This window comes from Blennius ocellaris (genome assembly GCF_963422515.1).
Source record: "Blennius ocellaris genome assembly, chromosome: 14".
Classification (NCBI taxonomy): Eukaryota; Metazoa; Chordata; class Actinopteri; order Blenniiformes; family Blenniidae; genus Blennius; species Blennius ocellaris.
In genome coordinates, this window is record NC_137663.1 from 19,649,215 (window position 1) to 19,761,426 (window position 112,212).

Consider the following 112,212-nt stretch of genomic DNA (forward strand, 5'->3'; position numbering starts at 1 on the left):
TTTGAGGGGAATACAGAGGGTAGAGGTAAAGAAAATGAGGGAAGCCCTTCTCAGGGAGGACCTACTTCTGCTTTTACTGACCGCATTGTGATGGTTCAACAGTAGATCAGCAGGTCTTCTTTTTCATAAAAGAAAGTCAGCTTGTTTACAAACTGTGATTCAGCTCCTGATCTGGTTTTTCTTTTGCCTTGCAGTTTTCTAGTTTCTCATGACATTGTTTTTATGCATATCACTGTGTATATCTTCTGTTTCTCTGAAAGTCGATAAACATGTGTTTCGTTTTATACCCTGATGTTTGTGCGTCATTGACGTGCAAAACATGCAATAAAAGTCATTTTGTTGTCATTATTTTCACATCCACAGTTAACATACACAATGCAAATTTACTAATACATCCCCACAATTGTCTCAAAATGAATGTAGATCTAGTATATCCTCAGAGTGCAGGAGCCCAGTTGTTGTCCCTGCTCACAGCCCGGCATTAATTTTTTCCACTAGTTACATCAGAACATCAATATTATGAGTTGTCTCCTCTAATACTCCTCAACATTTTAATTATATATTGAATATTACGAACGGAAAACTGTACCCTTAGGAGAACCAATTTTAGAGCAGAAACAACATGATTCTGTCAACTTCGATTTGATTGCATTAGTAACTTGTTGTGTATATGAATGGAGGGGATTTATGATTGTTAGGGGACACTTTGGTCAGCTCGACCCTGTAGTCCGAACCAAATGGATTAAGCTCTGTCTCTTTACTTGATATTTGAAGTGCATTCTTTTAGAACCACTCTTAGCTTTTCAGCGATTTCAATTATTATTAGTTTCAGATAGATCCCATTTTAGTCGTGGTCGTCGTGACCTTTTTAAGCCCAAACAATATTAGCAGGGTTACAGCTGTTCTGCTGGTTGCAGCAACTTAACACTGTCAGTTATAAACTGTAAATCAGAAACAGAACAACTTGCAGGTTTTTTTTCTTGGCTGTTATTCGTCAGCATATGGAGTGAACTTTGAAACCTCATAACAGTAGCCCTATGCTCCTCAGCTGTGCGGCCCAGTACAGCACGAAGAGACCGTTTTGTTCTTGGCTGCTGCCAAACCAGTCAACATTATGCCAAAGTGACACTACTACACCAAAAAGAGGTAGGTGGAAACCTCCAGTGGGTTCCAATTATGTGGAATTACCAAGATTTCATAAAGGTGTTCAAAACAAACTACAAATGACTTGGTTTATTTGGCACAAGAAAAAAACCCAGTAAAACATATAATTTGCCATGTCATGTTTTTTTTTTTACTGATCTTATGTTTTTAGACTTTAGAAAACATTTCGTGCTGTCAATATTGATTTTCTGCTGTGGTCTAAATGTTTGATTAAAAATAGCCTAAAGTTAATCTTTGAACTTCAGGTCATATAATGACATTAATTCTATACATTTGCAACAATTTCTTACATGTTTTATGCAGAATGGTTAAAGTTGAATGTGTTTTAAGTTTCCCACAGTTAGGATCAGTGTATGGAATTGACTAAAAATTGCATTAAAAACTTATCGAAAGTGTTCCCAGGGAGAATTGAGCGATAAAGTTAGGAGACAGATCATTTCAATGTAGGGCATTTGTTGTAACATCATGATTATAGAATGAAAGACCGCATAAATGATATATTGAATTGTTGCTCTGCTTCCAGATTGTCTGATGTAGTAGCTGTAGTTTAAAAAGAAAAACACATGCTTGTTATGGTTCGAGTATAAAAGAAAACTTTATTTCTTCAATGGCCCAAATGAACTGATTAAAACCTTGATTGAAATGACATTCAGGTTAAGTTGATGGTAGAATATCCTTCTGTTTTACTTCCTTTGTGTTGGATGACTTCCCATATGCATTGGGTTTATCCCTGGTTGGGAAGACACCTCCCAACAGTTTCAAACCCCTTCTCTTTGTTGGGCAATTATCTAGAAAAACAACCTTTTTCTTCCTGTCTAAACCAAAAGCCAAAAACATCTATTAAGTTTGGTATCATTCATTACTGACACTTAGAGCATAGAAGTAGAATAGGATAACAAGATAGAAACACAGGTATGCTGAGCATAATAATAATAATAATAATAATAATAATAATAATAATAATAAGAAGAAGAAGAAGAAGAAGAAGAAGAAGAAGAAGAAGAAGAAGAAGAATGTTAATTCATCACCACTCAATTACTATTTTAGCAAAATAGACTGATGAAAATGAAATATGAATAAAAAAAATTACAATAGGCCTAAGAAATGACCATGTGATCAATAAGTAATCTCTAAAATAAATCCAGCTAATTAATACACCTTTTCTCTTATTCGTTGTTATTGATGGGAAAGAAAAAGTGTAGTGATACATTACAACCGATAAAACACATATAACAGTAATTTTGTTGTTATCAAATCACTTTCTTAAACATCATAATCTTATTAAAAATGAAAATGTGTTATATTATTTTCAAAAACAAATCTAGTTTAGTCTCTATATACTTGCTTTATATCATTGTAAGCCACACAATTAGTCTTGATGCCCATTTTGAGATTAAAAAGAAAAGCAAATCCTTGTTTTGCATTGTGAGATTCAGTGAAACTTCATCAGTCATAAGTGCTCTACCTCATGAGACTCAGGCCAAGACTAAACTTTCAGAAGTTCCAGATTTTTGTAGTTTTCATAAATTTTCCATGTGATCATCTCCGCTGTCATAGCTGGGTGAAAGATGGCAGACATGAAAAACATGAACCATATTTTTAAAAATGCTTCAACTAATCGAGTCATGCATATTATAACTTAATAAGTCACTCATATGTGATGAAATGTTTACAACATATATAGATTTTTTCATTATCATTATGCTAAAATGTTATTGTGAAATTGGGATTAGATTATGGAAACAACACCACAACTACAAGGATAGAATCTCTTTATCAGGACAAATACCACGATAACACATATTTCTTTTTTTTTTTTTTAAACAACAAAAAAATTAACTCCCTTTAAGAAGCAAAAGTGCTGATATGATTCGCTTGTCATGAATCATCTTCCTAACCACAATCTGCCGAAACAGTGTGAGTAACAGAGAGCGAGAGAGCGAGAGAGACAGAGAGAGAGAGCGAGAGAGAGAGAGAAACAGTGAGAGAAAGGAAAACATGAAAAAACTCCAGTTTGGCCTGAAACTGAAAGCGAGCGCATGTGCAAAGATGTATATAAATTCTATGTCTGCCTCATGAGAGCTTTAATGTATCTTGCTCCATTGGCAAGCACAGCTCTCTCAAGGCCTCAAGGTAAGACTCATTCATGCTCATATATATATATATTTGAGTCTTTCTTTTTTTCTTTCTGTGTTCATCATTCATATCTCATGAAAATTCAAGCAAGTCCAGATGCTGGTTAACATGATCTTATTCAAGTAATATTAGTGTTATTGCAGTGTGGAGCACAGGCGTACAGACTTTAGTTTGATTGTTGTTGTTAAGTGAAGGATAACAATAGATACTTATTAAAACACTGTAATGCTGTGAGAGAATAGGAAGCATGCTGACTCAACAAAACAACTCTATTGCATCAATAACACATGAAACTGACCAGTAATCGAGAAACTCCTCTTCATTTATTTCAACAGGCAAGTGCTGAATAAAGCAGGAGATATAACGACTGAACTTTGGTGCTATATGTTTGGGTTTCAGGACAGTCACACAGGCTTTTTGTGGTTTGATAAAATGTTAAATGATGAAACTAAAGAAGTCACTTCTGCTGCGTGTCTCCAATGAGTCTGTTTTATGAGAAAGAAAACAAAAGTATATGAGGGGATTAACAGTGATCAATGATGAGGTGCAGTGTTGTGTTCTGACATTACCAGTAGCCCTTGTCTCAGGCACACTGCGTCAACTGTCACCCTACCTTGTCATGACACAGAGGCAATACCAGAAACAACAGACCATTAATGACGGTCCTGGTTCTGTGTCCTCCAGATGACTCTTTGGTGGCAAGCCCTCATCGTCTGCTGTAGCGTGTTGAGCTGTGTGGAGGCCTCTCCTCTTTCTCCGGTCCTCCAGTGGAATAAATATCACAGCTCCTTTCGCCTGACAAGATCCACAAGAACTCGTGTGCAGCAGCTGCTGAGTAAATATGTGAGTTGCAAGTTTTGCGTAGTCCTTGTGCACCTTCAGCTACAGATTTCCCTTGAAGTACAAATCTTTATTCATTGTTCTGCTTGATTTGATAGAAGGAACAGCAGTTGGGGAATAAAGAGTTTGAAGACAGGAGCAGGCAGTTGAACGACCTGCCGTCCCTTTCCACAGACTTCTCCCGGTGGCTGAAGCTGACGGTCTGTATGAGTCTCTCAATACTATCTAAAAAAAATTACATTTTCTATTTAAATTTTGCATCCTCAAAGTTCTCTGAGAATTTATGCAGTATTTTCCCCAATTTCAACTAAAAATAGAGACAATATCACTGTCAAAATATCCGCTCTTGCAAAGCGTAAAAGCTCCAAACATTTGTGAGGAATTCCCCTTTTAGACATTCAGGCACAGCGGCGGGGTGGTTGCGCAACAATTACATTTTGTAATCGTGTGGTTGTCTCTTGTTGCCTGCTCAGGACTTGACGAGGCTGCATGCCGCTTTCCGGGACATGCAAGCCTACTGGAGTAAGTTGGAGTGGAAGAGAAAACAGCTGGAGAAGGAGGAGAGCGGGCAGATGAAGGTGCAGGCGGCGGGAAGCGCTTTATCTCAAAACATCAAGGACATTCAGCTGGACTTGGAAGACCTGATGAACCATGTCAGCAGCCAGGTAGCTACAGTGATGTAATCCACCAGTGATTTATGGCACACCAAAGGGAAAAATAAACACAAAACAGGCCCTTTTCTTTAATGAAAAATTATTTCAAGAACTGTTTTGCCTTCCTCTTCAGATAAGTTACATGAGAGACTCTGTGATAAATACCACCTCTGCGGCAACACAATCGCCACCGGACCAGGACAACAGCACCGAAACCGTGTGGGACAGCCGAGTGGAGGGCTACATCATTCTGAGAGACCTGGACCTTTACCTCACCAAGCTCGCACGAGATTTCCTGCTCTTGGCTTCAGAAACACACTCATAAACACAACACTGAGGGGAAATGAGACAAACCGAGAAAAAGGAGGAATAAGTTTAACTGACCTTTAAGAGCTTTGAGAAAAAAACAAAACTGGAATTATAGCTGTGAACGCTTTAATCAGTGTCAGTTAATGGCGTTGTTCACAGTTTACACGGAGCTCGTCCATTTTTTTTCTTGTTTTTTCCTGATTTATTATTACTGTATATTTAAGGGCTTACTTGGGTATTTCCCTCAGTTTCTGTCTTACCTCTAACTGTAAGTTATAAATAAGCTGCCAGAAACGAGTGACAACTTCCCAGAATCCTGTTTTCTTCCTCCCACGCCTTTAAACTACTGGACTTTCCAAAGATATATTTGCTATTTATTGACATATTTATTGACATGTTATTTATTTTCAAATGGATTTGATTAAGCTCTTTTCCAAGATATGAAAACAGTATTTTACAGGAGATTTTCTTTATATTTGATAAATATTGTTGGATATGACAATAAAGAGATGAAGCGTTGCAAACAGTGGTGACTTCGTGTTATGATTCTCAAAAACTTTCAAACTTTGCTTATTGCTAGTTACTGCAGCACTGAAGACATTTTTGTTACACTGAAGATGAACAGCATGTGACTTGATAAGGGACCTTCTTTCCGTTGAGGGAGCGGTGTATGCTGAGTTTCATCTTGTCAGCTGCAAGCGAACAAACACACACTTCTGCATGGCAATCCTCCAGTCAGCTAACAGGATTACTGTTTAACTGGTCGTCTACTTCTTCATGTGTCGTTGATCCGAGGGGCAGTCTAAAGAGTCAAATCAGATTGAACAGTCAGCTGACTGAAATGGTTCTGGTATGAAAACATCCCCAGAGGCAGACTCCCCACATGATACGACAACCCCTGACTCACCACGAGCAGATGTCCTCGCTTGCCTTTGGCTACCCTCAGCTCCGAGCCCCTGACGAAGTCGATTATTCCTTCCTTGCCCCGAGCCACAGAGAACCGAATGCTGCGTGAGAAGTTACAAACAAAGAAAACAAATAAGATGGATAATTGTATTGATGAAAGAGAAGCAGAGGGAGGAGAGCTCACCTGCCCGGGCAGATATTGACGTAGTTGATCTTGCTGGCCATCATGGCTAGCTTTGTCACCACCTCGATCACATGATGGCTGTGCAGCACAGCGTCGCCCTGAGCAAGAAACAAACGAATCAAAGTGGATGCATAGCTATGCATTTGTAAACAGACGTGACTGTCGTGTCCTATAGTACCTTTTGTTTATTATCTTCAGTTGGCATGTGCAGAACAAACATCCCATCGCTGAGGGAGCTCACTGAGATGCCTGTGTTTAAAAAAGCGGGGGGGGGGTTATACAATAGAAAGGAACTCAAAATAATTGTCATAAATTCCACTCAATGTCTTGCTGTGGCTCATGCTGCAGCCAGAATCAATGTTTACCTCTCAGAGCTGCGTAGTCGATCTTTTGTTTGATCTTGGTTCGGTCCACCAGCACGGCGAAGGTGTTGGTGAGGAGCAGCTGGCGTACGCGAGGCTTGAATCCCCTCCTGTCGTACTTTACCACTTGTACAGCATACTGAGAAGCACAAAGCAACGAGTCAGTGCCGGAAAACCTGTATCATTGTTATTGAGCCCTCAAAATGTCAGAATGTAGCCCCACCTGCACTTTGTCACTGCCGAGAGTCTGGATCACTTTCAGACTGATTTGCTCACGTTCTGCATGAAACAACAAAAGGCCTCAGTGAATGGTATGTTGAACCAGTTTGAGATCAGAAGCAATGAGCGCATGCGGGGGGCCATTTGCTGGGGTGGATGCATGTTATATACCTTTTTTCTGGTCTACTTTTGAGCACGTACCAAGTCTTGAGTCCAAGAACAGTCGTCCGACACTTTGAGGGTAGCTGTCCTTCTGATCTTTGAAGATCTCACTGGCAAAGACTTTTTGCATCATCTACAGAAAATGACAAAGTCAATCATGATGAAACTGTATGAGATCTGTTGATTTACAACAAACAAAGATTAGGACGTCTACTCTGGTCTACACACCTGTTTCTTCCATTCGGGCTGGACGCTCCTGCAATACTTGATGACCATGTTGCGCATGTTTAGCCTTTGCAGGTGATCTGAGGCCTGACAATTGGGATTGACAGGATATTCAATAAATGAGGAAGACCACAGATTGAGGATTTAAGATCGGAGAGGGATCTTATCTACATCTGTTTGTACCTCAATGAGTAAGGATGGAGGAGTTGGCCAGCTCTTGTCCAGAACGTTCTTAGGTAGGTTGTTTCGCAGATTCTTGAGGAATGAGCATCGCATATGATCGAGGAAATAGTCATTCTCAGGGCAGTATTCCTCATTACGGTAAATGAAGCCCTTTATGAATCTGAAAGAAGATTTAGGTTACATGCAAAGTGCTGTAGCTAAAGTAGGTGCAGGAACAAACTGTAAGGAAGCATCAGCTAAGCACCTCCGTATTAGATCAGCAGCCTGACGGCGCTTCTTCGCTTTCCTGCGTCCTTTCATCCCTCGCCACGCAGACTGGATCACTATCACTGAACATACATATACATATGCATATGTTAACACTAGGATTACTTTGAACACTCTACAGGAGAAAATACTCAAAAGTAGAGAACAGCTTAATGGCAAAGGGCCAAAACAGAAAAATTGCATGAGTAGATTGAAGGACAAAAGACATGTACAGGAGTGTGCATGGTGTGACACTATGTCCTGGAAGACAAGCCTGCAAATGATTGATGGTCATCCAAAGAATTTTTATGCACTCATGCAAACTAAACAAAATTGATAGTTCCGAAAAAAATTACACAGAAGAAAGTCAAAATCTGCATTTCTGAGATGCTAAAAGTGTGCAAAGGAGCACAAAACGATCTAAAAACAAAAACAAAAACACAAAATGAATATACAATAAAAAAAAATATACAAAACTAATAATGCATTAGATAAGGTTCAGTGATTTCCCTCAAAGGAGAGACGATCAGACTCCAGGTGCTCTGACCTGCTCGTCTGATGCGTTGGTATTTGGCTCTCTCCCTGTAGCCCCTCCATGACGTCTGCAGGGTCAACGCTGGAACACAAAGGGAAGAACGTGAAGCTGCACTCAACTTTTCCATGGAGTCCAGCTGCTGGTATTTCTGGCACAGGAACTGATTTACAGTTCAGCGTTTGATTCATCACACCTGCGTTCCTTCCATTGTACAGACCTGAATATCTCTCATACTTCATATGTGATTATTTAGTGTGAACTGTTTTCATTGTGATAGGGACAATGGCTGCAGTGAAAAGACATTTTATTATATCCCCAGAATAGTTAAAACATTATGTCCCTGATGCATTTAATGCAGGTTTAATGCATCAGGTTGTATTTAATGGTAGCATTTACTTGCCGTTTCCCCTGAGATTGACTTACCTATCTCTGGCTTCTTTGCTTCGAGAGCATCCTCGGTAGCAAAAAGAGTTTTTGGGAAGCGAATGAAGATTTTCGATCTGGAGAAAGCAAATTATCAGCAGTCATGAAGGGGTTTTTAGGTCATGTTCAATTTTAGATTTCCAAGAAGAGCAAATTACCTCCCCAGTTTGAACTCCTCTGGTTTGTAGCCCAGGTGGCCAACCAGTGTTGAGACTCCATCGACGAGTCGGCCGTGCCAGTTGGGCCACGTTTCTGGACACAGTGGCTTGTACCTGAGAGCATTTAGTTTATTCATCGTGACAGAAGGATGGTCATAGCTCAGAATCACTCTGGAACAATCACCTCTGCAGGAACGCCTCAAAGCGACGACGATAGGCAAAGCCAGCTCTTCGAACCCTCAGGTTTTCCATCAGGCCCAGGTACTTCACCTGGTGTCTTACCAGGACTTCATCAAATCTACCTGCAGTGAGATAAAAAAAACAAAACAGTTTTATTATTGAAATTAAATAAAGATTACAATGTAAATAGTACATATAGTTTTGTTTTTTTTAACCTCCTAGTTGTTTTTTCTTCTCTTTTTTTTCTCTTTACTTTATATTTACATCGCCAATCATACTGAATAATGTAAACATGTACCTGGTTGCTTGGCGTCATTGGGCTTTATGCAGCGTACATAGGACGGCTCTTTAGACATGAGGATCTCCATAAGTTTCATCAGGCTGTTCTTGAACTGAGTGGCAGCCTAAACGGAAGATCCAAGAGCTCTGAATTGAATCTCCTATAAACATTTGTGTGTGTGTGTGTGTTTGTTGACTCTTCAAAACAAAATAAATGGGGGTGTTTATTATCAATGTTTGTGATCCATAGGAGCACAGAGAGAGAGAGAGAGAGAGAGAGAGAGAGAGAGAGAGAGAGAGAGGGGAGGTTCTCACCATCTCGGGGCGTTTCTGGTCTATCACTTCCTCTCTGCGGAAGCAGTGACTTAGGATCTGGTTGTCTGACTGGCACATGACCTGAACAGAGACCAAACCACAGAAACACATGTCAGTGTGCCACACCCCTTCCTACTCCACATTCAAGAACGAGACACTGGTTTTTAAATGTTGTGGTGAGCTGCTACCTCTTCCATCACCCTCACCTCCTTCAGGTTCCTGTTCAGCGAATCATTGTTCTTATCAAGAAAACCTGAAGAGTATAAACATCTTGTTATCAAGCAATCAACAAGGGTCCTGCGCTATTGTAAGTGTCACCACTAGTATGTCACAAATGATAAAATACATGAATAAAAATGGTCATTAGATTGAATTTATTCACCACTACCACTTACCGTTCACATTGTAGTTGACCTCTCCAGCGTAGTGCAGCAGTCTGAACTCCTCCCTACTCATGACTCTGCGGGTTTTCCCATTTGCCAGCTTGTGCCTGAAAGCCAGTTAAATTAACTTTAATAAACATACACAAGTCTTGCATAGGTTTTAGTCCAAGACGAGGCTTACGTGATAAAATGGGGATGGCCGCCCACTTTGTCCTCCAGCTTCTCAAGAAAAGAGACATCACAGGTCTCCCCAGGTCTCAGACACTCCTCATCCTGAAAGAATTCACCCACTTAAACAACCAGTGACAGACTGTCAAAACACACAAACTTGCTGCTGTTACACGCACCAGAATGGAGATGATGCCTTTGTGCTTCTCCTCAATCAGGTCACATATGATCTTGTTGTCAAAGTATTGCACGGTCTCCCACTGCATTCAAAGGACATCATGCAACGTTGGCATAGAAAGAATTTTCCCTTACAAAATATTCTTTACCAAACTACTTTTGTAAACTCCTAATGTAAAGTATTAAAAACCAATGACAAAACCAAATTTACAAACTGACCAACAAGTGAACTCACTTCAATTCCTTCTGTTTCGTACTCTTCTTGCTCAGATCTGAGGGTGAGCTCGATAAACAGCTGCTGGAGCTTCTCATTGCAGTAGTTAATGCAGAACTGCTCGAAACTGGGAATTAATCCAGACATTTAATGAGTATGTCACAGTGAATGGTACACAAAACAGAAGCAACGAGGTACAATTTTGGAAAACATGCAATAAACAAAAAACAAACAAAACAAAATGACAGTGCGAGGAATGAAATGATTCAGACCTGTTGTGCTGCAGGACCTCAAACCCATAGATATCTAGGAGCCCTATGACGGAGGATCCTTTGCTGTTGTGGTAGATTTCATCCTGCATGTCATAAGGAACAGACCATGCATACAGTCCATGTAAAACATGCCATCATAATGAGTGCAGAGGCCCTTTGAGCTGTTACTGCACCTTCAGAGCCAGAGACTGGTTGATCTTCTCCACCAACCAATTGAAGGTCCGACCATAAACAGTCTTGGCCAAGGCGTCACGGGCAGACACTGCTTGCTCAAAAGTCAGTGGGCTGATCATCTATAATGCACAGACATGAGTGTGATTCAATTACGTAATGACACCGGGAACGCTTGAAAACCTGTGGACAACAAGACAACCACCTCTTCTCCTTTGGCCGTGAATTTCTTGTGTGTGAGTGCCTCCTCCAGGGCTGAGCCATCAACACCCAGCAGCTGCAAAACAACAACACATCTGTTCTCAGCATTGAAATGAGTGTTTGTGCACATTAAAACATCCAGTAATGCCAGTGGAATTCCTCTGACCCTTGCAAGAGTTGATATCTGGGTCTCTGTGGTGACATAAGTTTCTCCTTCCTCTCCTTCCCCGAATTGAGTATTTCCCAGATGTAGAACTCCAGCGATGATATTCAACAATTTCTGAGGTCAGACACACACACAGGCAAAATAATAAAAAAACAGCTGATAAAACCTCTGTTCTTTAAACTTTCAGTCTGACTTTGGAAATCATTTACATATTATAAAAGAGAACAAGACTGAGGTGTACGTGTGTTTTTTTTAATTTTTTTTACTAACCTGTACTTCTTCCTCACTGAAGCCAATGACAGGCAAGGCTTTCATCACAACTTTCCAATTGTTCTTGTCGCTGATAGAGCTCACTCTGGGGCAGTTCCCCTGAGAAGGATGGTAACAATAACGTACATCAATCTGATGGTATGCCTGCACAGACCTCAGTTTGAAAACAAGTGATGTGCAATATTGCGTCCTGCATACCTTCACCAGATAGGGGTAGCTCTGAGGATTCCTCTCCAGGTCAAGTGTGTTGAGGAGGTCGTTGTCTCCTCCGTCCAAGAGCTGATAAAAGATGTGGAAGTTTCTCTCACCGTGGTTCTGGTGCACCACACGAGATTTCTCCAGCAGGTAGTTCAGGATGTGACCTCCCACTGGCATGCCCTTAGAGATAAGTGATAATGACCAAAAGTAAATTTCAAGAGGTTTCAAAGCTTGAGGTTGCAGCCATAGGTCATGTTGCTCAACTGTATTTTTTTTTTAACTTGTTCAGTTTCATGCATCTAATAGAGACCATTGGAATCAGGCCTATGTTTTTATCGCACTCCATGGACATTCAACTCTCGAGCAAAAACAGCTCAATAATGCTGTTTACATAACTTCAGAGAAAATAGATTAAAGTGTCAAAAATAATAAAACGCCCTAAAACTACAATATCAACAAACTGTCTGTATATCTCAATCACACAGAGTTATATAATTAAATGTGATGTCCTTATAATCCATCCATCTGTCTTGTAGAACATCTTATCTCACAGGGGAGCAGGGAGCTGACAAAAGGTTAAACAGGTCACCAGTCCATTATGGGGAAAAAACAGAGTCAAACAGCCACTAACACACTGATACTCATACTTGTGTATATTCACGCATGATTTCGAGATCTATTAAAGTTGACACTCATATCTTTTTCACTGTGGGACCTGAAGAAAAGCCAAGAAGTAAAAGAAGAAAAAAAAATGTCAATTTCAAAAATCAACAAGAAAAGCAAAGAAGATGCACTCACCCTAAAGTCAAACTGGACATCCATGTATTTTCCAAAGCGGCTGGAGTTGTCATTCCTCAGAGTTTTGGCATTTCCAAATGCCTGAGCAAAAGAAAAGAGATGAGAAGTTTGGAGGGAGAGAAAATAGGGTAAAAAGTACAATTTTATTATATATAAATTTAAAACAAAATTTTAATATTGGCTGTTCAAATACCTCCAGAACCGGGTTGGACTGCAGAAGACGTTCACCAAGGGCAGCCATGTGATCATTAGTGGGGCAGGTGACCGCATAGTACAGGAGGATCTTTTTGGAGGCCTCTGTTTTACCTGCTCCGCTTTCGCCTGATATAAGAATACACTGGTCCTTCCTCTCGGTCCGCATGGCCCTGTATGTGTTGTCTGACAGGGCGTAGCTGGAGGGAAAACACAAGAGCAGCTTCAGTTATAGACCAACTTACAGTAATAAGGTGGTTGAATGAAGTTATATGAACAAATGTGAACTTCAGTGGAGTGGAAGTGGAAAATCAGTTGTTTTTCTGTGATTTATTTTAAAATGAGTGATAAGTTCTATGCAGTCAATTTTATTTTATTATACTATTGTATATACATAAAGGAGATAAGACAAGCTAATTTGTTACTCACTTAACAAGGGAAATTTTACATATACTTTCAATGTCTGTTTATTACAGTCTGCAGAGCAGGCACACATCCAGACATCATTGATTTTCAAAGGTCTAAAGATAATAACTTACATGTGAGGTGATATTTCATAGAAGCTGACCCCTCTGTAGCGCTCCATCTGTGCCTTGGAGTAAATCTCAAGCTCTTTGTAGGGGTTCATAGACACCAGCACAGAGCCAATGTATGTCTAAGCCAAAGCAATCACAGGGAAGCAGACAACAACATGTAATTTAGGTTTCATCACACCAGTTGAAATCCCCTTTAATGTACTGTAGAGAACAAGAAAAAGCGTCATTACGTAGATTAGGTTCTCTCTGAATCTTCGCCGCAGGTTCTCAATGAAGGCTGCCTCACTGTTGTAGTTTTCCAGCAAGACAAAGTCCTGCACTCCAACCCTGTCCCGGGCTGTGAGGGCGCTCTCCATCACCAGTCGCACTCTGCCTTCAATATCCACTTCCTACAGCAAGAGGAAGAAGACAGAACTTTGATGAATGTCCAGAAATGCCCTTGAAATCAGTCTGCTTACATTGGAACTGGTAAATGTTTGAGTGTGAGTTTCTCTGCCTTCATAAATTGCTTGGTTAATTTTAAAAGCTAAATAAATTCACGTTTTGCTGTTACGATGGTGTAGTGGTTAGCACCTATGCCTCACAGTAACAATATTGAACTTTAAGGCTTTACAGTGTTGAGTTTGCATATTCTGGGCATGCGTGTTATGTGAATTGGTGTTTGTGAATCGATTGCAGGTGTGAACGTGCGTTGTATGTTTCACTGTATTGATCCCACCTAATCTGTATGAAAAGGAATTACAGACGATGCATGGAGGTTTCAAAGAGGTATAGTGACTAGCATTCTTGATTCATATATGCATATATGATATCCCAGTTCAAGTCCAGAATTAGGGATTGTTCCATGTTCGTGAGCATGCCTGTTTACAGTTTACTTCCAGTGTCCCAAAAAAAAATATATGGAGAGGAGTGGGTGACTAAAAAATTTCCTCAAGACATGTGAGTGTGTGTGGATGTCTCTTTCAGTGTGTTTGCCCATAGTCAGCCGAGATCAGCTCCAGCAATCCACTGCACTGAGTTGAACAAAAGCTGTTCAGAAGAAGGGTGGAGAAGATGCATGGAAGTACATTTTTCAGTGGCTGTAATTACACCACGTTGTCCAATAGGGGGACCTAGCGGCCTATGCCCATTTCATCTGAAACTAGCAGCTCTGACTGTTTTAAACAGATGGACATATGACATTAAATATTAGAGTTATACTCACATAACAAATTATAAAGAACAAGCCATATAACAAAACAATATGCATTTCAATAACATTTCAAAAAACATAAAACACAAACAACCTGACATAGGACCACAAAGTTTTGTCAAGATGAAGACATTTAAGGAATCCCAATGATAAACAAACAGACAGATTTCTCTATTATGTGATGTGAGATAGCTTACTATGATGTATGTATAGTACACACAGCTCTGTATCAGCAGATGGGATTTGACCTGTGCTGTGGGACAGTGTGTATATGTCAACCTGCACTGGGAGGACAAACATCAGAGTGCAGGAAGGAATTACCTGTCAGCATAGCGAATTTGTCAGATATGCCCCGAAGTAAGGTTTTACACACACAACTACTTGCACAGACACATTCGGAGAGATAAAAAAATGCCAGTGGTCCATACTTACTGATGATAAATATCCAGAGGGAGATTATAAAATGTAATTAACATACTATGCCTCAGCTAAACTCACAGCTCTGAGTTCTTATTATCAAAGAGTCATTTGTGAGAGCAGCCCTTCTGGTTCACATTCATAAAAACATGCAGCAAGTGGAACAAAGGGGATAGACTTCCACAGGATTTCTGTTTTGCTTGAATGCAAAAACCTCTCAAGGGTCTCATTTGGCTGCTTAATGCCTAAAAGGTCATTATCTCTGAGCACACGATGCAGGAAAACCCTTAAAAAAAACAAGAGGACAACAGTGGAAGATGGCCAAGAAGTGAGAGCAAAGGAAAGCCGCCGGACGCCTCCACTGCTGCCCCTCCTCTCTGCTTCACCTTAGTATTGTTCTCTCGCTTTCAGGTGGGTGTCCTACAGATAGCAATTGCAGCTCACAAGTCAGAGTTTCCAAAGGATACACATTAGGAATTCCAAGGTCAAGTTTCGGGCAGGCATTCACTGGATACCATTAAAAAAAGGAGAATAGAAAAGGAAAAGAAACATACCCAGCTGGGTTGTGCTCCATCACACATTAGTGTGATGATAAGTGTATGCAAAAGATTTATTCACCTTATCTTCACATTATTTGTCACTTAAATGTGAGTTCTTGTTTTAGTTTGGTTTTAATGGTTTGCAGGTTATCTATTACTGGGATCTTTTACTTGGATTGGGGAAACAGAACAGTGTTTTCAGCATACACAACCTTTCAGAGTGGATAACACCGATCAACACTACCCTCCTCTGAACTTTAACAGACTTTTTATTTTAGATATCCTCTCTTTTAACTCATCTGTGATGTTGAGTATCTGTGGTGTTGACAGTGGAGGCACAGTGTCTCCCATTACTGAACCAAAAACTTTTAAAGTTGTCCAAAGATCTGTGGCAGTGACACATAGTATTGCGTCAACAAAACACTTCTTTGTCTGACAACTCCAAAACAGAGAAAACATTGTATTTACAGTTTCTCGCTGACCAGTCATAAGTTTGAGTTTATATCCAAAAACTATTAAAAACATTTGCCTCCAAACTACAGAAACTGTGGCTCGCAGCTGCCTGGATTGACCCAACCCCAACCCCAACCCCAACCCCACCTACATGCACACATGGATTTCATCTATTGTCAGGTGAGGTCTTTTCTCACTGGGTTAAAGGAAAAAGGAAAAGATTTAAAAATGTACATTTGAGTTGGGACCGAGGTTTACTTCAGGCTACAAGTCTGAGAATGGATGAGCAATCATTATAACCCCCGCAGGCTTATGTCTATTGGAGGAACCTGACGCCTGATCTCACCGACACTGGTTTTTGATTTGACTTAATGTTTTGAGGAGTTTCTGTGAAATCTGCAGAGGCTTTCAATTGCAGCAGGAGCAGTGAGAACCAGAGAGTATTTTAACAGTGGGACTTGGCTTTAGGCCTCATGAGTAAGCTCTGCTAGGCTGAGTACATTCAGATTGTCTTCCTTATAAGGCATGCCCCACCACTCCGTCCCAGGGCAAGCTGCTCTGGAACCACAGCTGGCTCCCTAAACACTCATGTGTCAGCAATGCCTATGGCAGAGAAAAACACCAATGTGCCTCTCTTTACAGTTTGAGATCAACTCCTACAAAAAAAACCCCAAAACAAAATATGCTCTGACTCATAAAGAGGAAAGAAAAATCTCCAAGTGACTCATTGTTGTGTTTTGCTTTTCCCTGTCTGCTGTCTCTATGGCTGAAAAAGTGGCTTATCCGATCTACTAGTCTATTGTTCAGGTTCAGAAAATTCACAATCAGAGCCATGTACAAGTCGTCAGTGGGCAGTGCTGAACATGAAAACAAAACAAAGAGCATCATAGCGTGGATCTTACCCTGCCCTGGTACCTCATCCTGTCCTGTTGTTGCTGGCGGAAGGCTTGACTGGTGGTTCCCCCTCAGGCTGCACCTCCTCCTGTGTCAGACGTCTCAGTGGCCGCTTCTCCTCCACATTTGCTCATGGGAAATTAGGCAACTTGACTTCTCTCCTCCCGAGTCACTTTCACTCAGTCTTGGTCTTCTTCTTCTTCTTCTTCTTTACGCTTTCCCTCCCTAACTCCTCCTGTGAGGAGAAAACACACACACACTCACACCCAAACACTAATGGCTCCTCCTGTTTATAACTTCAGTTCATCTTGCCCATGACAGGTCAGAGTAAATGACCGCCTCTCCATGAGTCCTTCTCCTTCCTTCCAAAATACTCTGTATAAAACAAGGGCAGGAACTCCACTCACACGTCACAGTCAGTGAGAGAGAGAGAGAAAAAAAGAGCCAGGGGGAAAGTATGCTCTAGGATAATGAAAAAAAGAGCCAGAGAAACAGGGAGCTTAGAGAGTTTGGAAAACGTTGCTAAGATCCCCAAGCTACAAACATGTAATCATTGTGCAGCTATAAAAAAAGCCAAAAAAAAGAGGGGGGAAAAAAAGAAATCACATGATGAGATCTCATTACATTCTTTCATTCTTTCTTTCGTCCTTCCCTCCTTGTTTAGTTTGTTCCCTCCCTTCTCTCCCACAAGCTGAGACATATTCACATGGGATGAGAGTTATGGAAGCATTTCGCCAGCAAGACTGCATGTCTCCTTTGGGCTGTTGACAAAATGGCTCCATTCAGATATGACAAGATAACGTCACCAGTCAGAGGTGTTATATTCACCTTCTGTTTAGTTTTCAAATGCAATAATTCTACAATCTAATGCAAAGAGTCAAAAGTTCAACCACGAGAAGAATACAGTGTCTGCTTGTCTTATTTATTATCAGTTTTCTCTCATCATTAATTTGTTCCTTCCCATTCTTGGCATTTTAGTAAAGTGCTGTTAAGGACATGACGCCCTTGTGAGAGAACAGCACCCTCCTCTGGTTTCCCCTTCTACAACTTTCCTCCTGCCTCCCTTTTCCGTGTCTCCACGCCCCACTCGCTTTCCTCTGCCAGCATCATCAAATACCCAGCACTGAGGAATCTGAATAATGCTACCCAGATGGAGAAATACTTTTTTTTCCCCTTGCTCTTTGGTTGCCTGAGAAGTGTAAAGGGAGGAGAGAAGAAAAAAAAAGTTTCACCCTCCCCACCACTCCTCTTGATCCAGTATGAAGTGTACACGGATTGAAATCATTGAAATATTCAAAACTTTTCATACCTTTGAGTGTCCTACAAAACCTCATCTGGTGTCCTGCTGTGTATTACACTTGGAAAGCAATCTTGCCTGGTGTTTTCTTTCGTTCCCTTGCAACTGTTCGGTCGGGAAAATGTATTCCTTGTGCCCTTTTGTTCACTCCTCCCCTCTCTGTGTCTCGCTATTCGGTCAACCCTGATTGATTGTGTCCTGTTGACTTGCATCAGTCGATGCAGAGCGCAAAAATCAAAAGAGGCCTGTACAATGAGCTGATGGTTTGGTCATTCAGCTGGAACATAGATGTTGTCTGCAGAAGAATGGTCCGTATTGTTGTGTGTCTTGATCAAAGCAGGAACAGTGACATACTTTTGAGAAGGGGTTCACCTTCTTGAAAAGCCACATGCAAATATATATATATATATATTTAAAAAAGCTTGAAATCTGTATCTATTGTTGGGTCAAATCACAGGTGAGCATGTTATGAATTTCTTTTCTCTCTCTCTCTCTCTTTTTTTTTTTTTTACACAAGCACATGTGGTTGAGGTGCTGCTTCAGTCCCCGATTTCCTTCCTCATTTGAGCCTTGTCCTTACTTAACAGTGCCATCTGGAACAGGCTACAGTTGCCTGAATTGCTCTGAAAAACATTCATTGTCCCACTGATATGTGTCACAGAATCCAAGAGCTGTTTGTGTCTCTCCAGGGTTTTCTTATCTTTCAGATACTTACGGTGACCGAGGCAGACCGCTGGGAGCATTTACACGGACGAACAAGACCACACGCACATGGAAAACGTGACAGCTTTTTTCTGCCTTGCACGCAGTCAACAAACCCACGTCTGGCACAACATTTAGTGCCAGCACATTAAAATGATCTTAACGATAACCAGCCACAATTTATAGCAGTGGTTTTCAACATATGGAGAAGGTCATAGTTTCAGAACAGCGAGCAGTTAAAATCTGAATGTCAGTAGGATTCACCTGCCCCATTTTTTTTCCCTTTTAGTTTTTGAGAAGAAACTATAAACATTCATTATTTAATTAAAACAAACACTAGGAACATATTTTACTTAAATGTAATGGAGGAAAATAAAATCTATAAAGCTTCAGTGTTAAAGGCAGAACAGTTTGGACAGTTACAGATTGTATATAAACTTACTAGATACAGTATTTTTAATAAAACGTCTAACTTGCAGAGTTAAGAACTCTGCAAGTTAGACGTTAAGTTAAGAAAACACTAAGATGTAGTGTTTTCAGCTGAGTTGTTTTTCCAATCAGTGTTCCTATCTTTGTCTGGAGGTTCCTGTAAAACAAATTTCCTTCCTCGCTGTTTCCTGATGTTCAGGTTCTTCCTTCATGACAATTGGTTTTGTGTTTCAGTCTCAACCAAAATGACAAATTTCCTAATTGTGTCCTCTTTTTGTGTGTATGTTGCCAGATAAAGGAAAGCCCATGTTTAATGAATGGAAAAGCAATTAAATTACATTGAGCCTGACAAAGATATGTCTGGTTGGAATAATTACATTGATTTAAGAGTTGCTTCCTCTTATAAAGGAAACTAGTTTACATCTAAGCCCAACCTGTAAACATCAAAAAGAAAAAGGTAATATTTTGCTTGGCAATCATCTAATACGAGTATAATACAAGCATCTCTTCTCCTTACTTTCTGCAAACACCCTCTGCATGACTTCAATTTTAGATAATCTCATTATAAACTGCAAAGCTAATTCTGAGCATCTGACATGTTGTGGAACAAATCCAAACACCCTTGTACAAAGTTGCATTGACAAACCTCACCCTTTTTTCACCCTATTTTGCATTTTCCAGTATACTGTGAGAATTAATCATGAATATATAAAAGGAACTTTGTTTCCTATATTCACTCCTGCTCATATATGCACACGTCCTTTGTACATTTATAGCTTGTCTGCACTGCACCATAACTGGCCTGACTTTGCCAACAGTTCATTATTCCCTTGGTAAAGTCATCAATTGTCCATCTGTGCTGAGCTCCTTCAGCACCCATCTGCTGTCCCTTTCACCCCGTCCTCACCTCCACTGCCTCTCAACCCCCAGATCCCCGTTACACCACAAGGGCTACTTTATAAAATGACCAAGGTGGAAAACAAAACCCTGTGAAGCAACAAACGGAGGCAACAGTTTAAAACTTAGATTAATAGAGAAACAATAGTCCAAATGGAAACTGAGAGCAGAGTGACCTGGAATCTCTTTCATCCTGGTATTAACAGGAAATTGCTGCAGGGGACAGAAGTTGAGCTCGATAATGTGGCTCGATCACTGGGACAAGAGCAAACATGATCTTATCTACAATATCAGCTTCTCTGGGCGTTCTGGATTAAAGAAAGGCTTAGGGCTCTGCCTAGTGGTAAGTATATCAATTGCACTGAATTGGCGCAAATTCTACTTCTGCATAAAAGGTGGATTGAAGAAAATACAAGAAACAGATGTTTGGTAAAATTCATGATGAATGTTTGACGTTTTATGAGGAGACAAACTGATGAAATGAATGCTACACTTTATAAGGGATCAATCTCAAGTAATTGTGCACATATTCTATGTGACACAATGAGAATGAACTATTTCAGCCTAAGTTCTGAAAACTTTGACATAACTGACCAACACGACAAGCTTAGTGGTTTGTTTTTAGTGGATGTAGAAAGAATTGTGAAAATTTGTATTCAAATACGTCGATTCCTGCGTGTGCTATATTCTACTCTGTACATGCAGTACATATGCAAATAAAAAAAAAACTAAAAAACTCAGCAATCTAGATTCAAATTGTGAATTTAATCCTTAAGTCATTATTTGTAAAAGTTGGAAAGTAGTAGTGCATCTCAATCTTGAAAAAAAAAACCCCCAAAACAAAACAAGTAAAGACCTCCAAAATACTCTACAATTCCAGAAATGAGAGTTCTGCGTTACTTCCCCCTCTACCATTCGGCACATGAAAAAAAAACCAACATAGACGTGTTCAAATTAAAACACAAAGCACGTGCATTTCACAAATCTTCCAAACCTAAACACGTGGAAACACACGAAGCCTTACCTGATTATCAGTGTACACAGTGAACTCTCTCTGCCATGTCGTCCTGCAGCACAAGTGTCCACACCTTGGGTTACCTGTGCAGCTGAAGGTGAAAGCTGCAGAGTTTACAGTCCATCACAGGCCTGTAAACTTTCTCTTGCAGCCAAAAGGGATACACCACAGCAAAGGTGGTGAAGGACATAAAACCTTGAAGTCTTTATGGGGGAGAAAAACAATGAGCATGAACCTTTCTCTGTACAAGTCATAGGAAAAAAATGTGAGTTGCTTCACGGTCTATAAATCCACTAGGAGGCGGCAATGCTGAAGTTAATAGTGTGCCAAAAGTAATCAGATATGATGTTGATGAGTGATGCCAGCCTCTGACAAAGAGTGGAGAGATGTAATGTACTGCACGTTTGAACCTGCACAGGACAGTTTATGAGTACATATATCTCTATTTAACTTATATTCCTTTCCATGTTTTTGGCTTTAGATCTTTGAGTCGCTCACAGGGCCACACCTCATCTGTTTTTCCATTTACAAACACGTATTGATTTGTTCATTGTAGTATGAATTGAATACCCATCCCCATGTTCATGATCTTGTATTGTATTTTTTTTTCTTACAGATTTTCCAACAGGAACATTATTGTATTATTGCACATAAGTCTGCTTATTGTGTTATGCATGTAGCTGTGATTAGAGCACCTCCAGGGCCTCACTCATGCTTGATTATAGTTTTGTTATTTATGACGACGACAGTGTGCTCCACATAATTCTTATTATTGATGATTTGAAGAGGGTTTTCTAAGATTTGAGGGAAGCATGCTTTAAACCACATGTTCACTGGTTTGAATCCCCTTAACCCCCAACTGTTCAGAACAGCTCAAACATAAAAATGCAGTCCTACTTGTGTTGTGTATGTTAATTTAAAGTTTGGTTGAAACTAAAAATGCAACGAATAACTCTACACTGTACTTGTTGTCTGTAGGCTGTCCAAAGCTGCAAAAAGATCCGAAATCCTTTCCGCAAAAGTATTTTTCTTCATGTTAATGGCAAAAGGTCTGACGCTTCTAAAGACACATTAGACATGCTTTCCCAAATTCACCTTCATTGTGTGCTAATGCTACTTTGTTAGCAATAAGAGCACCTATTTTGATAAAAATTTTATTATGAATGCAACTATTAGTCAAGGAGTAAATTCACCACAATGGCTGTGGGCTCACTTTGGCCAGTAGATTGCATGTTTGACCTCATGAGGGTAGAAGATGAAGCACAATTACAAGATACTTGGTGTGAGCAGAATATATATATACTAAAAAAAAAAATTTCTTTATTGAATTGAATTAGCAAAGCAATGTCGCTTCACTGACTTCATTGTTTACATGAAGATAACTAAGTCAGGAGTGATTTCCCTAATATGATATCCATGTTAGTTTAAACCATGAGCTCCATGTAATGATTTCATATATTTCAGAAATAATTCTAGGTGTATGAGGGTCAGTGTCAGTACATCTGAAAGTGTGAAAGGCTGTTTTCAAATTTCCAAGTTGAGAACGAAAATCACAACGTGCATGTAAATCTCAAATCCCACATCAGCACAGCACTGCACAGCAGAGGTTAAATTATTTTGACTTGCTTTCAGGTCTTTGCAGTCAGTCAGACTGAATGACAGGAGGAAATCAGTTCAGTCGAATAAAGTTGACATATTCATACTTCCCAGAATAATAGTTCAGACACACGACGGTGTGTAATTACAAATTACATATTTTTAGTTTGATGGGTCCACACTGAAGCAGCTCAGTACCCATCAATGAAGCACAAACCTGAGACAATGTTGTGTGACCAAAATATCTGCAAACATGAAATTGATCTTTGTTGCAGAAGTGTTTATTCTGCAACAGCTATATTGGGAAGAAATGCTCTTTCATAAACTTGGTGAAAAAACTAATACAGAATATCAACATTTGGGTGGTGATATTACAAGAATTATTTAGAGAACCTATACTCCTCCATGGCTTTATAAAATCTATATTAAAATGTATTGATCAGGTCTGCTGAAACTGATTATAATGTCACCAAATATTGTAAATGTTGCAGCCATGATGAAAACCATTTTAAAGAACTTAATCCACTTATTCAGAAGCAGTTGGGATCGGTAATGTAAAGTGTAAAGCCACCAAATGTAATTCACTCATTGATTATCCACTGGTTATACTATGACCTTTACATGATATGAATAGCAATAAGACCAGCTCTTGATTCAATTACACACATACGGTTACATTAAACTATATAACTGGTGAGTAAAACAATTTCACCAAAAATGTTTAGACTTTGGAAGGACACCAGAGTTTCAGGAATAAATCAACATAAACACATGAAAGCATTGACTGCAACGGTTTTTATTTACTTATTTATTAACTTGGTCATGTGGGCTGAATAGAAAATCCACCACTTGGATGGGGATTGAATCTTGTCCGGCATACGGCTGCTTAAGTACCACAGTCAGTTGTCTGAAGCACTAAACTACAGAGAAGCCCTTATTCAGGCTGAATATTACATCATGTGTGAAGGCCAATGACAGGAAGTGGGAGAGGGGAAAACAGAGCCAGAACTGGGTGAAAACCGGCAGACTGACCCCTGAAGGCATGCAACTGTGACCCTTTCTTGATAGCAGAAAGTGGGAAATGTGGTAGGAACGTAGTAAATCTGAGAAGAAAGTACCGAAATGGGTGGGAAAGCGGGAGATTTTGATAAAAAGCAATTGGTTGGAAAGTGGGACATTTGGGAAGCATGGAGAATGTGAGACATTTCGCAGGAAGTGGGACATTTGTAAAGTTAACAGAAAGGGAACTCTTATGTGAAAGTTGGTAACTTAGATGGAAACTTGGAAGAAAGTAAGAAATTCAATGGAAACGTGTGAAATTGGAAAAGTAGGGGAGTGTGGGGAATCAAATTTGTGTAGGAAATTGTTAACGTGTGAAGAATGTGTGAAATTGGGACAGTTGAGAGGAACTATCAAATTATGAAAGTGGAAAATTAGGAGAGTGGGACATTGGACAAGTGGGATGGTGGGGGACAAGTGGGGCCTGTAAACAGGAAAGTGCTTGATTGACCCTGGTCGGTTACTTGGCTGGAAATACCCCAAAACACCTTATGAAGCTTTCAAAGGTCAGTGATGGTGTTTTTGTATCAGAACATGTTTGTAGAATTTCAATTAACTTGAAAGCTCTTGTGACTCCGAAAGCTACTTTTCTAAATGTGTGATTTGGGATATTATATCATCGCTGTGGTGCACTTAAGCTGAGAAATACATCAGGCTCCAATTTCTACAGTAAACTGGAGGACATCTACTGTACCCGTTTCCCCAGGAAAGTGAAACCCATTTACATAGACCCCACACAACCGATATATTGATGTTTCGAGTGGCTGCCATCTGGTAAATGCTGCAGAGCATTCAGAGCGAAAACCACAAGACTGAGGGATATTTTCATCAAAATCCAAACTTTTCCTCCACCCATGAAAATGTGGAATTGCTTTGAAACTAATTCATACATTTGCACTACCTCTCATGTTCTATTTGTGTTTGTATATTACCTCTTTTACCACCCATCTATCTTCCATAGGGCTCCATCCACTTCAGTCTAGCAGAGTACTAGAGCTGATCCCAGCTGACGAGAAGCGAGGGCAGGTTGCACCCTGGACAGGTCGCAAGTCCATCACAGGGCAAACACAGAGAGACAAACAACCGAAGGGCCATTATAGGATCACCAATTACCCTCACATGCATAGTTTTTGTCAAACTCATGGAGGAAAGTGAAGTATCCAGAGAAAATCCACGCGCATACAGGAAGAACATGCAAACTCCAGAATGGAGAATTGAACCCATAACCTTCTCACACACAGTGGAGCGGTTGTAAGCCTGTCACAGCGAGAATGTCATGGGTTCAAATGCTGGTGGGCCTATGTGCATGGAGTTTGCATATTCACCGCGTGGATTTCCCCCAGGTACTCTGGTTTCCTCCAAAGGTCCAAAAACATGCTTGTGAGGTTAATTGGTGGCCCTAAATTGCCCGTAGATGTGAATGTGTGAGTGTGTGTGGTTGTCTGTGATGGACTGCTGTAACCTGTCCTCGCCCATAATGACCCACGATCCTGAACAGGATAAAGTAGTAAGACAAAGGGATGGATGGCATGGATGGACCTTCCCTCCTAAAGTGCACCATGCACTGATCCTTTAAAAAAAATAAATAAATAAATAAAATAATAATAATAAAAAATATTGTTTCTCTTATTAGGGAGAGACATCCATATTATGTTGTGACCGTGTACAATAGAAATAAATGGAAATCTATTATATTCTGTTGTGAAATAGATCTATTTATTAATTGCATATGAATAAACAATTAAAAATCTGAAAAGGAAGAGACAAAAATTGCATCAAATGTCCATTTTTTTTTCTTAAGTCTTGTTGTGCTTCGATGACTGAAACGTTACTTTTTAGGTGAGTAGTTTGACGTGCAAGAGATTAGAGGTTGTTTTTTGTTTGTGCAGTGGTGTCAACCCTCCTGTGGACACACCAGTGTGGCAGATTGTAGTTAATCCGGAATAACGTCAAAAACGGCGGGGAGGATTTCACTGGGGGAAAAAAAAAAAAACGGTTAAGTTTGAACAGAAATTGCACGTCTACTTTGTAAAAACTGCGCCGGGGAGTGGATTACTGTAGGAGTAACGAGCTGCGCATAGGCGCTGACTATCAACAGAGAGCCGACCTGCTGCAGTTGTGTGAGGGCGCCGCTGGGTGAGTCCCTCTCTCCGCCGCTCCTGTCTCCACAGCTCCCTTTTCCCAAAGAAAAGAAGAGGAGAACTAGGTCCGGGGAGGAGGAGGGCCGCCGCCATTATCGGAAAGCTGACAGAAATACCACTTTCGCGCACGCAGCCCCGCTCCGTGGAAAGTGACCGGGACGTGTTCGGTTCCTGCGGCGCTCGGAGCGGATTTGAGACCGAACAGGCGTCGATCGCGGCGAACTCTCCCGTTGTCTCGTGCGGCGGCCGGCGGCCCAGCAGCACAACAATGGACAGAATAATTATTGAAAAAGCAACGTGGTGAAGCCAGAAGCGGACGACTGAGCAGATTCTCTTTAAAAAAAAAAATATATATATATATATATATATATATATATTTATATACACACGCAGGAGGGGGGGGAAAAAAGCATTGCGGGAGCAAAAGAAGAAAGGAAAAAAAATCGGATTGTTCTGTTGTTGGGGATATTTATATTCTCCCCACTGAACGTGTTTTAAAATTGCAGCGAGCACAGACATGCAAAACACGGGGATCCAGACATGGGTGGTGGATCTTTAATTGGAATGACCTCAGCGCACACGCTGCCGCGATATCCGCGTTATCTGTGAATATCTGCGAGCCGCGGTTTATTCTGCGGCTTTTGCTTTGCACATCAGGCGGCGAGGGCTGCGGCAAGGGCTGGCCTGACAGATGCAGGGGGGAGAAAGGGAGAACTGCGATGGTATGTATGCTCTTCTCTCTCTCTCTTTCTCGCGCTCTCTCTCACTCTCTCTCTCTCTATATATATATAACCTATTCTTTATTGGCTATTTCCTCATGAAAGTGTCGCGGTCTACACCCCGGACAGCTGGGTAAATACCTTCACTTTAAATGTGTCGGTGCGTGCAGAAGGTAAGGCTGACCAGAACCTCGGCGCTGCGATTTCATTATGTAGACAGCAGCAGCAGCAGCAGCAGGCCTGGCGTGGTCAGCCCCTCTCTGTGCACCCTTAAAGCCCATGTTACTCACTGGTAATCCTCTGCACAACAACGTACACAATCTTGCCCAAGTATGCAGATTGTGTGTGGGTTGTCCACTAGGTGAACTGTTAAGATGGTGCAAGATTAGCAGTTTTTTTTGGTTGTTTTTTTATTTATTTTTTATTTTATATATATATATATATATATATATATATATATATATATATATATATATATATATATATATATATATATATATATATATATATATATATATATACATATATACCGGTATATATATTTGCAGAGAACTTGTCTCTTTTATTTTGGGGATCAGGCCTTTCGCAGTTGAACTGGGTGCTCTGTCCATTGCTGCTTTTGACCCCACCAGAGCTGTTTGCTTTTAATGTGTGTAACCTCTTTGTGTGATAGGCTAATATTTTCATTATAACTCTATAATTCATATCTTTATGGCAGGAAATCTCACTCCAGAGAATCCTATTATACATAGGTGCGAATCTGCAATGTGTCGATTTTGCACTTGAATTGAAGATATGAGCTGACTGTCATATCAGAATTGCATCAGTGCTGTGATAATGGGAGCATTAATCAGGGCTGTTTGAATGGAAGTGTAACATTAGGTGTCTTAACGGGGTGATCAAGTTCAGTGTCCCTTAATTTGGCATTGATTGTACATGTGGTGGAGTTAATAGGTTCTTCATTAATTTTCTCAATGGAGATGTGGACAAGCTGCTGCTTCAGCGAGGAAGAAAAGGTGTTCACATAGGACGAAAACGGAGAATGAGGAGCTTACAACATTTTAATAATGCTTGTCACTCCACTCACTGATCAGCTGACACTGTCTCTTGAAGAGCACCACTCCCAGTATGCTCCTCACAGGGATAATGTTTTGAGTCTTTATCATGTAGTTATCAGTATGGATACATATGTTTTATAAAGCCTATTAGAAGATCAGTATCCCTAAGCACACAAAATGTCACAAAAAAACTGGCCTAGTTTCAACAGTTCAGGAAAGTGTGTTAATGTGGCCAATTTTAAGTACAGTAATTCACAAAATCCCACTTTTTATTTTATTTTATTTGATCTCATTTTATCTTGTCTTGTTTTGTTTTGTTACCTGATTTGAATCAGTGTCTTCTCCATTCTGACCATTATAACAAGCCTGCCAGAAGATAATGACAAGTTGGTATCGCTGTACTTGCAACTCTGAGTTCAATATGCTCCGTTGGTCGCGAGATCTGGTGCCAAATAATACAACTCTGTTTGATAACAGCTTGTTGGGCGATATTAATAATGTGAAATATTACTCATGCTGTGATGCCACTCAAGTGTCCATCTTACACAAACTTCAATACACAGTCAGGTTCATATACTCAGGATCACTCAGCAAACATTGGTTGTCGTTGCGAGTGGAGGAGCTCATTCTTTTTTTTGAAGTTTAATAGGCAAAGAGAATAGGTATGAAATAGAGATGGGTGTTTGATTGTTGTCATTCTCATATTCCATTATAGACATGTTTCAATTATTGAGTAGGATAACTAGATTGAAGGTCACATACATGAAGATGAGCATGTCTATGACTAATTTATCAATTTCTGGATTTTCTTCGCATAGTTGTTTGCCGTAATATTCCTCTCTCAGTATTAATCTCTTTTGTTCAAAATGTATTACTGTTGCTTGCTCTTTGTCTAATTTTTTATTCTTTTTTTTTTTTTTTTTTGACAGGATTTGATTCATACCAGGAATGAATGAATGAACTCCCTGCTCATATCACTGCACTATTTATCATTATTGAAGCTCATCAGAAGAAAGAGAAATCTGATCTTGCCTGTGGATCATCAACTTTATGGACAGACATTCTAGTGAACTCCTTTCTATAGTGCCTGTTTATGGCAGGATGAGTGGCAGCAGGCTATGATGGCGAAAAAGCAAGATGCACGATCGCCCATTTACAACCTCATTGTGGTGGGTTTGTCCGGAACAGAGAAAGAGAAGGGGCAATGTGGGGTTGGCAAGTCCTGCTTGTGTAATAGATTTGTGCGACCAAGTGCCGATGACTTCTACCTGGATCACACGTCAGTGTTAAGCACCAGTGACTTTGGGGGTCGTGTGGTTAATAATGATCACTTTCTTTTTTGGGGCGAGGTGGCACGGGTCCTGGAGGAGGGGCCTGAGTGCAGAATGCATGTTGTGGAGCAAACTGAATTCATTGACGACCAGACGTTTCAGCCACATCGTAGCACTGCCATGCAGCCCTATATCAAACGAGCAGCCGGAACGAAGCTGGCCTCAGCGGAAAAGCTCATGTACTTCTGTACGGATCAACTGGGTTTGGAGCAAGATTTTGAGCAAAAACAAATGCCAGAGGGCAAACTGCAGGTGGATGGCTTCCTGCTTTGTGTTGATGTGAGTCGCGGCATGAACCGCAACTTCGATGACCAACTGAAATTTGTCACCAACTTATATGGGCAGCTTAGCAAGACTAAAAAGCCCATTGTTTTGGTCCTCACCAAATGTGATGAAGGAGTTGAGCGCTACATCAAAGATGCACATACGTTTGCTATCACAAAAAAGAGCCTGCCTGTAGTTGAGACATCTGCACGCTCAAACATAAATGTGGATCTGGCCTACATGACTTTGGTTCAGCTTATTGACAAAGGCAGGGGCAAACCCAAGATCATCCCCTATTTTGAAGCTCTGAAGCTTCAGAGTCAGCAGATAGCATCTGCCAAGGATCGCTACGAGTGGTTAATCAACCGTATAGTAAAGAATCACAATGAGACCTGGCTAAACACCAGTCGACGCATGAACACCTCACCAGAGTACAAGGAATATGTCTTCTTGGAGGGAACTGCCAAATGCAAGAAGCTTTTTCAACAGCATGTCTACCGTTTGAAGCAGGAGCACATCGAGAGGCGTCGCAAAATATACTTGAGCACTCTTCCTTTAGCCCTGAGTTCTTTGGTGCCTGACCTGGATGAGATCGATCAGCTGAGTTGGTCTGGAGTGCAAAAAGTCCTGGAGTCTAAGCAGCATTTTGCCCACTGGTTTGTGGTTCTCGAGGACTCGCCATGGGAGGATACATCTCATATCGATAACATGGAAGATGAGCGAATCCCTTCTGACTTGTTGGAGACGGATGAAGCAGAGGACATTTTCAATGCCCATCTGGAACATCTGCGTAATGAGTGCAGACGAGCAGAGATGAGGCAGGAGTTCAAGCACAAGTTGGCGTCTTCTCCTTTTGTTACACCTGGTAAACCTTGGGAGGAGGCTCGCAGCTTCATCATGAACGAAGAGTTCTACCAGTGGCTGGAGGAGCCAGAGTACTTGGACCTGTACAATCGCCATCAGAAGGAGATCATTGACCGTGCTAAAGAAGACTTCCAGGAGCTGTTACTGGAGTACTCCGAGCTTTTCTATGAGCTTGAAGTGGATGCCAAGCCAAGTAAGGAGAAGATGGGGGCAATCCAGGAGCTTCTGGGAGAGGAACAGAGGTTCAAGGCATTACAAAAGCTTCCTGCTGAAAGAGATGCGCTGGTTCTGAAACATATCCACTTTGTCTATCACCCCACTAAAGAGACCTGCCCAAGCAGTCCTCACTGTGGCGACTCTAAGATCGAACAACTCTTAGTTTCTCGTTTCCCCACATGTTACCCATTTTTTGATGTGAAGGCTCATTTCGGGGACACGAAAGCTGACAGAATCAATCTTGTCATACTCGGAAAAGATGGCCTGGCCAGAGAATTTTCCAACGAGATTCGGGCTCTCTGCACAAATGATGATTGGTATGTGTTAGATGGGAAGATGTATGAACTGACACTGCGGCCTATTGAGGGAAACGTACGTCTTCCGGTAAATTCCTTCCACACACCAACATTCACCCCTCATGGATGCCTGTGTCTGTATAATTCAAAGGAGTCACTCTCCTATGTGATTGAAAGCCTTGAGCGACTGAGGGAATCAACTCTCGGTCGGAGGGATAGCCAGTTGGCCCAACTGCCAACATCACTGCTTTTAGTTACTAAAAGAGGCGTAGGATCATATGTTGATATTGGTGGAGACACCGCCTTAAACTTAATAACACAGGGACAGCAGGTAGCAAGACGACTGCAGTGTAGCTTTTTAGACCCCGCCTCCCCTGGCGTGGGCTATGGCCACAATGTGAATGAAACTCAGATCAACCAGGTGCTGAGGAGCCTTCTCGATATCAGGAGAAGCTCATCTTTCAGTAGCAGCTCACCACCTCTCCTCCCCGAACCTCCTGGCCTCAGAGATTCTCCTCATCAACCAGCCCCAGAGGCAGACCTTCGCATTGTCATGTGCTTAATGTGCGGAGACTCGTATGACATTGAGCAGCTCCTTTCCCCCTTCCTAATGCATCAGCACTGCAGGCCCATGTCTAATAGTGGAACCTCTGTGTTGCTGGAGCAGACAGTTGGTGGACACAAGCTGGCCATAGAGCTCTCTCTGCTCTCATACCATGCCTCCTTCACTTTGAGGAAGACCAGGTTAGTACACGGCTACATAGCTGTGTACTCAGTCTCCCGAAAAGCCTCCCTGGAGACTCTGTGTGCATTCCTGTGTGAGGTTCAAGACATCATCCCAATTCAACTGTTGGCAGTTGGAGATAGCCAGGCTGAGCTCACTGATAGTGACTATGCCTGTGAACAGCTGATCCAAGGAGAGGAACTGGCCCATGAGATTGAGGGTCGTTTCAATAGTGTGGTTTGTGGATCCGGGGGAGTGGTGGGAGGCCTTCACAGGATAGAAATGTTCCATTCTTTTCTGATGGAGGTGGTAGAGAAGCGCAACATTGTGGAGGCCACACACATGTACGATAATGTTGCTGAAGCGTGCACAAATGAAAATGTGTACTCCCCACGCTGCAGTTCTCCCAGTCCTGTCACCATGTTCCTGGATTCAGAGGATGATGTTGAGCCATCACCACCATACTATGACGGCACACTCACATCTCACACTGGTGGCTTCAACCTGCCTGACTTGGATTCCAGTGACATTTCTGTTATATCTGACATCAGAGACTTTGAGAACAAACTCAATAACAAAATACCTCCCCAAGTGAGAGTTAAGCCAGGTGTCACATTTGACTTCCGGAAGGTGAGCCGAAACCCATATATTGATACTCTTGGTCATCGTCGCTCCTTGCCCTCTGCTGTCACCTGGGTCCCCGGTGGAGATGTGGGCTATGACCCTTCAGACTACGCTGAACCCATTGATGCTGTTTCAAAACCCCGTCCCAGCAATGAGGAGATCATCTACTCTGTGCCACACGACAGCACACAAGGCAAAATCATTACCATTCGCAACTCTAACAGGATGCACTCCAATGGAAATGGATCAGACAGCGAAGCAGACAGCAGCTCTCTGGAGCGGAGGAGGAAATTCTCTGCGGTAGGAGTGAAGCCTCGCCTTTACCGTGACCGCTCCAAGAGGCTCGGGAAGTTCAGCAGCTTTCGCACAAGTTTCATAGGCAGTGATGATGAAATGGGAGCTCTTCAAAAGTCCAAAGAGGATGACTTTGGAACCCTGAAAGGCGAAAGCCTCGTTGAGGAAAGTGAGGATCCAAAGAAGAGAAATATTCTGAAGAGCCTTCGACGGACAGCCAAGGTTTGTATTGTAACATTTTTCTCTAATAATGAGCAGTTTTTTTCATGTACTGAGATATAACTGAAGTATTACTTAATGTTAATAACTCATTATGTCCGCCCATTGTAATCAGGAGCCCTGGAGTATAACTTGGAAATTGTCTCAGTTATTCAGGAGTTCAATGTCTTATGCTTTTTTTTTTTTTTTTTCACAGAAAACAAGACCAAAGCACCGTCCAGCTATTCCCAAGCCTGTTGAGAGCATTTACTTTGGGGTCCCCTTGGTTAATGTTGTATCTCTAGACAGACCAATCCCGCTCTTCATTGAAAAATGTGTCCGCTTCATTGAGACAACAGGCAAGTTGTGCTTGAAGATTAGAAAATTACGTAAAAGTTATGCCTCGAAGAAATTATTTTTAGAAATTATTTTAGACATTTATTTTCTCGAAAATCTAAATGTCTTTTTAATGTTTGGATAGTTTGATGATTAAACCACAAACCTACACCTTAAGTGACTGTCAGTGTCTGTATTGTCATGTCTGTCTGTAAAGAGGCTAATGGACTGATTTTACTTTGCTTGTTTCCTCCATCCACTTCTTCCCTCTTTTCTCGACTGCACTCTTTTTCCCTCAGGGCTGAATACGGAGGGTTTGTACCGTGTAAGTGGCAACAAGTCAGAGATGGAAAGCATGCAGAGGCAATTTGAGCAGGGTGAGTTGCTTCACTTACTTGTTTGAGCCAGCTATTTGACATGTAATTATGTGACTGGATAATCAAAACATAAACAGAGAGTTACTAAAGGAAAGTGACGTGCTCCTGATTGTTCAGTCCTCATGACAGCTGCTCCTGATGAATCTGTACTCTCCCTTAATCCCCTGAACTCTGTCATTCTTCTTGTGTAGACCACGGATTAGACCTCGTGGAGAAAGACTTCTCCATAAACACTGTGGCTGGAGCCCTGAAAAGCTTCTTCTCTGAGCTGCCTGAGCCCCTGGTGCCTTGTGCTCTGCAGGTGGACCTACTGGATGCTTTCAGTAAGCAAACACCGCTGGGCTGGGAGGGTCTTTACTATAACATGGAAAGATTATTTCTTTTGGAGGAGAGGGGAAGTTTGGGCAGTTCTGCTCCTCTCTTGCCTGTTTTAGTATGAACAAAGAGCAAATATGATCACATAAGAAAGACATTTCAACATTGAATAACTGTGTGATGAATCTATGTTGGTTTTAATCTCGAAAAACTGTGTGTGTAGAAATCAATGACAGAGAACAGAGGCTGTATACCATGAAGGATGTCCTGAGGAGGTTCCCCCGAGAGAACTATGATGTCTTCAAATATGTAGTGAGCCACTTACACAAGTACGTGCTCCATCTACTATTTATATCACGTTCATTCATCTGCCACTGTGAACAAATCTACATGTACATGTGTTGGTCCCCTCTCTTCTTTCCCCCTTTTGAATAAATTGCCTTGTGTGTTCCCCAGGGTGAGCCAGCTGAGCAGGTTGAACTTGATGACCAGTGAGAATTTATCCATCTGTTTCTGGCCCACCCTCATGAGGCCAGACTTCTCCACGATGGATGCCCTGACTGCCACTCGCACCTACCAGACAATCATTGAGTCCTTCATCCACCAGTGTGCATTCTTCTTCTACAACCAGCCCCTCCTCGACTCCCCCACAGGCCTGGCGGGCCTGCCTGCCTCACCCACCACCACCCTCAGCGGGAGCTCTGCCTACTCTTGCTATCGCTCCTCTCCCCCCCACACCACCCCGCATTTCAGCCCCCTGCAGCAGTCCCCGCCCACCACCCCACAGTCCCCCCTGCAGTCTCTGCTCCCTCCCCTGCACCAGCACCCCCACTCCCACCATTCCCCCGCCGAACAAGAGACACTGTGAGAGACAATGAAACCATGTGTGCCCATGATGATGCTGGACCTTATCACACCCACACACACACACACACACACACACACACACACACACACACACACACACACACACACACACACACACACACACACACACACACACACACACACACACACACACACAGGTGCACTCGCACGCTACATTTTTGATCATGGACAACCTAGGTTATGAAGACAGGATATAGGAAGTGTCTCGGAAACCAACCTGCTGTTTGTATTCGTTCTTGTGTGCGTCAGGGCAGGATATCATTATCAGTGAAGCTCTATCTGCCCTCCAAGCCTCCGATCGCCTGGAATTGGATGTCAGGTCAGAAGTGGAGGACAGGGATCACTGTCACAGCAAGCCTCTCGTCTGTTAACAGGAACCACTTATCTTACACTACTAAGAAATAGAAACCTCTACATCAAGCTGGAAGAAATTTGTGGCCACCATGTTTTTATTGTGTGTAAAACTCTTTTAGTTTTAGTTTTTTTTTTTTTTCTTTTTTTTTTTTTTGTTCCTCTTGAAAGTACTGCCACTGGATTTATGGACTGGTCCTTTGGGCAGCAGTATGCTCCACATCGCGGAGGTTCCTTTGTCTGCCTTTTGAGTTTCACTCATTGGCTCTACTTGAGGGCTCAGCATGGGGTGAGAATGGAAGGGGATTGGGGTAACACATCCAGGGATGCACTTTATTGATCACTGTTGGTTTTTTTCCCCCCCCTCAAAAGGGTTTTTTTTTAGGTTTTTTTGGGATGTTTTGTTTTTCTTGTATGTTTTTAATTTCACAGCTCAAACAGCCATATCCATTGCCTCTTCAGAGCTCTGGCAGATCAAACTTTGTTTACATCAAACTTGTTTTGTATCCACAAACTTATCTGAAGCACTTTTTGATAGTGTAGTGTTAAATATGAAGAAGATATGCCACATTGATTAATTGTCCATATTGTTTGTTTAGTGGTTGAGTGTGGCATCAATGCAGGCTTGTGACATGACCCTTTTTTTTTTTTTTTTTGTAAAAACGTAGTCTTTTAAGTGGATTTCGGAGTCTCGTTTGAGTTTGGTGGGAAACATGGATCCACTCTTTTTCCTCATTTCATCCAGCCATGTGAAAAATAGTTTTATTTGTCTTCTTTCTAGCTGTTGGTTGATCCGAATGGATGTTTAAGGGTGTTTGATTTTATCGGGCCACTCACATCAGAGGAGACATTGCCTGTTTTCAGTCAAGTGAAGGAAAAACGTTGCCATTTTGAATGTGTAACCTAGTTCACACCATAACACAAATATACATCATCATCATCTGGTGTCCATGGAAACCAAACGCTTGAAACATGATAGGTTGCTGGATGTGTTGCTGTGGCTGTCTATCAAACCAAGCTCTTTGTATTCATGTAATATTAAGGACCTTTAACTCAGAAGGTTTAGTATTCTCAATGCACTGTTACCGCTAGTCCTGCTTATACATTACAATGAACCAGTAGAAGTGAAACATTTGTGGGTGGGACACATTCAGGAGACACCAGTGCCCATTAACCTGCTCTAGTTGATTAGTTTTGTGCTGCCATCTTGTCCTCTCTTTTCATTGAAAACCTGCAGCACATTTTCAGTGGTAGCACTGGTATTTGAAGGCCTGATAACTTTAACCATGAAACTTTAGAGAGGGGGTCGCAGTCCCTTCAATGGAGAAGAAGAATTGTGGATCAGGATACAAGTTGTGGGGGATTGTGGCTCTGCTGTGGCTCGAGTGCAACAATGAACGGAATAGGCAACTCATTGGTTGTATTTGGGATATTCAATTACTGGTACTTTTTGAATTGTGATGCTGTTGGGAGTCTGTCATTTTACGTGTCAAACAGGCTGATATGAGGGCTCCTCGGCGCTTGAAGCTGTAAAACATTGAAACTGGCACAGAACCAACTAAGCAACTGCCCCCCCCATTAGACCACGATTCCTGGGAGTATATAATGTTACCACGTCACTTGACTTCTGACACCACCTTGGCAAATCTGCCGCTCAATGAGCAAAAAGTGAGTGCATACTACTCTATAATGGTTGTTTATTTGTATGTTGGAGAACTCCACCCTTTAGTCAATGGTAGAAAACATTTCTAGTGTGTATTTCAATGATTGAAAGTCCATTTTTACAATTTTTGTGAATGGTTCAAGGCCACTTAAGTTTAGTGCATGATTTAAAAAAAAAGAAAGAAAAAAAAACACCACAGAGAAAGATGAAAGCCTCTTCCTGTTTTGAAACAAGAAATTAGTATATGAGAATAAAATCCAATACTAAAGTGAAATAGCTGAAAAGTGAAAGTTTATGTACTGTGCACCAGGAGCAAACCATTGAATTGGTCTGACTGAGAATAGTGTTTGAAGATGAAGGCCTTATGTGAACTGTATAATAGTTAATAAATTAAATCTTGTAAAATTGTCCTCAGCTTTCTTGTCATGCATGTGTATGTGTCCTTCAATGACCCCCCCCTTTTTTCCCCATCTTTTTTCAAAAATGTTACAGATCTGAAATGAGAATGAAAGATCATTGTTTAAAATGCTCCTTTTTTTTTTTTTGTATTTTGACAATGTGCAGAGTCACTGCGACAGTTAGAAGGATGAATACTGTCACAACAGTCGAAAACCAGGAATTAACATCAAGCATCCCATTTTGTTGGTGAAGAAGTGTCACTGCTGTGTGGATATGAAGAGGAGGGAAGGTTTTGAATTATTTTTCCACACACTGCTGCCATCTGACAACATACGAGGCTGTTATTATCCAATAAAGTTCTAACAGTGAAATAGTGGAGTGTGGGTTCCTGTTATTAGTGGAACCCTGATCGACAGCTTAGCAAACAAGCACAGCGAAGACTGGAGATATGGATGAATTTCAGTATTGAAGTAATTGTAATATCTCGACAATAAATGAAGTGTCCTTTAATAATAATAATAATAACAATAATAATAATAATAATAATACATTGGCAATGCTACACAACATGCATGCAGAAATACCTCCACTCTATTAACTAGGAGCTATACTGTTCAAGCACTGGGGCATGTGACTCTGAAAAACATCAATTATTCACAGCATATCCGTCATGAGTGACTGCACTCTTATGGGAGAAGACTTTCGTCACAGTATCTGTTAACCTCTGTGGAGCTGAGTTGGTTTCTTTAAGCTCTTCTGACATCTTGTGGTAGTTTGTTGCCATAGCACTGAAACGGAGGTGGGCTTTATCTGCATTTTCTCCTTTTGTGGAACATTGACAGTCTTGATTCTTCTTCAACCTGATTTAAAAACGTGATAAAATGCCGCGTACGTTTTATATGTAGGTGAGGCAGGGGTAATTATTGATTGTATTTTGGCCTACATACAGCCCTAAGAGTGAATCAAATTAAAATCAGTGTATGCGTTATGTATGATGTATTTACCTTCAAGTCTCTTTTCTGCGATGCTGACCAGAGAAAACTCGTTTCCCTTCAATATACAGTAGTTGTCTCATAGTAAAAAAGAAGGGGGAAAAAAACATACAACTTGTGTGTATTTACTGAAGTCAATTGTAAAAATATGTGCATATAGAGATTACCATAATTACAAAGGAAAACCATGGCAGGGGGAAATATTATATTTCTAGTCCAGACTTGATAACATTTGTATGAAGGTGGTTTGAGTGTTTGTGTGTGTGTGTGAGATTGTCCCTCTCTCTTTCTCTAATGGAGAAAGAGAGAGAGACGCTGATGACTCCAAGAGTCATCAGCCCCAGCAACCTTGGATAAAACCGAAAATAAGATGGATGGATGGATGGATGGATGGATGGATGGATGGATGGATGGATGGTTGTGACTCTATATCTCATTATGTAACATTGTACTGTGACTTGAGTAAAAGCTGTAGAGTCCCTTTGTTTGGACGCTTCATCTTCACGAGCCATGTTATTGAAAGTCAGTCTCTATTAGCAGGAGCTGACCTTCGATGAGGATTTGAAGAGTCCTGCCCTTTCTATATGTCTAAATCTATTCCACATGCCCCCCTATAGTTTGTTTATATGTATAAAGTTGCCAACCCGCTGTATTTCTTTTCCCCCATTTTCACCTCAAAACACACCTCAAACTGACAAATATATATGCATATTTGTATTCCAGACACTTTTACCTCTTGTAACCTTTCTCTGTCTGAATTTTAAATTCCCTCTAGAGTTTTATACACACCCGAGCTCTGTAGGTTTTGTGCCTGCTTCAGTGTGATCTCAACCCGTTACCGCTCCGGTGATATCAGGGAAGTGTTATTTCACTCTTGCGCTCCCATCTCTTCCAGAGCTCTTACCTGCTTTTAACCGATGAGCAAACAAACCCGTTGATAATGACAGAAGCCGTGACGTATGAAAGATAGCTTTATTGCACAAGGTGTTAGAATGATCTTTTTAGTTTTTGCTTTCTTTTCATAGAAAATGTACCTTTGAACACAAGCAATTGCTATAACAAGCAACTCAAACAAATGTTTGGGATACCCTCAACATTTTTTTTTGTTTTTGATTTTCATACATTTTTTTTCCTTCAGTTTTTCCCTTTTAGCAAGCATGCAATGACTTTCTTGAGGATGAACAAAATACAAAATAATGATAATTAAAAAAAAAAGGAAATAGGACAAATGACAACATCAAAAGACTTTAAAAAAAAAGAATAAAAATTCAACAAATTAGTATCAAAAACATAAAGGGAAAGAAAAATGTTTTTGCCCATTTCAGAAGTAAAATATTCTTATTTTGATACTATTTCAATTTTGAAACTGGGGCATTCAACCCTGATGTGTCCCCTGATTTATTCTGACGAAAATAGCTCTTCATACAAAACTGTGTTTTATGTACAAGACTTAATCTATAAACACTGACAAAGGTAGAGATGATGGATCTAGTATGAATAGGGTGGTGATTTTTTTCCCACTTTGATTCATCTGAATGGGGGGAAATGACGGGAGCCTGAATGATCCAGGTTTACAGGCGGACTCCAGTCTAGTATATACATTATACAATAGCGGTTTGCGTGACCAAAAGAGCTACGAGTCCCTGATTTCACTTGGCTGAACTAGTTTTAGCCACTGGCCACATAGCTTTAGTACCACTTAGCCTCCAGAACCCAAACGATTTGACAACCCGACCACCCCCCAAACAAATTCAGATGTATTTTACAAATCAAAATCAAAAGACCAACAAATTCTCCTCCCTAAACAAACAAACGAGCAAAGAAAGCAAATGGATAAATAAACATAAACCACAAAACACTATCATGGAGATGGCTTGAAAAAAAGACATCCCAATAGGTTGTGTGAGTGTGGATGGAGAGGGAGGGGGAGAAAGAAAGTGGGACATTTACAGTACTTTAGACAGGACAACAACAAAGATATCAGTCAAGTCAACATTATATAAGTTTTTTTTTTTTTTTAACTGAACTCCCTGACATATAACATCTCTCAACATTAAAGTATTTGATTTCATTCACATCATGACTGGGTTTCCTTCAGCTACTTTTCTTTATTTCTTTGAAGAGCAGTGATTGGCTCAGTGGCACAGCTGGCTGAGAAGTTGGTGGGATGATTTCTTCTGTTTGTCGTCGTCAGATCTCGACCTCTTGCGCCACAAACAGATGCTATAAAGTAACTGAAGTCTGGAACCCCCTTTTGCAGCAAACCTTCTCCCAGCGCAAAACTCATTTTGGGGAAAATCCTCTGAGACACTGATTTGGTTTCTGAATGTTATTGTATTTACCAACCTCTCAGGCTCACGACAGGCTTAATAAAAAGTCTTAATAAAAGAGCCTATATCCTCACGAGAAGACTTAAATAAAATTACAGAAAGATTTGTGTCAGGATTGTTTCCACCGAACACAAACAGCCAACGAGCCGTCGTGACCCGGGGACGTTTTGTTCTCACTTCTCCCAACTGGACCCATGCTTCGAAAAGAGGCTCCTCTCTCTCTCCACACACATGCGAAGCACTCTCCTGTAAGTCGGCCAACACACAGTAACATACAGATAATCCCTTATATATACTAAACATTTTTCTTTCTTTAGTCCAACCTTCTTTTATTTTTTTTAATTTCTCTTTTTAAAATTTCATGATTGAGCGATTGTCTCATTCTTAAAATTTGACATGAACATTAAATTGTTGTACATACCACGTCAGTACATACAATTCATACTTTGTCATAATTTCATTTAAATGTCAATAATATATCTACATAGAAATATATATGTAAATTCTTTATAATACCAAATATTCTCTATTTGTGATGTGAGAAATTATAGCTGTTTCATTTGGGTTGTCATGATTTCTTTAAGAAGTTGGAAACTGTTCAGCTGTAGAGTTGATGTGTGGAGAACAATAATGTGATAGAGATTTTATTCTTCTTGGAAGTGAACCTGAATCTTTTTCTTTTTTTTTGGGACTCACTATTAAAAGAGACTCTGCCAATCAATATTTGGGACTTTGAAAGACACAAAGAGGGCGAAAAGATACAGTAAGAATAGGGAACTTAACTGGAAGTCTTGCAAATTGACAATGATACTCAAACTATGTATGTGCGTATGAAAGACAGGATGGCCACACAGCTTCATACTGGCTATTGTAGTCTTCATCATCATAAACACAGAGCATTTGGCTCCTCAGTTTTAGTCAATATATCCAAATGACCACAGAAATCACTTCCTGTTGTTTTTGCTGAGCAACTCCTGCGAAAACTGCGCGGAGCTGAGCACCAGCTGGCTGCAACTGTTAGTTAGAGTTAGTAGTTTGTTTATAGAGTCCCACATGGACATGAAAAGTAGGGTTAGCTGGGTCTCTGTCTGGGAGGACGCCTTTCCCAAGGAAAATTAGACAGGATGCCGGGCAGTTCACCATTAGTTGGGTTTAGAGAGAGATGGCTGTGTGCCGGTTCTGGCCCAGACTGAAGAGCGCCAGAGTGGTGGCTGGCCGAGGACGGGGACAGCAGTGCAAGTCTGTGCGCGGTGAGTGGGCTACACCAGCGTGTACGATTTGGAGTAGGCCCCCACGCTCTGTTTCTGCAGCCTCCCCAGTGCAGAGGAGCTGCTCTCAAGCAGCGAGTCTCTGGAGCCCCCCACCTTGTTACTGTTGGTGGGGTTGCTGCCCGTGCTGGAAGTGGAAGCCGTCGCTGCATTGTTGGAGCTGGGCATGGTGAGAGTCCTCTGGGGCAAGGTGGCGGTGCCCGAACTCGCACCCAGGCTGCCCAGCCCAGAGTGGCCCAGCGTCAGGGCCTGCTGCTTGGCAGGGTCTAGAGTCTTGTGACGGCCCTGGGTGTGATATGCCCGCTGCGTCAGGCTGCGGATCGAGGCTTCCCGCGGGGGCACAGCTGGGCACGGGTCATGCAGCTCCCCTTGCTTGCGGAAGAATGGGTCCGTTTTCATGTAGAGGGGTAGATTGCAGAATTCACCTAGGAAAGACAATGAATGAGGAGACTTTTTATTTGAAATTTAAATCGCTGCATGTGTCACTTATACAGCAGGTATTAATGTTCCCAAAATCTTTATTAAATGACGAGCATGTTTTGGTTTCAATTCTTGGTGTGAGGTAGAAAAGACAGGAGATTTATCAGCCTGAAACAGTGCCTGTAGTGAGTACAATGAGCCAAGTGTGGGTGTCTTTTATAACAAGGGTGGTATTGTTCTTGTCTGTGATTGTTCTATTTATGATATTTATATCATGTTTTTATCCTCAGTTTTATGTATTTCTATGTAATTGTTCTATGTATTTGTGATTTTATATTTTTTATGGAGTCCTATGTCTTCAATACAGATGATGACAAAACCTTTAGTGTAGCTATATGACAGCTCATGGACATCAGAATACTGTCATCTTGTGGTACAGCAGGGTACTAATTCACCATTTTATATTTGTGTTCTGTGTGTGGGTGTATATTTAGTATTTTCCTATTTGAATTCACAGTCGTGTTTTTTTGTGTTTCTTTGCATGTTTATAGTTGTGTATGCATGTGCACATATCCTGAAAGTGCCTTTTTTATATGTAATTATTTTTCTTTTTTTATGTTTTGCCAGTCACTTAATAAGTACTTTGAGTTGTCTGACAGGTGCCATATGAAGAGAGATTGCTCGACTGATGAAATTTCTCCTTTTGGTTGTCCACAGGTGCCTCATCTTTTCTACTCACTTTTGTTGGCGCGGTGAGGAATGGGCACCGCCACATTTTTTCCGCGGTCGTAGTCCTGTGGTTTGGGCGGCGAGGCGGTGAAGCGGCAGATGCCCGGTTCAGACGGCGTGCTGAGGGACGTCATGCTGTCCGCCGGGTCATTGGTACCCGTGGTCATTTGGTCAGACGAGCTGTCGGAGATGAAACATTCTGTGATGGTGAACTTGGCGTGCTGCAGGTGCTCCTCCAGCTTGGCGTGCTCGTAGGCTCTGGCCAGCTCCTCGTAGGTGGACGAGGCGCTCTCTGTTGACACCATGCTGTTACGACCTTTATCTGGACAGAGAAACGGAGTTGTGTAAACATTTTGCGTGAGCAGCTGTTGTTTCAGATTGTAAAGACGTTTCTTTGAATAGCAAAAAAATGACACACTAAAATCTGAGAAGAGGCTTTATTAGTTCCAATAAGATGTTTGATTTGAAAGAGCAATATGTGGACACTCTATCGACTGCAACTGGCTGGTCCGACAACTCACCTGTGTCTTGTGAGAGGCTGGCGCTGTAGCTGTCACTCTCTGTGGCCGTGATGCCGTGAGAGCCCATCGTCCTCCAGTCTGAAGTGAGAGTTCGTGCTGAAGCAGTCGACTGGCTCTGACTGGGCCGGCTCAGCGTCCACTGGCTAGAGTATCTGTTCCTGGAACTGTGAGCTGACTTTATGCTCTTCCTGGACACGGGGTCTGAGAAGGATCAAAGTTTAAATGTTGTGTTATATTTGCATTTTTTGTAATTATTTTCCTCCCACAGTCCATGGACATGTTGCTCCAGAGTTTCTATATATCAGGCAAATGCTTTTATTTAGTAACTTTTTCATTTTCTTGCTGTGACTTGAAAACTTAAAATGATGGATGAATTAAAGTGGTTATCACTGAGATAGGCATAACGTAAACCAGGATTTCTAGAATTTGAGAGAATTGTGGAAATGGATGAGCTTATGCTTCACATTTTGATACAAATTTGATGATATGCACATAAAACTAATGCACGTTATAGAACAAATTTCCAACATACACTCAATGCATACAAAAAGTGGCATTATATATTTTAGGGTTCAATTTTGCAAATAAGTTACTGTTATGTTGGACAACAATAATGTAACAAATGGGAAAGACGTGTATCTGGATTTTACATCATCAAGAGACTTTCTTTTTTTATTTAGAGACTTTTTAAAGATGTGAAGCATCTACTATATGTGATTAATATTCTTATCTCTATGCTCACGAAGTATTGAACTGTTCAGGGTGGACAGTTCCCTTCGCCTATCCAGCTGGGATCTGATCGGAGTCCTTGGGTAAGTTGCTATAGGGTTTGATGAATGTCGATGTGAAGAGAAAACTCACTTGTGCCAGGTCGAATGTCTGACATGTCAATCAGAGGTCCTGAATTTTGGATGAGAGCTTGGTGGTGGCAGCGAGACGCCGGTGCAGAAGTTTTGTGGATTCACCGACTGGCTGAATTCAGTATCTGTCACCGGCACCGCAGCTTTGTCCTCTCCTGTCACCCACAAGATATGAAACAACGCACTGGTTAGATTTCAAATGCCACAAATGGTCAGATAAACTTATTGATATGTGGCCACGTGCCTATTTGTTTGATGCCTTCCTTGTCCTCAATGAGCAGCTGAACACGAGGATGTCAATATGGAGCCGCGGTCCTTGAGGAGGTCCTTTCACAGGCGTGTCAATGCTGCGATTGTTCTTGCTACACACACACACACACACACACACACACACACACACACACACACACACACACACACACACACACACAACACACACACACACACACACACGGAACAGAAATAATAAATATGATTGATTTGTCTCTGAAATATGTTTCAGCTCATGAACATTGAACATCGTTGTGCTATATTAATAGTAGAATAGTAGAATAGTAGAAGTAGAGTTTGTTTTCTCAGAAACTGCACAACCTAAAAGTAACTTTTTACCTGCCTTGATTTAAATTGTTATTTGCAAGCATTTTATTTCATTTACGTGTTTAAAATGTATACCTTTAATTGTCATTTCTCAAAAAAAAAAACACACCTTAATAAAATATATACCATAGGATTTTCTTCTGGAATAAATGTTGTTATGAAAATTATTTTATTCTGTTATGGGAATAAACTTCTTGGTGACACAAAATTAGATTGATATTACCTATTAATATAGTTAGTGGGTGAGTTGACTGCTTAAAGCCTTATGATTTAAAAGTAGTGAAGTAGTGTCAATTGTGCTTCACTATGAGTATTATTTGCATTAATGTGAGTATTCATATTTCCTTATTAATTCATTTCAACTGTTTATGAGGTTAAGATACCCAAAATATCAATATATCCCCAAAGAGATTATTAAAACTAACCCCAGTGGCCTCTTACCTGATAAGCATCTCAGCAAGGCTCTTTGCGTCTAGAAGAAGACAGTAACGTAATTAGATTACAGTCGGCTGTGAAGATAATCATTTCAACTTGTCACTCTATGTCATTGTAATCCACTAAACACATCGCTGATTCCTCTCTGAACTTTCTGTGTCTTTGGCTCACCTCTAAGCCGTTTGAGCCTCTTCTCCTTGCGCTTCTTGCGGATGATGAAGAGCAAAGCGACGCCCAGAGTGACCAGGATGACGGGAGAACCGATGGAGAACAGCTTTTCACATCATCCCCCTCTCCCACGAGCTGATTTAATTGGAGGATTGTACCTAATGAAAGTTTAATAAATAATAATAGTTTCAAGGTTCTGTCACAAAGGTGAAGACGCAGAAGGAAAGTAAAAAAAAAAAAAAACTAGAGTTCACTTACTGCCATCATAGTCAGTAGTGGCAAACTGGGAGCTCTGGTTACCGCAGCCGGCGCTGTTGCAGGCCTTCATTTTGAGTTCATACCACGTGGCCTCACGGAGCTCACTGAGGAAGAGCTGGGTGGTGGAGTTGGCCTTGAGGCTCTGCCAAGCCCAGGTACCTTTTGGCCTGAAGTCCAGCATCATGTCTGTGATGGGGGCAGCCTCCGCTGGTCCAGCCCTGCAGGTTGAGTCCTGCATGAGTGGAGTTGATATGGGTGAGCAGCGGCTGCTCCTTGTTGAACACGGGCTCTGGAGAGGAGGAAGAGGCAAAACAACCGGTCACTATGTGTATCATCAGACACAGGGGTTTCAATGTTCAATAGACTTTAGTTTTATTGTGCATTTCGCCCGCATTGAGCCCCCAAAACTAACTACTTCCTCTGTAAATGAGGGTTATGTTTTATATAATGTACTGTATGTGTTCTATGTGATTCTAATGTCACATTTATAACATTAGAAACATTTAAGCATCTCACACATTATAGCTAGTGTTTATCAAGCTTTTAATTGTTTTTTAATCTTTAAGTTGTATTTATTCTAAAAGAAGATTCCCTACACAAAAAGACATTCATTCCTTCCAGGAAAGGAAAGAAAGTTGCAAATTATCACTGTCTGGAAATGGAAAATGGGCCGGATTAATATGGTTATAAGAAGAAATAACACCCATGCCTCCACCCCTCACCTCTTCCATGTGTCTTGGCCTCAATGATCTCACTGATGCGTCCTGAGCCCACGCTGTTCTTGGCGGCCAACTTGACCTTGTACCAGGTACCACAGCGAAGGTTGTCCAACCTGAAGGATCGCTCACTTGAGCTTATAAACACGTCCCTCCACTCCTCTGTGTTGTCCACGGAATACTGCAGCACGAATCCTGCAACAATATGGCTTTATGTCAAACACAAATACTGGAGGAAAAACAGGAACGTCTTCACTGCAGCTATATATGCTGGACGCCAGGGGGCAACATTCAGCTACATTTAACTGCAGTTAGGATTTGGTTTTACTTTTTTTCTTTTTAACCTCAAAATGTAAGCCTGTTATGCATCTGCAAAAATTAATGCAGGAAAGAGCAACAGAAAGATCACAAGAAAAGTGAATGTTTTAATCACATAGAAATGTAAACTTTTTGGTTTTCAAAAGAAACTCAACAGTGTGCTGAAATTTCTCTGTTCATTGGAAGGTTGCTTGAGTTCCTACCTCTGATGGAGCTTCCTCCATTGTCCCCAGGGATCCAAGCCAGCGTGATGGAGGAGGTGGACGTAGTGGAAACAGTCAGACGAGGCTGGTCAGGAGGTACTTAGATGAAACACAAACAAACATATTGACTCAGTGACACACTCTCCTCTGATAAGTTCCACTGAAACAACCGGGCACTTTCTCCTCACCTTGAACCACAAGATTGACTATGATGGTGTCGAAGCCGAGGGTGTTGGTGGCTGTACAGGTGTAGTAGCCAGAATCCTCCGCTTTGACTGAACGCAGCACCAGAGTGCCATTGGAAAGGATCTGGCGCTGACTGTCAGCTGTCACGGGAATGGCAGAGTCCTCACTGGAGAGGAAGAGGTGGATAGTTGAGCAGGGTCTTATTTTGTTCTTAACACCATCATATAGGCTGATCCCAGTGGTACAATCTCTTACTGAACGTGGACACATGCACTTTACAACCAATAGTGATAAAAGCTACCTGAGCAACATGGAATCAAAATTTCTGTGGTTGATTGAAATAGTTTTTTTTATCAAATGCTCTTGTCTTGGATTTACGTTACTAAGACGGCCAGTATAAACACATCTGATTGAGCTACAAACTTTGGACCTCAGTTTGAATCTTCTGACAAAGTTAAAGGAATAAGGAACATTCTTTTGAAGACACAAAAATGAAGAAAACACTTTTGAATCCCACAAAATTGAAACCTTTGACAAACATCAGAGGTTTGAATGAAATACGCTTCAGCTGGCACCGATACATTTTAAATCATGGAGTGTGTGTGTGTGTGTGTGTGTGTGTGTGTGGGGGGGGGGGGGGGGGGGGGGGGTAATGTACATTTCTTAATCAAGCTAATAACACAAAAATATCAGCACCATGTGGTATCTGACAAGGCCGCTCTTTATATGAAGCTCAGTTTCAATCAGAATTAGCTGTATTTTGAAGTGTAGCTCTTTTTGCACAAATATTTGTATCTCTGTTAATTACTCGCATCCATCCTTATCGGTACGTGTGGGTCATAATTTTGACTTATGAATAGTATTTTGGCGAGCCTGACCTGTCTTTGGTCCATTTAATGGTGGGGGCGGGCTCTCCCACTGAGCTGCAGGGCAAACGCACTTCCTTCATCCAGGGTGTGGTCACAGTGCCGCCAAAGGAGAGGATTTTTGCAGGGACTGCAGATAAAGATAAAAAAAAGCTGCAATTAATGCTGCTCTGACAATTCATATATAACATCATCAGCTGCACCAACTAAGTTTTTCATGCTCTGACTACTCTGGCCGGTGAGCAGGTGAACCAGCCGCCTGCCTGAGGGGAAAAACCTTTACTCACAGCTGAAAGTGTCCAAAAGCTGCTTTACTAGCCCCTCCTCGTACCTAAATTTCAGTCTATCTTTTTTCCATAGATCCTCCCCTCTATTGATTCTCTCTCGCTCGCTCTCTCCCCAAGGGTCATTTTACTGGATAGGCCCTGTTCATCACCACATAATTAACAACAGCGTTTCTCGCAACACAACCACGACTCAATCAATACTACGGCTGTCAATCAATAGCAGAGAGCGCAGACAGAATAGAGAGGGTGAGCGAGCCATGAAAGGGGTTCGTGCGAAGGAGATCGTGTTGCCGTCTCATGGTCGTCCTGAGACCGATCTGCCTCGTAACCTTTTCACAAATCTCTTCACCCTTCTCCTCTTCGAGTACCCACCTTTACCAGCAGGCTCCACTGTGACCTTTGAGCTCATGTTGCCTCGGCCAGCAGTGGTCACAGCCGCGGCCCAGATCTGGTACTGTTTCCCCCGGCTAAGGTGCGTGATGCGGTAGAAAAGCATCTCGGGGTTGGCTTCGTACTCGCTGGGTGCCTGACAAAAGGCAAACAATCAGTTATGTTAGAGGGCTGATGCATTAAAAAAAATATTGAAAAAATACATTTTATAAGTTATGAAGCACAGAGCAAACTGGTATGTCTTAGAAAAATAAATGATAGTAATATTTACTCTGTTCTTAACAAACACACACAATTTACAATCCCACCATTCTGAAACTGTATCACCTGAATGGAGCTTGAAAATCGTTCATTATTTCAGGTACCCCAGTACTCTACTTGTTAGACATTTAAAAATCTCTATGAAAAAAATGGCAACTTTCTTATCTTAGCTATTGTCCAGAGACCATGTCAACATTGTTTTTTGTTCCCCTAATCCACACATGCAGTAAATTCCCATAACACATGTAATCAATGTAATCTAATTTCAACTTGATCAACATAATCAGCACACATCTGCAATATGAAGAGCAGAAATGATACACATCTCGAGCGCAGTGCATGTGCATCTCACCACTGCATTTTACACATTTGGGTCGTTCGTCATTTTAAAAATGTTGGAGATTTTTTCTGATTGAACAACATCTTTGTGGATTGAGCTTTAGAGTTCATACTGGTTGACTTGTGTTACACTATAATCACTTTGGGACTTTATTTCTAGAACAGGTATGAGTCATGATTTAATATTACAGCTTTTAAAATTGTCCTTTCTATATTTAAAGTGAAATAATGTTTGTGTTAATATTGTGCCAAAGAAGTGAAACTGTTTTGTTAATTACATTTAATTTGGAAATTAAAAGCAAGTTTTAAAAAGTTTTAATCAATGAATGTGCTATTGTTCATATCTGGTAATGAGGCAGAAGAGACCATTTCAATAGTTGCTATGCTACAAACTAGAACTAATTAAATAATAATAATAAAATAATATTTTAGTTCCTGTGGATGTATTATGGATGAAAACACATACAGTCAGATACATATAAAACCCTTCCTTGTGTGTGAACCTGCAGGCTCACAGAAACACTGTTGTCCCTCAAGATGATCCTCAATTCTATCTCTTTAATCTGTTCATCTCTCAGTGTTCATCTTCAATTCCTTCACCATTTGCTTTTCCTGCTTTTCCCTCACTCGCTCTATCCTTCTCTGTCTCGCTCAGTGAAGAGGAGAGGATGGAGCGACGGAGGGGGAGGAGGGGTGTGTGAGTGTGTGTGTGTGTGTGTGTGTGTGTGTGTGTGTGTGTGTGTGTGTGTGTGTGTGTGTGTGTGTGTGTGTGTGTGTGTGTGTCTGTGTGTGTGTGTGTGTTTGGGGGGGTTCGAACATTCCTCCAGCATCACGGCTGTGTTGTGGTGATCCAGGGAGTGATACACAGAGATAATGAAAAGACGGACAAAAGCACTCTCATCTCAATGTGACTGATACCCTCCTCCTGCTCCTCCCGTCCACCCTGCCTCTCTCTCTCTCTCTTTTTTCCCTCGTTTCCCATCGGTCTCTCCCTTCCTCTAATGGTGTGTCTCTTTTCCTCTCTCAACCTCCTTTTCTCCCCCCTCCCTCTGTTTCTCCTCCCTGCCCGTGCTCATTTACATGGCACTCATGCACAGAGAAGGAGGAGTATTTGTGAATAATAAGAAAGTGAGATTCGAGCCTGATATCAGACTTCACCGTGTGCTGGTGTTTGTGTGCACATGATCTAACCACAACTGAAATGCTGCACGTATGCGTATAAATAGAAAATGTTGAAATGTGATGTGTCTCCGTGTGTGTGTGTGTGTGTGTGATGCGGCAGTGTGCATGTGTGAGCTTGTTCTCTGCCTCATTTGCATATCTACGTCTCATCAGGTTGCCAAGACAACCTCATCTGTTCATCTGGGAGGGCAGGAAATAAAGCGATGGTGCAAACACAGTGAAAGAGAGACATGCGCAAACACACACACACACACACACACACACACACACACACACACACACACACACACACACACACACACACACACACACACACACACACACACACACACACACGGACACACGCACTTTAAATTAATGATAATGGCTGCAAATTAATTGTTTCCTATTCCTGTGAAAGACTTTTATCGAGTTACCTGCTTCTAAGTCAACTTTAACATTTTCTATGGACCCCATCAAGAGTTGCACCCACAGTAAAAGGATTGACTTACAGGCTGTCCAGATCCTGGGCTGGAGCAGTAGATGGTGTACTTGCGGATAACACCGTTCGGTTTATGGGGAGGCAACCAGGACACGACCACACTGCTCGGAGAGGAGGGCACTGCCTTGATACCAGCTGGTGGACCAGGAACTACAAGAAAACAAAAAACAAAACACACAATAACATCAGGATGGTGGGTACGTGCGTGCATCTGTGTGTGTGTTTTGTGCATGCACACGCTGGGTGTTGGATTCCTATTAAAGTGAGCAGGCTTGTTTGCAGATTGGTAGTCTTATCCTGCACTAAGCCGCTCTAGGAGGACTTGGAAGAACTCCCTTTGGGTGGACGGCCGTGACATATGTTCATTCAGACATTGGTCAGCAGTTCTGACTCTGTGACACCCAGCATTCTCTTAGCTCTCAAACCCACAAACAGATTAGACATTAGTGTCTGATCCTCTGCTCGCCATTTCAGCTCTGCACTGGACACATCTTAATACTCTGTTTACAAGGGTTTTTTTTGTGTGTGTGTTTTTTTTTAAGACGCAGTTTACAAAAACACATTCAGACATTGAATACAATGAAATGTGAGAATAATCCTTTAGTCACATTGGTCTTACAGTGTATGCTTCACACCATCAAGTCTATTCATCCCCTCCCATAAATACAGCTCGTGCCTGACAGTGGGCCTCATCAGGGGTCTACAGAGGGAGGTTAGTACGATGCAAGACCAAGCCCAGTAAATCCATCCCCCTGTTCTTCCTTTTCTACTCTGTGAGGCCCCCTGATCCAGTCATTCAGCCAGCCTTTACCCTCAGACTGCTTCACCCCATGCATGACATGAGCAGGGCTGGAAACAAGGGTGAATGTGGTGATGGAGCTTCAGGAAAGGGAGGGAGAGGGGGGGTGAAAGAAAGGTGAGAGAAATGGCACAGATCTTATGGGACTGATGATGGTGGTGGTGGTGGTAGCATTGGGGAGGTGCTAAGGAGGCACACATCATTATCATAACTGGACCTGCATGTCAAAGTAGGAGTGGCAGTGAGAAGGGGGGTGTTAAGTCCCATCTGGTGCCCAAAATCTGCCCACGACTACAGACAGACAGACAGACAGACAGACAGACAGACAGACAGACAGACTGCAAAGCTGTAAAAGCTCAAGTGGTGATGGGGAAAATAGTGTGTGAATTGCCTCTTCTACATAAATACATTATGCACTTCTGTGCCAAATCAAAAGCGAATATGTCACTGTAAACTAATAATGCATTCAAACACAAATCTAACATTTAGGTGAAGAATGTAGCTATCCAAATCACATCTGATTGGAATAATTGTATTAATCATTTCTCATCAGCCAAGGCCAGACTGTGTGATCACCTTTCTATCCCTCCATCTTCAACCCCCGGGCCCCACCTCCTCCTCTATGAAGAGACATGGATCTAGCTGTAATCCCGCCTCCATTGGTGTAAGCACAAAATTAATTCTCTCTAATCCAAGTGGAGTTAATCCCTTTGCCTATGGCTAAAGGGCTGGTGGAAAAGATGCAGGCGGCCTGGGCTGATGGCTGACTCCTGGATGCTATATGCTCTGAGACCCCCCCCCACACCCCCTTTTCTCCTCCCGCTTCAGCCGCGAGCTGTGGGCCCAAAGCCTCTTAATTCTCATTAGCACTGCTAATGGAGCTTCCCAGCATAAATGAGCTTTTGTCGTGGGTCTGAGATACAACACAGCACCCCCTCTTTTCTAACCACCTTCCTCCTCCTCTCACCCACTTTCACCCACAGCTCTGACACGGTATATAGACGCCGTAAAATGCACGAGTAGAACCTGTATAAATACACATTTGTAAAGCTGTATACTCACGGTCTTCCCGGGTTTGGATGTAGAGGACATTGCTGCGGACACCGTCTCCCGCTTGTGTGTAGGCCAGCACCTGGACACTGTAATTGGTGAACTTCTCGAGCCCTCGCAGCTCCACCTGTTCACGGGTGGTTGTGATATTCTGCATCTCTCCCCATTCTAATGGAGCACAAGGAAGAAAATATTGTTCCATAGAAAACTGGTGGTTGTCTGGACAGGCAACACAGAACAACTCCCCTACAAAATACATATGTGTATGCAATTAAACTAAATTTAGACAAAAAATGTTTTTTCTCAATTTAGTCAAATTGAAGAGGACTGAAAATTATTGTTCTTATATGAATACGAACACCTTGTGCTCTTTTTTTGAAAACATACTCAGCCAATTTTTATTAACTGTACGCAAAATGTATTTTTAGGAGACAGGGTTACATAGACACAGAACAAGACACAAACACTGCACCGACAATCACTACTGACTTTTTTATTTTTAGAACTGCACAGGGAAACGAGGACAAACATAGATATATATTCAAAGAGGTTCAGGAAGTGCTTTATGAGATAGGTGTGGACACACGTCACCACATCGTGACTCACAACACTGACAGAGAAAGGTAGGTGAGTGGGTCGGTGGATTTTAGAATGAGATAGGTGATAATTACTCTGCATTGGCCACTGGGCCTGGCCCCCACAGCACCCACCTCCGTCAGGGAAGAGGGACCAGAACACAACCCGGTAGCCTTTCAGCACACCGTGCAGCGTCAGCCGTGGAGGCTCTGCCCAGGTGATCACCGCCTCGTCCGACGTCACGGAGATCGCTCGCACGTTCTGCGGAGGCTCGCTGGGAACTGGGAAGAAGCAAAAGTAGGGGGAGTTAGTGTGCATACTAGAACTTTTTCGATGGGTATTGTCGAATAGAAAAAAAAGACTTGACTGAGCTTGCATTGCAGCTATTAGTAAATGATAACTTAACACCAATAACTACAGAAAGTCTCCGTTTGAATAAACCACTCATAAGCCCCAAATTAATTGTGAATTGCTCCTTGCTTTTTGAGAGGAGATTGGTTGGTGGGTTTGAGAAGGCCTAACATGAAAACTGTGAAACAACTATACCTAAAGAGTTAAAATGCAGTGAAAGAGGGCGAAAGGAGGCTAGATATTGAGGATAAAATCTGAAGGAAGTCGCTGTTCATCTTCAAGCTAATTGAAGTTGTAGGGGCAGCTTCAGACTACCTGCTCAGGCAATTACCATCACTCAGGGTGTCATTCATTACTCTCCACTTAGACAGGAAGGGTCCGTGGTAGAGTATAGGAAATAAAAACACACTGAAGAGACAGAGTTATGACAGGGATGAGAAGGGAAACAAAGAAGGGGAAGACAGAGAGGAGAGGAAAAAATAGGTGGTGGAGTGGGCAGGCATTTGGAGAGTAATGGTGTTCCATGTTCATCTCTCGCTCTCTACCAGCCTAATGAGGGTGCTAATTAAAGTAGAAAGAATAATGGGGGGTGTGCTGCAAATTCATTCCTACCATTTTGTTTGGCTGTGCATGTCTACATGTCTTTGTGGACATTATCTGCATTCATTTATGTGATTTCTATTCTGTTGTTCTAATTGTCTGTATTACTTTAAAAAATGTGTCTGTGTGCATGTACTATATGTATGGATGGAGATTATTTCCCACATCCCTCTCTTCCTCGTTTTCTCCAACTCTCTATCAGACATCTAATTCAGTAATTTTTTTTTTCCGTATCCAGGCTCCTACCATCTTCCAGTGTAGTAGCGTTGATCTCAGTACTGGATGGGCCTGTCCCGGCTCTGTTGAAAGCCTGGACCACCACACCGTACTGGGCAAATTTCTTAAGGTTGTCCAGTGTGTAAACTTCACTGTCCCCAGTAGCTTTCATCTCCACGATGCTGTACTGGCCATTGCTGCCGGGACCGTTTTCTCTGTATCCGATCTGATAGCCTCTGATCACTCCGTTCTGCAGCTCCTTCTTGGGTGCCTTTAAAAGAAAAAAAAAGTTTTATTGTAGAATGTACAGTTGTATAGTGATATACGTATTATCATGTGGAAAAAAGTGTGGAATCACATGCAAAACTCATACATTTAAGTGGATCTTGTGTACATTACATGTATATCTACTGTCGTTTTAAAGCGCATTGCTGCATTGCTGCAGTTAGCAATTTGATATTCTATTTAACCATTATCGAGAGAGCATTTTTTTTTGTTTTTTTGTGATGCGTGTTGAGATTGCATTGTCAGAGAGAAGGACAAGACCAAGAAATAAAGCATAGATTTTACCCTCCATGTAACTCGAATGCTCTGCGATGTCATCGGTTGCAGAACTACTTCCATTGGCGGCCCGTCAGGTGCTGTTAATGTCAAGTAAAGTGCGACTGTTAATATTCATAGCTGTGCCCTATACACACACACAAAAAGATAAAGGCAGACATAAAAACAGAGAAGTGTGATATTTGCAGGGGAGACAGCCACTTACGTGCTTCTTCCGTACTGATCGTGAGCTCTTTGCTCGGAAGGCTGCGCCCAATCTTGTTGTAGGAATACATGCGGATGCTGTAAACGCAGGCAGGGTGTAATTCCACTATGTTTGCCTGATTGTTGGTTGGTGAAATGTTCCTTGTGGTGTACATATGATCCCAGGAGTCTGTCAAACACAGATTTTGTTGTCAATAAGAAGCTTTCTATGAAATGTAACATGAAAACTGTTCACATGTTTTAGCACCCCACCTGACTTGTTTTTGTATTCGATGTCATAGCTGGTGATGATGCTGTTGCCATCAAACCTTTGGATCCAGCGAAGATTCATGCTCCTGTCTTTTACCTCCCTCACTTCAAGCTCGGGGGGATCTGGCGGCTCTATATGAGTAGAGAGCATCAGCATCATCATTATTAGAGATGTCATTCGATAACTTCAAACTATCAGGCTCTTTGGTTAATGAGTGAAACTTCACATCTTGATACTCGAGCATCGGGTGAACCTCACCTTGCACGGTGAGCTGGATGAGGCCCCGACCCTCTCCGTAGGAGTTGATGGCATGGCAGGAGAAGAAGACGGAGTCGCCTCGCTCGGCTGGGTTCAGCTGTGAGCATCAGCGCAAACAAGGAAAGGTTACGATGTGCAAACATATATAACATGGATCACAACACCGGTCACGAAACCTCCGACATGTAAATCAGTGCTGTGCCATAAAAAACAGAGTTTTTTTTTTTTTAAATTTTAGATAATTTAACTTCTTTTCATTGCATTCTATTTAGAATACCTTCCAAACTGATATTAGTTTGAGTTTCACTTCTGTCACACTTTGCTTACAGACAGTGGAAACAGGACAAAAATGTCCAGTTCTGCTCTGTCCGGGGGACAAATCTCTATCAGCACCTCTAAGCTTCGATGAACAATAAAACTGCACATCTCGATTAGTTAAGAGATACTGAATGACTATTGACTGCTCTTTACAGAATCAATTGATCCCTCTCAGTTTTGTTATGGCGACATGAGGCTGATTTCAGGGTCTGATAGCTTTCTGCGGCTGACCTTTAGCGTTGAGATGACTTCATCTCCTTTCTTGTTGATTGTGATGGAATAACGGGGATTTCTCTCGGCGTCGATGACCGTGTCCCCTCTCTCCCAGCGGATAATAATGGGCTGCTCGCCCCGCGCCGTGCAGTTAAGCTCCTTGGTTTGGCCTTTCCTCGCCATGGTGGTGTTTGGGTGGCTGGTGATCATGGCAGGAACTGAGCAAAATCACAGACATGTGTCAGTGACGGGAATTAAATGATATGGAATAATGAAACTAGGAAATGGGAATATGGTATTGAAACGCGATGATTTTTTTTTACACATGTATAGACATCTCTATTTCTGCCCTTCATTTACCATTTTCATTTCACGCCTCAAGCCCCACTGGACCTCCTACCCACTGCCTCCTCTTCTTCTATTCTTGTCATACTTTTGCTTCTCTTCCTTCTCTGTTCCTCAGACATAATATTATCGATTGAAGGAATTCCTGTGGTTTTGTTTTCATCACTAATTCATCAATCATTTCCCTTTCCAAACATTCAGAAGCAACCAACTGGCAGCTTGAACACGTCAATCAATAACACACTCTCAAGGATGTGTGGGACAAAAACAGGGTTTTGGCATGTTCAGTGCAGGCCGCACTCGCCTGGGGCAAAAGTGCATCTTAGAAGAGCTGAAGGACCTGTCTGAAAATCTAAAACTGTTCTCTGTACAATCCAGGAGATGTGGTTATGAAAGGAAGTGGGCTCACATGGAAGAGAAACTGATTGACACTTACTCTTGACAGTAAGGATCATGCTTTTACTGATGTCTGAGCCCACTCCATTGGAGGCCTGACAGAGGTAGTAGCCTCGGTCGTCCTCCAGAACATGTCGGATGAGCAGGGAGCCATTTGACATGATCTGGATACGGCCAGTTAGTGGGACAGGATGGTACTGCTGAGGGTTTCCAACACCTGAAGGACACAACAAAAGATAATGTATGTCACTGTCAACATTTCTTTTCTAGCTCATGTGATGTTTCTGAAATTTTGTGAGAATGATGGGTTGACTTTACCTTTGGCATGTTTCCACATGACTTTCGGAGGCGGGTAACCTTCCACGGAGCAGTTGAGAACGCCAGCTTTTCCATATATACAATCCTGGTTGTTGGGCTGCACCACAAAACGGGGCGGTACTGACAAACACAATAAATCCAATTAATCAAAACGTAACAACTGATGAGTAGAACTGAAAAGTCGTATAGTTATGGTTACAAAGTCTGGCTTGCTCTGCCTGTTAGAGCGTGTCCCATCAATGTTTTCCTCACCAGTTACAATCAGCTGTCTTTCCCAGCTGACAGTGGCAGCAGCATTGCTTGCGATGCAAGTGTAGTTTCCGTTGTGCTTCAGTGTCACCTTGGAGATTTGCAGGGAGCTCATGAACTCTTTGGTCTCTATTGCAACGCCAGAGGCGGAGCCTGGCACGATGAGTTGGCCATCTTTGTGCCAGGTGATGCGTATGGGCATGTCCCCAGATGACACCACACAGGCAATGTACATGAGCTTCCCGACTGAGGTAGAGGGGATGTCGAAGGGCTGAATGAGCGGTGGCACTGAGGGCAGAGACGAAGAGTGCAAAAAAAAATAAAAAAAATCAGTGGAATAAATGGAGCAATAGATGTTTAAGTGTGGCAATGTGGCCATCTGGAGCAATACTGAGAGAGAGAGAAGGTCATTGGCCAGTGGGACCCTCTTTGCAAAGCCCCCCCCCCCTTCAGAGCCCCCATCTCCTGCAGCCCATAATAGCTGCTCTGGTTAGAGTCCAATTGGCAGGGGGAAGTCATTCCGTTGCCATGGTAACGGAGGTTGAGGTGGGGGTACTACAGCTGAGACATCTGGGGGATTTAATCTAGGCTTCATTATTATTCATCTAATTAAATCAGAGACACACTCACACGCAGGCACATGCACACACCCTTAAACACCTCTGCAGCTGCCCCGCTACCATCGTTACCCTGCTCACAGACCAAACAAAATACAGACACATACACAAAGCTGCCCTAAAAACATACTCTGCATCTGAAAATATTGCTACAAAGTCACATTTTACTGTAAAACTTTATAAACGAGTGTGTGCAAATTGTTAAGACTCAGTACTCTTGTATCATGGAATCTTTTTCTATTTTCTTTACCAACATGATGAAACATGATGTTCTCGGTTTGGGTTCTGCTGGGATCAGATGCTCTGTAAAGCTAGAATACTTATGAAAACCATTCACGTCCCTCTGATTAGTAGGCATTACGCATTTTTTTGCAGCTTACCCACTTCAGATATCGGTAAAGGTCATCATAGGACCAGGTAGAGCACCAACAATGCCCAATCAATCTATTTATAGCTGCACGCTCACCTTTGACAGTGACATGTACAGTCTGGTTGATTGACACCTGGGGCTGGATCAAAACGCTACACAAGTAGGTCCCCTCGTCCGCGCCCTTCTGCACGTCCGTAAGCCTCAGGGTGCCATTCTCAAAAACCACTTGACGATGATTATCAGGCAGCTGCATGCCGTCCTTCAGCCACTTGATGGAGTAATATGGGTACCCAATCACGCGGCATGTTATGTAGGTGTTCCTGCCCGCAACTGCAGTGATGTCTCGCATGGGTCTAATTCGAGGTGGACCTGGAGACACAGGGAAGAGAGGGAGGGGATGGAAGGAGGAGACAGAAAGAGAGAGAGCGAGAGAGAGAAAGAGACAGACACAGAGGTCGGAGAAAGAGGCAGATGAGGTGATGGAGGTCATGGCAGAGCAAGGTGGCAGCCACGGAGACAGGAGGTGAAAAGATAAAGGTCGAGGGATAGAGTGATTGGGGCAAGTTGACAGGTGAAGAGGGAGGTTAGTTAAGCCCCATTTTCTAATTTCTGAAGAAAGTCTGTTGATTTTAGCCTAATCATATATCTAAGTGATCAATTGTATTTTTCAAGATAGATAGATAGATAGATAGATAGATAGATAGATAGATAGATAGATAGATAGATAGATAGATAGATAGATAGATAGATAGATAGATAGAAATATAGTGAAATAGAAACAGAGCTATGTTTACTCTCTGACCTCTGTATGTTTGTATAGAATTGGGTGTAGAGTGCATTTATATTGAAAAGCAGACAGGCACCTCTTACGTTTATGCGCGCTTGGTACTCGGCGCTACCGGCCGAGTTGCGTGCGACGCAACGATACACTCCTCCATCTCGAATGAGCGGGCTGCTGACGTTGACGTGGGACACGGTCAGGCCATCCGACAGGGTGTACTGGCTGGTCTTGTAGGTGGAGTCGCGCACCACGGGCTCGTCGTCCAGCGTCCAGGTGATGGAGGGCGGCGGGGCTCCTTTGGCGGCACACATGAGGGAGAAAGGCTCGCCGGGGTTCACCACCCGCTCACTGAAGGAAGACACGATACGAGGAGTACCATCTGAAGGGAAACAGAGAAATGATCAACATGGAGAAAGAAACCAACAGACATTCTGATTGAAACAACATAAATCATCATTTCTACTGCATTTGTAAAGCAAACTCAGAATATCTATTTGATCTACATGAAACAAATCTTGCAGTGCTTAAAGCTTAAAACACAAGGACTACGAATTGCAGTTTACTTTTCAGAGCGTTTCGAAAACATACCCTCAAGCAGAATAATGGAAAAGTCCTGAGCGGTGTGACCCTTTCGGGAAGCAAAGCACTGGTATGCTCCAGAGTGAAACTTCTGTGCTGCAGTGATCTGCAGAGTGTCGTTGTGTTGACCCTGGATGGAGATGTGCTGGTCAGGGACGATGGGCTCCGTGTTTCTATACCAGGTGATGACATACTCTGGTGAGCCCTCCACAGTGCAGGTGAAGAACAGTGTGCTGCTGATGCCTGTTTTCAGGTTCTTAGGAGACAACGTCACTCTGAGTGGATCTGAGAAGGACGAACGAGACCAGAAAGCACATTTCAGTGGTTGCTTGACTTCATATGCAGAACGTTTGCTATAAAAATGTTGTATGAGTACAAATATGAATTATGGAGGATGTTTCATATCACATTTGCCTGATTTAAAAAAAAGATTAGGTCAATGTAGTTTCTTTTCACAAGAAGCTTAATTATTAACAAAAAAAATAAAGATTAATTTATAATTCTAATCAATAAAATTCCTCCTGGAATGTCGGTAAATATATATATATATATATATATTTTTTTTTTTTTTTTTACATTTCAAACAAACATAAATGTGTGCACCTATACTAAAAGCCATCACACATGGACTCATGGATACAGTAGGCGTTTCCATTCATGGAGACGAGGTGAAAGAGAGAGAGTACCAGCAGCCGTGGTGACTCAATCAGCTTGACGCACTCATTAAAAAAGCAGCTGGAGATATCTCTTCACATCTCTGTCCACTTGTGTGTGCGTGTGTGTGTGTGTGTGTGTGTGTGTGTGTGTGTGTGTGTGTGTGTGTGTGTGTGTGTGTGTGTGTGTGTGTGCAAATGTCAGTGAGCAATAAGGCAGCTGGTGGTGTATGCTGGGGGGCATCGTTGTGCCTCCCAACCCCCCCTCACCCTGTCAGAGTCACAGAGTGTGCTGCCATGATGTGCCCACTGGCAAAGCCTACCGCCTCTCTATTCTCTCCCTCTGTCTCGCCTCCCTCCCTTTGTTTCTTTGTATACTTTACACAACGCCCATTTATCTCAGCCTTTCTTATTAGCTTGTTATTACATTGCAGATAATGTCATTCCGGCAGTGTCTGGATGTCTGATGGTCCCTGGCGTGACCCCTCGTCTTTATCACTGTCTTGCTCACCCTCCTCCTCTCTGATGGTGAACGCTGCTGGCAGCTGTGTTACGGAATCAGCCTCGGCAAATTACCACCCTGTCTCTCTTTTTGAGGTCTGATATGATGGGGCATCATACAGCTCACACACATGTTTGATACAGACTCACACGAGGTGCGACTTCCATGTGCGCCTCGAACCAAGAAGAACAGAGTTTATAAATGTGTCCGTCTGCCAGGATGATTCATGGAAAAGACAGCGTGGGAGTCTGTCGGGTTTTTTGCCAATGTCTGTGTGTGTGTGTGTGTGTGCGTGTGTGTGTGTGTGTGTGTGTATCTCAGTGTGTGTGTGTAAGCGTGAAGTCGCACTCACACACCTATAACGTGAAGTTGGCCAGACACCTCCTTTGAGCCAAAACTGTTGGTGACCTCGCAGGCATAGCTGCCACTGTCCTCCTGCCGCAGGTCACTGATGGTCAGCCCCGTCAAACGCCGTGTCCAGCGGGCGTCCGAGGGCAGCGGGCGACCATCTTTTAGCCAGCGCACAGTGGGACTGGGATAACCTCCTGCTGTGCAGGGGAGCTCGATGCTCTGGCCTGCGTAGACCTCCCCTGCTTGGAAACTGTCCAGAATGGTTGGTGAGGACTCATTGGGGTCTGAAAGACAGAAACAGAGTTCAATTTTTGTCGAGAAAAAAAAAAAAATCCAACCAAGAGCTGCAAAACATCAACATTGAGCTTCTCACCCATAACAGAGAGCCTTGCTCCATTGCTTTGCCGTGTCTCTCCACTGTACTTGTGCTTGGTGATGCACCGGTATGTGGAGAGGGCGTCCTCCTTCTGAACATCAGAGATGTAAAGAGCCCCGAAGGAGGTGAGCGAGAACCTGTTACCTGAGGGAGACACAGACAGCAGAGATCAGCAAATAGGATTCGGATGACGGGCAGGCAGATTCAGCAAGCCACTTGATAAAGTGAAGAAAAAAAACAACAATTTCCCACCTCTGCTGTGTCACTATCACGTTTTCTTAAACTGATCACACTAATGTGGAGCTATAGTGCTTATTGTGAAACCGTATTGTTCTCAGAACAAACAGCTGTCTGAACAGTTGGCACTACCTGCCTAATAATGCTGCTTTCCAAAGCCTGGCACTCTTTCAAGACCTGGAGGACAAACAGCGGTCACTTGCACTGCGCGTCAACAGATTTACAGTCTCCCTTTACACACAATACATAACTCTTACGTGCCACGCTCTCCATCAGCAAACTATCTAAACGTTCCACCGCTCAAAAGTATCAACAAAATGAAAGGCTAAAAGATCAAATTTGTCTCTGTGAGACAGGAGCTGCTTCATCTCCCTCTCTGTCTCTCTCTCTCTCAGCCTTTGATTTGTGCAACAAGGCTTGCAGTTAAGTAATCAACAAAAGTTGTCGTGCTGCGCCCCACTGCTCTGAGGAGCCATCAGTGGGACGTTCTTGCACAACTGTACATGTGCACACATAGTCTAACACATGGTTAGTGTATCTTCATAAACGTCATGTTCCTAACACCAGCATCCCCCCCCCCAAAAAAAAAATACTTCTTACAAAATCAATGTCTCTTATAATAGTGAACAACATTTTTTGAGTGTACACAAGATGTGTACAGCCTTCCCCCATTCATGTTAACACGCGTGGTTTTAGGCCACAGAGTTGAGGAAAACAAAACAAATACTTGCAAGTAGCAAATGTGAAGAACTCCATGCGCTCTTGCCTCAACAGCAAAACTCCATGCTTGGGGGCTTTTCACTGTGAAGTTTGCATGTTCTCCCTGTGCATGTTCTATTAATTTTCTGTTCCTCGCGTCTCCTTCCACAGTCCAAAGACAGACAAACAAGTTTAACTGACGGCTCTGACTGTGAGTATGTTCTGCACTGTGGTGGACTGCCTTCAGGTCCTGGGTGTGCCCTGCCATACCCTACCGTCAGACGGGATTGGCTCCAGCACCTTGGGACCCGATGCACTATGCAGCGGGCTCTTCTACTGCTTAAAGCCACTGGCATATGTTTGGATGCACTGCATTTCTTGGAATTTTTTTTGTTTTATGAACCTCTGTGGTATTTGTCTTCTTCTCATCGGCCACTTTTCTGAGGTGAATGAGGTCAGTTCAGGCTAACTCGGATTACCAGCTCAGACTTTAAGTATTTAGACTGAAGGCCAGTAGGTGGACCGCTTGTTTTGAAAATAACTTGTGTGTTTATCAGCAACATCGTGTTACCTGCAAAGGTTTCTCATGTCACATGCTTTTGTTTGCGCCACACTATCTTTCAGGGGGGGTCAAACAGACACACAGAAGGTAGCAGTTATGGAATATGTGCGTGTGTTTGCATCGACTATACTGTAGGACCCGAGAGGAGGCACAGGCTGCAATTTCACGGCAGCCTTTGTTTGCCCCCCCAGAATGACGCCTTACAGGATAATGAGCACTTTAAGACTTCTACTCCCACAACACCGACGCCTTGCCTGTCACAACACTCCGACATAGGCAGGCATGGAGGGAGAGAGAGAGAGAGAGAGAGAGAGAGAGAGAGAGTGAGAGAGAGAGAGAGAGAGAGAGAGAGAGAGAGAGAGAGTCAGCTGGATCACATTTTCTGCTGCTGTCTTCAGCAGAGGACTGAATTCACCCCATCTGGAGCCTCTGAAACAACGCTGATTACACAATAGCCAATTTCCCTCCCCCTATCTGTCCATCTTAAATGAAGGATTTGTTCGTAAAAATCAGCCTGTCTTCAGTCAGCTCTCTCTATTCCATTGTGTGAACCCTCTTTACCATTTGTGTCACCCTTTTTCTAACTTTCTGCTCCTCTCTGTCTCTCGCTCCTCTCAGTCTCTAAGCAGAGTGGCAGACGGAGTAAAATATTAATTACTTAATTCTGAATCACTGTGCTCCCTCAGCTTTTATTCATGCTGACTTGACTTGATAGGAAGAAATGGAGCCAATGTGCATCACGCTCACGCACACGCACACGCACACACACACACACACACACACACACACACACACACACACACACACACACACACACACACACACACACACACACACACACACACACACACACACACACGCAGCTAAACATGCAGAAATACATGTTATTTTTGTTATGTAACTTTCCCCAGTTAGTGCCTAAAAGGTTCTCAATATTTTTAAAGATACCTGTCATTCGTCCTCAGCTGAACTCACACATATATGCTAAGGAATAGAGAACATGCATGTATATATTCATTCTCAAGGGAAGATGTGAAATAGCACAAACTGAGGCAGTGTGGGCAACTACAGTAATAAATAGACAAAACAACAGATTAATTATATGCTGGTAACCAATTTTAACACTCATAAAATCTTGATTGAGATCCAGATCAACTTTTCTGTCTTATGTGACATTGATATATAAATGTCAAATATTTACATTCAAGTATACAACATATGAAAACCGTATTGGCTCATAATGGAGGAATACACTCATAGGTGCCAGGAGCAACTTCAAGCATTATTCTAAAGAGTGTAAATGATTCTGAAGAGTCCTTTCAGAGGAAAAGAAGATCTTTGAAAGAAGCCGCATTGCCTTGAGGAAAGAGACATTGTAGGATCTTCCATGTTTGGTCAGTCTCAATGAGATGCATTCATGGAAAAAAACTGTGTGAAATTGGTCATGATTCCCAGATGGAGGCAGGGTCCGCAGGGAAACTATTTTAATCTACTGCTGGATCGAGTAAGAATTTCTCATTTTGAGAGATACAAATCTAAATGGAAGCCAAACTTTTGAAGTCTGTTATGTATTATTCCTAAAATGGAACAATGTCACAGTATAGTTAAATAAATTACAATACAACAAACACTTTTAGTGTTTGCTAACATTTGTTTTTACTCAAATTAAAAAAAAAAGAAAAACATTATTCGATACCTTGATCTTAACAAGGACTAACACACATAAACACACTCGCCTATAAAAGGATTCAATAACATTAAATTACATAAGATGTCTTTATTTGCCATATAGATACTATAGATACCACGAGCAAAGCATATCAGTCAATACTTCTTTATATAAAAAAAAAAAAAATGCAGTACACAGATTAATGTCCCCAGCCAACCTCTCTGGTGTAAAAATAGTTTGCTTTCACTTAAGTTTTTTAATCCAACAAAATGCCAGCAGCCTCACCGTCACACCGAACCTGCTACAATGACCGAGTCCAACGAGGACGAAAGAAACTGAAAATAATGAAAGTATTAAAGTGTGAGGGAGAAAAGTGGAGGAAAAAAAGGACAAAAAAAGTCTATAAATAGGATATATACAGTAATCCATGTGGGTCCGTCTGTGTGTGTGTGTGTGTGTGTGTGTGTGTGCGCCATGTGAGCGAGTTAGCAGCAGCCTCATTTTCTCACATGCAAATGAAGGCGTCGGCGCAAAGATAACGAGGCCCATATTTCCACCTCCTCAGTGGGGCCATTATTTATTGATGTTCTGCATCTTTCCCCCCCTCCCTCCCACTTGCATGCTTTCTTCCTCCTCTCCCTGTTGCTAGGGTCTTCTCACTGCCATCCTGTTACGATTTCTGTGCACTTCCAGAAATTATTAAAGCACGTTGTGTTTACAGTCATCAAGGAGGACACTGCGAAATCTGCAGTGTTGTGTGGCTGCAGAAACTGTTGTGGCAAAGTGGCTGCACAAACATATTTGTAGGAAGTTGCTAAATATAGCTTTCCAGACTGTTGTATCCAATCACAAATAATTTTCTCATAACTTACAACATAACAGACTTCCTGTTATTTATTTATTTTTATTTTTTTGAATTTAAAATTTACACATTTCGCAGACATTTAAAATGCATTTTCTAGTTAAAAAATAATGATAAATCAAGGAATATGACATAAAGTGTAGGTTGGGCCTTGTCCGGTTACACTTTAATGAGCAAGAAACTAAGATGGGCTGGTTACTTTCAACTTTAGGTCATGAAAATGAATGTGACCAATCTTCAGCGTTAACAAGAAAAGATATTGTAAACAACTGTGATTATGACAGGGATGCCTCTGACAATACTTTTTGCCACTTATGGATTTCAACTGCTTTTAAGAACAAATTATTTTCAATATCAATACAGTTATGAAGGCGTGAGATCAAAATTGTTGATAGTGTGATTTTCACTTCCGAGCTGTCGCGTCAGTTTTACATGGATTTTTGATTACAATTATTTGATGTGTTTGTATGTAGATGTAATTTCTGTAAAGAGGAGCTTTCACTTTATTATATTTTAAAAATGTGCCCGAAGGAGGTATGTGCTGACTCATTGGATGATTGGGAAATCTCCAACATCCCAGCTTCCCTACCAGTTGTTAGGACACATTTCCACACCAGCTATTTATTCATTAATTTATTTGATAATGATTATCCCATAACAGAAACCTGCGAAGCTTGAACAAGCAGAACATGCAGCACTGACAGCTCTGAGTAAAAACACAGAGGTTCCTTTGGGACTTCCTCGTATGGACCCATATCTAATCAGTTTGGAAAGGGCTAATGAGCTATCGAACTCAAACCCCTGTTTTCCTTCTGGCAGATCACCACCATCTGATCCCTGGAGTCTTCATCTTACTCAACGCTGCTCATGGTCAAAGGCAGAGGTTCCGAGCCTTCAAGGGCTTTTCCCACTTAAATGAAGGTTTGTTCTCATCGCAATGATGAAAGTGTAGCAGAGAGAGAAAATGTGCCGAAGCGACAGAGGGTCAGAAGGTTTTACTCCTCCACAAACTAAACAAACAGTAGAAACTGCTGGAGAGGTGCCAACAGCGCAACTTGTTCATTCATTAAGGCAATGCGATGTGAAGGGATATTGAGTGCATTTAATGCTTCAAAAGTATATTTCAAACTGAAAAAAGACCCGGGGCTTTAACAATGTCTTGATTAAAACACCATGTAATACAGACCGTACGTTTGTCTCTGTTACCAGTTATGTGTTAACTGTTACCTGTGAGGGATTGGAGGGATCCACTCCAGTTGCGGGACAATAAGATCCACAAAAAAACTTGTAGGAAACAAGATAAACTTGTACATGTAAAATAAAGGCATGTGAAGAATGCAGGATCGATGTTATCTGATGGATACTCATTTTGTTTTGACTGCTTCGGCATTGTGCTCAGGCCCTTCTCCATATTCTTCCAAAACACTCACAGATATGACCACACACACGGCAAATGAACGTCAAAACGTCATTCTAAAAGTTATTCTTCATTCCTCTGAACTTATTTTACCTAGCTGCAAAATAAAGACAATATACAGAGTTTGACTCTAAAAACACTTTCTGCATCTGTGCCTTATTCGTCTGCTCAAGTGGCAGAGCGGAATTTGAAACAAGGTGAGAAGACAGAGGGGAGGAGGAGTGGATCAAAGACTTGTGACTGTCACAGAAAGAAGACGAAAGGGGGGGAGAAAAAAAAAACGTGGCGTATTCTGGATATATTCTCTGCAGTGCAGGAATGTGCCTCACAAACGCACACACACACACAGAAGCACCTACTAAGCTTAGAATAGGACAACAAATACTCCCCTCCTGGCACAAATAGATACAGAAATAAGTAGAGTATGCGTTAAAATTAGTAGCATGGAGTCAGCGAGTGGCAGTGGTCCAGTCTTGCAGTAGTGGGACGTGTTGAAGCAGGAGATGGGCAAAAATGACATTGATAATGATGACAAGGAAGGAATGAGAAGAAAGAAAAAAAAAAAAGACTGTAAGAACGATGGAAGGTAAACTGAGGAGATAACAGTCCATGTCTGTTCTCCACTCCTTTCAAACCTTTATGCAAAGGAGGCGTGTTACATCTGTATTCAAAGCGAGAGCCCACTCCACCCTCCTGTTTGCTCTCTCTCTCTCTCTCTCTCTCTCTCTCTCTCTCTGTCTCTCTATCTCTCTCTCTCTCTCTCTCTCTCTCTCTCTCTCTCTCTCTCTCTCTCTCTCTCTCTCTCTCTCTCGCCACTATGTACATTAAAAGCCCAAGCAGAAGCAGGTGTCAGCCAATTAAATATATACACTTTCCTGGCTTTTCTTCTGCTGCACACTTACTTAACATCTATGAATGGCATCCTCTTAACTCCTTTCAATTCACATTCAAAGCAGGTTTTATTGGCACAACCGATGTGTAACAACCAATTGTGCAACGGGAGCCCACCCCTCTGCATCTCCTACATAAAAGAGACTTTGTTAACGGGACCAAAGTGTTGAGACGGAGCATGAGTCAATCTGCCAGTTAAGACTAATACCGCATGAGCAATATCCGAATCTCGGCTTTCAATTCTCTCTCTTTTCCGCTCAATCCTTTGTCACTTGTTCATTTTCTGGAAGGGGGTCGAGTTGCAGGACGCTGAAGAAGCTGCAGCTCTGTCATGTTTTCATTAAAAAGCCACGCTTCACTGTCTAATCCTAACTGCTGTCCTCTTTCCTAACCAATTCTGACTGCTTACCTCATCTTTCAATCATGTTCTCTCCTGGCCTGCCCCTCGTCACTGTATCATGTTGTCGCCCGACTCAGGGCGAGCAAAGGGCATGGAGGAAAGTTGAGGGCACAGAAGTGATGAGGGTCTGTGGAGAACCGGGGGAAGAGGAATAAGGACGGAGAGCAGAGTCCAGTTTCCACTGTGACGGGACCACGTCTCTTCTGCTCCACTGGCTGCTCTGTCCCAATTTGCCCTGTGTGACTTTAAACAGTAAACACTGGGGGAGGGGACGATGCGGAGGGGTAGGGGGGGGGGCGGCTCTATCGAGAGGCTGAATGGACCGCCGGGAACAGACATAAAACCGATCATATGCAAAAGACGTCGTTTGTATAGATATAACTCAACGCAACGCTGCGGAGGCGCCATGTTCCCCCCCATAAAGCCATCCTAACCAGACAGGCCGACGATGCTGCATAAAGCTAAATGGACCATCTCAGATGGAGGCAGCGCTGAGGAGATTAAGCATCAGTGGAAGAATCAGAGGAAACGAAGGATGGAGGGGAAAGAGGGTGGGCGGATGGGAGAGAAATGGGGAGAGATGTAGAAATAGGACTCCATTATTCATGACGTGTGTTTCATGTGCTTGGTGACATCTGGGACAGCAGTGATAATGAGAGTCCCGGGAGAGAGAAACCACATGCACACACATCCCAATACCATACCGAGACGTGCCACCATGGTCCAAACAACTGCCCTTAACTGGATGTCCCATTACCTGTTATTGAACTGTTAATAGTCCGTGCACTAAAGCCTAAACAGTAAAGCAACTCAGTCCTCTATAAAGAAAAAAAAAAACTAAGCAAAAAATGTCTCACAGTGTGAGTAAAGTGCTGCCAGGAAAATGCCTCCACCTTGTTTTGATTTAGCCGGGGATAAGAGGCTGAGTTGGATATAAGGTGTGTGTCTCCCATCATATGCATGTGTGTGTGCATGTATACGTGATGCAGTGTACTCCAGTTTAGTCCATGGCCTAGGGCAGTGAGCTGCATTAGCAGCACTGACTGAGCTGCCTGGTCCCTCCCCATTAGAGTGCTGGTGGCAGAGGAGTGTCACTGCCCAGCATGGGGACAGAGAGAGAGAGAGAGAGAGAGAGAGAAACAGAGAGACGGAGAGGGAGAGAGATGGAGAGACTCATTTATCACATTAATCACAAAAGACAAATCAAAACCCATATCAGCATGTCAAACCGAATTAAATACACTCTGAAACCTGAAGGAGGGACAAACCACTGATCAAAAGTGTCATAAATGTCCTGCTTTTGCACAATCTTCATTTTGTGACAATCACTGCTTGAAAAGAGGTATTCTTACTATTGGAAGTGCTGTATTTCTATAATGCGACGTTAGACCGAGTAAAAATAGTAATAATATCTAATTATGTTCCCTTTTCACTGGAGTTGTCAGAGTAAGTTGTTGCAACATCGCTTGATTTTACATTGTGAGAACTGCGATTCAAACCCAGTTCCATTGACACACAACACTTGAATAAATCTTAAATTTAAAAAAAAGTATCCTGAAATGAGAAAAACCCCACAATACCATATAATGTGAAAGCAAAAATGTAACGTTGTACGTTGGTCAGCGAGAGTTTATTTATTGTATTTCAGCAATAATAGATGTGACTAACACGTTGAAAAGTAGAAAAAAAAATAATCTGGTGAAACCAAAATGTGAAATTTATCATATGTACTTTAATATAATGGAAACACAAACTTAAAGTTAAATGTGACATTTTCAATGGGTCAGTTCTGTTCTTGGAGCAGAAAACCTGAAAGATTTCTCTCAAACGAGACTTCAGCTAATGTATTTGTTGCTTTATTTAACAATAGACTTATAAGACCTGTGCGCTGCTGTCTTATCTTTTATAGTTTATCTCAGCCATTTTGTTGCTGCTTCTGCTCAATGTCATTCGCTCATTTCAGGAGTTTTGTATGACTGCTCAAAAGTGCTGTACTGAAGCATGAGCACATAATAACTGACTTTAATGAAGACGGATGAAGACAAAAATACCAAAATAATGTGTGCATGTCAATATTTGACTCCCAGTTATTTGATTTTAATAACAATTAGTAATGTACGTGACATTTGAAAACGTGATAAGTAACTCAATTTATTTTTGAATAATTAACTCTGCAGATGCATTCAAATTCAAACTTTTAGTGATGACATGATAAACACAGCTAAGCAATGATTAGGACATAAACTTGGTGTTATTGTGACCTATGAACAAAAAAGTATTTCATTACATGATCCATATATGTTATCTTGGAGTGAAACTGTCTCAACTCTGACAGATCCAACACAAATATTGACGGCCACAGTTTTTTTTTTCCCCCCCTTCAAGTAAAAATTGCTAAAGTCTTTGAAGGGTTTAACTGTGAATGGAAACAGAGAGACCAAACATCTCATGCTGTTAAAACATTGACTTATCGACATGCTTACAGGCAATATGTTCCGATGCACACACTAAACCACAAACAACCGCGGAGGGACGTCACGCCGCTCGTCCTCAGCCTTTTCTATCACATTAACCCCGCAGCCGCTCACTCCTCCGTTCAACCTTCCAACCCACTCCAGTCAATAGTGACCTGCAATGTTGTTCTGGCCTTTATGTAGGTTTGGACAGCTAATAGTGCGGCGGATCAATAGGTCTGATTGAGAGGTCATGTTGGAACATGGCATTTGGATAGCCACCAGGGATTCCATTTGATCCTCCATCATGTCTCCTCATAGTCTCTGAATGAGCAGCTGCATTCACCGTCACTTCATAAAAAAAGAAATCTCTCCATCACGGTTACTAAAGTGTGACCTTTATCGCTCTGTATCAGATTAAATCACAAAAGACCTGTCTATTTCAGACTTAATCAACAATATCGGATGTTTGTAGCTGTGTCCAGCGTGGAGTGCGGCTTTTGTTATGTAAAGCTCAAATCAGTATCACACACTTTGTGAGAATCCGGTTAAACAATGACAGATACTTCAGGAACTATATGGTGGACAAATGCTTTAAACCAACAAGTTAAGGAATTTTAAAAGGAGATATAAGAGCGCCTATATCTCTTGAAGATAGAGAAGGAATATCAAAAAACAACATTTGTGACTACGACAAGCGATTGACTAAGCAAGCATTTCCTTAAGTACAATTTCTTAGTAGAGCCTGCTGTAATCTCCTTGCACTAATCCCTCTTTCGCTAGCCTAAACAAAAGAGTTGAAGAAAGCAGAAAAGGGGTAAAACCTCTTTACTTAAATCCTATTTCTTAACCCAACCCAGGCCACATAAACCCTCCAACTCTTTTACTCTAAGCCGTGACACAAGCCTTCCTGCTTTCACTTTCCTTTAATGACCCTGGATGTGGTTCGAAATGCAGATTAACAGCTATCATTTGCAGAGTCAGTGACGAAATGTAAATGCGTACACGCATTTCATGTAGCAAGCAGGCGTCCACCAGTAGACGAGCTGAATATTGTATAACTTTTAGTCTCTCAGACATCAAAAACACTCACTTTACAAGTGGATCTAAAAAGAAAGGTGTGCTGCAATTTTTAAAATGTTTACTTTTGTCTGACCAGAGAAGTTAATTGGTATGTCAACACTTAACCGGGAACAAGTAGCGCTGTTGTTCAAGTAAACGTTCACGATTTTGTGCTCTTCGATTAGAGAGTAGAAAACGGACTCCTTCGCTCTCTTGTCGCTGCGCTCTCACGCAGCCTGGCTCGAAGGGTGAGATAGTGGCCATATTTCTGTCAGAGTGATGTGCTCGCAGGGGCTTTTCCCATCCTTCCCTGTTACACTGAGTGACACTGATACACTGATACACTGTAAACATGCCCGTACTGCACATATGTGTGTGAGCCTGTGTGTGTTTGACAAAGAGGGAAAGGAGGGGAAGAAAAAAAAAAAAAAAAAGCAGCGGGGAGAAACATCGGCGGCGATAAGAGTGTGTGTTTCTGTGTTAAGTGCACGTGAGCAGGCGTGCGTAGTAGTGTGTAAATAGTCAATAATAGCCGACACTTGTCAGCCCTCTGCTCTGGACACACAAAGCCTGTGGTTGGGCTATTGTTGAACTCCGCCTCTCCATGCCACCCCCACCCTTACACACACTGCCCCCCACCACTGGGCCTCTCAAGCAGAGATAATTATCTATTGTGCCCCTTGCACGTGCACGTGCACGTGCACAAACACACATGCACGCACGCACGCGCGAGCGCACACACACACACACACACACACACACTTGTTTGTGCTAATTAACACACCCACCCACGTGCCTACTCAACCTAACTGAGTAAAAGATGGCTGCCAGCACCCCATCTGTTCCTGCCCCGCTCCCAGTCGCCCTCAGCACACCGGGGTAAATATGAAAAGGGGCAAAATTATCCAGGGAAAGTGAAAGAAGGAAAGAGGTGAATAACCTCCAAAGCAAGTCATGCTGACCGGGTGGATTTATAAAAACATGTCGACCTTTCCATGCTTTGGAGGTTTCTTCGGAAGAGCATTTTACAAGAAGTTGCTCATTATGTGTTTCCTGTGTCTTCTTGTGTATCTACATAATAGGAGCAACTTCATCTGCATGATTTAGTGCCCCCCCTGTTCAACCCCCCCCCCCCCCCCCCCCCCCACCCAATGTCCTGCTGCGTGCCACATGGGACAGAGGCAGACGAGGGAGAGGTGAGAGCGAGATGATGTGAGACCCATGGGTGGAGAGGGAGGGGGTGTTGGGAGGGGGGGGGGGGGTGCCAGTCGATGGGGTTGTGTTTAAAGAGCCCTGGGGATGCCACGTGCTCCCCTCCCCGTCCTTCTCTGTCACACGACGTCCTGATGCGCCCAGGCTGCCTGAGCACAACAACAGACCAGCCGTGCCACACAGCGCAGCCGACCACCGCTTTAATGTATCCCGAGTTAATGTTTAATGAGCACTCCATATTCAGGCTGGTTCAGGCAAAATCTGAAAATGGCTTTATTGTGTTCGTCTTGCAGGGGGTGCGCATACGTGTTGGAGGATTTGCACAGTTGTACTTACTAGAAGCAAGTGTGCATGTCAGACCTGGTGTTTACAAGAGTGTACAGCGGCCCAGACAAGTGTATCTATTAATGTATTCCTGCTCTGAGTGCACAAGCACAGATTTACAAACAGACATTGTGTCCTAACACACTGCTGCTCTCCATGCGGTCCCGCTGCCTTTGTCACCTTTTGCCTGCACCTGTGTGGAGCCTCATGACACTAACTTTTTAATTACACAGTGGAAAAGCTGGTGTGTGTACACATGGGAATAGAAGGCCACTACAAATACAATTGGATGTGCACCATCGATTGTGAATAGTTCTGTTACAAACAAAACTACAGGAAAGTGACTCTCACAAATATCCACTTCAGCAGAAACGTAGAACAAGCATGAGGTTTGTAATTTATATACATTTATAGTAAGTAATTATAATAATTATTGATAAAGGAAAAACTGCCAATCTATTCTCCATTAAACTAAAAAGTATTGCTTTTGTGTTGCTGCGCCGACTGAACCTCCTGACATCCTGCCGGGGCCCGAGGGAGCGTCGGATTGATCGGTAATGTAGCCTGTAACTGACCTCACCACCTGGTGACTCCCATTAGGATCCAGGTCTGCATTAACGTCTGATAACTCAGCATTTATGCTCTAATAGAGTCAAGTGTGAGCTAAAATACGCCCATCTTCTTCTGGAAAGATTGATTGATGTATTTTCTTACTGTTTTCTGGAAAACAACAGAAATGTGGAGATTTGCCATTTATGCTACAGCATGAAGTTTAACTGAAGAAGTGGAAAATAAAAAAAAGGGGGGGGTTAACGCCACGTGTATGAAACTACTGTGCAAATACATAAACAAGACCAAACTGTGTGGCAGGTGAAATAGATGGAGCATGGTTGGGCATCTTCTGCAGACCACCATGTGGCTGCAGCCATCTGCTGGTCCAGTCTCTATTCACCGGAGCCACTCATTAGCTTTCTGCTGGTTAGACTGACGGCCTCGATCTGCAAGCTAAACCCTCTCTGCTTCCCCACTGTTGTTTTTATTCCTGTCCACAAACCCTCCATCTCTCTGTCTCTGCTCCAGCTTTGCTTCTTCAGATCACTGCTCAGACTGGTGAGCCTCCATTGTCTCACGAGGGTCTCGTGCTCTCTCTCTCTCTCTCTCTCTCACACACACACACACACACACACACACACACACACACACACACACACACACACACACACACACACACACACACACACACACACACACACACACACACAGAAGGTGTGCCCACAAATACACAAAGCTTAACTAGAGAGACGGTCCGGGACAGGGAAGACAGGGGGAAATAGGTCAGTCTGCCTGCACCCCTCCCCTCCTAAACCCCCACACTGTCCTGGCTGGACGGGAAAGTGGGACAGGCAAGGGGGCACACACGCGGGCACAATCATACACCCACACACAAATACACACACACACTCACACACAATACTCCAGATGGGGAACATGTGTGTTTGACAAAATGGAACCTGTTGGGGTTCAAAGGGCAAAGCTGTGTTGTGTTATGTCATCAACTCAACCTTCAGGCCAGTATGTGACCACGCTACTGATGAGCCTCTGCACATAATCAACCGTCCGTGCACGGGTACAAAAAGAAAGAAATGCTGATTCAGATTTTCATAATCAAAAATGTTTTTGTATTCAATTGAAGGGAAATCAGAGAAAAAAACATGAAGGAAATATTAAGATTTAATCACTGGTCACCAGCGGAACCAAAGGAAAAGTCAATTGAACTATTAAAAAATTAAAATCAAGGTATACATGAAATCACTGTCATAGGTATTGAAACTAAAGGACAGTTGAGGTCAACTTTGGACAAAGACACGTCCATTGCATTGCTGGAAAACAGCTTCTCTATTTCTCCCCTTTTGAGCTGCAGCCAAGTGACGAGTCAAAGCCAACAGTTTAACAAAAGAAGGTTTGAAAGATTAAATTCAAAGACTTCAACGATGGTCAAATGCTTGGACTTGCTTTTTTGCAGTGTATTTCAGCAGACAATGCCCCTCTTCATCAATACAACTCTAACAGGAAACCTTCTGGGCACAGTGTGTGTGCATACGTCTGTGGCATTACATATTTCTATCCTGTGATATTTTCAAAGAAAAAGATCCACAAACTGTTCAAATGAAATGATTTACAGTATAACCTGGCAGCTGCAGCTCTTGAGTTGGAATTCTTCAAACTTAGAATTAACAAGTAGAAATAACAGAGTTAAATGTGACGATATTCTACTTTGACAAACTGTACACTTTCAAGACAAATCAACTATTTCCACCACTGAGAGGGGGGTTAAATGTATCTCCCCTATACGATGAATGAAGCCACTTCATCATCAGACTGGACAAAATATTTTAATGAATATGTTAAAGAAAAATGAGGCAGAAATGTCACCTCTCCGACATCAAGAGAAACACTCAATGAAAATAACTCTCAAGTCACATTCACACCACAAACTGTTTGTCCCATGCAAATTTCACCCACAATCTATCCGTTTTAACTTGTTTCATTTCTATCAACATGAAATAAAAATTTGTTAAATTAAACATGCTGTTGGGTGAATTTTTCTTTGATTAAAAAACCTTTGAAAGTTGCTTTTTCACTTAGTTGAGTTCAACCCTAACAACATTTTTTCCAGTACATCAATTTCGAGTCAAGTCAGCTAAAATCTTTCTTTAATTTTTTTTTATTTCCATACGATTAATCATTCAATAATGACTGTAATTATTGTGACGTAGAGGTAGGCGCCACATTTCTCAAAGCCTTACATCTTTGGAACGGATAATTTATATGATGGATAATTTATCATATTGGCAACAAAGAAAAAGAGAGAAATGTGATATGTATTTATGGTTAATTGGTTTTCAACTGATACATTAAAATTTTGATAAAGTGATACATAGTCCAACTAAACCTCTGAATGTGACTGTTTATCACAGTTTAACCAACAGGCAAAAGATAATTCTCGGTTTAATTCTTCTTCAATATTTTGCACAGAAAAATGAAGAAAAGTAGGGTGGTGACTGTGTTCATCTCAAAAGCATGGGGGGAAAAAACATTGTGCACTTTTACACGGTGGATTTACTCGCTCTAAATCAAGTCTCCTCAGCCGAGCTCGAGGGGTTGTGATGAGAAAGACAGGCAATCACGCAGTCACCTGCATGCAGAGAGCTTTCAGTCACAAAATCAATTTTAATTTTCACATCTTCATCAGATCTATCCAGATCTGATAGGCCAAGTCGAACAGGAGTTTAAGCAGGTTTACTGGAGTGTTTGAACTGTTTATGAAGCCACATGTAAAAATGGATGAATTGATCTTTACTCTGTGTTTGAAAAATATTTTTGCGTCCATGTGAGAGCGAATTCACAACATTCAGATCATGATCTTCTTCTCCAGACTGTCCTGATTGGCTGTAGCCATGATGAGGTCACAGTTTCTATTAGCAGGTCAAGGTTGAACACAACCGTATGTGTGCGCGTGCGCGCGTGTGTGTGTGTGTGTGTGTGTGTGTGTGTGTGTCACAGGGAAACTAATGCTGAGTTCAGTGAGCAGCTCATCATGTTCAGCATCTGATCCTCACACTCACTGCTCATCAGCTGACCTATATACCCCTAATTACACACAGAAGCCTCATCACAGTACACACTGAACTGTCCCATGCATAGAAACTGTAAACAAACACGATTGCACATCCACATCTGATTCTACATTCAGGAATTATGGAAACTTACGCCGTCACTGTGACATAGGGTGACTGAGCCAAACAGAGGAAAGGTCAAATTAGACGATAACAACAAAACAGAGTGAAAAAAAAAAAAAGATCAGTCAAAAACAACAAATAATGAAAGTTTTATATCATTTTTTTTTTTTTTTTTTGCATTTTCATGTGTTGGGCTGTGTAAAAATAGTGTTAGTAGTGAAAGCTGAAACTTAATTTAATGATTAATGATTTATCGTATAAATCAGAATTTTGCAGTTTTCAATTACAAAGGACCTTAATTGAGTAAATTAAGCATGAATAATAGAAAATACAATGAAGCACACTAAAAATGTCTCAAAAATCAGTACGTGTGTGTGACACAGTGTCTGTGTTTTGCATACATATAATATAAAACGCCATCTGCCAGGACCTGAGGCCATTCTTGCCCTACTACCCTCCTTGCTTCTCATCCTTTGGTTTGTTGTTCTTTTCTATCTCGTACCCCTCCCACCAGGTTGTTATTGTGAGGGTTTTAATTGGAGAAAATAATTGCACAAATCTTAAATCAAATATCGACATATATTCAAGTGCATTACGAAGAGGCATGAGAATGAGACACAAAGAAGACTAAACTCTTCATTTCTCTCTCTCTCTCTCTCTCTCTCTCTCTCTGTCTCCTGCACACACACTCTCTCACACAAATGAGGTTAATGAAGATGTATGTGGGGGCACAGTCCGATTGACATCCTGTGTCTCTAATTGTGTCCGCGATCTTCAAGGACACGGGAGGAAGACATTTAGGAAAGTGGACAGAAATAGATCTGATCAGTAGAGATTATGGAACGGTGAAAGAACCTGTCTTTCGTTTTCTTTGGTGTTTAGTACAATACAGGGTTGAAATTGATATTAGCGGAGGAGAATTGAGCGTGGCGACAAAAGCAGTGACAGCAGAGAGGTAAACATGTAATCATCGTTAGAAAAGAGCAGTAATAATGAGGAGCCAGAGAGAGGAGATAGTTGGCGATAGGGAAGATGGGAGAGGGAGGAGGAGGAGCAAGAGGAGGAGGAGTGGGACCGGATCAGTGATCCAGAACAGTGAGCAGACAGAAGACACGAGTTAAGAGTTCGGTCAAACATAGAGTGCAGCGGTGCATCGACCGCTATCGCACACAAACAGATTCACACACAGGGGAAGATGGAAACACAGCAAAATCCCCCCCAAAAAAGACCAAATCAATCAAACTGGACATCAGGAGATGTTCCAAATGCATTCATGGGATTTCCTACCTGGGACGATGGAAACGGTGTCTCTCTCCCAGGACACAACACTGACATACTCCTGCACTGCAGTGGGGATGAGGCACTTGAACACAGCTACGTTGCCCCGCATTGATCGCTGGTCCGCCACCCGAACGGTGTAGGGCTCCCTGAAGACTGCACAGACACATAAAACAATGTTTAGTGTTACTTGATAGGCTTTTTAAACAAATCATTATACCTTTTCAATGAATCTTACAACCCAACATTGGGCCAAGGAGTGAAATATTAATAGAAAACCATCTGCAATGATTTCTAATGTTCATACATACAAACATCAGACATCAGAGGAGTTCATGCGGTGAACGTGTCAGCCTGCAACCTAGACATTTATTTAAACTTTATTTATATAGCAACAATTACACTTCAGTCATTTTTAGGTGCTTTTAATAGAGAAACCCAACAATCAAATTCACACGAGCAAGCAGAGCGACTGCAGATTTGATTGTTGGGAAGAAACCTTTGCAGAAACCAGACTCTTGCCTTGTACGAGGACCAAAGTGTCCCTGGGCTCTGAAGTTGTACCCAGTGGTGGGGGAACATCTTGTATGGCAGCTTTGGTGTAGGAATATGATTGTTTCTGAGTGTCTGCGGGACGTCATCAAATAACCTAATTTTTCTATCGAATGCTGAAAATAGAATTTCAATATCTGATATGTTGTCTGTGTTATTGTCTAATGAAACATTTTATGGAATGTGACATTCATTGCATCCTGTATTTATATACACATTTACATATCTTACTAATATTTTTAGGTAGTCAGGTTATATATATATATTTATAAAAGTGATGAATTAAAAGATATTGATGACAATATCCCAAAAATGTTTGCTCCTACAGTTATGTTGACAGAGTATTAACATTATCGTCACATCAGTGTGGCCGTACCGGTCCTCTTCACAGATAAAAACAATAATCCACCTGCATTTACATCATCAAAAACAACACATTAACACTCCAGAGCAAAACAGCCTTTCATCAATTACCGCAGCACTCCACACGTATTCATTGGAAATTACTGGACTACTCTTGTGCATTGTTTGAACTCTTCTAATCCTGCCTCTGCTTTCACCACAAATGGCACAAGCCGCCATTAAGCAGGATAATCAGGAAAATAATTTTCCAGCTTTGAGATAGCATCACCATAAAGCATTGATGCGCCATTTCTGCACACAACTTCATACGGATGCAACAGAATGAGCTGCGCAACCGAAGGGTTATTGGTGCTTTGGTTTATGCAGGTTCATGCAATATTTTACACTCTGTTGAATGAGCAGGGGCTCATTAGCAAAATCACATGAAAGCTAGGAGGTATCTGAAGGTTGCTAAGAAACTGGTTTGGAATCCCTTCCCTGGTAACAGACACGACGACAGCACGCACACTTTCCTGCTGCAGGAGGGAAATGCACGCAAGTGTACGGAAATTTACATCTTGTTTAAATAGATGAATAGAATAAATCTGATCCGATGTGACAGTGTTGTTGTTGTTGTTGCCGTGAAGAAGTAATCTCGATTCATTTGTGGCCCCCGGTACTTATCATGCAGGCCAGGCACAGACACAAAACTGTGGCCGCGCAACCTGAAACAAAACAACCACGTCCGGTCTGACGGTAACCTGTGCGCCAAAGTGACCGGCTTCTGACGGAGGCCGCTGGCTGGAGGATGTTTGGTTCATGCTAATCCCTCGGCTCCTGAGGCCGGGCTTTTGGGTCATGTGGGAATGAAGGCAGCAACCGGCTGGCATGCAGCTCAGAGTCCTGGCTCAAATCCTCAACTTGGCACTAGTATTAGTATTAGAATGAATATGAGTATTAGTTCAGGTCGGTGTTGGGAGGCAGAATATGAAAACAGATGTTGACAGCAGGAGGGAAGGGGGAGGGACCGACTGGCTTGAATGGATGATGGGAAAAGGGGCAGGGCGGGACAATGGAAGCAGTGTAACTCTAATCCAGCTGTGGTATGAAGAATATGTTCATTGGATGATTTTCACTTTCTTCTTCTCTCATTGCCGAACTGGAAGAGCCCAAAACCCCAGATGTACTATTTTACTGTAGATGAGGTCTCGACTATTAAAGCAGCCTTGCACGGTCTAATCAATGGAAAGCACCAATTAGGTTTGTTAATGAGAGATAATTAAAGAAGGGTGCTGTGGCTATATTTAGTCTGGCACAAGAGGACACTTTGAAGAACGAGGAAGCAGGGAAGAGAAGGAGGACAGGAAAGAGAACGTGATTTCAACGGAGGCCGTTTGTAGTAACAAACTGTCTGCTATCGGCTCACGGGCGATGATTGACTGTTTAGCATGCACATTAGTTCCATGCAGAATCAGAATTGCTGGACACTTGGTGACATTAACAGGCCTGAGATAGTTTTATGAATAGCAGCAGTGTTTCCTTTTAGAATAAAAGCATGTTTATTAATGGTAGCATCTATAAAATTGGTGATAAAATCGTTGATACTTGAGGTCACGTCACCACACTTCCTTGCAGCAAATTGCTTTTCTCACCTTGAAAACCTTGCTTGAGAGAAATTGCTGTCATGATCCTGACGCCCCTTTGTTGTACTGACCTTTATTAAAGTGGAGGACTGTCAGCAAGGTGGAGTTCGTCAGGTGACATAAACTAATTGTCACAACTTTCTTCCTTACCCGATCTGGTGATATCAAACAGCGGAGTTGGAATTCAAACTCTAAGTACTGAAAGGGTTGTGTTTGGATTTCCTTCTTCCAGATGGTGCCGTGCCGGAGATGAAGCCGGCGGGGTTATGTCAGTGTAAAGTGCAGTGGTTCATCACCAGCTCGGGCATTTAGGTGTGAGCAAAGGCTGAGTCCTGATGTAGTATGTGATGCAGATGTTCTCTCTGTAGACTGTGTTCTAGGTCAATCTGTGTTCAGGTTGAGACGGGCTATTTTAGGGCAGGTGATTCTGTGTGTGGGTTGGGCTTTTTGCAGCTGCCAATCATGTCTGCTCTACTTTATGCTTTCGCAACTGTCTCTTTTAGCTCCCTTCCTCATCTGGTTGTGTCTCACTTTGACCTTTTGCACCATAACCCCTGCTTATTTGGTGTTTTCCCATCTTTTCACATGTCTGATTTGATCCACCGACTCACCGGCTTTGATGCGGATGTTGGGGCTGCGGATCTTGCCGGCCTGGTTCTCGGCAGTGCAGAAGTAGTCATTGTCGTGGATGTAGCTGTTATAGGCGGAGGGCGAGAAGGGGTACAGCTGCAAGGTGCCATTGGCGTGCACGTGCCGGATGTGGGGCACGTCGTAGATGTCATCGCCGGTGGCCAGGTACCAGCGTAGAATGGCACTGGGGGTGCCCCCTGCTGGACAGGGCAGGGACACCCCCACCGAGCTGGAGTAGGTTACCCTCTGCAGGGAGGCATTCACAAAGTACAGCCTGGTAGAGCCCACATCCTCACTGTGTACTGCAGGGGGAAACAGACAATACATAGTCACTCAACAAGATGGAGGTGAAAGAGCACCATCGAGCACCTGGCATACAGGATGTAAACATAAAAACCTGAGTGTTAGCAAAGTGGACAATTTAAAGCAGAGAGGCATCTCAGCGATGGGCGAAAGTTGAGTGGGCATGTCCTTCAACTGTGTAGTGAAATAATCATAACAAATGTATGTCAAATGTCCAGCTGCAAACATCAGTCATGTGATGTGGAAAGCCAGGGATTTGGGCTAAAGCCTTCGATGGTTTAGGTGGATCGGATGGGGGGAGGAGCCTGTCACCTCTGTACAGTGTGTGCACACACATACACAAAGATATAAGAGAGAGAGAGAGAGAGAGAGAGAGAGAGAGAGAGAGAGAGAGAGAGAGAGAGAGAGAGAGAGAGAGAGAGGCATGCAGATAGGTTATGTGATTGGAATTTCTATGCCAGACGCAGAGATTTAAGTCTATTTAATCTCCTTACATATTTAACACACACACACACACACACACACACACACACACACACACACACACACACACACACACACACACACACACACACACACACACACACACACACACACACAGGAATGATATTCATTGGCACTCAGATTAAACACACACCTCCAGCAGAGGAAGGAGAGTGATGAAAGGAAAGATGGTGGACTCGAATTTTGGGTCATTATTGGAAAGATTAGAGGAGAAATTAATGGGGGGGGGGGGCTGCTGATGGACAGATGTGGATGTCAATCACTGCTGATTCTCACTTATGTCATCTAACACACACTGTCCACCACATGGTCGCCCACTTAAAGCTGAAACTTTAAACTTTAAAACATCACCAGAGATGCTAAAAGATACCGAAGTTTCAAGAGGTTTGATGCAAATAGGATGAAATTAGCAGTCAGAGTGCTGTTGTTCTGAGAGTCATTTCTCGGTTTTTATTCTTTCCAAAAAGTTTCAAAAGTATTTTTTTTTCCACAACTGGTAAGGACAATGCTTTTTAAAGGGAAGGATCTATAAAGACTAATGTTTAATAGTGGATCTGCAATATTTACTGGTTGAAATGCCTAATTAAATATCATGAGTGACTTTTTACGAATGTTAAATAGCAAAGTAGTTTTCTTTCACATTTTATGATTTACAGACTCAGTAGTTTGCTTTAATTCAAATTATGTATCTTTATCAAATTTCACAAATGTTGTAAATCAGCCTATTTGCAGCTGAGCAGTGTATACACTATTACTAGATAGGTACTGTTTATTGTTTTTAAGCTTATTACAGATAAGAAAGAAAGAAAGAAAGAAAGAAAGAAAGAAAGAAAGAAAGAAAGAAAGAAAGAAAGAAAGAAAGAAAGAAAGAAAGAAAGAAAGAAAGAAAGAAAATAATACAATTTTGATAAATGAAATGAATTATTTGCAATTACATTTTTTTCCACATGGGCCCTTTTTTGCCATCTCTCCCAACATACTGCAAAAGAGAATGAACTTCATTGAACAACAAATCCAGAATGGCAAAAATATTGATGAATTAACTTTTTCCATTAAATAAAGGAACAAAAACAAACAAAAAAAACAGTTTCTTTTAATTCAGCTTATCTGTTGATCTTATCAGTTGCCTGTCAGATTTGTTCAGAAAAAGGCGAGGAAAGAGAGATTATCAGGACTAATTGTTTTAGGGTTCAATGATGTGAGATAAAACTTTCCAAACTCAACTGGTAATACATTGTTGTTTTCGACTGAATACCTTTTCATTGTGACCACTGTGCCAAGCCACATAAATAAAAGCCTTAACATTACATTATATTTGAATAATCCGGTAATCATGCCGTAATACTGAGGAAAAAGGATAATGGAGCAATATCCCCGTTGTTCATATTTAATAACTTCAGAGGAGCTTCACAGCAAAACAACCAAAGTAATATGAAACCATTTGTGTGAACAGTGAGCATGAAGTTTCAGATCCGATGTCACTGGAAACAAAGAGATTATCAAAGAGAGATCCAAACACACAGTAAAAAAAAAAAACCAAAAAACAAACTATTTTTTAATATTTTGCTTCATTATGTGACACAACTTTGTAGCTGGTTCATTAAAACAGTCAGAATTTGTTTAAGCTTTATCATATATGAAGCGTGTCTCGGAACTATTGGTGATGTGAACAGAAAAACATTCGAAAATAAAGCCTGGAAGAATAAATCGTCAGCTTCAACTGTGTCACTGAGTTCAAAACACCCAAGACATCTCTCTTATCCATCTATGGAAAGGCTGAGTAGTCAATGATTTCAGAAAGAAATACTTTCTCTGGTTGAGGGATTGATAAAGCTGGGCAGCATGTTACAGATGGTATATGAAAATGTGTCTGGCAGTCCGGTGGTGGGCTGCAAAAACCAGGTCAGACTCCCTCCCCTCTGCAGATTACTGATAATGGCCCCTGAGCATAAAGCCCATATTAAAGATTGCAATATCTATAATCTCCCAATGGGGAGACAGCACTAAAGTAGTGGAGTGAGGGGGTCACCCTGAGAGCTCAGGGGGGGCTGGGCAGCAGAAGCACCTCTCATACAGTAGATTATATGGCCTGGGGGCCCGGGCACCGGGGGGGGTTGTGGAGCACTGGGACTGATGGAGCGGGAAGTGGAATAGAAAGGGGATCAGAGCAAACTCCCACCACTCAGAGCCTGTCAAAACCAGGCGAACCACATGTACTCAGTGGACGGACACACACACCAGCACGCACACACACACACACGCACGCACGCAAACGCACACACACAGCACTCTGGAGGAGTACTGGGAGTGGGTTGCCATGGTGGCACTGCCACTTGAAATCTGTGACTGGATTAAAAAAAACAAAAAAAACACTTTAACCTAACAACACTGACCCACCGAACAATCTAAATTTAGAATTCCTAACTCTCCAAATCCAAACACTCTGGTTTAAATAATTCACTCATTTATTCATTTTCTATGCTCCATCCAACTCAGGGTTCCCCTCTGGACACACACACATTCACACATATGGGCAATATAGAGTCACCAGCTGACCTGAGCTGCATGTTTTTGGTCTGTGGATGTACGCCAGAACCCCCTCTGGAGAAAACTCACACATGCACAGGGAAAACATGCAACGGCCAAAGGACTATAACCAATTTATTCGGGGAGGCTTTGAAACATGTTTGGAGCTAGAGTTGAAAAGTGAGTGAACTTCACAGAAAGAGTTTGAAAGAGTTTGGGGAAATGTTTCAGATGTTTCGTTAGTGTCAAGCACAAGCCGAGCATCCTCATCGCTTCACACCAGGTGCACTGGTCCCAAGCTCCACCGGCACAATGTTGGCTTGTCCCAGACCGGCGGACTTTCCACTCCATTTAAAACCAGCACATGAAACATTATTTGCCACCTGTGCCAACCGGTGTGAGATAGCTTCTGTGACAGGAAAACAAAATACCAACAGCGGAGATCGCAACAAAAGCTCCATTGTAGGCATAACTGCATCTTTCTCACGCCCAAAATGAAACCATTCATTTCTGAGGGAAATGAAGCTCGGCCAGGCGCACACTGTCCATTCGCAACTGCGAAACATGTTAATAGTGTCAGACCTGCTGTGTGTGTGTGTGTGTGTGTGTGTGTGTGTGTGTGTGTGTGTGTGTGTGTGTGTGTGTGTGTGTGTGTGTGTGTGTGTGTGTGTGTGCTGTCTCAGCGCATCGTGTCACCACTGCCGGTCTGTTCCTCAGCTGATTCACTGTCACAGAGACACTGCACCACTGTGTGACCACACGAGAATTAGAAACTACTCACTGGGGTCTGACTTCATTATAGATGCCCATGTTAGACATTAAAACAAGTTGAATTTGATATTGCAGCATTTTATGCAAATTACCACACAAAATGAGCCGACATCTGTTGAAATATAACCGGTGTCAAAGAATTATTTGACAGCAATTCTAAGGATTTTAGTGAAACAGTTTCGGCCAACTAACAAGAAAGAAATCCACTTTTTGTTTTTAAAGTTATGTAACACATTTCAATCATACTGTGATGATCGTGATAACAATGATTACCTTGTCATGATATCCATGAGGTGTAGTGATCATCCTCACAAGCTACAATGCTGCCAGAACTTTATTGATTAAAAAAATTACATAATTAAAGAGATACACAAGTTGTCGGCCCTTCAGCTCATTATGTTCATGGAAAATTCTCAATCATTTACTCATCTAAATCATACTAATCTAGGGCAGAAGTATTGTGCTTAAAATGTGGTAGAATGAGCCCCCCCTCCAGATAAAGCTTGAATCCCCCTCCCACTGCTTTGTTTTAGATAAAGTCATAATTATTGTTTTAATGGTGGACTTCCTTATGTTTGTTCGTTTTCTACATAAAAATATATTGCTATTAGGCTGTTCAGATCCACAGGAAGTACAAAGCATAACTTTTCTGCTGCAAGTTTTATGATTTAATATGAATTATCCGGTAGATCTCTTTATGTAGTTAGCAGACGTCACGCCAGTTACACCCAGTGCTTGGTGCCATTTGAGCCTTTTGCTATGTGTTTTGATTGAACAAATAGTAGTTTTGCCCATAAACTGATGACTTATTTTATCATGATTTCATCTAAAAAAAAAAAAAAGGGGGAGATAAAGAAAAAGAAAAATGCATGGTTTATTTCAATGACAGTCGGTGGACAGCCCGTACACCCCGAAGCCGTGGGGTTTCAGTGGTGTTGCTGTTTCTGTTCACCTGCACCCAGGAGGCTTCATCAACCTCTTTCAGACACAGCACCAGAGAAAACCAGCCCTCTCTGGAAGGTGTTGGAGCGCTGATGGCACCGCTGGAGCTAAACCTCGGGCTGTCAGAGTCGCAGCCACTATTTTATACATCCTGCCAGAGAGCCATGCATGAATATGTATGTCAGAGAGGCAGAAGTCATAACCTATGCAAGGTTTCATCATGCATAATGCAGCTGATCTACGCCTCTCCAGGATGTGAGCGTGCACCGGCGCGCGCGCACGCACGCGCTCACGCATGCACATACACACTCGGCGTTCAAAACAGTATTGTGATGAGGAGGTAAACACACTCCAGAACCCCCCCACCCCCCCAATGTTTCACATTCACACACCCTCACATCCAGATGTCCCTGTGCCCAAGCACAAACATAAACCAACCTATGCTGCTCTTCCTCTCTCTCTCTCTCTCTCTCCAAACTCCATATTTATATTCCTCTCTAACGGGAAAATCATTCTCACAAAAGTTCATTTTTGGTGATGTGAAGCCAATGCAGTAAAAAAGGTCACACAGGCAACACATGCACGTCACCTGTGTAATCTGTCCAAAAAAAACCCCAAAAAACTTCATTTCTAACATCTGGAATATTGGGGTGCTGGTTCCTGGCCCGTCATGTCCCAACACTCATCCTTCAGGTGGCACTCAGGACTAAAAGTTGTGTTTTGGGCATAAAGACACGTCCGTGTGTTCAAACACGAAGCTGCGCAGGAAGAACTGGGAGGAGACGAGCTGTAAGGAGGGGTGTGAATTGAATATTGGTTGAATATGGGGGTGGACTCAGATAGGTGTAAGCTTATGGATAATCCTCTGGGGTCTGGCATAAATAGGTGGTTGTGGGTGGATAAGAAAAGGGGAGGGGGTGGGGGTGGGGGGGGGGGGGGGTTGTTGAGGTTACATCTAATCAACGTAGGGGTATCACTGTTCCCCACCCACTGTCTTTCTGTACACCCTGTCCCCAACAATCTGCTCCCCACCCCCCTACACCCCCCCCCCCCCCTCCCGACTGTGCTGTGTCAGTAAAAAAAAAAAAAAAGTGTGCTACTTCAGCAGTCCCCTGGGACCTGCTCCCCCTCACATCAAAGCAGCCAGTTTCTCTCTTAATGTGAATATCAAATCTGTGGATCACAAGTCCCAGCACAGTCTGCATAAACTGCCCCTCCCCCAGCCTTTAATTCTGCCTAGTGATGAGGGAGAGAGAGGGAGGGGAGTTACTGCGAGAGGAAGCGACGGTGAGAGGGAGGGAGGGAGAGATGGAGGGAGAGAGAGAGAGAGATGGAGATAGAGAGAGGGAGATCCAACAAAAACAACTACTTGCTTCAGAGATTTGACATTTGCTGAACACTCCCTCCTTCTGAAAATGTGCAGCTCCAGCATCCAATAAAATTTGGAGGAGGTCTGTCTCAATTTAGCATCAGCGTGGTGTTACACAGAGTTCTCACTGGGAAAGAAAAAAAAATGTCTTACCCTTGATGGTGGTCGTTTGCATGTTTTTGGGGATTTTTTTTTTTTTTTTTTTGCAGTGCTTTTAATTGATTATTTCTTTTCTCGTCATTTCATTTGGTTTTATAATAGATTGAACTGCAAATGGGAAAGCAGGAAAGCCGGTGACAGTGCTGTGACGTCTTGTTCTTGAGATGGGAAGTGCAGTAGGCCCTTTTTTTGGCTGCTGATTCCTATTAACATACTTAACCCACAATCTGGCCACTGATTTCACCACAAATGGACAATTTACTTTGAAGGGCTGATATTTGTGCTGTCACATTATACTCAGAAGACTTTAATGATTTAATCAATTATAAAATTGAGATGGAGTGATTTTTTGTTTTTGATTTCTTTTCTTTTTTTTCTTTTAAATGGACTTTATTTAATGTCAAACAGTATTTCAATCTTAAATATAAAGAACCTGAATTGTGTGAGTTTGTCCCTGAAAAGAGCAAATTACACACCAAATTCTCCTGGGATGCTTTAATTTGCCCTTTAGCCATCCTGCAGGGTGGATCTTTGTGTAATCTTGAATGTAAAATGGAATAATTTCAGATTTTGAAGTGGTAAAAAAAATGGATCCTTGTGTCCTCCCTGAGTAATGATTGGCACCCCTGCGGACCACACAGCTCTGTCACTGAGTGGTGCATGAGGCTCAGATTGGAGCTTTAATTGTGCAGCCTCGCAAAGGAAGCGCCAGAGAATTGGACTGGGGACGAAAGGGGGGGAATTTTTGCATATTTTTTATTTGGTGGGTATAGGGTGTGCAGAAAGGACCACAGGGACAGGGTACACCTCACTGCTTTGAACACCTCTAATTAGATTTCAACGTATGTAATTTGAATTTTCCATAAATCACTTGAAAATTTGCTTTATATAATTTTTTTTTAATTCGAGACAAAACTAAAGGAGGCCTCCTTATGTATAACTTAACTAATGCCAAGTGGGTAAAGAGCATTTATTTTAAAAGTGAGTTTAAATAAAAAAAATAAGGACATTAAATGCAAATCACTGAATAAAATCAGGAAAAAGCTTCCTGTTATCTTCTTTATAATTGCACAAAATGAACGTGTTTAAACCTATGCACGGATCTATAATTAATTAACATTTATAAAATGCTAAAATTGAACGTCTGACATAAATTAGCTGCATTTTTAACTCTAAAACCTCCCTAAAAGGTAATTTTTTGCTTGCTTTCGGCGTGGCGTGGAATAAGAATCGTGCAAAGCACGAAAAAAGAGGGAACCTCGAGTTTAAATCGTGCAGAAATAACAATCCAAACATTTGACAACAAAACCAGGAGGGGCGTCCCCGCCGCTTGCCCTCATCCACACGCCCGTCAACACAAACACGTCGCCGCCGCGCACGCGCTGACACGCGCGAACACGTCCGCGGGGTCCAGGTGGGCTATTAGTGAGGAGCATGACCGGGCAGGTCTGTAATCTGCACCCATGCACGCCCCTGGAGTTTCTCTTTTGGACGAAATAGATTTGCGCACATTAATATGATTCCACAAGATTCCCAGTGAGACTCTGACAGCACATCTTTCTGGCTGAATAGAGGGAAAGTGTGCGTGAAACGTCACATATTTGACCCCATGCAAATGTATAATCACCATAATTAATTATGGTTATCATAATATTCTAATTTGAGGAAACATCAGAAACTAAAATTGCAAATGGACCGAATGGCCTATTTTGAAACGGTTTGCGCGAGGAACCGCCATATTCCTCCTCCCAGCCAATTCATTAGCTCAGACTTTTTTTTTTCTTGCAATAAATGGTTGCCTTCATTTAAGCATTTTCCAATCACATTTTTTTTTTTTTTAGCAAAAGCAACACGCAAACATGTCTTCAAACAAGCAGTCTATACAAAGGCCTCATGTGGAGATAGTGTTGAATTCCTGTTATTTTCGACGCAGATGTGTTCAGGATTATTATAATGCACTGTAATAGCACAAGATCAACTTTGCAGTAGGGTCAGGGATTTGCTGCATACACTGAACAAGAAAAGGAAAAAAAAAAAGTAAATCCATTACCCCCAAAAAAACAAAAGCAGTGCCTTTTTGAAGAAAACAATAAAAACTGTACATTTTATAAAGATCAAATGCATTTTTTTAAAAAGAGGACAAATCTGAATACACTAATTAGGGCCTTCAAGAGGGTGTAGACCTATTAAACTAATAAGGCCGTTGTGAAGAGAAAGGGGCCTTTTTTTCATTTGCGTCCAAATTAAAATGGCAATAATTTGTCATTACCTAGAAAAAACAACAACATTGAAATCCTTTTAAAATGTCATCCTAAAAAAAAGAGCATCTCCGCGTGCCAAAATCCAGCCCATCAAAACAGCTGCAATTAGCAAAGGCTACACAATGAAAGCGTCAAGATGTCCAAAAATCACCAACATCCACATTCAAACTTCACATGAATGCAACATTTTGAGGTGCATTTGCTCTGTAATTGTCAATCAATTTATATAATTGCGGGCCGCTACATGTTTTCATTTCTGTCTCACCCTCCCTCTGTATTTGCACCTCATTCTCCCTATTCAGCCATTTTACATATTCATAACTGGAGTTGGTAATGCGAAAACAATCCGTGCTATCAGCACCATCTGAGGCTTCATGGTCCGCTGCAGGAAGCCACAAAAGCATCCAGGTGGAGGGGAGAAAAAAACACACTTTAAATCTTTACTTTGACCACATTTCTACTTTGCTCAAAGGCAGCAGGTTTATGCAATTTGATTGAATAAAAATCATTTTCAACCCACAATTCACTCGATGATACATCAAAGCACAAACCACACAGCGTCCACAGCTTGTAATTAATCACAGCTTTCCACTGTCACTTTTCAATCAACTTATATTAAAAACAAAAAACAAAACCTGACGGTCCAACACTCAGTGCGCACAAATATTCCAAGCATTTCTTCTTATATTTTTTTTTTTCCCCCTCTTACCTTCTTGGAGAGAGTACAGCAGGAGTAAAGTTACAAGCCACATGCCATAAATAGCAGGTATATTTTTCAGGAATGTTTGGCAATCCTGGCAAGTGTGAGGAGGCGCGTTTTTTTGGCCAGGCGGGTCTCCGTGCTGGACTGGCGACTGTGCTCCCCGGAGGTCTCTCCAGCCCTGCTGCCCCGCTAAGCGTGGAGGGGAAATGAGAGGCGCCTCGGCCCCGCCCATGTCCCCTCCTCTCCTCCCAAGACTACCGCGCATACAAATCCATCCTCCATACACTAATCAAACACCGCGGAGCCACAGACCACTGCAAAACCGAGGCTTGCGTTGAGTTGAACTGCGCGTTTTTTGTTTTTTTGTTGTTGTTGGGGTTGTTTTTTTTGGCGCACTTGTGATCGAAACTGCCCCGCAGTGAGCGCGGGAGCCGGGCAGACTGATCTGCTGGCACCTTGGAGAGCGCACCCACCTGTGCGCCCCTGATCACCGCGTTTTCTTTGCGCAATATGGATCTACAAAAAAGCCGCTCAGATTGCACCCACCCCCAAGAGCGTATAAATGGGTTAATATATTGCTCTTTTTAGATTTGGGCTTTTTTTTAATCACAGGGCCGCGGGGCTGGAGAGTGTGTGGGGGGGGGGGGGGGGGGGGGAATAAAAGCTACAACAGTTTTTTCTTTGTCTTTCGGAGCCGTGCAACGTGCGAAGACATTTGCGCACAAAAATGCACTGCAGTTAGAGAGGAGGAGAGAGGGTGGAGGGGTGTGGGGCATGGCACTTCCACACAGCAGATTTAAAAAAAAGAAAAGAAAACTGCAGGTAAATTAAACCTATAATAAAATAGTGTCTTCAAGCCTTTAGGAGGAGTGAGCAACTTTGTACACAGATGGTTTTCCCCTTTCACCCTGAGCTCTGTCGCGCCTGATATGCAAAGCTCCGCTGCATGAACGCATGGCGGAAGGCAAGTTGCAGGACCCTCCCAGTTCATAGAATATTTAAAGTCACTGTGGATGCTGGTGGTAAGTCTGAAACCTGATCCCGCTGCCGCAACAACCGCTTATATCAAACGTACCAAAACGCATCAGTAAAACAGCCTAAATATATTGAAATGAGGCGATTCAATTGTAGAAAGGAAGGGGGGGGGGGGGGGGGGGGTGCATTTTATAAAAGAAGTGGTTATTTGATTGGATCGTCTCACAATAACAATAAGTATTACATTCATTATATTTCCAACATGCTGATGCACAATCACAACCTTGAAGACAACAATCTCTTAATCCCTCAGTCTGCAAGTCCCAAGAAATCATTTCAAGAGAAACGTTTCGCTTTCAGACCAAAGAGGGAAACAAATAGCGTCATAACAGCGGTATGGCATTTCTAAAGCCCTTCTACAGACATGCTTTGACATATAAGTCAAATCCTTCGAAAACAGAATTTTCACATCAGAAACACTTCTTTATTGCTTAAGAAGTGCCATAATTATAAAGATGTGCAGACTTGGTCGTGCTCAACAAACAGTCACCCTTCTACACTTTGACTGTATTTGAAGTGGACAAACTTTAAGAAGAATCCAGCAGTTGCACTCCTCTTCCTCCCACATCCTGCTGAGCGCAGCGGCCGCAGGTCCGATCTGACCTGAGACTGTCGAAACCTTCCTTAAACAAGCAGGCCAACACCGACACCTGCTGGTCACTTTTAAAATCACTCGATCGCCACCCGAATGCAAAAGGTATGACATTTATACTGTCTTATTATTATTTTAGTGACATTACTGATATGGATGTCACTAGTTAATAGAAAATTACATCATACTTTATTGATTCTCTTTGGAAAACCTTCCTGTTCAAAGTCAACATAAACCCTTTATAGGACACTCATTGTAAACCTCCAACACCAAAAACATTTGAAGTTTGGGACCTTTTACAGGCAGTTAAAAAACCAAAAGAGAGAGAGAGAGAGAGGGATAATGACATTACATTTCAGAATAAACAGCTAAAAAAAGTTTTGAGAAAGTGGTTAGCCCTGTTCCCTCACAGTGAGAAGGTCGTAGACTAGAGTTTACATGTTCTTTCTATGTGTTCTGGGTACTTCATTTTCATCCCACAGTACAAAAACATGCATGTGAGGCTAATCGGTGACCCTAAATTTCCCGTATGTATGAATGTGAGTGTGTGTGTGGTTGTCTGTGTTTGCCCTGTGGTAGACTGGTGACCTGTCCATCATGGATCCTCCCCTCCTCCATAGTTTAGCTGGGATTCACTGCATCACACCGCAATGCCTGCACAGGATGAAGTGATATAGAAGTTGGATGGACCATGTGGTACTGGTGTCCTGCAAAAACAAAACAAAAAACAAAAACAAATAAAAGTTGCTTTTTTTGTTTTAAGTCATGTTGGAAGTGACCATATTCCTTGCCACGGCTAACCACCAGTTATCTTGATCAGGTGACTTTCATTGTTTCTGTTTGGACTCTTCCAAGAAAGAAGAAGTCATCTTTTATTTACTCTTGGTGAGATGACAACATTTAGCAGCGAATAACAGAAAACCACTAATCAGCTGATTCACTCGTCATCTTCTTCCATTGTCTGAGAACAAAGACTCATTCATCGGGAGTGTCTCTTATGTTGAATTAAAACTCAAATGGAGTGTTTGATGAATAAAAAAATGAAATCTTCAGCATATTAATGATGCTGCTCTGATTAATGACTGCACCAGATTGATTATTAAAGTCACTATCTCTCTGTGTTTACTGACATTTGAGCTTACCTTACCTTTATTTTGGTGGACGGCTCACACATATACAACTGGGACTTTCTCACGAACATACTTTTTTTTAAATTTTTTTTAACAAACTTCAAACTTGAACAGAGAAAGATGGGTGGCTGGTGAAGTATAAAATTGTGACAGATACGTTTCTACGGCTCAATTTATACAAAAGCAGTCAACTTAGAAATGTGTGAAATTCATAGTAGAAGAAACAAACAGAGCCATGATTAAAAAAAACAAAATATATTTTTTGAAAAAGAGAACAATACAATGTGCAGTTAAGGCAACGAAATTCAAGTTACAGGTCAGAAACAACACTGTGGAGGGCAGAAAGGATATATTTTTCTAGTTCAACACACACAGAAGAAATATTGAGGCCAAAACTGTTTCACTCTGAACTGAACTCAGTTCTGTCCCTTGACGATTGTCCTGTGATGGACTGCTGGTCTGTCCAACGCTTTCACCCAGTCTGGGGCGTCATCTAATGGGCAGTACCAGAATTGCAGTCACATGTATTTTGAAACAAAACCTAAATTCAAGTCGAATAAATGACCAGTCAGTCAGATTTCTGTATGTTGACAAAACCGCTGGAGAAATGAAGCGGCAGAAGTCACCCAGGATGCATCTCATTAAGAATACTTTTGAAGGGGAAAGGTATGTCATTTTAATATATATTTGTCAAATTTATTGGCATTCAATATGACCATGGTATCCAGCAGAAGTAGCATCGAGGTCAAACATAAATTAATAATTTTGTATTCTTATATTTTTTTCATGTGCAGTATTTAAGACTTCATCAGCACTACTGCAAAATGACTGACCCAATGTTATCAACAACAATAAAATTATAATACTGTAAATGACCCACCTTCCACTTGGAATTGCTGGAGAATCAACATTACATTGTAGTTTTGAATTGGATAAATCATATGGTCGTGACGGGCTGTGAACAAATCAACCAATCAGCTGATCACAGACTTCCAATTCCACTATTATCAGGAAGGTCAAATAGAACGAATCAGTGGGTGAAGAAATAGAATTAAATCTAAATAGCGTATCGGAGTTTTGGTTTGTTGTTGGCTCCGGCTCCACGTCCCTCTCCTCTTGACAAGGTGGTTATAGACGGTGAATTGATGAATGAGACGAATGAATCCCTGTAATTTCCAATTCTTCGAGCAGAAACCCCTCCAGATGTTAAGTTTTAAAGTGTCTTTACACTAAAATTCAGGAAATGAAAAGATTTACAACACAGACTTTTATACCCAAGCCAAGCTTACCGTTTCTCTCCGAAGCTATAAAACTTAAACTTAGTCTAAAACAAATATTGCATTAGTTTCTTTGTCATTCCGATTTCTGCGGACGCAGGCCTGTTACAACTCTGGTTTAACGCTGGTACCTACGTAAATAATTAAAAACGAGACAACAAATTCTATTCAAAATTTTATTTAGATTTATTTTATGTTTCTTTAATAAAGAGATCTAGATCTGACATGCATGGGAAGGCTGAAGTCAGGAACGTCATCGGAGGCGAGCCGGAGCATGTAGCTGTGTGTCAGTGGGCAGCTGTGGAGGATGACTGGGTGAATCTTCAGGCTCAGTGGGGTTTTGGTCGAGTACCGGGGGCTGCAATAAACTCCATGCTCCTCTCCAAATGTTCCACATTCACTGTGGGTCATTACAACTCCCCGGCTCAGGACGTCTCCGGCTGCTGTATTGCTTACAGGACTGTCTCGTTACTGGAAGGTGCGGTGTGACAGACTGTCCAAAAGATTCATCTCTGCCGTGATTTGCATAGAGTTGTTTGTCTACGTGAAGAGACACAATCTCAGCATTCACATAAAGCTTTGTTTTTTGTTTCTCAGTTACAGGACTCAGTGAGGCAATAGTTTAACACACGTCGCATTGTTAAACCAAAAACAACTGATGGAAAGCAACTCGACAAAACCCACTCTTCTACATTCGAACATAATCATTGTGATTACATAACAAAGTTATAAACAGTCGTCAAGTTCTATATTACCGACAATACAATTTGCTGTCTGGTAGTACAAGGGTGGATTTCCTCTTCAAAGCTAAAGAGCAATAAAAGACCCAAGACATTACCTGCACTTTACGCACCTCCAATAGCTTCCTCAAACATCCCATAAAACAAAATATCTGCTTGTTTGCTCTCTTGTGAGACGTTAGAATAGGAGACTGATCCTGCCTCTCCAGAGCTGCAGTCATGATATGGCTTGGGAACAGGAAGGGAGAGAAATTATTGCTCTCCGCAAAGGTTTGATCAATCGATCTCAGTGACTGTGTAAATAACGTTTTTGAATTGTGGTGGTCTCTGTGTCAGTCAGTGGAAACAGCAGAACAGAGGTGGACAATCCTGGTCCTGCATGTTTTCATCGTCTTCCTGCTACGGAGTGTGAATTAAACATGAAGGACTTCAGAAAGCCTGATAAGTGACTTTTCATTATAATCAGAGTTGTTCTCAATATGCAGCACCTCTGCTCAGCATCAAAAGTAACATTCCTGCATGATACCGCAGACAGAATGAGTTGTTTTCAATCATCGTTATGCTTTGGCATTTATGTAGATGACATTAAAATGGTTTGATCAGTTTACATTGAACACTAGAGGTAATGCCATTAGGATTTTGTTACTTCTGCACATAAATAAGTCAAGCTCACCTGCCTCACGATGTAGTTTTACATCTAATGTACAACATTGAGAGAAGTCTCAGTCTCCTCATCTATCTCACAAGAACATGATTTCATGTACGTTCCACAAGGTCAAACCACATTCAATCAAAGCTTTTCATTGGATCTCATTTTTGATCGTGGCAAAGTGGCAAACAAACATCGCTTTAGACAAGACAGACACAAAAATATACATCTTTTTAAAGCACCTAACACACTTTTTTCCACAACATATTGCTTCAAGTCAGCGATTAGAGACAGGAGGCACATTATTAACAAAGCAGTGAATCTCATCAAACCATCAGAAATTCATTCCACACCCACTGAGATGTACTAACACACACATATATGACCCACTCTCCAGAGGTATTTCTTTTTTTTTTTTAAGCCAGACATTCAACGTCTCAGATGTGCAACACACATACTGTAAGTGCAGATTAAACTGTATTTTTTTTTCTTTTTTACAGTTTCACTGAGTTTGACGCAGTTACAATCATCTCCTTAAGTGATGCTCAGTAGAAATCCTCCCTGTTTGGCACAGTCGACCTGCTTGCAACGGGGACGACGCTTTAATTGAGCAGAACACCTACTTTAAACTATGGGCCCTCGAACTTAGATCTACGATCTGATCTCATGGTCATTCAAGCTCGATTTTTATGGTTCATGGTAGTCATGTGCAGTGTAACCAGGCTCATCTTTTTCCACTGCAATGCAGCAGCTAAGAATTATTTATTGCAAAGAATACAATACAAATGAATCAGTACTGTGGGGGGAAAAGCCATTTCCATGACGATGCCCGTAGTATGCAAAGAGAATAAGTCAAGTCTGATCTGGTTATACAGTGTCCAGGGTGACCAAGTGCTTAGCCTTAGTGTGGGTTAGCACAATGGAACTAGCATGACATTAAATTTGATTTAATGACTCTACTGTTGTTAGTATACTAAAACACGTATTTCCAAAAAAGATGCCTGCTCTCAAGCATTATGTCTAAAATTTTAAGCACATGCTTAAAATGCATTGATTATTTATCTTTGAAGCAGCATTATCTGAGGGTCATTCATTTTTCTAGGGGGTCGGGGGTCGGGTTCAGGGGATTGTCTATCATTTCAGTTCAAAAGCTTGTTGCATCATCACTGATTGCAGAGTTTTATAAATTGCTTTGCAGGACGTCTGAACTGACAGAGGAGCATAGAAGCACTAACAGGCACCGGTGTTTTCAAGCAAAGAAGTAGAACAGGATGAAGAACTGGGCTGAATCCTGCGATATGCTGTCAAGATGACCATCTACCAGAGTCGTTTGAATCAGATATTCTAGGAGGCGTTATGCAGAAAGTAAATGCACGTAGAGCAGTAGATTAAAGGACATTATTGTTGTAAGTGAGCTTGGTGTCAGTCAAAGAAGGATTCAGCCCAGCTGTATTTATACATTGCTTTTTTTTTGTGGTTGTTTCAAGTGTTTTGTTTTGACTTTAAATGAGAAACAGTCAAAGATCCTTATTATACTCTGGCTGTGGCGACAAATGTAAAGTGATATAACATGGCAACAAATCACAAAAAAACATGAATCAGGTAATTTAATATCAACTGTTCATTGTTGTTAAGCGTCTTACGTCTTTGTTCAACTGTTTGTGTTTAATGAATTAAAAAAAGTCTTTAGAGCCTCTCATCATAAAAAGGTTAAAGGTTCTGTACACAAGATGTTGTATGAGAATGTAGGTACAGTTATCAATACTGACTGTAGTCGCACTCCTGCATTTATTTATACCGGAGCTTGAATGTACGTTTATTTGCATGTCTATTTTATGCATCTCCTTTTTAATAATACAGGGCCCTTTACACAAGTATAAACATGGACATGAACAAAAAAGATGCCTAGTGTGTTAAATTTAAGTTTGAATGGCCTAATTTCTACCAACAAAACCCATTGAAAAATGTGTTCACATTGACAAATATCACTTCTTGGCGAATTGGCAAAGATTGTGTCATTAACACTGTTTATGTTCAATCAACCAACAGTCAGCATGACTAAAACCAGTTTTTAAAGTGAATTTAAAGTAAATTATTCAAATTAGATTCAAAATCTTCAAACTTTTACCAGTGAAAAGAAGAAGAATAAATTACCCTTTAGTTTTGTTTTATTGAGTAAAAATTTATATTTTACTTCAGAGGTTATCAAAAGAAAAACATGAATTTACTAAATTAGTTGCTACAAGATCAATAACAGCAACACAAACCCTAACATAGAACTGCACAACATTTTTAGATTCGGTCTCTGCGCGCGATTAAATGAAAAAGCATAACTAATGGACTGAGCATAAACATTAAAGCAGAGACTTCGCAAGTAGTGATGCCTTGAATAAACAAATCTTCAGGACTAAATCAACACATTAATTGCTTGTCATCCAGAGCCTCTAAAAATCATGAGGAGAATGAGCATTTGAATCGAACAAGTTCTTTGCAGTTGTTCCACTACAATCGTTAATTCTGCTCTGAGTGCCAAATAAGGCCACGTGTTCATTAGTAAATGACATAAAGTACATTAAGAAATGTTTGATAACTGTTTTCCGGCTCAGTATGATTAAAACTTCCAGCTCTGAGTCCGCTTCTGCTGGAAGTTTCTTCCTGTTAAAGGATCATTTGCTTTGCCATTGTCGCCTATGTTAATGTGGAATTATTGCATTTTCTTCTGTATTTCATTGAAATGTAAAGAGATGGTTACATTGAAATCGAGGAAATTAAATTAAAAGAAGATACTACTTCATTTGGTCTAGTTGCTTGGACATGAATATATCTGGTATTTGAAAGCCACAGCCAGAGCTCTTCAGATGCCCACCTGAACATAATGAGTGTGTGCAAACACATATGCATGTACAAAAAATATGCAAAAAAGGTATACAAATATGAGCACTCATGCTGTGTGACATGCATTGTCTCATTTCTTTTTTGGTGTTGGTTTTGAATCCGCTTTGGATCCCGAGAGGCCATTTTCTGTGTTGTCAATCCCTGATGAAGTAACAAGGCACTCCTTACTGCAGAGGGGTGAAAACAAAAAGAGAGAGAGAATCAGAAGTGGAGCTCACAGACACACTGCAAACTTCCAGCTCTGAAATCTACTTTCGCATGTACACCGGCTGAACGAACACGGCGTCAAGCACCGTCTGTGTGATGTGATGAAACACCATGAAACGCACACAGGATGTTGTGGGAACTCACTTTTTCTCCTCAAGCTTGGAAAGAACAAAGAGAGTGAAGTTCTTGAGCAGCATGAAGCCCATCAGCAGTGCAATGGCTCCGCCCACTGCCGACGCTATGATGATGGTCAGTGTGTTGTCCACCACCCTCACTGTGGACAGACACACACACACACACACACACACACACACACACACACACACACACACACACACACACACACACACACACACACACACACACACACACACACACACACACACACGCACACACTATGCTTACCGTAACACGATTTGTCAAGTCTACACTTTAAAAAGAATGGATGTTCTTCTAAAAACTATTTCATTATATTTTCTTTAGCAATGAAATGCTTTAAACCGTCACCAGAGAAAATGACTGCCTATTGATCATGGGTATCACAAATAAGGCACGTGGGCCACAACCAGCCCGCAAATTTTATGAATTTCAAAGAAAGCATCAAACATGCCTCAAACTCCGGCTGTCAAGGTGAATATGTAAAACCTGCATAATGCAACAGTTATAAGATAAGTAATTTTGTAGTTTTTGTGTATTTTTCAGCAGATGGTTTCATTAAAATTGGCTTCACATTGAGATTGTTTAAATTTTCTGTAGTAATTGTTTGGTTTCACAAAAATATAGATATGATCATCACATATACTCTGCACCACAACAAAGATAAACTTTAAAGTTTAAATTTAAAGGTTATTATTGTAATATTTCACCAGTCCGGCCCACTAAAAAATTAACTCCATGTGGCTTCTGACCAAGATGAACGAATAAAACCATGTCCAACGTCAACTCATGACGATTAGGTTGAGCTGAGTTTAACAATAACTGATTTTTAACTGAAGTATTGAAAATCAAGGTGAACATAACTATGACTGTGACTTTGAGAAACCTCGTGCACTTACACTCGTCCACCACAATGAGGTTGAAGACGGCGCTGTGGTTCCTGTTCTTCTCTTTGGGATTGCTTCCATAGCAAGTGTACAGGCCCCCGTCCTCGAAGGTGATGTTCCACAGCAGGATGGAGACGTTGTTGAGATGGTTCTTGCCCACGAACTCCACCCGGTCTCGAAAGATAACCACATGTGGCTCCACCTCCTCTGATGGGATTGTGGACTCACACACCTGAAAATGTCAGCAAGCTGTTGATCACCCCAAAAAAATAACCATCGACAGGATCACCAAAATCTGAAGCTGAATCTTTCATTGTCTTTCATTGCTTTTACCTTCTGCATGGTGCCATTGTTGTTGAACTGCCAGTTGAAATAGAGCCTATCAATCCCAATGCAGCTGGCGTATATGCAGGGCAACATGACTGTACTTCCATTCACTGCTTCCAGGAAGGGAATCTTCCCTACGGACATTTCGAGAGCCTGAGTAGACCAGGCACCTGAGGAGGCAGGAGATCAGAAAATTCAAGTTATGCACGAGAAGTATCAACTTTTGTGTGCGACTCATTTGGAAGAACAGTCTGTGTGCTCTGCGGTCTCTTATAATGCAAGCTTTGAACAAATGTGCTCAATCATTTTTACAATATTTGAGCCGCAATAGCTTTTGTTTAGATAGTTCCAAACTAACATATTGTAAATATACAATGGCTTTCCAAAGATGTATATGAGTTCCTGAGTCCTTGAGCCTCTTTTAACTAAAATTATACATATTTGGGCTTTCCATGGCATAGTTCCATGATGATTCTGTTTATTAAATCTATCGAGTCTCTCCCCACGTTATTGGTCAGCTAATGATGGTTTTTAATCCTCAACCAACTAATAATACACTAAATGTCAGTGAGCTAGACAATCTGTTAAAGAAATGGTTTTGTTAGCCTGAAAGCAATGGTCATGTAGATTAAAGCTGTATGATCTGGCTGCATACTAAGGACTGTGAAATTATGTCATAGAACAAACTATAGAAATAAAACTCAATTGAATAAAACCACTCTGGTGTTTGTATGATGAATTAAGAACCAAAAACTGGTTAGCATAGCAAAGCACACTAAGTTAAACCTGTTTGTCCAATTTACACTTTAAAAATGCCTAGAATATTATTGTGAAAATATGAAAATAGGTCTGAGAGCAGGAATTATCTGTGAGTTATTAGTGTGAAGGTTTAATTAAACTAACCTCTTCTCATATGTTGGTTCATCCAAACCAAACCAGCCTGTGATGGTATCCAAGTTAGTGGTTAGTATTGCACTGTTTCCATGTCCTTCCATCTTCAATTTAAATCAGATTACATTTCTCCAGGTGGTAGTTTTATAGTTACAATCCAATATCAAAATGATATTTTGTTTAAAGCCAAAGTGATTGAGTGCTGTCTGGTACATATGCATTCGCTTGCAGTTTTTAGACACCAAATCACTAATAACATGTAGGTTAAAGCACTTAAATGTGTTTTAGCTACACTCAAAGACACTCGCATTTACACAGTGAATCTATTTAATCTAAATTGTGTAGTTATGAAACCTACTGGCAATCTAATTTGTAATGACATGACAAGATTATCACACATACATTGTAAATCTATCTTTGTTAAAGTTTGTGTCCCCGGGAGCAAAAACACTGCAACGACCTTGCTGTGACATTACTGTAAATAAGAGAGGATGAAATCTGCTGTGGACTATGTGAAAGCTGTAACTGTACACCAGGGACCAACCAGGTCAGACAGCATCAGGAAGTTTTCACTATTACATTATAACTTTCACCAAATACTGGATATAAGATTAAAAAAATCTGCTTCACCTGGGCCCTTTTATCTTATTTTGTTGACTGTGAATGAAGCAGGTCTTGCAATATCCTGTTAACGTCTCAGTTTTGTTCTCGTGTGTCAAGGTCATAGCAAATACAGTAGCTGCAGTATAACATTTCAGCAGGTCAAGGACAGAAACCAAGTCGGTTTGCTCTCTTTTTTTTTACACCGTAAAGCTTCCATTAGGTATGTGAGGCTCAAGCTGCTTACTTGGCAGAAAGAAGAGGTTTGACATATGAAATGAACATAATCAGCGGCCGCAGGAGCAACTCTGACATGTCCCGCGCTGTTTCTGACATTCCTGCGATTGTACCATTTATTACCTTTTCTTCTAACATCCGACAAGCACCGCTGCAGCAAATAAGGAGTGAAGATAAGTGAACTGTAAGTGGGAATGATATTGATTCATTCTTCTCTCAGTCTTGCCATCTCAAAAACTCCCCTCTCCCTCTAATCTTTTCTTCCTTTGCTTCAATGCAGCACAGTGAGCTTGCAAAAAAACCAGCGAGATGAACAGTGACGTGTGAGAGACAGCATCACTTGTCTCATTCATGCAGGTTTTATATATGCAGTTTTATTTGTCCCAGGCCTCTTTCGCAATGTTTTTGTTTTCATTTCCCTTTATGACAATACTTGTTTATGTCAGTCCTATGACCCTGAACAGGACTAAGCAGTATAGAAGATGGATGGAAGTTTCCGTCAGTGCAGATAATGAAGCTGCTGACAACATAAAGGTATGCAATCATCTGGCTTCTTCTCTTTTTGCAACACCTTAATCTTCCCTCTGGTTTGACTCCAACACATTCAAAAGAGACGCGTCTTCTCTTCGTTTCATGTCTTATCCAAAGGTTCATTAAAAACTTGTGTGGTGCGTCTTGATGCGTCAGATGAAAGTAGAACAGTGGTATTCCACTTTCTGGCCTACAAATGTCAACTTCAAAACACCAAGGTCTTTTTTTCTCTTCTTCTTCAGTGAATCCAACAATACAAATACACAACACTGTTTAATAAAAATGCGCTTCAATAGCAAAAATATTCAGTTAACACATGAAAAGTAACTAGTTTAGGTGTTAGCCAAAGCTGAATGATGCGTTCACTGCTCCGTGACTGCGTTGTACAATCAAGTACTTTATCTTCATTTCCCAGTGGAAAACAAACACCCTTATATTACCTCAGTATATGCTGATGCCTAGCGGCTTTGCGAGAGAGCACCTTTTGCTCTGCTGCTTGGCCCACCTGCATCTGTGTGGAGCGTTTGTTATAAATAGCCAAGATGTTTCATGTTTGTTCTAATGAAAGAAAACACGAAAAGTCAGCATGTTTCACACACATTGTACTAATAATCATTTCTTTGTGTGAAAATGCATATCCATGGGAAGTTTCCCATTGGGGAATCAATGTTGAAGATTGTCTCTGAATTATTGACAAGGTACTCTTGACTTGACTTTGGAGCTGTCAGCTTTTAGCACAAGCCGCAGAACTTTTAATGCATGTTTGCTGCATTGTTACTGCAGTGATGCTCCCAACCCATATACAGGTTTGGAAGATGAGGTTTGTAATGATGAATGTAAAAAGGAAATAATTCAAGATTTATCACATGGAACGATACCAGCACGCCACATATTTGCCTACTCACGGGCATTGTTGATGACATTCTTCAATCTGCATGTGAATCAACCTGCAACATCGTCATATCTCTACTATTCTGTTACACTACAAAGCAAAACACCTTAATTATCTTGACCTTAAGACTTAAATAATCACATATAAACTAAAGATAGTTTCTACGAAATCCGCCCCTGCATTTCTGCGGCTCTATAACTGCAGATGTGCATCTGGACCTGCACAAAATGCTGTGAACGGCTGCTTGATGCAGCGCTCCTCCTCAGTGTCACTTGATTCTGCTGACAGTTTCTCTTGTTGACATGCCTATACTTTGCAGACCAACACAAATCAGTGAAAACCTGGAATACTTTGATTGCAATTTTATAATCTGTAAGCGTTTAACAAAATGCTGATAATATAATAATCATATCTTTTCTATGATTTCAAGCTGAACCAGCAAAAGTTTAGGCTTATCAGATAAAATGTAACAACATGGCAACAAAAGTAATCATGTGATACCAACCTTTAGACCTCAAACTTACTCTGCGCATGCCGGAGATGAAGAAAAGTAGAATAGCATCAATGCATTACTAAACAACACTAATTCAATATGAAAAATCCCGTGATGTTCTTTAGAAAGAGAAAATGTGAAACCTTTCAGTGGTGGCGCAAGGACTGCAGAGCAGACAAGTGGATTGACAAAATAATAACAAACAAATAAGAGATCAACATTACCAAACAGCACGGTGGAGATCAGACTGAGGACGGTGAAAGGTGGGCCCAGCTTCTTGGGTTCAAACTCAATCCACCGGACCTCCATGGCAGCCAGATCTGCTCCAAAACAAATGGTTCTGCTGGATCCAGCCCCAACTCAGGTAGCTGGTAGAAAATCCTTTAGTCTAGAGCAGCCTCTCTGGTGCAATGGGTTAAATCCCTCTGGATGTCTGAATCCCAGTTGAGGCACGCCAATGCTGGACCTTCTGTTTCTCTGAGGGATGCGAGTCTGCCTGTGAGCAATCCTATAGACGAGACTGTAGGTGAGACAGAGGGCAGAGGAGGAAGTGGAGGGGGAGGAGGAGGAGGAGGAGGAGAAGGAGGAGGAGGAAGAGAGGGGTGAAAAAGAAGAAGGTGAGAGGATGTGAGGCATCAGGAAAGCAGAGAAACGCATTTTGCCATTAAAAAAAACAAATCACACATAGTGGTAAGTAGTACTTGTGTACATCCCCTGCCTGTACGCCTGAACTTGACCACTCCATGAAAGGACACAAGATCTGATGGTAAGGTAAAGGTAAAGTGTCGTCATGCCTACCTCCTGCTGCGACTGCTGCACACTCAGGGGCCGGCCGGCTGCCTGCACAGCTGAGTCAGTGTGGATGGGACAGAAGCTGAACGGCACACAGTCGCTGCGCATAGTCAGGGTTCACTCAAGGAGAATCTGCCAGGCAGCACTTTCAATGCAGAGACAGCCACGTTGCAGTGCCGGACGGGATGAGACACACAAAGAAGACGAAGACAGAAACAGACAGAGACGAACGGACCAACAGATGCCAGTTCCCCTGGTCCTCTTCAGCCGAGTCCCAGTAAAAGAGAGCCCCCCCTCCCTGCTCGTCCCTCCAGCTATCTCACAACTTTTTCTCTGTCCTCTGTTTTGGCCACGTGCCACGGCTCCCCTTTCCTCTCTTCCTTTTCTCTATTTCACCTCCCTCACCTGCCCCAACATCCGTTTCACCCCCCCCCCCCCCCTCTTCTCTCTCTCTCTCGCTCTCTCCCTCCAACACCCTCAGTCACTCCTCCTTTCTGCTCTGCACCCTCCTCCCATCTCCTGACTCGGGGCGTGTATGCAGACTCAGGCACTTTTGTCAGGGAGACTGTTAAGATCAGAGAAAAGTTCTGCAGTGCAGGTTGGGGAGGAGTTTGTGTAATGCAGCCCCAGAGCTGCCGGCCAGACGCACAATCCTATACAAACATAATTCATTCATGGGTTCTCTCGATGTGAACGTCATCTTTCTTAACATTAGAGGACTGCAGCACCAGTAGTACTTACTCTCTTTTCTATTAGCAAGTTTGAAAAGAGTTTATTTTTTCTGGGGGGTTTTTTCTTGATTTCATTTAACTTCCCCAAGCTCCTCTCTTCTCCTCCCCTCTTCTCAATCATATTACCTCAGCTCAGGATAATCAGCATTCACAGCTACTGTATGAGGAGCATCATGCCATGCACAGAAGGTCAAACTATATTTTATATGCATGAGCATTATGATTTTTTTTTTTTTTTTTTTACAGCAGGACAGCTTCTTTCCATAAATGTATAAACCATCAGTCACCATCAGCATAGCCTTGTGTGTGTATTCTTCAGGGAGTGGTATGAGGAAGTGCTTAGCTTAAGAGTTTTCAGATTTGATTATTCCATTTTAGACGTGACAAACACTGGATTCATACACCTAAGTTTGCACATCTGTCAAGCCCCAATATGAGTTGACGGCACAAAGATATTTCTTTAAAAAGAAAAAAATAATGCTGTCGAAAGGTTTGCTTCGTATTCTAATTAGGTTGCAGCTGAGAACATGTGACAGAGCTTGACAAATGGGTTGAGGGAGAGTCACACAGACAGAGGAGTCAAGGACAGCTACACATCCTTTCGGAAATAACATCCTCTTTATGTTCCTCGCATAATGCAATCAGTCGTTTCAGCACAGAAGGAAAATTCTTCATCCCAGATGAAAAATCTAAAGACCAAAATTTGTAAGGAAACTTCAGTCACAATGACGGGCATGTAAGCTTATACTGTATTTTGTCGACTTTGCTGACACTTCCTACACTAAGTATTCACTGAGTAGTTTATTAGGCTGAGTATTATTGATTATTTTTCTGTTAGCCTCACAAGCTGCAGGATGCTCAACTGGAGTGATTTGTTTTATGGCAGAAAAAAATTTACCGTACTTGGATAGATTGTTTAGTTCAACTTTCAAACACTTTCCAACGCATCTAGCAATTCATATTATGCTTTTGTAGTGTACAGACAATCGTTTACAGAAATCCAGTGATAAATCCATCACATTTTAATTCCAATTTGTGTTTGATTTCTTTCAATTTTACACATCCCGGCATATTTGTGTACATACAAACTTTATGCAAATATTTGAATCTCAAAACAACTCTCAAGAGTTGAAATTTGCATGCATGACAATGAGCGGCAAATGAAGGGTTAATCATGTGGAATTCCTGAAGATCCTTTTAAATGATCATTAGTATTTTCTTTTCCCTTGTAGTACAATCTTGATCCAGTAGAGTTGGTATGACTCTGACTCAGCAAAAACAGTAAAACATAACACCGGAAAGTCTGTCTGTATTGAAATGTAATATGACTTACAGGATATTGAATGACCACAGTTCCTGCTACTGTGTTTAATATCCTGAGGAAAACCAGTGGAGCTCCGAAAGGGCATAAAAAAAAACCTCCCATGTGCCAACAACGACACCTATCCTGTTCAGGACTCCAGGATAAACACATGCGGGGGGGGGGGGGGGGGGGGGGGGGGGGGGGGGGGGGCAGAAGCTTTACAAGGTGACAGTGGACAGTGGAGGCTGGGTCTAAGGGTGTGGAGCTCCTGTGAAGGGAGAGATAATGCACCCAGGCTGTGGGCTCGCCACTCTCCTCTCCAGGCCCCTCCACTGGAGTATCAATGCAGCAGTAGTGGGAACTCTTCCAGAACTGCAATAAGGGGGGGGGGGGGGGGGGGGGTGTTTGCTGCATAAAGACAGAGAACTGCTGCAGACCTGTGCAGGAAGACTATAACTACAGTTGAGTTACGCCATCAAGCAAACTTGCCTTATGGACAGATTCTGTGTTCATTGTGTGTCCCATGTGATTATTCACCATGCAGGTACACCCTTGGCTTTTAATAGGTGTCATCGAGCGTCACTGCAGCAGCAGCAGCAGCCTGCAGCCCCCAACAACAGACAGTCAGGGACACATTTCTGCACCCACTATGCATTGCTGACTTAAAGCTATACTACCCCATTTACATGAATACAACACTAGAACAAAACACTCGAGCTATATGAAAAACATTTCTAAATGTTAAACCTGATTGAAACGCATTTATAAAAAAATGATCTTATTTGAGGATGATTATCAGACTATTGCATTTCAATGTAAAATACAATCAAGGAAAACTCGTGTAAAATACAGAACATCACTGAACAAGCTTCAAAATTAAAGGCCACTGTGAAGCTACTTATTTCCTGATTTATATCTTTTTCTTCTCTTTCCGAAGGTGCCCTGAGTCAGTTGTTTCCAATTTGGGGTCCAGGTGGAGGATTCACCCGTTCTGATGTCAAAATTAGATTTGCACATCCGAAGACCACCAAAATATGACTTTGTTGACCAGGTGTGTCAAAGATACTGCCCTAAGGCTGAGAGTCCCGGTTAAACACCACAGAACAGATAAAGTGCAATTTCCATATAAAAGAGGCTGCTATGTTCAAATTGTCCAATAGAGGCAGACATTGAGGCCCAGAAATAAACAGTCCATAGAAAGACATTGCTGTGAAAGACATCGTTTCTATACTGTGATGGTGAATTTGTGAAAGTCCAGATTGCTGTTTTAAGTAAGTAAATCTCTGGTTGCTCACAAAAAGGTTTAAACTTTTTTGAAAATGGTCAAAGCGAAGCTGAAACTGAGAAATTCATAGTTATTTTATACATTCAATTTAATCAGTCTAGGGCTGTATTTAGTCACTGAACTAATACAAGTATGACATACCCATTTTGGGATCGACACAATAAAAACTGGAAATCAGAAAAAAAGGGCCCACATCCTGCATGTGCCAGCATTTGAGCCTCCTACAAAAAAAAAAAAGTAAAACATGGAAATCAAACCAAGAAAATCAGGCAGTGGTTAATGGGAGGTTTGCATAGTTCAGATAAGTTCCTACATGTCTAAGGTAAAAATCCTCCTCCACTCCTCTTTAGTTTGATCTCTCCCAACAAAGCACTTAAATAGTTTCTTTTCATCCAGAAATAAAAGCATCGGTTGCAAGTTACCCCAACAAAAAAAAAATACAACTCCACTCGGGTGAGGTTCTTTGAATCTGAAGGGAAAAACATTCACAGTCTCGTCAGTGTGGGCTCAGATTGGTGGTTTAGATTTCACCTTATTTCTACCAAAAACTAAGAAAAAGTGACTCAATAAGATAGATGATTAAAGAACTGTAATCTTTGCCTTGCTGTTGCAGGAAAGTGTGACAGTACAGGACCTCATTGTCATGTGTGACACATGCGGGAGTGGCTGGCGCTGGTATGTTGAACACTCCCACACTACGGTTCCCTTCAACATTCACTGTTGATACATCGCAACCATGTTATGACGCCGGTGATTTGGGAATACGTTTATTTCAAAGCTGTTCAACATATACACATTTTCAGGAGTTGATTTCAAAAAAGTTAAACGTTCTGCTTATTTTACACTATATACAAAATCACAATATAAAATCATTTGTCGCCGCTTGAGTAAACATGACTTTTTTTTATTCACTTTTAATCCCTGGTAAACTATGTTGACGTTAAATATATATGACGGCACCAATTCTCCTGTTTTTATTTCAGGCAGCATCAAAAGTCCTCAATAAAAGTTAAAGTGCATCGAAGCAGGAATAAAAGACGTTTCTCAGCATAACTCTGACGACTTTCATCTGATGCCGCGAGAAAGTGACCGCAGGAGGAATGCTGCACAGACAAAAACGCTGTCTGCACTTGGTGGTGCTAATGAACCAAATTTATCTAAACCTTTTTAAAAATCTATAGTCCATTTGTGAAGCATGAAAATTCATGAGTTTTCAGAACACTGTTGTTTGGGCAATACTTCTCCAGCCGTTCAGTGGAAACCCACTCAAACTGGCACAAGAGTGTTTTACGGCAGTATTTGGTTAAAGTACATCACACAAAACACACATGATTTAAAAAAATTAAAAAAATTAAAAAAGATAAAATAAAGTGGGACATCACCAGTTTTACACATCGGAATCCACCAGCAGGTGATGAGGAGCACTACTTTATATGTGAAAAACACACCCACCCACATATATATAAACATTGTTATTGCAGTAGAACTGTTGGTCGGTGATGAAAATCTGAAGATGCAGCGTCATAAAGAAATAAGCTGGGCAGAACTCCAAAGAGCATTTCTTTTTCTGTTTGATGTTAAATTAGCTTCTGAACACACTTGTTTCTCTCAGCTCAATTTTGACTGAACTACACTGAAGTTGAAGTTGGCAGCAGATTTCAACAGGGACACTGTAATGAACGAAAAAGACGATGTCTCTGGTTAATGAATCTCCAATGGTTTTTTTTGCATTAGCTAAAAAAAAAACAAAGACCAGTAAGGTCCGGTGTACACAGCGAATAACAATTACTGCAATTCAGTGACCAGGATGTATAAAAAGATGAAAAAATTCACAATAAATTATCATTTGAACGTGACTCTTTTGTTCATTAATCAACCAAGCATGGCTATTTAATCGTCACCCCCTCCGTCGTCGTCGTCACCACCATCGTCGTCGTCATCATCGTCATCATCATCATCGTCATCCTCTTCGCCTTCCTCCTCCTCCTCATCATCTCCACTGCTGGGCTCAGACTCTTCATCGTCTGAACTTTCGGCTTCTTTTTCCTTCGACACAAGCTTCAGGTGAACTGCCTCTTCAGGTGCACTGATGCAACCGGTGTCCAACAAATTCACAGAGAGATGGAAACAGTGAGACGGTCCGCTTGTCGACAACTGAGCGCGTGAAGATTGTAGCCGATGAATAAAAAGGCACTAGTTAACCTCAGCAACCATCCACTGCCAAAATACCCAGCATCCTCAGCTTGAAACAAACCCGGCCCAGAGAATAATGACCATAACGTGAGTTCAGTTTTTTTCACCCCCGATAAAACCAGTTCAGTGTTCTGTGTGAGCTTTGATTCATTCTTCACCTGTATTGACAAATCAGAGTGAAGCATCACTTGTTATTGCAGCTGCTGCTGCTCACAGAGAAAAGTGAAGGATTTGCCCAGAAAAAAAAAATACAAAATCTGCTTTTAACTGCCACAGCTTGTAAACTAGACCCATTAATAGCAAGCGACGAAGACTCTTTTCACTGCAGCAGTGTCATGTATGAAGTGCTGGTGTTTTTTTTTTTTTGTAGGGACACTATTTTGTGCCAACCTTATTGCATATACTTTGCTGTGCAATTATTCAGTTTAAAACATTCTTGACAGTCACTCCGTGTTTGCAGAGTCAATCAAAACAAAACAGTAAAATAGCATCTCTGTTACAGTCAGCACTGCTGCAGTGAAATTATGTTGATGAGCAAATTTTAAAAGAATATAGGCATAGATAAATCCATATTTACATCCCCTAGGCCATAGTTTAAAGTCTCATTTTGTTGCTATCACTGGTAGCTTTTCTGTAAAGCATATATATGTATATATAGATCTGCATGTTTGGTATTACAACAAATTGGAATCATGACACAATCTCTAATACTGAAGTAGTGATAACGAACTATAAAAACATAGATATATAGATATAAATATAAAGTTCACATTGGAGAAGCAAACATGGAAGGAAACATAATGCTTTTTGAATCTCTCTTCCAGGAGAATAGACCCCAGCAGTCAATCAGACTCCACACCAGTCCCAAGAAGAAGAGGAGCTCCGGTTCTCTGGCCCTCACCACACTGTTGGATCCTTCCACTCCTGCTCCCGTGGGTCCATTTCAATGTCATTCGCCGCGCGCCTTCTCCTGCAGAACCTTACCGCCACGAAAACACCAAAGATGATCAGGATTACTGCACATGCGCCTCCGACTGCGGCAGCCAGGACGCCAATCTCGGAGAGCGATGCTAGAAACAAAGGAGGCAAGAAAGAGGTAGAGGTAGAGGAATCCATCGTACAGGTGCGGAGATATACACAACAAGAAACTAAACCTTATACATGTGTCAGATATGATGCAGATTATTCCATTATTCCATTATGATCGCATCGCAATCGTAACAGAAAAGTAAAAAAGGACAAATCACAATTCTGTCATTTTGATCTGCTTTGATGAAAGACAAACAGACTCAGACATGTGATGCTCTCTAACCTTTGTCCACGACTCGGAGGACGATCTCTCCAT

The 112,212-nt window shown here is 41.8% G+C and overlaps 5 protein-coding genes across 8 annotated transcripts in view; 1 reads left to right on the top strand and 4 right to left on the bottom strand.

Moving 5' to 3' along the window:
* Positions 1-4,867: 4,867 nt before the first annotated feature.
* LOC308139104 (unconventional myosin-Ic-like) lies at positions 4,868-18,136 on the bottom strand. Of its 4 annotated transcripts, XM_080508445.1 has the most exons (33): positions 18,030-18,136; positions 16,729-16,955; positions 13,456-13,614; positions 13,229-13,344; positions 12,691-12,889; positions 12,498-12,578; positions 11,700-11,879; positions 11,502-11,600; positions 11,232-11,345; positions 11,070-11,141; positions 10,867-10,986; positions 10,694-10,776; positions 10,443-10,548; positions 10,210-10,290; positions 10,044-10,135; positions 9,875-9,969; positions 9,668-9,732; positions 9,480-9,560; positions 9,184-9,289; positions 8,890-9,007; positions 8,706-8,819; positions 8,548-8,624; positions 8,137-8,205; positions 7,588-7,672; positions 7,344-7,503; positions 7,164-7,247; positions 6,945-7,068; positions 6,778-6,833; positions 6,558-6,693; positions 6,371-6,441; positions 6,193-6,290; positions 6,010-6,109; positions 4,868-5,904 (listed from the first exon to the last, which is right to left on the bottom strand). In XM_080508445.1, the coding sequence occupies exons 2-33, from the start codon at positions 16,744-16,746 to the stop codon at positions 5,878-5,880; spliced, it is 3,186 nt and encodes a 1,061-aa protein (XP_080364571.1). In that variant the 5' UTR covers positions 16,747-16,955; positions 18,030-18,136; the 3' UTR covers positions 4,868-5,877. The 4 variants fall into 4 exon arrangements, with proteins under 4 accessions (XP_080364571.1, XP_080364574.1, XP_080364572.1 ...); XM_080508448.1 differs by lacking the exon at positions 18,030-18,136 and having other exon boundaries at positions 6,975-7,068; positions 9,686-9,732; positions 16,729-17,064; XM_080508446.1 differs by lacking the exon at positions 18,030-18,136 and having other exon boundaries at positions 9,686-9,732; positions 16,729-17,064.
* A 7,784-nt stretch (positions 18,137-25,920) lies between these two features.
* On the top strand, positions 25,921-36,730 carry arhgap35b (Rho GTPase activating protein 35b). Its single transcript, XM_080508912.1, has 7 exons — positions 25,921-26,578; positions 28,563-32,468; positions 32,662-32,803; positions 33,080-33,157; positions 33,349-33,480; positions 33,696-33,801; positions 33,929-36,730. The coding sequence occupies exons 2-7, from the start codon at positions 28,752-28,754 to the stop codon at positions 34,338-34,340; spliced, it is 4,587 nt and encodes a 1,528-aa protein (XP_080365038.1). The 5' UTR covers positions 25,921-26,578; positions 28,563-28,751; the 3' UTR covers positions 34,341-36,730.
* Positions 36,731-41,354: 4,624 nt separating this feature from the next.
* Positions 41,355-91,073, bottom strand: LOC308139876 (cell adhesion molecule DSCAML1-like; the record flags this gene model as incomplete). Its single annotated transcript, XM_080509457.1, is given in 37 exon segments — positions 41,355-41,788; positions 42,523-42,834; positions 43,034-43,234; positions 43,895-43,961; positions 43,963-44,048; positions 44,138-44,188; positions 44,191-44,255; positions 44,932-44,962; positions 45,097-45,204; positions 45,207-45,251; positions 45,352-45,547; positions 45,549-45,640; positions 46,074-46,262; positions 46,589-46,687; positions 46,777-46,940; positions 47,653-47,770; positions 48,300-48,453; positions 50,591-50,730; positions 52,442-52,597; positions 53,140-53,286; positions 54,203-54,443; positions 54,743-54,813; positions 54,939-55,106; positions 55,190-55,318; positions 55,446-55,542; positions 55,995-56,194; positions 56,758-56,934; positions 57,036-57,155; positions 57,288-57,572; positions 58,368-58,640; positions 59,135-59,431; positions 59,641-59,916; positions 61,143-61,421; positions 61,511-61,657; positions 78,329-78,475; positions 81,468-81,788; positions 91,031-91,073. Coding segments are annotated over 37 exon segments (6,126 nt in total).
* An 8,339-nt stretch (positions 91,074-99,412) lies between these two features.
* scn4bb (sodium channel, voltage-gated, type IV, beta b) lies at positions 99,413-104,872 on the bottom strand (the record flags this gene model as incomplete). Its single annotated transcript, XM_080509018.1, has 5 exons — positions 99,413-99,509; positions 99,694-99,823; positions 100,605-100,824; positions 100,926-101,089; positions 104,788-104,872. 5 exons carry the CDS (start codon positions 104,870-104,872, stop codon positions 99,413-99,415), a joined length of 696 nt encoding a protein of 231 aa, XP_080365144.1.
* Positions 104,873-109,431: 4,559 nt separating this feature from the next.
* Positions 109,432-112,212, bottom strand: part of LOC308139418 (myelin protein zero-like protein 2) — a 6,941-nt gene continuing 4,160 nt past the window's right edge. The window contains exons 3-5 of the mRNA XM_080508865.1: positions 112,180-112,212; positions 111,769-111,937; positions 109,432-110,760 (exon numbers count right to left, since the gene is read on the bottom strand). The exon at positions 112,180-112,212 is cut by the window's right edge and continues 178 nt beyond it. Coding sequence (XP_080364991.1) covers positions 110,565-110,760; positions 111,769-111,937; positions 112,180-112,212 — 398 coding nt within the window. The 3' untranslated portion in view covers positions 109,432-110,564. The remainder of the gene's footprint in view (positions 110,761-111,768; positions 111,938-112,179) is intronic.

Bases quoted from the DNA above. Each gene is read 5' to 3' on its own strand.
- arhgap35b (XM_080508912.1), top strand. From the start codon at position 28,752: ATGATGGCGAAAAAGCAAGATGCACGATCGCCCATTTACAACCTCATT. The intron at 33,481-33,695 runs GTAAGCAAACAC...CTGTGTGTGTAG, and splicing joins GGACCTACTGGATGCTTTCA to AAATCAATGACAGAGAACAG. The intron at 33,802-33,928 runs GTACGTGCTCCA...TGTGTTCCCCAG, and splicing joins GTAGTGAGCCACTTACACAA to GGTGAGCCAGCTGAGCAGGT.
- LOC308139104 (XM_080508445.1), bottom strand. The intron at 9,970-10,043 runs GTAAGCCTCGTC...ACTGGCTTTCAG, and splicing joins GGCCATCCCCATTTTATCAC to GCACAAGCTGGCAAATGGGA. The intron at 7,504-7,587 runs GTGCTTAGCTGA...ATCTTCTTTCAG, and splicing joins GCTGCTGATCTAATACGGAG to ATTCATAAAGGGCTTCATTT.